This window comes from Hyperoodon ampullatus (genome assembly GCF_949752795.1).
Source record: "Hyperoodon ampullatus genome assembly, chromosome: 4".
NCBI classification, from domain to species: Eukaryota; Metazoa; Chordata; class Mammalia; order Artiodactyla; family Ziphiidae; genus Hyperoodon; species Hyperoodon ampullatus.
In genome coordinates, this window is record NC_136917.1 from 152,237,475 (window position 1) to 152,381,653 (window position 144,179).

Below are 144,179 nucleotides of genomic sequence, written 5' to 3' on the forward strand. Positions count from 1 at the left end.
CTAGCTATCTGTTTTACATTTGGTAGTGTATGTATGTCCATGCCACTCTCTCACTTCGTCCCAGCTTATCCTTCCACCCTCCCTGTGTCCTAAAGTCCATTCTCTACGTCTGCGTCTTTATTCCTGTCCTGGCCATAGCTTTTTCAGAATCTTTTTTTTTTTTTTTTTTTTTTTTAGATTCCATATATATGTGTTAGCATACTGTATTTGTTTTTCTCTTTCTGACTTACTTCACTCTGTATGACAGTCTCTAGGCCCATCCACCTCACTACAAATAACTCAATTTCATTTCTTTTTATGGCTGAGTAATATTCCATAGTATATATGTGCCACATCTTCTTTATCCATTCATCTGTCGATGGACACTTAGGTTGCTTCCATGTCCTGGCTACTGTAAATAGAGCTGCAATGAATACTGTGGTACATGACTCTTTTTTAATTATGGTTTTCTCAGGGTATATGTCCAGTAGTGGTATTGATGGGTCGTATGGTAGTTCTAATTTTAGTTTTTGAAGTTACCTCTATACTGTTCTCCTTAGTGGCTGTATCAGTGTACATTCCCATCAACAGTGCAAGAGGGTTCTCTTTTCTCCACACTCTCTCCGACATTTATTGTTTGTAGATTTTTTGATAATGGCCATTTTGACTGGTGTGAGATGATACCTCATGGAAGTTTTGATTTGCATTCCTCTAATGATTAGTGATGTTGAGCATCCTTTCATGTGTTTGTTGGCAATCTGTATATCTTCTTTGGAGAAATGTCTATTTAGGTCTTCTGCCCATTTTTGGATTGGGTTTTTGTTTTTTTGATATTGAGCTGCGTGAGCTGCTTATAAATTTTGGATATTAATTGTTTGTCAGTTGCTTCATTTGCAAATATTTTCTCCCATTCTGAGGGCTGACTTTTTGTCTTGTTTATGGTTTCCTTTGCACTGCAAAAACTTTTAAGTTTCATTAGGTCCCATTTGTTGATTTTTGTTTTTATTTCCATTTCTCTAGGAGGTGGGTCAAAAAGGATCTTGCTGTGATTTATGTCACAGAGTGTTCTGCCTATGTTTTCCTCTAAGAGTTTTATAGTGTCTGGTCTTACATTTAGGTCTTTAATCCATTTTGAGTTTATTTTTGTGTATAATGTTAGGGAGTATTCTAATATCATTCTTTTACATGTCCCTGTCCAGTTGTCCCAGCCGCACTTATTGAAGAGACTGTCTTTTCTCCATTGTATATTCTTGCATCCATTATCAAAAATAAGATGACCATATGTGCGTGGGTTTCTCTCTGGGCTTTCTATCTTGTTCCATTGATCTGTATTTCTGTTTTTGTGCCAGTACCATACTGGCTTGATTACTGTAGCTTTGTAGTATAGTCTGAAGTCAGGGAGCCTGATTCCTCCAGTCCATTTTTCTTTCTCAAGATTGCTTTGGCTATTCAGTGTCTTTTGTGTTTCCATACAAATTGTGAAATATTTTGTTCTAGTTCTGTAATTTTATTATTATTATTTTAAAATAACTTCTGTCAATTATTTCAAGATTTCAAAAGGAAGAAATAAGGGGAGCACCCAACAACCTGAGGCTAGAGTATTCTTTACTTCTGTTATTAAACAGTTTTCAAGAGTCCCTTTTTTAAAATTGAAGTATAATTGACATATAACATTTTAGTTTCAGTCATAAAACTGATTCAATATTTGTACATATTGTGAAGTGATTACCACAGTAAGTCTAATTAACATCATCAGCATACATAATTACAGATTCTTTTCTTGTGGTGAAAACTTTTAAGATCTACTCTTAGCAACTTTCAAATATGCAATACACTATTATTAACTATAGTCACCATGCAGTACATTACAATCCCATGACATATTTATTTTATAACTGGAAGATTGTGCCTTTTGAGCCCCTTCACCCAGTTACCCACCCCTTACCCCTGAATCTGGAGACCATCCATCTGTTCTCTATACCTATGAGCTCGTGGGGTTTTTTCTTTTGTTTTTGTTTTGTTTTAATTCCATGCATAAATGAGATTATATTTGTCCTTCTCTGTCTGACTTATTTCACTTAGCATAATGCCCTCAAAGTCCATCCATGTCATTGCAGATGTCAAGATTCCCTTCCTTTCTATGGGTGAATACTGTATATATATATATATATATATATATATATATATATATATATATATCACAATTTCCTTACCGATTTATCCATCAATGGATACTTAGGTTATTTCCATATCCAATAATACTGCAATGAACATTGGGGTGCATATATCTTTTTGAGTTAGCGTTTTCATTTTATTTGGATAAATGAGCAAAAATGAGATTGCTGGCTTATATAGTAGTTCTATTTTTTATTTTTTGAGGAACCTTCACACTAATTAATTGGATTGTTTGTATTTTTGCTATTGAATTGTGTGAGTTCTTTACTTGTTTTAAATATTAACTCTTTATCAGACACATGATTTACAAATATTTTCTCCCATTCAGGAGATTGCCTTTTCATTTTGTTGATGGTTTCCTTTGCTGTACAGAAGCTTTTTAGTTTGACGTAGTCCCATTTGTTTATTTTTGCTTTTTTTGCCTTTGCTTTTGGTGTTAAATCCAAGAAATCATCATCAATATAGATATCAAGAAGGTTACCACTTATGTTTACTTCTCGGAGTTTTATGGTTCCAGGTATTATGAAGATCACAATTTTAAATGAAGCAAATTAAATTAATGTTAAATTAAAGATAAACTGCTACAAAAACACTTAGGCTTCAACACTTGTAAATATTAGAACCTAATATACACATTTTTGTCTATGATGTTAATATAATTGTAGTATTTAAACACTACACACAAACTCGTATTATACCATATTTGAATATCCTTAAATATCTCACAATATTTTATTGGTATAGTTTTAAATTGAAAGTAAAATCATATATTTAAACACTTTGCTCTGATTACTCCAACTAATCAGAGTTAGGCCAGAATTTCTAGGTTAAGGGTATGGTCCTCCAGAAGACTGCCCTCACTGCAGACACTGGGCACAAGTTTTGGGATCCCCAGGCCACCCTCACTTCTGACCAGCTGGTTATAAATTTGAGGGTTCTCAACACCACTTCAGAAGTGATAATTTACCAGCACAACCCAAAGAACTCAGAAAGAGCTATGCTTATGATTACAGTTTGATTATAGCAAATAGGTACAAATAAGAACCAGCCAAAGAGAGACACACATAGAGCAAACTCTAGGAAGATTCCAAGCACAAATCCTCTGTTGTCCTCTCCCTGTGGAATCAGGAAGCATCAACCTCCTAGTATATGTATGATAGTACACAGAGAGAGTTGCTAACCAAGGAAGGTCACCCAACTTTTAGTATCTAAAAGTTTTGGTTGGGGTTTCATTCCGTCTTTTTTCTGGTCATGCCACGCAGCTTGGGATCTTAGTTCCCAGACCAGGGACTGAATATGGGCCCTCAGCAATGATTGCATGGAGGACCACTGGACCACCAGGGAATTCCTGGGGTTTCATTCTATAAGGATTCTTGGTTGGATCACTGGTCATGTTATTGAACTCAATTTCCAGCTTCACTCATATCTCCAGAGGGCTGGTTTATATCATGTTGCTTTTATTTTTTTAATGTATTATAATTTTGAAATAGCTTTTAAAATATATTTAACTATTTTATTTTAGTTATTTTATTTTAGTTATTTTATTTTATGGTTGTAGCACATGGCATGTGGGATCTTACTTCCTTGACCAGGGATCAAACCTGCACACCCTATATTGGAAGCATGGAGTCTTAACCACTGGACCTCCAGGGAAGTCTGGATATCATGTTGCTTTAAGTGCTAATCCTCGCATGGTTGGTCCATGGCCAACCTCTATCCTGAGTCATCTCTTTTGCACAAATTATCTAGGGGACCACACTAAGCCACCTCAGTATAAACCATCAAGTGTAGTCAGAACCCACCATGAATAACAATGACACTTCTGTCGCTAAGGAAGATCCAGGAGTTTAGAGGTGACTTCCCAGGAACTGGGGACAAAGGCCAACAAAATTCATTATTAGACAAATGCTTAATCATAATCAAAAATGAGTTAAAGAGTATTTCTGTAGTGCAGGCAAGTTTCTTCTATAAAACCTGAGAAACAAAATCAGTGTTCTCAGATAGTAAGCTATCTAAACATTACAGAAGAGTTGGCCCTAATTTCCTCTGTTGGCAAAGCAAGAATTGACCTCTGGAAATATTTCCAGATATATTTTAGCATATGGGAAAAGAAAAAAAAAATGGGATAGTTTCCCCCAGAGTTCCATATCATAGCAGGTATCAGAAACAGTGATGCTTTGAAATGCATTCCTAACCATTAATTAAGACTAAGTTGTTCGTTGGTAGAAGAGATGTACTCAGGAATGATGGCATAGGCCAGCAAATTCCAGAGAATGATTTCTACCTTTGTCTACAGAACAAAATAGGAATAAAATCACTCTTTAGATACTTGAGGAGCTTACATGAATGTATAAGTTTGTATTATCTGTAACCCAGATGCAAACAAATTATGTTCAGATACTGTGCAAGCCAATGTAATGAAGTGTTTTAAAATGCATTCCCTGAGTTCCTCCCATCTGGAAACTTGCACAAGACTCTTAGATAGAATTATCCACCAGAGGGCAGACAGCAGAGGCAAGAAGAACTACAATTCTTCAGCCCGTGGAACAAAAACCACATTCACAGAAAGAGACAAGATGAAAAGGCACAGGGCTATGAACCAGATGAAGGAACAAGGTAAAACCAAAGAAAAACAACTAAATGAAGTGGAGATAGGCAACCTTCCAGAAAAAGAATTCAGAATAATGACAGTGAAGATCATCCAGGACCTCAGAAAAAGAATAGAGGCAAAGATCAAGAAGATGCAAGAAATGTTTAACAAAGACCTAGAAGAAATAAAGAAAAAACAAAAGAGATGAACAATACAATAACTGAAATGAAAAGATACACTAGAAGGAATCAATAGCAGAATAGCTGATGCAGAAGAATGGATAAGTGACTTTGAAGACAGAATGGTGGAATTCACTGCCACAGAACAGAATAAAGAAAAAGAATGAAAAGAAATGAAGACAACCTAAGAGACCTCTGGGACAACATTAAATCCAACAACATTTGCATTACAGGGGTCCCAGAAGGAGAAGAGAGAGAGAAAGGACCTGAGAAAATATTTGAAGAGATTATAGTAGAAAACTTCCCTAACATGGGAAAGGAAATAGCCAACCAAGTCCTGGAAGCAGAGAGAGTCTCATACAGGAAAAACTCAAGGAGAAACATGCCGTGACACATAGTAATCAAAATAGAAAAAATTAAAGACAAAGAAAAATTATTGAAAGCAGCAAAGGAAAAACAATAAATAACATACAAAGGAACTCCCATAAGGTTAATGGCTGATTTCTCAGCAGAAACTCTACAAGCCAGAAGGGAGTGGTATGATATATTTAAAGTGATGAAAGGGAAGAACCTACAGACAAGATTACTCTACCTGGCAAGGATCTCATTCAGATTCGATGGAGAAATCAAAAGCTTCACAGACAAGAAAAAGCTAAGAGAATTCAGTACCACCAAACCAGGTCTACAACAACAAATTCTAAAGGAACTTCTCTACGTGGGAAACACAAGAGAAGAAAAGGACATACAAAAACAAACCCAAAACAATTAAGAAAATGTAATACGAACATACATATAGAAAATCACCTTAAACCTGAATGGATTAAATGCTCCAACCAAAAGACACAGGTTCACTGAATGGATACAAAAACAAGAACTATATATATGCTGTCTACAAGAGACCCAGTTCAGACCTAGGGACACATACAGACTGAAAGTGAGGGGATGGAAAAAGATATTCGATGCAAATGGAAATCAAAAGAAAGGTGGAGTAGCGATATTCATATCAGATAAAATAGACTTTAAAATAAAGAATATTAAAAGACACAAAGAAGAACACTACATAATGATCAAGGGATCAATCCAGGAAGAAGATATAACAATTATAAATATATATGCACCCAACATAGGAGCACCTTAAGGCAACTGTTAACAGCTATAAAAGAGGAAATCAACAGTAACACAATAATAGTGGGAGACTTCAACACCACACTTACACCAATGGACAGATCATCCAAATAAAAAATTAATAAGGAAACACAAGTGTTAAATGACACAATAGACCAGATAGATTTAACTGATATTTATAGGACATTCTATCCAAAAACAGCAGATTAAACTTTCTTCTCAAGTGCACATGGAACATTCTCCAGGATAGATCACATCTTGGGTCACAAATCAAACCTCAGTAAATTTTAAGAAAATTGAAATCATATCAAGCATTTTTCTGATCACAATGCTATGAGATTAGAAAGCAATTACAGGGAAAAAATGTAAAAAACACAAACACATGGAAGCTAAACAATACATTACTAAATAACAAAGAGGAAATCAAAAAAAATACCTACAGACAAATGACAATGAAAACATGACAATTCAAAATCTATGGGATGCAGCAAAAGCAGTTCTAAGAGGGAATTTTATAGCAACACAACCCTACCTCAAGAAACAACAAACACCTCAAATAAACAACGTAACCTTACACCTAAAGGAACTAGGGAGAGAGCAACAAACAAAATCCAAAGTTAATAGAAGGAAAGAACTCACGAAGATCAGAGCGGAAATAAATGAAATAGAAACAAAGAAAACAATAGCAAAGATCAATAAAACTAAAAGCTGGTTCTTTGAGAAGATAAACAAAATTGGTAAACCATTAGCCAGACTCATCAAGAAAAAGACGGAGAGGACTCAAATCAATAAAATCAGAAACGAAAAAGGAGAAGTTACAACAGACACCACAGAAATACAAAGCAACCTAAGAGACTACTACAAGCAACTCCATGCCAATAAAATGGACAAGCTGGAAGAAAATGACAAATTATTAGAAAGGCATAACTTTCCAAGACTGAACCAGGAAGAAATGGAAAATATGAACAGACCAATCACAAGTAATGAAATTGAAACTGTGATTAAAAATCTTCTAACAAAAAAATATCCAGGACCAGATGGCTTCACAGGTGAATTCTATCAAACATTTAGAGAAGAGCTAACACCCATCCTTCTCAAACTCTTCCAAAAAACTGCAGATGAAGGAACATTCCCAAACTCATTCTATGAGTCCACCATCACTCTGATACCAAAATCAGACAAAGATACTACAAAAAAAAAAAAAAAAAAAGAAGAAAATTACAGACTGATGTCACTGATGAATATACATGCAAAAATCGTCAACAACATACTACCAAACAGAATCAAACAACACATTAAAAGGATCATACACCATGATCAAGTGGGATTTATCCCAGGGATGAAAGGATTCTTCAATATACGCAAATCAATCAATGTGATACACCATATTAACAAATTAAAGAAGAAAAATCATATGATTATCTCAATACATGCAGAAAAAGCTTTTGACAAAATTCAACACCCATTTATGATAAAAACTCTCCAGAAAGTGGGCAGAGAGGGAACGTACCTCAACATAATAAAGGCCATATACGACAAACCCACAGCAAATATCATTCTCAATGCTGAAAAACTGAAACCATTTCCTCTAAGATCAGGAACAAGACAAGGATGTGCACTCTCGCCACTATTATTCAACATAGTTTTGGAAGTCATAGCAACAGCAATCAGAGAATGAAAATAAATAAAAGGAATACAAATTGGAAAAGAGGAAGTAAAACTGTCACTGTTTGCAGATGATGTGATACTATACATAGAGACTCTTAAAGATGCCACCAGAGGTAATCAATGAATTTGGTAAAGTGGCAGGATACAAAATTAATGCATAGAAATCTCTTGCATTCCTATGCATTAATGATGAAAAATCTGGAAGAGAAATTAAAGAAACACTCCCATTTACCATCGCAACAAAAAGAATAAAATACCTAGGAATAAACATACCTAAGGAGGCAAAAGACCTGTGTACAGAAAACTATAAGACACTGATGAAAGAAATTAAAGATGATATAAACAGATGGAGAGATACACCATGTTCTTGGATTAGAAGAATCAACATTGTGAAAATGACTATACTACCTAAAGCAATGTACAGATTCAATGCAATCCCTAACAAATTACCAATGGCAGTTTTTACAGAACTAGAACAAAAAATCTTAAAATTTGTATGGAGACACAAAAGACCCCAAATAGCCAAAGCAGTCGTGAGGGTAAAAAATGGAGCTGGAGGAATCAGACTCCTTGTCTTCAGAGTATACTACAAAGCTACAGTAATCAAGACAATATGGTACTGGCACAAAAACAGAAATATAGATCAATGGAACAGAATAGAAAGCCAAGAGATAAACCCATGCACCTATAGTCAACTAATCTATGACAAAGGAGGCAGGGATATACAATGGGGAAAAGACAGTCTCTTCAATAAGTGGTGCTGGGAAAACTGGACAGCTACATGTAAAAGAATGAAATCAGAACACTCCCTAACACCATACACAAAAATAATCTCAAAATGGATTAGAGACCTAAATGTAAGACCGGACACTATAAAACTCTTCGAGGCAAACTTAGGAAGAACACTCTTTGACATAAATCATAGCAAGATCTTTTTTGATCCACCTCCTAGAGTAATGGAATTAAAAACAAAAATAAACAAATGGGACCTAATGAAACTTAAAAGCTCTTGCACAGAAAAGGAAACTATAAACAAGATGAAAAGACAACCCTCAGAAAGGGAGAAAATATTTTCAAATGAATCAATGGACAAAGGATTAATCTCCAAAATATATAAATAGATCATGCAGCTCAATATTAAAAAACAAACAACTCTATCCAAAAATGGGCAGAACACCTAAATAGACATTTCTCCAAATAAGACATACAGATGGCCAAGAAGCATATGAAAATCTGCTCAACATCACTAATTATTAGAGAAATGCAAATCAAAACTACAATGAGGTATCACCTCACACCAGTTAGAATGGGCATCATCAGAAAATCTACAAACAACAAATGCTGGAGAGGGTGTGGAGAAAAGGGGTCCCTTGTGCACCTCTGGTGGGAAGGTAAATTGATTCAGCCACTATGGAGAACATTATGGAGGTTCCTTAGAAAACTAAAAATAGAATTACCATATGACCCAGCAATCCAACTACTGGGCACATACCCAGAGAAAACCATAATTCAAAAAGACACATGCACCCCAATGTTCTTTGCAGCAGTATTTACAATAGCCAGGACAAACAAGGAAGCAACCTAAATGCCTATTGACAGCCAAAAGGATAAAGAAGATGTGGCACATATATACAATGGAATATTACTCAGCTATAAAACGGAATGAAATTAGGTCATTTGTAGAGACGTGGATGGATCTAGAGACTGTCATAGAGTGAAGTAAGTCAGAAAGAGAAAAAACAAATATTGTATATTAACACATATATGTTGACCTAGAAAAATGGTACAGATGAACTGGTTTGCAGGGCAGAAATTGAGACATAGATGTAGAGAACAAACGTATAGACACCAAGGGGGGAAAGTGGCGGGGGTGGTGGTGGTGGTGTGAGGAATTGGGAGATTGGGATTGACATGTATACCCTAATATGCATAAAGTGGATAATTAATAAGAACCTGCTGTATAAAAAATAAATAAAAATAAACAATAAAAAAATAAAATGCATTCCCTGAAGGTGACCTGCCTGGGTGCAAATACTTATTCAGCTGTGTGCCTCGGGGAAAGTCAATTAACTTACCGTGTTGATATTAATAATACTCTCTCAGAAAACTCTAAAATTTAACTGAAGAGAATTCAGCTGAAGTTAAGCAATATCTGACTCACTTCAAATATTTAATAAATGGGAACTAAATAGTAATAGTAGTGATAGTACTGATGTCACCGGCAAAGCTCATTAACAATTACTGGGAAATAAAAATAAAAGTGGGTAATAAAATAATGTCTAACCTTTTCCTTTTCCTTTGTGCTTAGTCTAGTCTCATGTGCTCATAGGCTGTCATGTGCAGAGGCCTTGGCCCCAGCACCTCAGACCAGAGTTCCCAGGGAGAAAAGGCTGCGGCAACATCTCAGCTCCGGACAGTGGGCAGAAGCGCTGTCCACGACCCTCAACTCAAGATGGTGGAGGCGGGCTGTGTGCAGAGTCGCTGCACCAGGCACTGCTCTCTGGAGCCTGATCAGCACAGCTGCACCCACCAGGCAGGAACTCTGTCCACTTCCCTTCCCTATGACAGAGCCCTAGAACGCAGCGCTGCCCGTCACCTGAGGGGACAGCGTCAACTCTAGAGTGACAGCTCACACATCTCCATGCTCTGATGGAAGAATAAAACTTTCCTAAAACTTTCCTTTGCTCCTGAATCCAACTCAGTCTCATTCTATTGGCACAAGCAACGCTGGGCAGAAGGACCCTTGTCAGGGACCAACTCGGGAGGGTTGATAACAGTAGTAGTAGTAACACTGGTCTCAGAACATTTAGCATATTTCCTTCCATCTGAAATGTAAATTATTTTTACTCAAAATTAGAAAATCCAAAAATATGACTTTTAAAACAAACCCTAGTTTTAATTAGAAGACTTTAAAAATTATGTTTGTGAAGAATATAGCTTCAGCTTATGCCTTTGGTGAGTAATTTTTGATAGTTCAGAAATTGTCCTATAGAGAGCAATGAGAAAGGAGACAGAGCTCATGCCTGATGGTGAGGTGGAGAAAGGGATATTCCTTTTTCCTCTCTTTGCATTGCTTGAATGCCTCTATGACTGCTCACCTAATGTAGTTAAGAGTCCACTTCTAGGTACTGAATAAAGGCAATCACTTGTTTGTTCCTGGCTGCTACTGAATTTGTAAGGGTTTTCTTTTGATAAATATCCATTTGTCCCACTTTGAAGTGCCATCTCCGTATCAGTGCCCAGAATAGAGTTCCTTCCATTCCCCAGTTGTCTAAGGCCAGTCTTTCTGACTATATATCCAGTCTGTTAACTACTGTCTAAGAAGCTGTATAAATCTATACCTTACCATTGTTGTTGTTATATAGTTCTTCTGATGAAATAAAAGTATGACTTTTAATTCTGCTCATTTAGAGGATATATATTTTCCTTCTTCAGTGAAATGTAGCTATCTGGTCACAATGCAGCTGTTTTCCAGATTAAATGTTGGTTCTCCACCCTGAGCCATGATGCTTGTTGGGAGTCTCTAGTAACTGATTGTAGGGGAGAGCTATTTAACCCCTTTTATGTATGAGGGTAGGTAACTTCTAAGAGGGATTTAATGTATGGCCCAAAGATATTTCATCTCCCTGTTCACATACATGATCAGTACCACCAGTGGTCACCCCTGATGTCTATTATTAAAGCATTACAGGGGAATAAATGATTCGAAAGTTTCCTTATAGCATACCTAACTAAAACAGCATAAAGGAGCCAATTTGGATAACATCCTTTCCCTCAATATTTGAGGAGGGAAAGTGTACTACATTTAGATATCACATATTTCAAACAACATATTCTGGTAGAGCTTTGGCAGCATCACTGCTCATCTTAGTAGCCTCCTATCTTTGGAAAACTAATCTATTAGGTTGGTACAATATGTGGAATTAAAAAGGTTGCCATATTCAAATAAACATATATTTAAAAGGTAAAAAAAGACTTTATAGCTTATCTGGTCTAATCTCTGATTTTCAAGAAAAAACATTATAAATTTCATAACAAGTCTTAACACATTACATTTAATAAATATAGACATTATAAAGACTAACAAATTCCTCTGAATTAACATATTTACAACTGTATTAAATAAATGATAAGATTTATAAATCTGACCTTCTCAACACTCAAGCTCAAGAACATCCTTATCCTCATACTGGTAGTAGTCAATGATTTTTTTCTCTATTTACAGAATGCCCTCCACTCATAAATTTTATGTGCTAATGAAAAACAAAATAATAGATCACTTAACATGAGTAATACTTTAAACATTCTGTTGTATTTGGTTTGGGAAAGCAATATTATATTTTTCATATCATTTTAGTTTATGCCTCATTATCCTGTTTACTCTCAATCAGATACAGTTTCTAAGCCTTTCTGACCAGATTTTCTAACCAAACTATATCCTCTGTTTTAATAAACTAGTTTTGCACCATTTTAAGTGAACAGGTAAAACACTTTTTCATTTGTATTAACAAACATTATTGACAAAGCTTAACAAATTTCTATATAGGCTACCATTAATACAACTTTTCTACTAAATTAATGTAAATATCTTTTATTTTCTTTATGTTTCCAAAGCTAAAGCTAATAACTGTACATGCCAATGTTTATGAAAAAATATTACAATGTTACTGGAGATCATTTCATGTCTCAGGAAGATATTTCTGCCTACTGATTACTGAGACATGTAGGTACTGTATTTGTGAAGACAACTTGTATAACATTAAAATTAGAATAAATTTGAGTTTCTGGATGTATCAGTATTATCAATGGCCAATTTTCTACTTTTGTGTAATGAAAAACTTATCTGGTATCTCCAACATTTGAGATATTAACATAAACACATTTTAAAATACATTGAAATTACCCAAATGAATAAAATTCTTTGTGTATGCTCATCCATATCAATCCTTAACTATTTTCAAATGGTGACTCTGTCATGAACATGAATAAAAATTAGCCCATGAAACCATTCATGCATTCTAGAATTATTGTAGTTGTACAATATCACATTATATTAAAATTGTTTTTTATAAATAAGTGACATACATTAAGCCTGGCTTGCATCAAAAGTCAACATTTTTCAGTATTTCATTATATGATAAATGTGGTAACTAATATGGGAAACATGCCCAAATATGGGCACTTGAGTAGTTCATTGTGGCAGCTGCTGGCTTGACAAAATCATTATGTCTTATACTAATATTTTTTTTCCTGTATCTAACTTTCTATAACTAAACCTCATTAACACTTTAGGAAATATGAGCCTTTCTCCATCTGGCACATGGTTTTTTACAACACGTTTGCTGTAATTTAGAAAATCTGTAAACAGCTGGCAAAAAATATATTTTTATTAAGATCTTCAGCACCATATTTGAAAGATCTGTAGCTTTGCATACATTTCTGAAACTCAGAATATTTTCTTTCTTTTTCAACTCTGTAATCTCCACAATCTCTCTAAATTTTAAGAGACTAAGTGGCTTGGTCTCTAATTATGAACCTGTATGTAAATCTGTCATATTTAAAGTTTATATGTGGATAATTCAACTGATATTTGGCCTTAAAATTATTAAAAGCATGAGAGACTCACTTTTGACTGTTTGTTTATTTTAACAACAAAGATTTCAGACAGTGCTTCTCAATTCATACAAGATCATTGAATGAATATTTTGTATGTTTCTGTTTTTAGGCTTCCTTTTTATGTATATTACATACCATATGTGCTTTTTCTATTGCTAAAAATTAGCTCATATCCATAGTCATCTTATATCTTTCTGATTTCCTCACACCTTTCATGTTAAACAGTAATATCAGTAATTTATAAAGATTTAAGGATGTCTAGAAAGTACAAGTAGTAGAATATGTATGTTTTATATAAACATAAATGATCTCTTAAGCACATGACTGAAAAAAGTGAGGAAAAATTGTAATAAGATATTCAAGAAGAGCTGGTAGTAATAACTTTAAACTAAATAAATAAAATTGAGTCTTGTTTATATTCAAATAGGTGGCTAAGTATCCAGAAAACAACTAAAAAGGCAGCAGTTAGGAGTATTTAAACAATTTATCAAAATATTCCTAAAATCATTAAAGAGATAAAATATCTAAATGAGGGTGGGAACCCAGTATCACAGACAATTTTGTTCTGGCTACATTTCTACAAAAATGATGAACTTGACAAGCTTTGGTTCTCCAAGACTCAATGTACACAAAGGGATGAGGACACAGTCTCAACACCTGCTAAAGTTGAATTCAAGACCATTTTTTTTATAAAACTACAATTCCACAGGGTTACAATTTCTGTGAAAGTAAGAATCAAGTCTAATTTTCATCTTAAGAAGATTGAAATAAAAGTTGCTCATTGTAAAGCAGGAGGTCTATGGAGTGAGGATTTCCCTGAAAAGTTGTAATCAGAAGCAAATCCTAACATGGATCTGAAAACCAAGATCACATCACATTTTTAGTCCAAAAGACAGTTCTCCTAAATGTCTACTATAAGTAAAGTCACATCACCTTTGGAGTAGTTTTCCTTAATAATTTCATAAATTATTTTAAGAGACAGTGAGCAAATCATGATCTAACAAGACCAAATGGATGAACAGATATCCTATGTTTGTAGATTAGAAGACCTAAAAGTGTAAAGATGTCAATTATCTCCAAATTGGGCTACAGATTTAAGAATATATAAATTAAAATGCCATTAATTTTTTTTCCTTTGTTGATGTTACCTAACAAAGTTTTCTAAAATTTATTTGGAAAAACAAACAGTCAAGAATAGTCAAGGTACTATTAGAGAAAATTCAGAGTTGGTGGATTTTTCTTCACCACAGGGTTTATTGTAAAGCTACAGTAATTAAGACAGAATTACATCAGTGAAACAATAGGAACATATATAAATGGAACAGAAAAGAGAGCTCAGAAATAGATCCATATTATATAAACACAATATTTAATTGAGATTGAATTGCAGATCAGTGAACAAAGGATAGATGTTTAAAATAAATGGTGCTAGGTGATTGGTTATCTAACTGAAAGAGGTTGGATTATAGTCATTAAGGACGCAAATCTGGAGCCAGATGTATACATCCAAATCTCAGAAATGCACCTACCAGGTTTGTAATCTTGAGTAGTTAATGTCTAGGTGTCTCAATTTCCTCCTCTGTAAAGCAGGGATACTAATTATATGCTTCCTTCGGAGGGTTCTTGTGGAGATTAATTAAATTAATATATGTAATGTATTAAGATAAATAACTGACAACTAGCAAACATAACATGTATGGGTTATTATCCATGATTATCATAATTACCTTCAGCATTACTAAATAATCACCATCATGATGTGGGAAAACAAATTTGTAATCCTACCTTGTGACATATGTAAAATAATTTCCAGGTAGACTAAAGACTAGAATGAGAAAGGCAAATTAAAGATATTTTATTTCTATGTTTAAGGGAGTTAGGTGGTTTTGTTGGACATAGAGATGGAAGCCATTTTTATTGTGTTGTCTGAGAGTTGAAAAAAGGTTTAATATTTCCCAACCAGTTTTCATGTTCAACAATGTTAGCACTGAATTGGCAGATAATTATTTTAATGTATATTTATGTTTCAGTAAATTTTACAAATTCTTAAAAATCTACCCTATTCCTTCTTCAAGGCTTAACTAAATAACTATCATCTTTCATAGAGAAAATGCTGCTTTCTCTTCTACATGAAAATTTTCTAGCTCATCCAAAATCAGAGTTATGTCTTTTATATATTCAGTACTGTTTACAACACTCATTTAGCACTCATCACTTTCTCCACTTGAATCTGTCCAATGGCTAAATATTCTGAGTTTAGAGTAGACATATCTAAGTTTGAGAACAAATTCTAGCAGTTATTAATTGAAGGTCTGGATAAGCGACAACATTTCTAAACCTCAGTTTTCATATTTGTAATATAGGAACAATAATATTTGACCTATGAGATTTGATAGGCTTTAATATAAACAATATGCCTATCATAGCAGGTTTGATTACTTTGTCGTTTTCAATTTTACTGGAAACATATCAGCAGGAAGTGTTGTGCTATATTATTTATATTCCCCTGAGTGCTAGTCAAAATATCTTGTACAAAGAATTATTTAATAAGTGTTTACTGTTTGTTATGGGAGCTGGCTGCATAAGTTAAAGTTCAATCTCCCCATACTACTGTACGTTGTCTTTTGAAAGCCCTGAGCACCAAATGTATTCTTCTTCTGCTATTTTCATGCATTTTGTGCTACACAAAGACGTCCACTTCTACAGTTATTGGAAGGAGTCTTTTTCATTCTATTTTTCCCATATAATTATAAAACAAATTTGAAGGAGAAAGAATCAAGGGAGTAATAGAAGTTTGCTCTTGTGCATGAAAATATTACTACCAATGGTCCTGGGTACTCTAGAGTGTTTTCATGAAATGTCATTACCTTACCTTATCTAAATAACACCTATTTTTCTAATTGTTATTATATTATTTGACTTTCTAAACTCCTAATGTGCTTGAAACACTTCAGTCTTTCAAAAAACAAAACAAAACAAAAAACACTCCAGAAGAGCTGCTTTTCAAAGTTAGTTTCCAGCTGATCACTGAGACTCCAGAGCATGTTTAATTATACAAGAGACACTATAAAACAGTCACCAATCACCACCTTGTTAATGCAGAATGCTTTCTCTCTCCCTCTCTCTGTCACTCTATCTCTTTCTCTGTTTGTCTTTCTCTCTGGGGAGGTGAAGCATAATTTTATTTGTATTGTGCCATAAGTAGGGGGGGGGAGATACAATCTTTATTTGCCATTATGTGATAAGCAATATATTAAGGTTATCTGGACAGGCTGTTATGCACAGATCTTTCTGGCGATTTATATTATTGCTTTTTTTTTCTCCTGAACTTACCCAGTATCTTTTAAGAGGCAACGTGGCTTTGATTTGAGTGAATATTTATTTTCATGGGATCCATTTTAAATGTTAAGGTAGAGCCAGTCAATTCCACATAGACTTACTGAACAGCAGAATTAGAAGAGCTCTTTGTATGTACTCCATGAGACTTTAAACTTCACCACTGAGGAGTTGCTATCCGGTCTCTGTTTCAAAACATCTAAACATAGAAATAGCTACTTCTCAATGAGGTTCATGCATCTTTTGTCTGTATATAACTTCAGGAAATGTTCTTTTATACTAAACCCGAAGTTTTCTTCTTAAAATTTCCACCCAAAGAAGTTTATCTTTAATTTGGAAATCACATAAAATAAGCCTTATACTTTTTCTTCATTAGAGACCATTAAAGAATATAAGTTGGGAGGGCAACAATTTTCTCACAACAAAAATCATTTGTACTCTCCTAGGTACTTTGTACAAATCTGAGCATTCACTTTTCACAAAAGTTATTTTGTGTTGGTATTTTAACCCATTTTTTTGTAGGAAAAATATCAAGGCACAGCTTCTAAAAAAAAGACAACCACTGTGGCTTTCTCATGACTTTTTTAGCTGAGAAAAATAGCAGTTTATTTTCTCATACAATTAGTTTCACCTCTTTCTTGGTATCCCAGTTTGTATCCATTAGGCATCCTCTGCTTTCCTTTATTTTTCATAAATTCTTTTTGTTTGTTTGTTTTTCTTTTTAAATACCTTTGCTGAGAAGAAAAAAATGAAGGAAGGGAGAGAGGAAGGAAGAAAAGAAAAAGAGAAAAGAAGGAAAAAGTAGATAGAAAATGCATTCAGATGCAACCTCTCTAAGACTTGTGTTCTACACTGAAGAAAAAGGTCTCCTTTGTCACTCTCTGTAATTTTTTTTGTAATTAGAATTTGGAACTTTAAGTCTCCAAGTTTGTAATAAAATATTTTTGATGCACTCATAGCTCCTGGCTTCTAAGTGTGTAATTATCTATAATATGCTTTGAAGTATGGTGTGAGAAAAGAAAATAGCTATATTCCTAAAATTGTCATCCATGAAGCTAAGTATCAGAACATGGCAGAAAATACATTTTTAACTTCCGTAGTCTTTAAAAACTAACATGAGATAGTTTTAAGTCACTTTTATTCTATAAGTTGAAATAAAATTATAATCCTATTTAATACTATTATACTTTATACTTTCTTTCTAACTCTATTTGATATTATATTAACACATTTGGATTACAGATACAGACATATTGCTTGTACTGCTAAACACTGATTCTCACATTTCAGCAGCTCTTACTCTTATCACTTTGTTCAGATAATTTTACATACTTAGGTAACATATCAATATTTATTGCCCAATAATAACTGAGAAATATTGACTGGAATAAATCTTAACATTTTACCTGTATTAACTCATTTAATCCTCATAAAAAACCTTATGTGACTGTATACTACTATTCTTCCCCTTTTAGAGGAAGATGCTGAAGCCACAGAGAAGTTTCATGAAATGACCAAAGTTACAAAGTTTGGTAATGGCAGAATCTGGGTTGGAATCCAAGCAATTTGGCTCTAAAGTCCATGTTCTTAATCACCATCTCTAATGTAAGTCTTCATTATTTTAAATATCCCTAATTCTTATAAATCCAGGTTATATTAATTCGTCTTAGAACTCATGGCTTATAACACAGTGTATCATGATTGTTGAATTATATAAAATAACACTCAATTAGTGAATGGCTACACCATTGTCACACACATGTACAAACACAAGCAAACTCACACACACACACAGAATTTTTCCTAGAAAATATCTTTGAGGTCCAGTCCACTCTCAGATTTCTTAACTTTAGGAAGCAAATGCTGGGATGACAGATGGCTCAGCAGTGAGTGTTACACACAGACTTGAGTGTAAGTGTATGATTATATCACTTACCATCATTTTCTGATTCCTGCACAGGAATCGCTGGTAACAGTATTTTCAAAATCACTTATTCTAAAATTTGTTACTTACTAGACTCAAGGTATTCTGCTTTCCCCAACAGATTATGATCTGAACACCAGCATCAGCAACATACCCTGGAAAATTCTTTGTAATGCAGAATCTTAGGACTCAACTGAGATCTGCAAAATCAAAATCTTTTACCAAGATTCCAGGTGATTCATATGCACATTGAAGTTTAATAAGCATTGCATTAAAGTATCCAATAGGTTTTGCCTTCTAGTAGCTTACGATCTTTGCTGCACAATATGGTACTGACATGTGGCATTTATGTTTAAGTGTAAATTATTTAAAACAAAATAACATTACAAATTCAGTTCTTCAGTAACACTAACCACATTTCAAGTGTTCAGTAATTACTCATGTGGCTAATGAATACCATATTGGATTTATTGGCTATATATTGGGTAATACTATATTGAAAAGTGTCCATATAGAGAATTTCCATCATTGCTGAAAGTTCTATTGAAGGCATTTCTCTGTATCCAGAATAGACTATATTTGTTGTTGTTATTGGTCAAGAAGTAAATATTTTAGGCTTTGAGGTCTATGTATAGTCTCTGTTGCATGATCTTTTCTTTTTAAAAACAACTCTTAAAAAATAAAAGTGAAAGCAATTCTTAGCTCATGGTAGTGTGAAAATAGACCACGTGCTAGATTTGACCTGTAGACCACAGTTTGTAGATCCATGCTCAATATGACAACTTAGGAGAGAAATGTGTAGATAAGAATACTTAGAGGAAGATGTGCAAAGTACTGTGTGTTGACTCAAAAAGACCAGAAGTCAGAAGTAAAACACACAAAGCTTCTAGATTTCATTCTCATTTAAGGCATCCCTTGATTTTAATCTGATTTCTTTTCCTATTAAAAGATTTTAAGGAAGGACAAAGGTGGTCCAACAAATATCCTGAATTCTACCCAGTGCTAGAGCAGCCCTGCAATCAAGCATAGCTACACTAAGAAGGGACGGACTGAACAGCACTCTAAATTGACAAAAAGTTGATACCTGTAACTATAACAGAATAGCATTGCAAGAAACAATAATGACAAAATCAAATTAGTCAAAACATTAGTCCCCTTTATCTATGACACCTCTTTCTCACAAAAACCTCAGGATCCTATAAAGCTTTACAATTGTTTCTGTGAGAGTCTTGAAATATTTCAGTTGCACTTTGAACAAAAAGCAAGCTAATCAACACCCGTTATTTACTACCTTTGTGAATGGAAATTCTGTTTTCTTCTGTAATCATAGCTGTGAGCCCTCAAAAACCACTTCACAGTGAACCCTTCTTGAGAGTCCACTATTATAATGTTTCCCAGGGAATGAGATAGGATGTCTCAACATAACTTATGTTTTCTTACACTTTATATAAGCCCTAATCTGACCTCAAACTATCAGAAAATTAAAGGAAAAAATTATCCAGTGGCAGACACTGGACTGTAATCAGAATTCCTCTTTTTGAAACAGAAGAGTTACTGAATCTAGTTCTTCAGGTCTAATATAGTTTTCCCTTAGAATGAGTTTCCTTCTAGGAGGGGCTGCTCTTCCTCTACAAAAAGACTTCTATTGAGCCTATATGTTCTATTTTCAAAGTTCCCAGACATGTCTGGATTCTAGCACGGATAACAGTCCAGATTCAGATGATATCTCTACAACACATAAGTAGAGAAGGAATCAAAATAATTTAAATTTTTTTTGATTTTTTGGGTAACTCCACAAAGGAAAAGTATAGTAACTTTTTAAAGATATTTCTAATTACTAAGTTAAATACAGTTGACCCTTGAACAACATGGGTTTGAACTACTTGAGTCCACTTATAAGCACATTTGTTTCTCACTAAATACTTACTACAGTACGACACTCCCCAGTTGGTTGAATTTGAAGATAAGGGTATGGAAGGCCCACTGTAATGTTATAAGCAGATTTTCAAATTCAAGGAGGGTTGGCACCCCTAACCCCAGCGTTGTTCAAGGGTCAACTGTATTATATTATTTTATGATAAGTATCAAATACATTAAAGGTCAAATTGTAAAGCCATAAAAACATTTCATTTTACCTTTGTTGACAATCATTTATAATAGTAAAAAAAAAAAAAAAAAGAGTATACCTTAATAATAAAATTTAGTTTTCTACTTTATTTGGGTTAAACATCTCTTCTGGTTTGTGACACTTAAACTATTCCCTGTATTTAAACTTAGACATTACTTCTACTTGTGAATAGTCCTTTATTTATATAGGAAAAAACTCTTCTATCTGAACCTCATTAAATTATTTGTCTGATTATGTAATTTATAAACTTTTTTTTTTTTTTTTTTTTTTTTTTTTTTTTGCGGTACATGGGCCTCTCACTGTTGTGGCCTCTGCCGTTGCAGAGCACAGGCTCCAGACCCGCAGGCTCAGCGGCCATGGCTCATGGGCCCAGTCACTTGGCGGCATGTGGGATCCTCCTGGACCAGGGCACGAACCCGTGTCCCCTGCATCAGCAGGCGGACTCTCGACCACTGCGCCACCAGGGAAGCCCATAAACTTTTTAATGATGGAGTTATTTAAAATACATAATGCTACTGATAGCTAATTATATTGTAAATTGCATTATAGCATGTTTGCTATTTCAATTTTATTCATCAGCCAGGAGGTAAAAATTTGTAGTTAAGTATTCAAAGTATAATTACTTTAATAAATGTGCCATATCTTGCATATATTTTCAATCTCCTATTTATTAAAATAATTGTAACTATGCTCCAACAACAATGAAAAACTTGATTCTCCCATATCAAAAGATAATGGAATTTTAATACAATAGCATTTAAATAGTAGAGTGTTAAGAGCCTTGAAAGCATACTGATATACTGACAACACAGGTGTAAGTTAACTAAACTCTATTTTCACATTGTATGTAGTTTACTCTAAAACTTCATTAAGTAATTTCTTATCAAAAAGATAAGCTAGGGCTTCCCTGGTGGCGCAGTGTTTGAGAGTCCGCCTGCCAATGAAGGGGACGCGGGTTCGTGCCCCGGTCCGGGGGGATCCCATGTGCCGTGGAGCGGCTGGGCCCGTGAGCCATGGCCGCTGAGCCTGCGCATCTGGAGCCTGTGCTCCGCAACGGGAGAGGCCACAGCAGTGAGAGGCCCGCATACCAAAAAAAAAAAAAAAAAAAAAAGATAAGCTAAAGAATATGGGAAACAATATTATATAAATATATATAGTAGCTCTTCAGGCAGAGAACATGAAAGAGAATTAGATTATTCATGAAGATGACTACAGATACCAACCACTCAGGGCAAAGACGGAAGAAGGGTGAAAATCTCTATTTTACACATTCATTGTTATTATCAATGACATCATGCCTTGGCAATAAAGGAGATCTGTTGTTCCTAGGAGACCCTCATCAACTGATGCAGCATTCACACTGTACAACTCAGGTCAGTAGAAAATGTTCAACAAGTTGATAATGCAGCTAAAAATGCTCAGAACTTAGACAAAATCCTGTATATTACACTCTATTTGAGGATTGTTTTTTGTTTTTTCTGTGTTGCAACAACTCTTCTAGAGGACGACTATTAGCTGCATGTTATACAAGTACAAAATTGGGAAACAAATTTTGCTAAAGTCTTACTACAAAATCTTGTGATCTCAAAGTGGTGAAGTAGTCTATGTTAACTTCAGTGTATAGTGTGCAGAAAAGATACATGCACCCCAGTGTTCATAGCAGCAGTATTTACAGTAGTCAAAACATGAAAGCAACCTATGTGTCCATCAAGAGATGAATGGATAAAGAAGATGTGGTACATGTATACAATGAAATATCACCCTGTCATAAAAAAGAGTAAAATAATGCCATTTACAGCAATATGGATGGACCTAGAGATTAGCATACTGAGTAAAGTAAATCAGACAGTAGAAGACAAATACCATATGATATAACTCATATTTGGAATCAAAAAACACAATGCAAATAAACTTATTTACAAAACAGAAACAGACTCACAGACTTAGAAAACTAACTTATGGTTACCAAAGGGGAAAGGTGGAGGGGAGGGATAAATTAGGAGGCTGGGATTAACGTATACACACTACTATATATAAAATAGATAATAAACAAGGACCTACTGTATAGTGCAGGGAACTCTACTCAATACTTTGTAATAACCTATATGGGGAAAGGATATGTGAAAGAAGAGATATATGTATATGCATAACTAAATCACTTTGCTGTACACCTGAAACTAACACAATATTGTAAATCAACTATGCTCCATATAAAAAAGTTTAAAATAAAAATAAAAATTAATTAATTAACTTTAAAAAAGAAGAGTTAACATTGCAGTCCCAAGACTCGATCCTAAGAAAGGGCTTACTTGTCAAGCTGGCTCTTGGCTAGTGGTTGGGAACCTGGTGGAATTACTTACATTAGTATAAAACTTTCCTCAATGATAAAACTAGCTTAGTGTGCTAAAACTGTAGTTAATCCTTCACATCTGCTTTCATTCTAGGAGTCTGGAATTTTCGTATGTGCCTAGTAGGGTGTCATAAATTGTCTAACTCCAAATTTTGATGATTGACTGCAGATATTAAATTTTAAGCCTTATCCTTCCTTCTTATGCTCCTAGCTCACATCTGGGTAAGCTAATAAGAAAGCAGGGGACTTGCTCCCTTCTTTGGTGCTGAAAAGAGATTCAAACTGTGTGACCTTCATTGCAGCCCCATCATCTAAACACCATAAAAATCCCCAGCCAGTCTTCTTTCCAAGACCTACTTCAGTGCCACATGCTCCCACTCTTTTACCAGCAAGTCTCAATATGTGAGTATAAACCTCTTCATACATAGATCTCCTCATTTATGTCACAGCCTTATTCTGGCAGTACTTGGCTAGATTCACTTATGCAATTGATCTAGATACCATGTCTGCTCTATCTGTATAGAATCTCACAATCAGTTGTTTCAGTAATGTACACAGGAACAAAGAGTAGTTTTTCTACAGTCTTTTCCAACACTAACCAAATGATTTATGATAATAAATTATCATTGTGAGAAATAACAATATGATTTGTCATATCACTATAAATAAATGGCATTAAATATATATTCTAATAAATGTATATATTAGAGAAAAACTAAATATAGATTTAGAGAAATAATGTTGTAGTCTTCCAAAAGCAAATCTTGAAGTAAAAGTATATATGGTATATTAAGTAGGCTTTTGAATACATAAAATAATTGCATTTATACAGACAATTATAAATATGCTTTAGAAAATTGAATTAGTTTTGAGATTGATCCTAACAAAATTATGGGTTCCTGTTTCAATTTGAAAGATTGTTCACATTATGAAAGCAACTCATGATCATCTTAAACATGTACATTGCAGGAAAAATCTTTAAGGACAAAATGATAGGCACCTGTATTCTCATTATCCTGTGTAACTTTGTTATGATTTAAGTGTGTGTACTTTGCATGTGTATGCCTCAATCTATTTTCCTCTTTCTATGTACAAATTATCTAATTAGTAAACATTTTGAAACATTTTAAAATTGTTTTCACTTTAAAATATGTTATGAACATTTTAGTTTTTGCTTATTTCTTTTTCCAAAATATGATTTTTATGATCTCACATCATAGTTTTAATATTAATATTTTTATTAGTCTGGAAAAAGTCTGTAGAGATAGTCAAGAGAGAAAGGATATTAAGAATAACCTTATGCCAATAAAATTTGACAATTTGCATGAAAGTAGTAACATTTTAAAAACACCATGTGGGGCTTCCCTGGTGGCGGAGTGGTTGAGAATCTGCCTGCCAATGCAGGGGACACGGGTTCGAGCCCTGGTCTGGGAAGATCCCACATGCCACGGAGCAACCGGGCCCGTGAGCCACAACTATTGAGCCTGCGCGTCTGGAGCTTGTGCTCTGCAACAAGAGGTCTCGACAGTGAGAGGCCCACGCACCGCGATGAAGGGTGGCCCCCGCTCGCCGCAACTAGAGAAAGCCCACGCACAGAAACAAAGACCCAACACAGCCAAAAATAAATAAATAAATAAATAAATAAATATTTTAATTAATTAATTAATTAATTAAAACACCATGTTTCAAAAAATAAAGGAAGCAATAGGTAATCTGAAAGTCTGGTGCCTATTAAAGAAAAAAATATAAAAATTCCTACAAGTTACAATCCACAAGCTCAGAGCCATATGTCTTCCTTAGAAATCTTCCAAAGAAAGAAAGAAATGATAGCAACCTTACACAAAATATTCCATGTAATGGAAAAAGAGGAACACAAAGCAATTAATTTTATGAGGCCTCAGTAACTTTGATACTGTTACTGACCAGGGTTCTTGGCCTCCTTAATCAATGGAATTTGATCAGAAGCCAGACAAGAAATTCAGGCAAGGCTTTTTTGGGGCCTCTGATGCAGCAAGGGGGAGAGAGAACAAACAACCGTTTCCCTTGTTTGCTTGCTCTCTGAGGGAGGGTGAGCTTGTTCCTTATATAGGGTGAGGGTAAGGGTGTGTCCAGGTGTCAGGTTGGAGGCGTGGCTTAGGTGGTGGTGTGTGCAGGGGGCATGCGCAGTACACTGCTTTTGCTCGCGACCCCCTGGTTTTGCTCCAGGCTCTTCAAAAGTGGCTGTTGGGTTTTTTGGTCTCTTTGTATCTTTTGCCCAGAATTTGCCCCAACTGTGCATGCATGCAGTTATTTTTAGTCCTATAAAATTTCTTTGTATTTTGTTGCTTGAGGAGAGGTATGTCCAGGTGCAAGCATTGCAGCACTGCAGCAAAGGGTCCCAGGTCCCAGCCTGTATGAATACCAACTTCAGAAAAGTGTATTAGAAGGAAAAAACATGCAGACACCTCACTTTCATGAGCACAGATTTAATAATTATAAACAAAATATTAGCGAAAGAAATCAGGCAAGCAAAGGGATAAATACATCCAATAAAGTATGTTAATTCTTTGAATACATAAGTGATTTAGCATCCACAATACATTCAATGTAATTCATAGCAGTAACAGAAATAAAAGACACTAGTACTTCTGTAGATACAGAAAATTAGGTTGATGAAATAATCAATCCATTCATGATGTAAACTTTTAGTAAGCTAGAAATAGAGGGTAAACTGTTCATTTAAATAAAGATTACTATCCCCCCAAATCTACAACTATGATTAATAATTCTGAAATATAAAGCCTAAGTTCTGTATGAGGCAAGGATGCCTGACATTGCTAGTACTAATAAAACATGGTATAAGAGTGGGTCACACAGGAACAATAAGGCCAAAAACCAAAAAAGAAAAACAAAACAAAAAAATGCAGTGTAAGATAATATATAATATCCTAAAAAATATTTTAAAAATAAAAAACATATGGTTTGGAAATTATGAGATAATTGCCATTATTTGCAGATGACACAATGCCCCCACCAGAATGACTAACATGTCAAAAAGAGACAAAGCAAAATGTTAGGAAGGCCTTGAACTACTTGAAATATCATCTGATGCTGGGAGTGAAAATAAATAGACAAACTTTAGAGAAGTGAACACATGCATGCCCTATGACTAGGCAATTTCACTCCCAGATAAATAATCTAACAGCAATATTTAAATACTTTTATAAAAGACATGTACAAGAATGTTCATGAAGACACTACTTGTTACAACCTAAAACTAGAAACTAGCCAAATGCCTATCAACATCAGAAGTTTAGTTATATTATATGATAAAATATTATTCAATAATTAGAATGAACAAACCTCAACTACATACAAAAATATGGAAGAGTCTCATAGTATAATGTTGACACAAGAGCCAAATCTAAGGGTATTTTCTATATTGATAAAGTTCAAGACAAGAAATACTCATCTTTGGTGTTGGAAATCAAGATGGGGCTTTTCTTGGGGTAGGTGGGGTTAATGATAGGAAAGAGGCACAAAGAAGTCTTTTAATAATTTTATGATTATTGAGTGACTTGCACATTTTCTGTTTCTATGTAATATTCAATGAAGAGTTTAAATACTTTCTTTGTACTCTATTTTACTGTAATTTTCCCTAAAAGTATATCTTAATTTATTCTTGAAAATTTTTATACTTATTACCTTAGAGTATCATACAACAAAATATACACCTTCTTGTACACCTCCTTACATGACAAAAATTTCATAGTGATTTACATTAAAAATTATTTTTAATGATCTTCAATAATATGAGATCTGATTTTTTTTATCCAATATGTTTAGAACAAAAACAAAAATAAACAGAATGGTTTAAAAGGATTTGTTACTCAAGAATTGGCATTTCCGATTTTTTCAATAACTTAACCAGTTAAGCACTATATTTTTAAACATCCCTTTGTTTGTTATATTGAAATTTTTTTCACTCCCAGGATATTCTTCTCTGGTAAGATTCCAAATATATGAGAAATACGTGAGAAGGGACAATTTTGAAAGTGTAAATAAGAAAGATTGACAGATGAATTCTTATAAAGATCAGTTTTAAGGAAGAGTGTAAAAGAGTATGAGGATCTGATAATTATCTTAAGATTCTTTGAAGTATCATGAACTTTGGAAAGTGTCATGTTTCCTGAGATAGCCATACATCATTATAAAGACAGCTACACTGTTTTGACTTTCATCTTGATCACTGTCCACATATCCAACTGTAAGAACATTCTACAGCAGGCCCACATGGTGGAATAAAGAGGCTGACTTGAATTGCAGAGGGTTGAGGGAATGGTGAGGTAGAAAGCACAAGTAGTGTGACTTTTTAGAGGAATAGCAATTCAAATGCAAGAGTAAGTGGCTTCTCTAGGACCACCCATAAACTGCTTAACTCTTCTGTGGTCCTAAATAAGAGAGAAGACAGAGACAGACAGAGACAGAGAGAGACAGAGAGAGAGAGAGAGAGAGAAAGAGATTTAACAAATTACTTATAAAATATATTAAATGACTGTTCATATATTTTATTTGAAAGAAAATCATGATTTAATTTGAACAGAGCAGGGCACTTGATACAGAAGTGGGAGAAAATAATTAAATGGCAAACGTTTCAAGATTTTTTTTTTTTTTTTTTTTTTTTTTTTTTGTGGTATGTGGGTCTCTCACTGCTGTGGCCTCTTCCGTTGCAGAGCACAGGCTCCGGACGTGCAGGCTCAGCGGCCATGGCTCAGCGGCCATGGCTCATGGGCCTAGCCGCTCCGCAGCATGTGGGATCTTCCCGGACTGGGGCACAAACCCACGTCCCCTGCATCGGCAGGTGGACTCTCAACCACTGCGCCACCAGGGAAGCCCTCAAGGTTGTTTTTCATTAACACAAACTACATTCTTAATGTAGAGACAGTCTTTAACTCCAGATAAGCACTTCAATTATTGTTTTCTTCATATTACATTATAAAATGTTACTGATGTTGAGAGAAGAATCATGAAATATACATACATAACAAAGCTGTTATTTCTATATATGGTTTGATGAGAACAAATTAATTAACCTTTTATTACATAGTGAAAGAAAATTCAATTAATATAAAGTGATATATTAAGATTCTTTAGAAATACTTTATAAAAATGTAAGAAAATGCTTTTTTTTGCCATAATGAATTATCTTTTCATGTTTCTATTGAACTTGACACTTTGGTTCCTTTGAACAACATTTTAATTGAAGGCCATGAACCTGAAAGTTTATACTTATTTACTGACAACAGGGAAATTCTCTGAACTTTTTTTTTCATGTCATCATTCTGTAATAGCAAAGAACAAATCTGACTCCATATTGGATCTGTTTCTTTTACTTTAAACTTTGTATTCTATTGCTTTTGCTACAAGTTAAGAATGTTGCCTGTACCCTGAAATATACAGGATAGTTTATTCTCAAGGCTCTGACCTTCAAAGATATAACACTTTTCTCTTCATATAGAGATAAAAAGTTGCAGAACAGAGACTAATATTTGCCTTGTTGAAGGCTTACAGGAACAACATGATCTGACCTATGGGGACAACCGCAAGAACAAAGGATTCTGACACCTGAGAATTTGTAACAACCAACCACACCCCTTCCCCTTTTAGTATGAAAGAAGCCTGAATTCTAAATCAGGTATGATTGTTCTTTGGGAAACTAGTCCACCATCTTCTCAGTCTGCTGGCTTTCTGAATAAAGTTGCTATTCTTTGCCTCAATAACTCGTCTCTCAATTTATTGGCCTGTCATGTGGCAAGTAGTATGAGCTTGGAGTCAGTCTATTGTTTCAGCAGGAGTAGTTTTCCTTGACTGGGAAACATCTGTCTTCTCTCAGAAAGTAAAATTTACTTGTATGTTTCATTCTCCTGAACAGCTCTTCCAATTTATTTTCCTTTTCTTTCTTGTTTTTAGTCATGTCCTAGACTTGAGCAAGAAAAGATTGATCACTAAAGTTGTCTAGTGATTTACTAGACCCTCCACTCCATTCATTGTGGAAAATCTCATTCCTTTATTAATGTTATTATTTACTAAGCAGCAGATGCCAAATGCTGTAGCTGAAACTACTTAGCTTCCCAAATTAATTCTTTAAAATCCAACTTTATTTTTAGTGTTCAATAACTTATAAAATTGGTTTCAAGTGAAGCTATGCTAAATGTCTAAAATTGGCTTGTAAAATAACTGACCACTGTAGCTGCAAGTTCAAACCTAGATTAATATTTATTTGGCATCTTCCCAAACCAATTATTTCAGATTTAAAATTTTATCTTGTGGCTACTCTTTGTTGTAGTGCGTGGACTTCTCATTGTGGTGGTTTCTCTTGTTGCGGGGCACGGGCTCTAGGCACGTGAGCTTCAGTAGTTGTGGTGTGTGGACTCAGTAGATGTGGCACTCGGGCTCTAGATGGCAGGCTCAGTAGTTGTGGCACACAGGATTTGTTGCTCCACAGCATGTGGGATCTTCCCAGACCAGGGCTCGAACCCGTGTCCCCTGCATTGGCAGGCAGATTCTTAACCACCAGCACCACCAGGGAAGCCTCTCTCTGTCCCTTTTTAACTTACTTTTAGTCATCACTATCCTTCTCCTTGAAAATGTGAATGTTGGGTTAATTAAAAAAAAAAAAACTAAACTGACAAAAACAAACTGAATACTTAATTGTGAGAATTAAGATAATAAAAAGCAATGATTAATGTTGTGAACATTTACAAAGATTATATGCATTTACTTTTTAATACTAACACTGATGTTGCTGTAAATAAAGAATATAAGCGATGGAATGGTCATCCCTATAAGTCAAGATCAGAGATGCATAATCTTTTTTGTTTCCGTAAGGAGAAAAATTTAGTTATTTAATATTTTATCATCTGATTTTGTGTAAATATTATTATTATTGGTTTTAAATAACTTTGGCTTTAATCATAAACAAAAATAATTTTATTATATTTATTACAAGGATTAAAATGGCCTGCCCCGTGTCTCCTGTTTTTGTCAATGAACTGTACAGAAGAACTATCCAAAATTTGAAAATAAGTCAAAAGAATATACAGTAGGATTTCAATGTCATACTGGGTATTGTTTAACAAGATTCCTGTGAACTTAGGATTATTTAATTATCTAGGGGAATGTTCCTGTGTGCTGACTTTGCTACTTACTATTTGATTAAAGCCTAGATGATCTAAAATGCATGCTAACATGCAGGTTTCTGTCCAATAGAGAATATAACCCCCAAATTTATGGTTTTATTACCCTATAGGACATTTCCTAGTTTTATACTAATTTAACTATCTTATTCTAATATCTTTTTTAATTACTATCAATGCCCAATTTTCAAAAAAAATTTTGAATCAACTTTATCATTTTACTGATTTCCTCATTAATGAGTGAATAAATCTTTGACACATGTTCATATCATACTTGTAGAAGAGGTATGCTTTTAACTTTTTAAAAATTATATTTTGTCAGCATAAAATATAGTTTATTCCCCTATGTGTTTCCTATGTTTAATTATTGAGTTAAATGTTGTATATTCAGCTACCATAACTGAAGTTAAGTCAAAGAGCCAGTTCAATTTTAAAATCTTTACTTGATTAAAAATGTTTACCTTTCTGTGACTGACCAAAGAAAAAATAAGTTTTTTAGATAAGTGTTGATTCCCATATGATTTTACAGCCGACAAAAATCGTGCAAATTAATGTCAAATTTTCTGTAACTGTTCACTTTGATCTCAATGCCATTTAGCTCCAGACTGTTCACAGCTCAACAACCATTTTAAGAGGCAGATTTGTTCACTGGTTCATGTGTCTTTCTTTCCTTTTTAAAGTGCATAAACCCTGAACTCATTTTATCCCCTCCCTCTGGCTTAGTTCTTTATACTATCTAAGTGGAATTAATTTCTTCTGCTCTCCTCTCTTCTGTCTTATGCTAGTTTGCCCACAGAAATCTATAGGAAAGTACATTTTCCTTCTATTTTTACAATTCAACTTAGTTTATAAGAAGGATTTAGATATGAGCTTCTCTTCTCTGTCAGGAACCAAAATATTTCTCATCACATTTCTTATTGAAACTATGCATACATGTTTAACTCAAAGGCAACAATAAATGAAAATTTAAAAATTTTATATCATTTACAAAGTATAGTAAGCAGAGTATGTTTCTTATAAAGCATCTTCTATTGAAACATGTGCAAAAGTTTCAGGGAATAGATGGGTAAATTTAACTTGGATTGAGGAATCAGTGTCAGGAAATGATGTCATCTGCATGATGTAAGTATTCATAGCTTTTAAAGTCAAAGCTGATAAAATAGCAAAATACCTCCTTTTACTCTACTGAGCATATTGCATTTCTACTGGGGGGAAGGTAGTTTACAAAACTGCAGAGAAAATTATGTTGGAATTTTCAAAGTATCCAACTTGATGTGTTGATGTGTTTCTTCACACATGTCTTGGCAGCTATGAGGTTTGCCAATCAGAAGTGCATGATTTGTTACTAGTGAAAGGCATTGCCATATCACAACAAATTTGTTTTACTAAAGCACCATCAATGTAAACCAGAGGATCTTGTTTTCCACTATTAAAGAATATAAAATAGCATGTAAACCAAGATAAATCATATTTTTCTTCATGCAAATCATCTTATTGGAATATTTTCTCTGTTCACTTAAGCTCTAGTGCAAACACTAGAAAGACATCTCCATATTCTCCTTGCAAAGTAAATTGTACTTCCTCACAAACTACATGTAATTGTTAGTTTACAACATTATTTTTAACATTCTCATTTACATATTATCCTTTTCCCCTATGTAAATTGAGGAAATCAACCTACTTTAGATCTTTCTACTGAACTCTTTCTCATGTATGCTTCTCTTTGTTTCTTCTGGGAATTATGATAGAGGTTATTATTTTCAAATAAACTATTATATTCTTTATATTTAGGACCAATAACATTGCCATTCTGTTTTAGGAAAGTATATTTTTCAGGGTTTGGTCAAAGAAGCAGAACCACTATGAGTAATAAAAGGAATTTATTATGCTAAATGATCTTATATAATTGTGAAACTGAGTTAGGCCCACTACATAAGTCTGTTACCCTGGCATCTGGTATTGGTTCTGAAGTCAGCACGTCTGGCTATCAGGGAGGAAAGATGAACGTGAAAAAGGGGTATCCAGGCAAACTGGTCCCATCAGGGATGAACTGAAATCCATTGAAATTAATCCATGTTTTTCTCTGATCACTTCTATCCTCCAACCTCAACGTAACTTGCAGAAAAACTGGTACACTACATCATAGAACTCCATATGAACCACGCCTAGGAATTGAGGAAACTAAACAAAGGGATCAGGCGGAAGCTGAAGGAATTAAATCCCAGCTGCTGCACTAAAGCGATGGAGACTTTGGAGGAGCTGAGGGCCCTGAAACCACCAGTCACCAACAGAGTGACCCAGCTGAGACTGACAATGTGCTTGAGTTGAAGCAGCTCCTAAACTTCTATGATATTTCTGTGCTTCACTTCTCCCTGCTAAATCCTGTGCAAATTTATCTTGTAGCCTAAGAAGCATGCCATCTCACTGTCTTTTTAAGTTTAAATTTCCAAATTTGTCATTATATTTATTCATCTCTAACTCGTCCATATAGGGATTAATAACATTTTCCAGGAAATTAATAGGCATAGAGAATTTTCTATTTGTTGACCATCTAGGGAGATTTGATTTCTTTTCAAAATTCTGAGCTATTGAACAACTTTTTGTTATTGCTTGTAGTGGTAGTGCTATTTTTGCTGCTGTCGTTGTGTTATGTTGCTACTCTTATTATATTGGTTTGAGACTCCCAAGAGCACAGCTTCATTTATGCTTTCCTTTGTATCTTCTGTTTTTTTCCTCATAAAGATAATCATAGAGGATTATATTGATCTTTGAAATACAGCATTTTCAGTGGTATAGATCTCTCTTCCCATTAATTTTCACTGTAGTAAATGAGCTATTTTCATTTGCAGATTCATGTCTATTTCACCTCAGGATTTTTTTTTCCACAGTAAATAATTAAAGTGTCTTTTTGTTAGTGTCTACATGTTGTTCTTGTTGTCGTTTTGATTTTTAGGAGTCAATTTTTTGTATGTTGAGGTACTAGCCATTTTCAGTCCGACTGAATTAAAAAAAATATTTTTTTGCAATTTTCATCACTTATTATCTATTAAGTTAAGGAGAATATCTTAGGTTTCAAAGGCTTTTTCACCATATTAATAGCTAGATATTTTTCCTGGTTGAGTTTGTACTTTTCTGTTTTGATGATAGCTTAAATTTATCTCTGCAATTATTTGCATTATTATTTTTTTCATAAATATGATGACACCTTTACAGTCATATACATATTTTCCACACTTTTTACACCTTTCCTGATCATATAATCCCTTGCCACACTGGGCTCCAACTTCTATGCATTTTTATTTTTATGATTTCCAAGTTGTCCAATTTTTCTTCATAGCCAGGAATTCTGTTCTTTATTCATCAATAGAAACTAAAATTTAAAACCTATAAACAAAAAATAAATAAATAAAACCTATAAACAGTATTTATTCTGCCTTGACTTTCTATATATTTATCTATGCTGAGAAATATAATATGATAGAATTGCATTTCTTTTTATATGAATCCTGTGTGAGGACCCCTGGTCGAATAGAAGTTGAATGTTGTTTTTAAGCATTAGCCATATTCTCTGATAACTGCTTAAAAACATACTAGTTAGGAAATTTATTTTGACCCTTTTATTACAGATATCATTTTTTCTTTTCTTTAATTCTCTTTTGAGTTTCAAAATGTCTTTCTTGTTTTTACTATATTTGTGTTAGAGATATATACTCAATATAATTCAAATATTGAGTATGTTCACTTTCTGGTTTTCAGAAATGCTTCTCCAAGATTTCTCCAAATTTCTTCTTTGAGAATGGGAAAAGGAACCCCTAACACTCAGGGAATGTACAGAAATCACCAATTTTGTTTGTTGTTGGTTTGTTGGTTTGTTTTTCATTTTCTCCATTATCTGGGACTTCAGCAGCATCCGAGCACACTTGTAGCTGTGGCAGTGTTTGCAATTAGAGGTGCAGGGACCAAAATTAAGAGGGTCTGGAAACTTTTCCAAAATTTGAAATTGTGGTTGCAAGAGGATGGGACCATCCCCTGCTGCTTTTCTTTTCTCACTGATTTCCTATCACTTAATCCTGGATGTAGTTTTAGTTGCTGAGGTTCAGGGCAGAGTGAACTTACTAAAGCAACTCCATCTTTATGGTTGGGAGAATAAAAAATGGAACCATAGGGAACCAAAAATTACTGGAGAGATCAAAGAAAGGGGAGAGCTCAAGAAAGCAACCTCACAACATTTTTATGAATTCCTGAACTCACCACCGATTTGAAGAAGAGTTTCAAATCAAAAGTGAAACCTTCCTTTCACTTTCAAAAAAGCCTCCCCAAAATGAGCAAAAGAAAGGACATAATAATTATGTGCTAAATCAATATAATTGAAAGCAGAATTATAATAAAGGAAACAAAATAACCAATAATGTTTATTTGAAGTGATCAATAAAGCTGATAACTGTTTAGCAAGACTGACCACAAAAACAACAACAAAAAATAGAATACACATATTACTAATACCAGGAATGAAAGACGGAATATAACTAAAGACACCATAGAAATCAAGAGAATGAGGGAATATTATGAAGAAACCTACACACATAAGTTTGATAGCATAGATGAAATAGACCAATACCTTGAAATCTACAAATTACTAAAACCTACTTAAGATGAAATGGCTAATCCCTATAACTAGTCCTATAAGTATTAAGAAAGTGAAATTAAAAACATTTCACATTAGAAAACTTTAGGCCCTAATGGTTTTACTGGCAAATCCTACCAAACATTTAAAGAAGAAATAACACTGATTGTACAAAATCCCTCCTGGAAGATAGAACACAAGAGAACATTTTGCAACTCATTTAATGAAGCAGGCATTATCCTCATTCAAAAGTCAGAGAAAGACAGTACAAGAAGAAAATAAAAGTTTAATATTCTTCATGTACTACATGCAAAATTCCTCAACAAAATATAAGTAAGTTTAATTTAACAATATAAAAATGAATACATCAAAACCAAGTGTGGTTAATTCCAGGAATGTAAGTCTGGTTCACTAATAGAAAATTAATCAGCTTAGTTCACTATATTGTGAATCTCAAGAAGAAAAAAAATATATATATATATATGTATACCAATTGACACAGAAAAGACATTTTGCAAAAATACAACATCCATTCACAATGAAAACTGTCACTAAACAAGGAACAGAAGGGAATATATTTGACTATAAAAAGAATCTATAAAAAGCTTACATCTAACATCATGCCAAACGATGAATGACTGAAGATTTTCACTGTAAGACTGAAAAGAAAGGCAAACATAGCTACTTTTACACTCCTACACTTGTACACGCCTACACTCCTATTCAGTATTGTACTCAAAGGAAGAAAGGAAGGTGCAGGAAGGGTTATATGCATACAATAAGTTTTTTAAGTTGGTTAGCCATCTATAAATAAATAAAACAACTAACATCACTTTCAATTTGAGTTTTTCTGAGAATGCAAGTTTGGCTTGGAATTTAAAAGTGAATTACTAAAATTTATTATATTATTGATTTCAAGGGATATGTCACATACTTAATACAATAGATGTAGAACAAAATTATTTTTTATAAATCCTAGTACCCATTACAGGAAAAAAAATAACAAATTAAGAATAAAAGCTAACTTTTGTAAACTAATGAAGATATGTACAATAAAGCTTTGTAATACATTGAAAGCATTCCCTCAAATATTGAGAACAAAAAAAGAATATTCCATATCACCAATTTTATTCAACATTGCATTGGATGTCCTAGTCAGTGCATTAATATGTAGACAAAAAAGTATGTCAATTGGAAAATAAGATAAAAAAAACATTATTTTACTTTCAGATTATATGATTATATAACAAGAAAATCCAAAAGAATCTTTACATGAAATTATTGTAATTGAAAAGAGTTGACCATATTGCTGGATACTAAATCAATATTAAAAAATAAAGTGCAAATTACAACATGATCCAGCAATTTCACTTATGGTTATATATCCAAAATAATTGAAACAATGGTCTCAAAGAGCTATTTGTACATTCATATTCATAGCAGCATTAATCACAATAGCCAGTGGAATAGTATTCAGCCTTAAAAACAGGGCATTCTGACATATGCTCGCAATATGGATAAAACTAGAAGACATTATGCTAAGTGAAAAAAAATGGTCACAGAAAGACAAATACTGTATGATTCCACTTACATGATATACCTAGAATAGTCAAATTCATAGAGACAGAAAGAAAAATAGTGGTTGTTAAACACTGGGGGCATAGGAGATGAAGAGTTGTTGCTTAATGAATACAGCGGTTCAGCTTTGTAAGGCAAAAAGAGTTCTGGAGATTAGTTTTACCTCACTATGAACATACTTAACACTACTGAAGTTAAAAATAATTAAGATGGTAAATTTTGTTATGTCTATTTAACCACAACTTTAAAAATTAAGGGCATTTATACATATCTTTGTTAGTATACTTTCTCCTTCTCTTTGCCTTGTAAAATCCACTGTCAACTATACTAACGTTTCCCTACTCATTTTCTGTAGGTAATACATCTTCTTTTATATATATATATATATATATATGTGTGTGTGTGTGTGTGTGTGTGTATACTTTTTAATTCAAATTGTGTAGATACTATTTAAATAAATGAATAGAAGGTAATAAAGGTGAGGTGCTCAGAGAAAGCTTTGCCTAGGAGAACATTTAGGCATAGATATGGATTGTAACTAGAAGCCTGCTTTGTAAATAACTGCGAACAGCTTTCATGGGACATGGAAGAAAAAATATAAAAACCCAGGAAACTGGTACATGTATAGGGTTTTCAATGGCCATAATAAGACTAATATGAGTGGAATAATTAATAAGGAATATGAGGATTAGGAGATTTAATGGTAGGGATAGGAGAGGTCAATACTGCAGGGAGTTTGTAAACCATAATAAAGCCTTCAGATTTTTTTTTAGCTAACAATGGAAGACATTAGAAAGTATAACCAGAAAATGATACGATACATGAAATTATATATACTTATATATATTTTTAATATAGACAATAGGTTGAATGGTTATACAGTAGTATTGGAGATAATTGAAGAAGCCAAAGTCCTAGAGTACATGAGAGAGGAGAGAATATATCTTCCATAAGAGGAGTTTAGATGAGAGCAGAGCTGTTTCTTCCAATGTGCCAGGAGGAAATAGAAGCAGAAAAAAGTTTTACTAGGAAGCTAATGAAGATTAATCTTCAAGACCGCTGTCTTGTCTTAGTCCATGAGGAACATCAATAATGTATTCATGTGGGCAAGTGTTTTTTGCAAATTTTGTAAAATAACATATTTTATCTGCAGTTAGGTAGCATTGCTATTTCTTACTGTCAATGTTTCCCCTATAGTCACAATTCCCTGGTGTCAAATGGTGTTGCAATGGCCACTGTTAATCTATATAAAGGGAAAATGGCTAAAAGACACACTGAGTTTGACTTTAGTGTTTTATGTCTATGTAGTTCACATTCATTTCTGGCTTCCAGGAATACTTGCACCTACTATACTGATCTTCTTGTTACAAAAATTATTTTACTCAACTAATGTATTGTAGAGTAATGGAAATTATTTGTAACTTTGACATTTATTCTAAACACCATGTGTGCTAGGATGACATACTTAGTTGATATGAAAAAAAGTAGAGGAATTTTGAATGTTGTGCCATTGGAAGGATAAAAGCTGAAACGTGTATAAGAAAGACTGAAGTGACATAGTATGCAAGAGTGAAGTGGAAATGAATTATTATTATTAGATTTTTAGAAATTTAATTTGGATAAGAAATTAGGACTTACCCCTATTAGAACAAAGAAAGAAGGGTACAGAGGGTAGAGAGTTACTAAATTATATAAACACTTCAACATGTTATTTAACAAATTGTGTCATTAAATAACTATAGGACAGTCCCTGTTGTATCACCCTTTCTTTAAAGATAAATCTATATGAAAAATATAGCTATAGCCAAATTCTTACCTTTGGATTCCCTTAAAATGTAGTGTTATACAGGCACTTAACTGATCCTACTAAAATTTCCCCCAACCTCACCAATCATATTTATATTGGTATAGCATCATAAACTACGAAGAGGTGCAGAATGGTGTGTCCCTTCTCTGTTTCCAATAAATTATAATCTTTTGACTTTTCCAGTAATTCTTAGGGCTATAGAAGTGAAACAAAAAAAGTAGTCAGTAGCTATTGATCACTATATGTGAAATCTCAGAAAGCTATGGGATTCTTTTCTTTTAATGATGGATTACAGTCTGTAGCTGACAAATTAGACCAAGTGCCATTTATATATTTCCTAAAAGGCAGTGATGACAGAATTATTTTTGTTGTTTGGAAAGAGAAGTTGTTCTACATTTTGTAAAGCAGAGTGATGAAGTGGAAAGAGAACATACATTGATTCATGAGCTCATATTTTCAGTTAGTAACTAGTTATGCCACTTTGGACAAAATAATTCATCTTTGTGAACCTCAGTTTACCAATCTGTGTAGTAATATAGTTAGATTCATATCCTCTAAGTTTGTAGATAGTACAAAATTATATCTTATCATTCTGAGCAGCTGGAGATACAAAGAGTCATTACAGTTTATAAATAGGATTTCAATAAACTAAATAGACATTATTTTTTGTAAATTTACTTTGGAAATAATAGAAAGGTTAGATATAGTACTATAAAATCAATTCTTAAACCCTTAAAAAAATAACTCAATAACAAATAATATTGTGCTTATTTCTCAGAAACTAAGGTATCTTTACATCAATGTTTTGTACATTCATTGGGGATCATTTGTATCCTTCATCCTAGGATACACTGCTGTAGAATTACACTTATTTCTTCACAAAGTACTAAAGAGGAAAGTTGAAAGAGTCAACACAAGAAGATAAGAACCATTTTCTAGGTGAGTCATTTTCTAACATGCCATCTGGTGCACAATTGACAGATTACTAGCAATTTTGGATGCAGCAATAAAAAAAAGTGATATCTAGTTTTACTGGAAGTTTGAAAATCAACAAATGCCCCTCACTTAAGTAAAATGTTTCAACACATTTTTAAATCTTATGAAAGCTTCACAGCTACTTCTAGAATGATGGTATTAAGATCTTTATAGACACACTTTCAAGTTAAACAACTATAATTGGTGAAAATTATGAATTACCACAATTTTTAAGTTTCTCAATATTGTCCTAAGGAAATACAATAAATGAGGAAATATTTGTTCAAATAAATCTACCAAATCTTGGTAAGAACAGTAAAAATCTGTGGCATTTGAGCCGTGACTCTCTCCCTTTACCTACAAGCTCAGCATGACAGAAACTTCTACTCCTGTATGTGCAGGTAAGATAACAGGGCTTCCTATTCATCAAGCAACCAATCAAAAAATAGAGTATTGCCCTAGGAGGGACAGGCCACCAGCATGTTTCATGCATCCCTGCTTCAAACTACAGAAGCTCTGTGCCAGGCAAGAACAGCTAAGAACTTTGGGGTTCTATTCTACCTAGTCCCACTCCTTGGATTGAGGTTCCACCTCAGCTACAGCTAGCTGAGAGTATGGCAGCTGCAACTGCACTCACTGCAGCTCAATAATAGGGTTGAGGTTTCATGGGTGGAGAGGCAAACCCAAAAGACCATAAGCTATTGTCCTTGCTGAGTACTCCCACTCTTACAGAAGAATTGTGATTCCCAGAGAAGTGGGCACTGTATCCATGCCCAGGTATGGAGCAGTGGCACAGGGGTTTTGCCTAGGGGGAATCTCTGAAGCAATCCCAAAAGAACTGACTTTATTTGCAACAGAGTTTGGGGGAATATCAAGCTTAAGAGCACTTTAGAACACAACAGAGATTTTGGTGTTAAGGAATTAGGAGTAGGCTGGTATTTCCATGAGTCAATTAGCTAAACTCTACATAAACTACAAGTTTACCAGAGAGAATCAGGGAAAGACACTGCCAATAATAGCTCTCCTTGGGTTAGAACAAACCTCAAAGACTGGACTGAAAGAATACCCTTGAAGAAGGAGATTAAATTTAATTTGATCAGACTATGGAACAATATACATCTGAGGTCATTGTCAAAAACAATAGAGAGATCAGCTGTCAATTAGTGAAAACTAAAAGCTGGATGTGATCTCAAAGAAGTACACAGATTAACAAACATATCAGAGATGAAGACATTTAAACAGTACATTGTGAAAACAAATATTGTCCCACGGTGACTGTGTGCAAGCCCAAGGCTGTTCCCTCTGGAGAATGAAACCAGAGTAAGCATCCTGCTGGGAAAATAACAGGAAGTATAATAGTACTCCCAAGGTACTAAACAGATCAACAGACTATGTCAGCAAGCTCTCGGAGGGGCATGAGGGATCATGGTGGGTCATGGTGGTGTGGTGGTATCAGAATCCAAAATTATTACAATATAATATCTAAAATATTCCATCTCTAATGAGAAGTTATGAGATAATAAACAAGCAAATAAACAAAAAGAAGTGTTGCATAGAAAGGAAATAAAGCAGAAATTCCTCATGACAGGGCCCACAGCTTGGACATAGCAGACAAAGACTTCAAAATAGCTATTGCAAATTTTCAAAGAACTAAGCAAAAACCATGCTTAAAGAAGTTAAAGGAGAGGGCTTTGCTGGTGGCACAGTGGTTGAGAGTACACCTGCCGATGCAGGGGATACGGGTTCGTGCCCTGGTCCAGGAAGATCCCACATGCCGCGGAGCAGCTGGGCCTGTGAGCCATGGCCACTGAGCCTGTGTGTCCGGAGCCTGTGCTCCACAATGGGAGAGGCCACAACAGTGAGAGGCCCGCATACCACACACACACAAAAAAAGAAGTTACGGGAGGCATGATGGCAATACCTAATCAAAACTGTATCAATAAAAATTATTGATATAGAATTATAAAAATTATAGAAATTACAATTGAATGAACGTTCTGGAGTTGAAAAGCATACTAATTGACATGAAAAATCAGCTACAGGGACTCAACTGGCAGATGTGAACTGGCAGAAAAAGAAAAAGAAAAAGAATAAGAAAACATGTAGATAGATCAATAGAAGTTATGCAATCTGAAGAAAAAAGAATAAAGATAAATGAACAAAGCATTGGAAAAATATGGGACATTTAACTTGTACCAAAATACAAATACTAAAAGCACAAAAGAGAGGAGAGAGATAGAGTAGAAGTAGTTGAGAAAATGATAGGTGAAAAATTTCCAAATTATGATAAAAATATTAATTTGTACACTCAAGAAACTCAATAAGTGCTAATTAGGATTAATTTAGAATTTTCTTAGTCACATCACAGTAAACATACAGAAAGATTAAGACAATGAGAATGTTGTGAAAGCAGCAAGGAAAAGTAACTTCATGTATATGGAAAACCCCAATAATATTAACAGCTAACTTCTCATCAGAAAAAATGAGGTCCAGAACAGAAGTCAGTAGGATTATATATGGATAGTGCTGAAAGAAAGAAAAAAATATATCCAATCAAGAATGTTATCTCTTGGGACTTCCCTGGTGGCACAGTGGTTAAGAATATGCCTGCCAATGCAGGGGACACGGGTTCGAGCCCTGATCCAGGAAGATCCCACATGCCATGGATGCAACTAAGTCAATTTGCCACAACTACTGAGCCTACGCTCTAGAGCGCAAGAGCCACAACTACTAAGTCTGCATGGCTAGAGCTGGTGCTCTGCAACAAGAGAAGCCACTGCAATGAGAAGCCTGCGCACAGCAAAAAAGAGTAGTTCCCTCTCAACACAACTAGAGAAAGTCCGTGCGCAGCAATGAAAACCCAACGCAGACAAAAATAAATAAATAAAAGTAAATAAATCTATTAAAAATTATAAAAAAATAATGTTATCTCCAGAATGTAACTCTCTTTCAAAAATAAAAGTTAAAAAAATACTGCCCCAGAGAAACAAAAGAGAGTTTTTTTTTGTTTTTTGTTTTTTTTTTTTGTGGTATGCGGGCCTCTCACTGCTGTGGCCTCTCCCGTCGCGGAGCACAGGCTCCGGACGCGCAGGCTCAGCAGCCATGGCCCACGGGCCCAGCCGCTCCGCGGCATATGGGATCCTCCCAGACCGGGGCACGAACCCGTATCCCCTGCATCGGCAGGCGGACTCCCAACCACTGCGCCACCAGGGAGGCCCCAAAAGAGAGTTTTATTGCTATAAGATTGGCTTTACAAGAATTAGTAAAATAATCATTTAATATGAAGTTAAGTGGCTCAAGACAATAATTCATATACACACACAAAACAAAGAGCATGTTAATTACATAATTATGAAAGACAATGTAAATGCATATGCATTCTCTTTCCTTACTTTAGCTGATCCAAAAATCAATTCCATAAAATAATAGGCATATAAGCGTGCTGTTTGGCATGTCACATACAGAAATGTAATATATTTGACATAGGACAATGCAGAGGACCCCAAACTGTACTGGAAAAAGGAAATGACACAAGATAGTAACTCAAACTTACGGGAAGAAATGAGGTGAACCAGAAATGATTAATAAGTTAATGTAACAAACTCTATAAATATATACTTGCTCCCCTTTATTGTTTCAGTTTCTTTAGAAGACATAAAAATGCATAAAATAATAAAGCAATTTATTTTGGAATTTATAACATAAATTTGATGCAACATGTATACCAATAATAGTGCAAAAAAGAGGAATAAGAAGTTGAGCTATATAGGAGGAAGATTTCTATATCTTACAGGAATTTAGTATAAATTTGAAGGTGGTTATGATGTTAAGATATTTATGGTAAGCTCCAGATCAGCTTCTAAGAAAATAACTCAGAAAAACGTAGTGAAAAAAGTAATTAAATGAATTAAAAATGTTTCACTATAAAAATATTCATTTAATGAAAAAGAAAGGAATGGAGGAAAAAAGGAGCAAATAAGACATGAAACATTTTGAAAATGAAAATAAAATTGCATATAATATAAAGCAAAATACATCAATAACGGTACATATGAATGAATTAAACAAACCAATCAAAGAGAGGCTGACACACTGAAAAATAAAAACAGTATTGAAGTCTGTTTTCTACTGGAAACACACAAATCTATGATATAAATAAGTTAAAAGTATTGATAGAAGGATGAAAACTCTCCATCATGAAAACAGCAAAAATAAGGAAGCTGGAGTGACTATAACAACATCTTACAAAAGAAACTTTAAAATAAAATAAATAATGTTACTAGAGTTAAGATATTACTGAACCATAAAAATGAATGAAGTAATTCAGAATGGGAGAAAATCTTTGCAAATGAAGCAACTGACAAAGGATTAATCTCCAAAATTTATAAGCAGCTCATGCAGCTCAATAACAAAAAAACAAACAACCCAATCCAAAAATGGGCAGAAGACCTAAATAGACATTTCTCCAAAGAAGATATACAGATTGCTAACAAACACATGAAAGAATGCTCAACATCATTAATCATTAGAGAAATGAGAATCAAAACTACAATGAGATATCATCTCACACCAATCAGCATGGCCATCATCAAAAAATCTAGAAATAATAAATGCTGGAGAGGGTGTGGAGAAAAGGGAACACTCTTGCACTGCTGGTGGTACATGGAATGTGAATTGGTACAGCCACTATGGAGAACAGTATGGAGGTTCCTTAAAAAACTGCAAATAGAACTACCATATGACCCAGCAATCCCACTACTGGGCATATACTCTGAGAAAACCATAATTCAAAAAGAGTCATATACCAAAATGTTCATTGCAGCTCTATTTACAATAGCCCAGAGATGGAAACAACCTAAGTGTCCATCATCCGATGAATGGAGAAAGAAGATGTGGCACATATATACAATGGAATATTACTCAGCCATAAAAAGAAATGAAATTGAGCTATTTGTAATGAGGTGGATAGACCTAGAGTCTGTCATACAGAGTGAAGTAAGTCAGAAAGAGAAAGATAAATACCATATGCTAACACATATATATGGAATTTAAGAAAAAAAATGTCATGAAGAACCTAGGGGTAAGACAGGAATAAAGACACAGACCTACTAGAGAATGGACTTGAGGATATGGGGAGGGGGAAGGGTAAGCTGTGACAAAGCGAGAGAGAGGCATGGACATATATACACTATCAAATGTAAAATAGATAGCTAGTGGGAAGCAGCTTCATAGCACAGAGAGATCAGCTCAGTGCTTTGTGACCACCTAGAGGGGTGGGATAGGGAGGGTGGGAAGGAGGGAGACTCAAGAGGGAAGAGGTATGGAACATATGTATATCTATAACTGATTCACTTTGTTATAAAGCAGAAACTAACACACCATTGTAAAGCAATTATACTCCAATAAAGATGTAAAAAAAAATGAATGAAGTACTGATATGCTACAGCACGAATGAAAATGATATGTTAAGTGAAAGAAGTCAGTCCCTCCCCACAAAAAATTGTACATATTGCACAATTCCACTTATGGGACTTAACTGATTGTGAAAGAATTGTCTTTAGGCCATTACGTATGCATTTCAGAACAGGAGCTACAAATATAGCTTCGTCATAGAACATCTACTCATCAATTTAATCAGTACCATGTTAGCTGTATAAAAATGCTACTCATGCAGAAGAATAGCCATGCACCAAACTATAAATACTTATCTAAAGTATTGTAAGAAATCATAATATCAAATTAAAACAAAAAAATCAAAAAGGTATTCTTTTGTATCTTTGCCTAGTACTTTGAAATCTTTTCTACTAAGTTAAAGTTTAAAAATACTTACATAGATTCTGCTCTACATTAGTTGAACACCAGAGCTTGCTCTAAAAGCACCACATGTTGATGAGTTGCCAAAGGCTTTCAATTAATTAAGTCCCTATATTTGGCTCTGTCTCTGGTGGGTTTACTGCTTATCCCAAGCAGGTGTTGATGGATTAGGACATTTCTTTCTGGCTAATTCCTGATTAAATTTGGACAAGAATCCGACAGCTGTCATGTCCCTGTTTCCCAGAACTCTTTCCTCAAATCAGAAAGCACCCAGCTTACCACATGAGAATAGTGTGTAGAGCTATCTTGTGCAGATAACTCTAAAGTTAGCAAAAGGCATGAAAAAACACATTATTTTAATCTTAATCATCTCTTACTCAGCCATAAGGTCCATTTAAATTGAACAAGCAGGAACTTTGAAAAGTCTAATTTATTGTGTGCAGTTAAAAATAAGAAAGTGGTGTTCATTTTCCATTATCTCTATTTTATCTATTAACAGTGCAAAATATTCTCACAGTCTCAGATTCTCACTCTCAAGATAAATATGACTAAGGGTCACAAATTGTGACTTGGCTGCACTGGATTCCTTCTAAGGCCCTTTTGTCCAGGGAACCATGAAGAAGATAAGTTGGATTTTAGATCATCACCAAAACAGAAAGTTGATTGGCCTTCTATCTCTTTATAGTATTCAAATTATTTAAACTCATTTTGCTTTTGTAAAGGAAATTTATTTCAGAATAAAATTTTTATATAATCTTTACGTTCCTTACAGATCTGTTTCTTCTTTTTTAATGGACATATATGAAACAAATTATTGCTAAATTTATGAATAATACCTTATATAGTAATTGCATCTGCTTGTTGCTTTTGTTTTCTGGAAATTGATAGTATACCTTCTTTGCAGCAAGAATAATAGAAGTCTATTCATCCATCCTTCTCTCCCTTATATTTCCTCTGGGCAGAAAAATACAGAGTAGAACTGTTTTTGAAACACATGAGACAAATTGTACTGTACATATAATCTTCCTTTCCTTAGTTTCACTCAACTCAGGTGTCTTCTACTTCATTGTGGCTTTCTCTTTATCTCTTCCAAATCACTAGATTATTTTCCCTTAGCGTAAGATGTACTAAATTACCACCCATAAACAAAACAAAAATACTCCATGTCTCTCTTCACTAACAATTTAATATAGTTTATTTTAAAGTCAAGCTTCTAGTCTGAAAATATTATTGTCATTTATCTGACCTCATATTAACTCCTCAATGTACCATAAAAGAGCTTCTACACTCTATATTTCTAATAAAATTGGTTCCCCCAGTTCACAAATTACCTCTTAGTTTCAAACTATGATGAATCCTTTTCAGTTCTTGTCTCACTTGACCTTGCTGCACCACTTAATTTGTGCTCCATTAATTTATTCTTGAAAGTGACCCTCTTAGTTTCCATGACACTATTCTATACTAGTTTTCTCTCAGATCCTCTGGGAATTCAAGCCTAATAGCAAATTCCAATTTTTTTGACTTTGCCTATTTTGTTAAAGAGTGTTCCTTTCCCAGGCCTTCTTCTTTTTTAATATACTAGTCCTATTCCTGGAATTCTTTCCTGACCCTGCATATGGGCATCCCTCCACCGTGCCCATACTAATCCATGTATTTCCTCATTGCTTCAGATCCTCAGTTTTGTACATTTTTCTCTACATATTTAGTGCCTCTGTAGTGTGAGGTCCTGTTGGCAAGAGGAGAGTTTTCATCCAGTTGGTATTAATAATTTCTAACTTAGTTTTGAACATATTCTAAGCACTTAAGAAATGAATTTAAATGTAATCTGAATTAAATTATGTAATTAATGGGTGATATTACCCACTCCCATTGGAATACATCCCCTAACACGTCTGATGACTTCCATATGTGTATTTCAGGCTCTTTCCTAAAGAAGTCTCATGTCGTTACTCACAATGGAGCCAGAGCTATCACTGTAAAATGAGCTCAAATCTTGACAATTTTCTTGCTTAAAATTTTTCTGTATCTCCTCATTTTGTACAGGATACAACCTACACTCCTTAGCAGGGAATATAAATTTCTTCACTTTCTGGCCTCTGCCGACAAACTAACTGTAATTTTTCTTTGTCATCATGACAGTTATTTTGGTGCATCAGCTTGTCTAGACTACAATTCCCAGTTGTTCAGATACTAACTTGGTGTTTCTGTGAAGGTATTTTGTAGATGTGTTTAAACTCCATAATCAGTGAATTATAATCAGTTTAAGTAAGGACTATTATCCCAGAAAATATGGGTGAAACTGGTTCAATCAGTTAAAAGGTCTTAAAAGTAGAGTCGAAGCTTTCCTAAAAAAGAAAACCCTGCCTATGGGTAATAGTTTTAGCCTGTGTCCCTGAGTACAGGTATGCTCTACCTGATGGCCCACCTTATGGATGTTGAATTGCCTGCCTGGCTTCCACAACTGCATAAGCCAATTTCTTGCAATAAATATTTTAGTATATATCTCTTATTCATTCTGCTTCTCTGGAGAACCTTTACTAAAACAGATTTTGGTACTGAGAGTGTTTCTAGAGGAACAGAATCTTAAGAATGTGTTTTCTGAATTGGTTTTGTGTGACATACAATTGATTTTCTAATTTGATCAGATTTAGAGAAACTCAATTATTCTATTTTTAGTGGTAGAGAGAGTACAGATAGCTCATGGCATAATATGGCAATAAGGATACACAAAATATCATCACTGGATACTTCTAACCAAGTACTTATATGAGACCAGATTCTGGGTGACCATGTATTTAATACCTTTGAACATTTTTGTCAAACTAATGGGTATAATGAGCTGGTTGCTCCTAACTGAGCTGGACAAAGTAGAGAAAGAAAAAGATGAGCTCAGGGGTTCAAATTCCCAGCTCAAGCTCTGCATACATGATATAAAACTTCTTTATTGCCCTAAAAGAAACCTTTATATCCTATAGTCATAGGGCTGAGATTTCTGAAAACTAAACTTCGAGTCTAATCCTTTAAGTGACTGAATTAAAATACAAATTGTATTCCCGACTTTACAAGTATTTTCTGTTAAAGCAAGAGCATTGATTGGGAAGGAATATGATCCTAAAAATTGTACTTGGGACACATGGGAAGATCCTGATGAAGCTAAGAACATTGAACCCCCATATTCTGACAGGTCTTTGCCAGTTGAAGCAGACTCCACCTCTGCCAGGGGATGTTAGCCATTATTTTCCTGTTGAATATGTTATTGTTTCCCCTGAAGTAGTTGTCTTTCAAGGCCCTGCTGATTTTCCTCAGGGTCTACACCTGCCACACCTCTTTTCTTCTAGACCTATAAGTATACCCAAGTACAGACAAATCCCCGAAGAGTGAGGTACAAATTGACCCACATAGAGGTGTAATACATACCAACAGGTTTACATGGTTTTCCAATGATGCCTGGAGTGGCAGTGGCAGATAGAGTTGCTGTTTGGAGTACATGGCAGGTACAGATAATTGGATCACAGTGAAAGCCCTTGGAATCTGGGGGCAAAGCCCTAGCAGCCTCTGTAGGTAACTGCTTTACTTTTGAGAACAGGTTTTAGCTTGCTATTTGGCCTCAATTTCAGAGTCTGAAAGCTGAGTTGTTCATCATGAAAAACATATTTTCTGATAAACCAAGCCATAAATATGAGCATGCACAGCAACACTCCATTATCAACAGGCAATGATATATATGATATAAGGCTCCATCTGGTCCTGAAGGCACAAGTAACTTGTGTTTAGAAGTGGGAAAAATACCAATGCCCCTTACTTCTAGTGAATTATCATTTCTCTCCCTGCCTGTACCTATGACTTCATTAGGAATTTTCTATGACCAGCAGACTGAGGACAGAAAACTTGAGCCTGGTTTACAGTTAGTTTGTACAGCACGCAGGCACTCTCTGGAAGGGGGCAGCCTCTTTATGGAGAATCCCTGAAGGACACTGGTGAAGAGATATTCTCTCAGGGAGCAATACCACTTGTGTGACTCTGAGGAAACCGGTAATGCCACCTCATGCAAGTTTCCTCATCTGTGAGATGCATAAAAATAATACCATTGCATGAACATTTTGGAAGATTATTTGAGATAATACATATAAAGCATTTAGGACAGGTATTCCATTACAAGCATATAATGTGTTTGCTATTATTATCTATTATTATTCCACAGTGTTCCTTGATTCTTCTCAAACAATGTGTGCTACATTTTCAAAAATCTCTGTTTAAGAACTACTTAGATATTGATAAAAGGAACTTGAGAATTGGTAGACAGAAATGACCATTCAAATTTCACACTAAAGACTGCTAAATTGGAAGTTACCTAAAAGTTAGCCAGACATATATGATTCATAAAATTGAATAATATAATTAAATGAGAAATCCAGTGTTATAAGTTCACTTAAAAATTAAATATACAGTCTTATTTTGAAAGATTGGGTATTTATAATAATAAATACTTCAACTTTTTTTGTTTTGTTTTGGATGCACAAAACATATCATCTATATTAGCACAAAGTGTCATACAAAAGAAGAGAAAAACAAATATAAAAAAGAAGTTCTTGAGGATTTGAATTAAATCAACAAAGGATAACTTAAAACTGACATCTTTTTAAAATACCATTATGAAGCAAGAATTCACAACAGGAGTTAGAAATGTCAACTGCAAAGAATGAATTTCTTCGCTCTTGTCAATGTAACAAAAGGCCTAAAATATTGTTTTGAGTACATTCAATCTTTTCATATTTAAAAATATCTCAATGGTTGAAAAATTACTGTTATCCTAATTTAAAAGCATATTACACATATACCTTTTATGTGCTCATATTATGGATAACCCACAGGCATTTTGCATATCTCTGTAGATTTTTGACAGGCATTGTTAATAGTTGAAATAATCTGCTGGGGTGTGAGCAACTTCTTAAAAAGTCTTCTCTGAAAAAGGGATGTGTGGAAGAAAACATGTTCTCTTCTCCTATGAATTTAAATTTTCTTGTGTGGAGATTTAATTGTTAAAATAGCCTTGTCCATTTTATAAATATGAGAGGCTAAACAAGAGGCAGAACACTGAGGATGGCAGAGGGGACAAATTAATATAATCTGTTCCTTGATGATATTGTTGAGCTCCTTAATTAACCCTAAAGTTGCCATCTCCTTCAAATTTTCTGTTAATTTTAATAATAAATTTGCCTCATTTTAATATATTTCTACTTATTTTTGCTTTCCTATTGCTTGACCAAAAGCATCCTAAATGACACATACTTCAAGAGACATCCAAATCTGGATATTCTACCTCACCTTCAAGCTGTTATTTTTGTTATCTAGAAATCATGGTCATACATAAGCTACACCCTAAAGACAGAGTTGCACCAGTACCTGCAATCTGAGAAAATATTGTGGGACACTGCCAGCAATCTTAGGGGACTCAGGTAAGGAAAAAGAGCAATAATTTTGTGTGGTATCCATAATACCAGATTCCATGGAACATGAGGTGATTTGGTGGCTTGGTCTTCCAGAATTTTAATTCCAGAGATATAACAAGAGACCAATGAGACAAAAGCTGATGGATCTTGCTTATTCTAAAATTATGATGTCCTAGGAAGGAAGTACAGTTATGAACTAGGCAAGGCTAACTTTGTTCTATAGAAAACAATGTCATGGTTAGCCTAATCAGACATCTCTATCTTGGTATCCTATTCATAGATACCAAGTCATAGATAACAAAACTTATAATAGATATATGGCCTAAATGTCAGCCAAATGGTCCAAAAGTCAGCCATGAGACAATTTGATGTTAGCCTATATGGATCTCTTGTCTCAGGTATAGTATTTTTTAGGCAATAGTTTATTTGATCTCAAAATTACTGCCCCTGTGAATCTCCTTAGCATATATTTACATATTTTATTCTTTTGCTAGAATATAGAAATTCAATTATATTTTGTGTATTGACTTTTTGTTATATAAGTTTGCTAAATTCACTTATTCCTTCTAGAAGTTGTTTATTGAATTCAGGGGAAAATTTATGTACTATCTCCTGACACCTAACAGTGCTACAAAAAATAATTAAAGAAGGCCTTATTTTCTTTATTGAATGCTACAGATGTAGTTCATTACAGCTGATATTCATTATAGTTTTACTAGTCTAGTCTCATGGTCAATTTTCTTGCCTCATTTTTTTTCTGAAAAAATGGTAATCCAATGTTCAGATAAAGTATTCCATTATTTTCTCTCAATTCTTCTACTAACTCTTCCAATCACCTTTTCCCATCATTTGTGTATTTTATTGTACATATTTTCAGTTTCATAGTAAGGAAATCAAATATAACAAAACCAACTTGAGAACATAATATAATTCAATAAAATATATCTATTTTGCTTAACAGTACATTTTTCACTAAAAAAATCAAACAATTAACCTTGAACTAAAATGAATTCCCCTAGTCAGGTGCTATGTTTTAACTTTATTCTCTGTGCTGATAAGAAACTTATAGGATATGCTTCATGCAGCTAAGCAAGAATCCTATTTTTTAAATAATTAAGTAGAGGTAAAGGACTCAAGAAATTTAAATCTGACTATACTATTTTCTTTACCATGAGTAAAAGAGGCTTTATTGAACTTGTGGCATTCAATTATAATGAACTCTGGATCACGTCAAATAATTTTGTGACATAGTCCATCTTTACCAATATGAAATGTTAACCTGTATCTTATATAGATGATAACGTTCCTTAACATATTTGTAGGAAGTTATAAAAATGATTGATGATATTTCATAGATTTTACATATTGTTAATCATTTCAGATTTATCTGAATTTAAATTTAACATGTTGAGTTTTTCTGCTTATTTCTCCCAACTCAGTGTTTTTATTACACACAGTAAAATTCAGTACAAGTTTTGTTATTTGAGATAATTCAGTTTTTCTCCTGTAGCATTTTACAGAAGGACTGAGTCAAATTAAAAGTACTTCTGTCAGTTTCTAAATCTAGAATACAGCATGAAGCTTTGTTTCATTCAATATACTTCCAGTATTTGCTTGTTTCCTTGAAAGTATAAAGGATTTTTTCTTTCATTTTTTCCCTGAATATCGTATACAATTCTGCACTCTCTAGCATGCTGCTTTTCTGACCAACTACATAAAGTTAACATGTTTCTTTTTTGTGCTTTGATTCATCTCTTTGGCTTATTCACCTTTAGCACAGACAGTCTTATCCAGGTTTGCAATTGTGAAGTAGTAACATGGAAAAAGTTTTTTCCTAGGCTCTTTTTCTTGTTTACTTTGGCAATATTTCCTCCTAAAATTCAAAATGTATATAATGTGCTAGAATTTTTTTGGTGTGTATTCTTTTCTCTCTTCTGATTTTTTGCCTCACATGGCAAGACCAGATGATATATTCAAATCCTTCTAACATAGCTGTAAATAAAAGAGCCTTTCAAAACTCTTCCTTGAATTCTACACCATGTTAAACATTGAAAGTAATATGTTTCTATGTCATCTTTCAATTTCGTTCAAACAAGTCTGTCTAAAATATGGTGTTCATTTATATGATATGAGGTGGTTGCTAGTCCCAATCTCCATGTAGTAGGATATTTGCTTTTGTTTTGGGGGTGTGTTTCAGAAAAGGGTATTTAACAAATTTTCACTGTTATCTTAGTTTAATGAAAATATCTTTTGATGTAAACATATAAAGGTCTAACTTCTTGAAGATTCACTGTGACATTTTCTGCAAGTTAAAGATAGGACTGTATCCTTTATTGATCTGTGCATATATAAATAATATTTGTAAATGTATAGTATGTATCTGGTATAACTGTATCCTGAATATAGACACAATATAATTTTGGATATAATATCTTTGTATTGCGTACTTAACCCAACATACTGTCAGAAAGACAATCCTACTGTATATTTTCTGAAGTGATAAGTTAGATTCAGCATACCAAACATTTAAAGCACATATTCTGTGAAAGTTACTGTTTGGTGCAGAATAGCTATACATAACAAATGATTTTAATTTAAATGATTAATTGATGTGAGGTCAACATGTGATTACAGTTGACCCTTGAACAAGGCAAGGGTTAGGGGCCCCTACCCTCTGCACAGTTGAAAATCCGAGTATAATTTATAGTCAGTCCTTCACACATGAGGATCCTCTGTATGTGGCTCCTCCATATCCCTAGTTCCAGGCTTCAACCAACCGCCAATCCTGTGGTACTGTAAAATTTACTACTGAAAAAATGCCTTCTATAAGTGGACACATGCAATTTAAAACCCATGTTCTTCAAGGGTCAACTGCATAAATAGGATGCATAATTACAAGCAGAAATTATTGTTTGACAAGATTATTACAGAAGAATAATAAACCTATCTTATTTGAGAATTCATTACATTTTGCCTGCACAATTACTTGAAAAACAGAAATGTCAATGTGTCAATGTTAATAGACTATCTCTACAAGCAATTATGTATAATGCAAATATATAATCATACAAATTAATAGTCCTTTTTTGAAATTATAAATCTCAATTTGTATTTTAGTTCAATATGTTTTATATGAGAAAGAGAGATGAAGAGTAAATAACATAATTTTATCCACTGAGTTATGACTGTGTATGTAGTAGTAGTATATTATTTGATAATTGTTTGAAAATGTCTAATTCTCTAGAGTCATATGGCCTCCAGAACTAAAAGTTAGTAGTATCCACCATTGTGCATGGTAACAATTACCAATTTTTCCATAAAATCTCTAATTTTTGGCTAAATTATGAGGTAGGAAAAAATTATGACACTCCCTAGCCAAGGAGATGGCAATGGCAGGGTTACTCCATGAAGAAGAGAAGGGAGAGGAAGAGTAAATTTTCTGATATACATTGTTTCAGTAATCTTGTCCTCTATATTGCAGTGAACTCTATAAATAAATAATGTATCTTTATACATTATTTATTTATAGAGTTCACTGCAATACAGGAATAAAGACACAGACTTACTAGAGAATGGACTTGAGGATATGGGGAGGGAGAAGGGTAAGCTGTGACAAAGCGAGAGAGAGGCATGGACATATATACACTACCAAATGTAAAATAGATAGCTAGTGGGAAGCAGCCGCATAGCACAGGGAGATCAGATCGGTGCTTTGTGACCTCCTGGAGCAGTGGGATAGGGAGGGTGGGAGGGAGGGAGACGCAAGAGGGAAGAGATATGGGAACATATGTATATGTATAACTGATTCACTTTGTTATAAAGCAGAAACTAACACACCATTGTAAAGCAATTATACTCCAATAAAGATGTTAAAAAAATAATGTATCTTTAAACAATACACACACACACACACACACACATACACACACACACACACACACATTTCTACCCAGAAACTGGTTTTCAAAATCAGTTTCTTACTGAATCAAACTCACTCAAATCTGTTTATTTAAATAAAACTATTTCATCTGTTAAATATATAGAGATTTCAATATACCAAAAAATACAAATTACTAAATTCATTTCTCTGTCCTTTTGAAAGTAATTTGAAGATTTTAATTTCTTCAGTGATGAGATATATATTTCAGGATTCTAAGTGAGTTCATTGAGAACTATATAGTGATTCATCTATTATTCAATAACTGTAAGAATCATAGTTAATATGTGCAATAATGGCCACTTAAGTAAGTATTATAAGTAATAAATTGTGCTTGCTAATTTATTATTTTGCTTTCCTAATTGTAGAAATACATAGCATAGCAAAAAATTATTCCTGCAATTTGCTTTTGCTAGAAACAAATATTTATACAACACCTATTCACAATTCATCCCTTTTACCAGAGCAAAATGGTTCACTGAATAAGCCTATTATATTAAACCAATATACTAAGCATCTAAATAGTTATGTTCAACAGGTATATTAACACAATGGACTCTGAATGGATTCTCTGTGTTTTATTAAAAGGTATACACATATTCAAAACATTTTATTATATTCTTTAAAAGTAGTTATTTATCTTTCTTTAGCAAACATTTTCTTAATTTTAATGGTTCCATTTATACATGAGATTATTTGATCAAATGGACTTATGATCTGCAACAACTATTTTCCTTTTCTAATCTTGTAAATACTATTATATTGTATTCCTTCCTCCCAGCCTTTCATGCCACAAAAAATGGTGATCATTCTTGTGCCTCATTCTCCTTCACCAACCATCATTCAACTCCCAAATACTGCCAGTTCTATCTCCAAAATTATCTTTAATACTTTTACTTTTCTCCAACTCCCCTACTATTATGCTAGTTAGAGAAAACACCATCTCTTACCTGGGCAAATATAAAGCCCACTTTTCTCAATTCTTGTTATCATCCAATCTATTGGTAGACTTTATATCTTTAAGCCAAAATCCAGTATGGCTTCCCAGTCATATCTAGTCCTTCTTAGGGCTTCAATCTTCTCTGTAATAAATCCACACAATAACACAGTATTTCAGGGATCTCAGTATGTTGCCTCCCTAACTAGAGCCAGCCAGATATTTTTCTGCTCCTTTGCCTTCAAGAATTATGTTCTCCTTGCTTAGAAGATTAATTCCCTCTGCTCTCTACCTGGCTAATTCTCAACGACCTTTCCAGACTTAAGTAAAATGTTGAATGGCTACTCAGTACATCACAGATCTCAGAATTTTGTCTTTATAGGGCTTAACAAAGTTTGTTTATATGAGTACTTATTTGCATATATCTATATCACACATTGGTTTATAAGTTTCATAAGAGTAACCTGTTCAGTTTTATGCCATATTATTTTAATCTACAGAAATCAATAAACATGTTTTAGTGAAGGAATATATATTTAAAAGTTAGAACTTCTAAATTTTAAGTAAAGATAAGAAGATGAAAGATGTCTTGATGAGTCTACATGACTCTTTATCTGGAGACATATATTGTTTCACCAATCCTTTGAAAAGGACATATTTGCTCCTTGTTTAAATGTGTTACTTGCTTTTTTTGAGTGCTCAGTAGTTTAACAGTAGATCTGATTCATTTCCATGTTTATGTGCATTTTTATTTATGTAATAAGTATTATTTTTGTGCCTCCTTTTTATGCTAGGCACTTTATTAATCATTCTATATACATCATATAATTTAATCATTTTCTAATTATCTTCATTCATTTTTTCTCATCTGGATGCATATACTCCATCTTCCCTCTGATTAATTTGGAAATGCTTTTCTAAAAATCTTGAAATCATCCATGACAAATATCTTAAATTGAACAATTATCCTGTTAGGAAATCCTCAAACAGCTAACTTTCTTTCTTAAAGCCAAAATTTGTACAATGCCCCACCAGACATTATGTAATAGGTTCTTTTGCCCCGTTCTTACAACTCTGATCTTGCCTCCTATAATTTATGAAATCCTTGCTTACTGCACCCAGAGATTAATCAATTGATGGATATTATTGTCACCTTATTGGAATCTATTTTATCCTATTTAAAACTAAACCTTTTGTCTGAGGTTATCCTTTTTCCAATTTCATATATTTTTCTTTTTAGCACTCATAACTATCTCTCATATTTTTTGCTTTTTCATTTATTTGTCTCTTTCCCTTTGAAAAATTCTAACATAGATAAAAAGAAACACTTTATTTTGTTTTTTAATGCTATTTATTTAAAACGTAGAACAATGCCCAACACACAGTAGGTCCTCAGTATTTGCTGAATTGATAAAGTGTTCTTTTCCAAAACTATAAAATATAATAAAAGAGGATGCTAAGACTTGCACGCCATCTTAACCACAAAATATTTTCTTCATATTTTCTTGCATATTTTAATTCCTATCTATTAAGTTCTGTATGATAATGCAACTATGAGAAACAAGTCACTTTAATGTTGTTAATATTTACTTATATTCTGTGAGACAGTAGGCTTTACCATACTTAAAGTAGTTTGTACATATGATAGAGTAAAATAGGCTAAAATAAAACTATTGTTGCATAATGCTCAAGGATTTTAAAGACATGATATTCTAGTTATATACTGATAAGATGAACAAAAATTAAAATCCAATTACCACAAAATGTATTACAAAGAAAAATTAAGGATGAATAAGTGCATTTTCAAGGTGGTTCAAATCAGACTTTGAATAATGATGGTAAGTTGAAAAGCATCTAGTTTCCCCCCTTTCAAAAAAACACTAACAGTAGAATTCACCATGAATCTAGTTAATTTTAAACCTTAGAGCATCTATATTACACGGACTGCTTCCAAGATCTGTGTCTAATTTTGCATTTTATTCATGTTTGCATATTATCTTTCTCAAAGAAAACCCTGTTACATTATATAATCTTCATTAATCCCCCAAACTATACCTGCTTTTGAGAGTAAAGGTTATTCTTTAAGGTAAAATCCTCATAAGCAAGGAAAAAAATATAAAACAATACCAATGAAATGTTGAAGAATGGAAAGCAAATAAATGAGTGGTAACTAAATTAGTAAACCATAAAAAGGGAAATTCTAAACTGGCAGTAGGGATAGCTGATTATCAACTTTACATTTAATACATAATATTTGAATGATTTATGAATTGACAGCATCTGTTACCTCTGCAAGTAGTGATAAGACTGGGTTTATAAAATGTATTAAAGAATGAGTAGGTCCCTGAATTCCTTCTAATATTTCAGTTACATAACTGACAGTCTCTCAAACTAGCAATAAATTGTTCCCTGGAGATGGTAAAAAGCCTATTAATTAGGGGAATTCAGATACAGTTTCAAGCACAGGTACAATAACAAAAGCAGAAATCATAATTATGTATGCAAACCGAAAGCTGATAGCACATCTCCAACTTAATCCTCTGTTCTAGCTTCACACAAAGACTTTCCAGGAGTACTCCCTAGGAAAAACAACCAGCCCAAGAGGAAATATTAAAGAGAGTGACACTGAAATCTTTCCCTAATATGCACCAATCCTATCAACATTCACTGGAGCTCCTAGTACAAACTGCTCTTTGGAAATAATAAGAGAAAATAGAAAGTAAGAATAGAAAGTTTATAACTCCATGTATCCTTTTTCAGAAAGAGGGCCTATACTGAGAAGATGATAACTGCTGAACGAAACCAAAAACCCAGCAGGGAAAAGAGGCAGACCATGCTTCTAGGAGGAGACAAATATGACATCTAGATATGCACATAGACACCAAATATAAAGGGAAAGCAATCCAGGCTGAAGCAGATCAAAAGACTTTATGAAAACTTTCTTGAAGAATAAGTTATTAATAAACTGAAGTAAATGCACACCAAACAAGAAGATTTAGCTAACAGCAAAAAATTGTGGCTAAATTATTGATACATAGCAAATTAAGCAAATATAACTGTTAGATATGTAAAGAAAAGTGAGTATGCAGCTAGAAATAAGTAAGCATGTGTATGATGTGGCTCGTTTGTGTATACCATTCATTAACCAAACATTCAATACTGACCTCATCAATATAATGATATATCCATTTTTGGAGGATGGTAGATGGGAAATGTGTGTGTATGTGTTGGGGCTTGGTGAAGGAAGGAAAGTTAAGTCTTCAACTTCCCTTGTGGGAAGTCAATAGAAAAGGCCTGAAGGATCAAGCAAGTGTAATACATTCTCTCGAGATATGGAAATAAATCACAAAGGCTCAGCTAACATATTTGAAAACAGTTACCTGTGGAAGGGAAAATGAAGAAGGGTAACGAAGGGGGCTTGTAGACTACCTTTGTTCTTAACAAATCTTATAAAACTGGTTGTCTCTTTATATGGGTGTCTCTTTACATTATATTTGGTAAATTAAATAATTGTAATAATTCAAATCAAAAGGTGCAGAAAATAATATCACCATGTGTATGTAAAAACATATATATCATTTTTCAGTGCAGATGTGCCATAGTCAATCAAAGTAACAATTATCAGGACAGTAATTGTAATAAAAGGCTAATAAACTTTAAATTGCAACTAATTCATATGTATAATGAAAAAAAGATTATTCAGTGAGAAAATGCAGTTGATAAATCAGAGAGAACTGAATATGCTTGTAAATTCTTTGATGATACATGTGTATTGTACTTGGCCTGAAGTGGTGTTAATAAGACCACTAGAGAAATGTGGTGCATAGAATTTCCTTTTAAGTATCAAGTGAATTAACATTTAATCTTTTTGATTTAGTCAATTCTCTCCTTTGTTCTTTTCACAAAATAAATCAATTTGTCTCAAATAAAGCTTAAGTGTTTTTATAGAGTGCAGGTTGGTCTTTGGAATATGTGTTTTTCCAGCTCTGTCCTTTAAAATACATTAGAGGGAAATTTTCATTTTACACTGTTTCTAACATCAAAGAGTGTATACTAAAACATTTGGGGAGCTCCACGTTAATCATAAATTTAATAAAAGTATGTTAAGATTGTTTCATTGGATGCAAAACTGGTTAAAGTCTCACAGAGCAATAAATATGGAAGATTATACTTTTCACCAGAAATATTGGGCTGGCCAAAAAGTTCGTTCGGGTTTTCCATAGCATCGTACAGAGAAACCGAATGAACTTTTTGGCCAACCCAATAAATAATTTGCATTTCTACAAGACAAAAATATACAAAGCACCATATGCTTTCCCTAAATTAAGGTCCTGTAATCAATTGTTTTATCATCGAGTCAAGTTTCTACTATTAATGAAGAAGGAGTTTTGACATCTGATGCCTTGCCTCTTCTGTTCACATGTATTTCTGCTTACCATTAGAAAACTTCTTCATATCCACCTTAGACTGTGTGCATCTCCTATATGCCATATTCTGAATTATCTATGTTCTACAGTTAAAGGATATAGAAAAATCCTTTTCAGGTCAAGAAGGCCTTATTTCCCAGAATATGATGGCTCAATAATTTCATTTACATCTTTTCTTCTTTTTGCACTTTCATAGTCCTAATCTCCCTTTAGGCAAAATGAAAGTGTCACATTCAGTAGGAAAATGGATGCATATGAGAACATACAAAAACCAGTATTATAGCTAAGTATTAAATTTGTTACATAGTTTTAGTCCCATATCTTTAATCCTTGGCATCACTATTAGTTAAAAATTATTATTCCCATATCACACAGGAGAAAACATGGGATAATGAAGTTGAAATAATTGGTCCAAGTCAAAAAATAAATAAATGTATAGCAAGGATTTCAAAAATATTTCTAGCACAAAGACCCTTCTTTCAATAAGCTACACTGATTCTCAAAGGACCTGTTGATTAAGATATTAAATGTAACACGTAGTTGACAGAGGAAATGTCTAGTCTCCTTTTAATTTTCTGATCAATTCTGTCTGACATAGGAGAAATATATGCTTTAATAAAAAATAGATCAACAATTAAATCATCCAAAGCAACAACAACGAAGTAATAAAAACTTCACAGAGAGTAGGAAACCTTATAGCCATTATCATTTCTTTCTGAGTGTTTATATTCTAATAAGATATTCAATAGTCATATTCCCACCAAATAGCTTTGTTAATGTTTTTAGAAGATTACAAAAGTAAATTCATTGACTTGTTTTCATTATTTGAATTAATCATATGGATTAGTTAAATTGAAATTTTTTTCAGATCATAATGAAAATACTGGAATTTGTTATTTAAGTCCTTGATCAATAATTTTAATATGTGTATGAAACAAATCACAGTTTTAAAAAGTTTATTTAAAAAACATTGTAATGAAACAAGAAAAATCTCACATTAACAATCTAAACTTACACCTAAAGCAATATGAGGAAGATGAACAAACAAAACCCAAAGTTAGTAGAAGGAAAGAATTTATAAAAATCAGAGCAGAGGGCTTCCCTGGTGGCGAGTGGTTGAGAGTCCGCCTGCCAATGCAGGGGACACAGGTTCATGCCCTGGTCCAGGAGGATCCCACATGCCACGGAGTGGCTGGGCCTGTGAGCCATGGCTGCTGAGCCTGCACATCTGGAGCCTGTGCTCCGCAACAGGAGAGGCCACAACAGTGAGAGGCCCGTGTACCGCAAAAAAAAAAAAAAAAAAAATCAGAGCAGAAATAAATGAAATAGAGGCTAAAAAACAGTAGGAAAGATCAATGAAACTAAACCTGGTTCTTTGAAAACATAAGCAAAATTGATAAAGCTCTAGCCAGACTCATAAAGAAAAAAAAGGAAACGGCTCAAATTAATAAAATCAGAAGTGAAAAAGGAGAAGTTAAAACTGACACCACAGAAATACAAAGGATTATAAGGGACTGCTACAAACAACTATATACCAATAAAATGGACAACCTAGAAGAAATGGGCAAATTCTTAGAAAGGTATAATCTCCCATGACTGAGCCAGGAAGAAATAGAATATATGAACAGACTAATAACCAGTACTGAAATTGAATCCGTAATTTAAAAACTCTCAACAAACAAAAGTCCAGGACCAGAGGGCTTCACAGGTGAATTTTACCAAACATTTAGAAAAAAGTTAAGACCTACTGTTTTCAAACTATTCCAAAAAATTGCAGAGGAAGGAACAATTCTGAAATCATTCTATGAGGCTAGAATCACCCTGATACCAAAACGAGACAAAGATATCACAGAAAAGAAAATTACAGGCCAATGTCAATGATGAACATAGGTCAAAATTCCTTAGCAAAATATTAGCAAACCGAATCCAACAATGCACTAAAAGAATCATACACCATGATCAAGTGGAATTTATTCCAGGGATGCAAGGATTTTTCAATATCTGTAAATCAATCAATGTGATACATCATGTTAACAAACTGAAGAATAAAAAAAAACATATGATCATCTCAATAGATGCAGGAAAAACTTTTGATAAAATTCAATATCCATTTATGATAAAAACTCTCCAGAAAGTGAACATAGAGGGAACATACCTCAACTCAACATAATAAAGACCATATATAATGAACCCACAGCAAACTCACACTCAATGGTAAAAAGCTGAACACATTTCCTCTAAGATCAGGAACAAGACAAGGATGCCCACTCCCACCACTTTATTCAACATAGTTTTGGAACTCCTAGCCACAGCAATCAGAGAAGAAAAAGGAATAAAAGCAATCCAAATTGGAAAGAAATAAGTAGAACTGTCACTGTTTGCAGATAACATGGTACAATACATAGAAAATCCTAAAATGCCACCAGAAAACTACTAGAGATCATCAATGAATTTGGTAAAGTTTCAGGATACAAAATTTATATACAGAAATCTGTTGCATTTTCATGCACTAACAATGAAATATCAGAAAGAGAAGTTAAGGAAACAATCCCACTTACCATCACATCAAAAATAATAAATACCTAGGGATAAACCTACCTAAAGAGGTAAAGTTCCCATACCTGGAAAACTATAAGACACTGAGGAAAGAAATAGAAAATAACGCAAACAGATGGAAAGATATACCATGTTCTTGGATTGGAAGAATTAATATTGTTAAAATGACTATATTACCCAAGGCAATCTACGGATTCAATGCAATCTCTATCAAAATACCAATGGCATATTTCAGAGAACTGGAACAAATAATTTTAAAACTTGTATAAACATAAAAGAACCACAATAGCCAAATCAATCTTGGGAAAGAAGTACAGAGCTGGAGGAGTCATGCTGATTTCAGACTATACAACAAAGTTACAATCAATGACAGTAGGGTACTAAAAACCAACCAAACAAAAAACAACATTATGGTACTGGCACAAACTGACACATATATCAATGGAACAGAATAAAGAGTCCAGAAATAATCTCACACACTTAGTCAATTAATCTATGACAAAGCAGGCAAGAATATACAATGCAGAAAAGACAGTCTCTTCAATAAGTAGTGCTGGGAAAACTGGACAGTTACACATAAAATAATGAAATCAGAACATTCTCTAACACCATATACAAAAATAAATTCAAAATGGATTAAAGATCGAAATGAAAGACTGGTTACTATAAAACTCCCAGAGGAAAACAGGAAGAACACTTTCTGACATAAATCACAGCAATATTTTGTTTGGATCTGTCTCCTAAAGCAAAGGAAATAAAAGCAAAAATAAACAAATGGGACCTAATTATACTTAAAAGTTTTGGCACATCAACAAAATGAAAAGGCAACCTACTGGTCTGCAAATGATATGACTGATAAGGGGTTAATGTCCAATATATATAAACAGCTCATACAACTCAACATCACAAAAACAAACAACCTAATTAAAAAATAGGCAGAAGAACTGAAAAGACATTTTTTCTGAAGAGGAAATGCAGATGACCAACAGACACAACAAAAGATGCTCAACATCACTAATTATCAGGGAAATGCAAATCAAAACTACAGTGAGATATCACCTCACACCTGTCAGAATAGCTATTATCAAAAAGAATCCAAATAACGAATGTTGGTGAGGATGTGGAGAAAAGGTAACCCTCATACGCGGTGGGTGGGAATGTAAATTGGTGTAGCCACTGTGGAAAACAGTATGGAGGTTCCTCAGAAAACTAAAAATAGAACTACCATATGACCCAACAATTCTACTCCTGGGTATATATCCAAAAAAAACCCCAAAAACACTGATTTGAAAAGACTCATGCACCCCAATGTTCATAGCAGTATTATTTACAATTGTCAAGGTATAGAAGCAACCTACATGTCCATGAACAGATGAATGGATAAAGAAGATGTGGTATATGTATTTATAATGGAATACTACTCAGTCACAAAAATAATGAAATTTTGTCATTTGCAGCAACATGGATGGACTTAGAGGGGATTATGCCAAGTGAAATGTCAGACAGAGAAAGACAAATACTGTGATCTCACTTATATGCAGAATCTAAAAAGTACAAGAAACTAGTGAATAAAACAAAAAGAAGCAGACCCACAGACATAGAGAACATGCTAGTGGTTACCAGTGGGGAGAGGCAATGGAGAGTGGTAATATAGAAGTGGGGGGCGTGAAAAAGAGGTTATTATTGGGTTATATGAAGTCATATGTGTGAAACTTCTGAAAATTGTAAAACACTATAAAATTTAAATAATCTGCCATTCAACTTAAAAAATAAGTTAAAAATGTAATGTGTATATTGACAATTTGATGGTTAATTTATGTTACAAAACTCTGGTATAATAAATTCATTTTAATAGTGTTTTAATATTATTTTAATGTTATTAATGTTATTGAAGTCTCTGAAGGGTGGGGTCCTCTAATTAACAGAATCCCTCTTTTGCGTCTGGTTTCTAAATAATTGAGAAAGCAAATAAATAGCAGACAGAAGCCTGCACTTCAGTTTTGGAAAGCATACTGTAGTAGAGAAACAAAAGGAGCCAGCTAAATGAACTCCAGATTTGGCAGATATGCCCCATTCCTAGACAGTATTTAGACTATCTCTTGTATAGACAATTTCAAAGAATGGAAAGGTGAAGGAGGACACATACTAATTGCAGGTAAACCAATTCCCACACTTCCAAATTTACCAATAAATTCTGTCTACATATTCCCAAAGGCATCTCCTAGAAGGCTCACAGTAGGCTTAGGAAAGATTTATTTTAATGGAAGGAAATCAGGACCTATGAATGTGCATTTCCCTTTAACACATTAATTACTGATTTAGATTATATTAAACACCATTATCAGCATGCTGTACTCCTTAATAAGACTGGCGGTTGAAAATTCTCTGGTAAGAAATGTAAGCAAACCCAAGGTTTAGTTAAAAATTAATTGAAGGTAAACCAATGAATGAAGCCGTTTCTCCCCAAATTAAGTTAAATTGCAAAGAACATTGAATTAGGATACTATCCTAGTGTCCCTTGCTATGGATTTGACTTATAAAAGAAACCTTTGCTTGAGATATTTTGTTCAAATGGATTGAAGATTAGGTGTAGAAAAATCATATTTTAAATGAATGGATTAATATGTTTAACAGAACTGTCAGGAAGTTCTAAAATAATCTCTACAAAAATTACTCAAATATTTTTTAATAAAGAGAAGTATACTGAAGAACCATTGTTACTTATTTTTCCATTTCTGACATATTTCTCTAATTTGATGTTAGTTATTCCATTTCCATAGAGATTCCTTTTATTTCACTGAACACAAGTGATCCAGAGTTAGTATAATATTCTAGTCATGACTTCCAAAGCTTAAATATTAATATGTTTTCTGATTTTACAGAGTGAATTTAAATTTACATGTAAACTAATCTTATAAGTACTACATTTAAATCACCTGGTTGTGAATTTCAAGGGGGTATTATTTTATCACCACTTACTACCAAGGTTATTGACCGGGGACTTTCTTTGTCATTTTCTGGGGTTGGGATAGATCCATCTATACTGAGTGGTTAGAAATTTTGGCTTCCAGCTTTTTATGGGCTACCTCCAACTGAATTTTCCATCTTGGTGGATATGGGGTTTTTATCAACTGCACCTGTGTTCCTCAAGGTCAAGAAAACTGAAGCTCAAGCACATCCCATTTGCAAATGCCCTTAACAAAAATGTCAGATTTGGGATTCTTAATTTTGCTGGTTTTAACATGTAAATGTTTCTTACTATTTTACCATTTCATTAATTACATTTAAAGCAATTTTAAAGATATTCTCATCATTCATTTTTTGATATTTTTGTCTTGTTTTTCCAGTGAGATCACCAATGAAGGTACTCAGCCTGTTTGCTGGATAGAAAAGCCTGAGTTTAAAAAATTATAATCACACATTTTCTAAATATAATTTTAGACATCACAGCCTGTAGTAAAATCTTTCCTCCATATCAATGATGTTTAAGCATAATTATTAAATGCCTATTTTGTATTACAGTGAAAGGAAAAATTTTGCTCTATGCTACTTTAAATTTCTCTCCACAAATAAAGGAAATACACATTTGTCTCACACATTCAGCCCAGAGTTGTAGATATCATATTCTGATTCACTATTATTTAGGTACTTCCAAATGATTTATACCTCCCAGTTTTCATGCTTTTGGGAAGTCACCTTACACTTTGACAATGGGCTTGTTCATGTGACTGGCAAGCATAAGGGAAGGAGAAACTCACCAGCATCTCCCATTAGGGCTTCTCCTCTGAAAGTGTTCTTTCTTGGAACCCAACTGCTTGATGTAATAAGGAAGATTAAGCTATCCCATGGAGATATATCACGTGCAGATATCTAAGGCTTGTGGTCAATGGCTCCAGCTAAGCTCTCAGCTAACAGCCAGCATCAACTTGCCAACAAAGTGAGTGAGCTATCGTGAAATTGTATCTTCCAGCCTAAATCATGTTTGCCAGCTGAAGCTTAAGTAGAGCAGAGATAACTATTCCCACCAAACTCAGTCTGACTTACAAAACCCTAAATCATTAAGATTTAGAATGAGTTTATATGGCAATAGATAACTGATAGTACCAGTGCTAGCTAAACCAACAATATGACCTTTGCAGATGAATCATTGTATATTAACAAAGAGAATTACTATCTCAAGGAACTTCATAGTTGAGACAAAGGGGCATGAAGATTTGTATCAGAAGATGTACTCTTTTGATAGCATATTCCTTCCTTTGTTACATGTGGCAATTCACTTAATTTGTCTTAATTTCACTTCTAGCATATGTAAAATGGAAAAATAATAATGGTAACAATTAACCTACATGAAAATTGTGAGGAATAAATGATACAGCCTTTGAGAAAATGAACCTATCCCAATCTTGGCACATATATACTAGTTAATAAATAACAGCGATGATGATGATGACATTGGTGGTGATATTACATCCATAAATACAATTTTGGTGTAATGAGTATATCTATTGCCCTCCATACATTTTCTTAGTCCATATCTTAGAACTTCTGTAATACTACATAGTATTCAGAAGTAGTACTTATTACTACTGAGCAGAGCAGAGATACACTACTTCATCAGGAATAAATATTGTAAATTAAAATGTCTCCTTTTTTATTATTGATCCATTCTTATATTTTCTTTAACCTTCCTTCCAACATTCTACAGCACATCTGTATAGAAAATAATAAATAGATTGGTGCTTCATTGGGAGACAAATTTTATATTTCCTTTGTCTTATCACTTATCATTGAGCACTATAGTTTATTTTTTCCCTTTTTATCTACTCATATAAATGATATCAGAATTCCCTATCAAATATAATATTTAATGCTTACAATGCTATATACTCTGACGTCATAGCATTCAGTTAAACCATAAATTTGGCACATTAACAAAGATAAGTATTTTGTCATATATTTCCATTGCTGAAAATAGTTTATTTTGTTTGGTTTTAAATGATATACAGCTGTGGCTAACTTCAATAACTCTCTCTCATGGAAGATTTTACTGGGAGCCATTTGAGTTTTTTCTATCAGGTGGCAAAAGATGTATGAACAGCGTCAAAACGCCCAATTTGTGGTAGTACATTGTTGAGGAACAAACACATCTCTTAATTGGACATTGACAGCTTTGGCACTCAGTTGAACTAATCATTACTCACATTCACACAAGCTCCCATTTCCTCAAGCCCTATTAAGTCATTAAAATGCCATGACAATCTTCTCCACAAGTGTGGAAAACCAACTCTTTGCCTGTGGCAGACTTAATTAAGATAACAGCTGGATAGTTACACTTAAAAAGGAGAAATCCAAGACATGATAATGTTTCTCAAAGTGTCCCAAATGAGAAGTCGAGGAGCGGCCTAGTTTGTTGTTATCTTATTCCAGTTTTGCTGCATGGGAATTATCTATTTAATAGATGCTTGCTAAATCTGTAACCAAATTATGATTAAAAGTAGTCAGTCATAACTTCTAAATGGCATATGCATTTAGGTTATATTTAAATAATTTTAAACTTGAAGTTTCTAATTTTACTGATAGCTCTTCCTAGACTGCAAAAATGTACACTTGCTATTGCTTTGTTTTCTTCCAGTAAATGGTGTACTTTTCTCTCTTACTCCCATGGTTTGACACAACCATTCCCTGAACAAAGTGTTTTGGACTTTCTGGCACTGGGAGAGGAAGAACAACTATGTTATATAAATTGTGTTGTGATAGTGTAGGGGAGCAAAATTTCCCACACCAAAATGTTTGTTTGACATGTGGATTATTTCAAGATGAAAACAATCAAAACTCAAAAGACTCAGAAAGAAACTCTGATTTTCCCCTAACTGCCTAAAATAACTTAGAGAGTGCCTATTCCTGGAATAGATCAATCACCAGATATACCTGCAAAGAATGTGGACCAAGTGTGGTGAGGGAAACCCAGCAGGGCCTAGAGATGAGTGCACTCTGTGTCCCATTGTCTCTGCAAGGGCCAGCAAATATTTGTTTACCAGACATTTGCTTTCCATCTCCCTGTGAGTTGCCTTTCTCCCCTTTGAAGTAACAAACGCACCTACTTGCAACATTTTCTTTGTCTTTAGCTGAAGGTGGTATTTAAGGTAGGAGCTCCAGCCATTTTGGTGAGTTACTCAGTTTTCCTGGGTCTCTTCCATATATACATGTTATTAAACTTTTGTTTAATTTTCTCCTGTTAATCTGTGTCATGTCAACTTAATTTTTAGACCAGCCAGAAGAACCTAGAAAGGCAGAGAAAAATTTATTCCTCCCAAACAACGGTGAAGTTTTCACTGGTTTATAATAGCTTTTGTGATTCACAATACCATCTCTCTCTTCAGGAAGGTATTGCCCTGACATTTTCTTGAATAGCAAGATATGATAGAGATTTTTTTTAGCCTATGAAATACAAGAAATGTGATCTCTTAAAATTTGACTTTCTTGGTTAGTAGTCTTGGGGGTTAACTATTCTTGATTTATAATCTCAAATTAAATATGACCTTATTAAAACTCCTCCTTTCTATTATATATGGAATGCTTTTGACATTTTCCAAAATTCTTCTTAGACAAAACTCAAGACAATTAGAAAATAATATTTTTTTCAAATATTTTCAACACTTGCAACTTTTTCTAACCAGTTCCTCCCTGTGAATCAGAATTAGGTTCTGAGTTACCTAGTCAATAAGTCTGCCTTCTGGGAAATTGTTAACAAATCTATATGGGAATATTAGATATTCCCTGTTTCAGAATGAAACTTTCATCAGGTATTCCAATATCTTGTTTTTTCTCCTAATAAATAATTGATATAGTGCTCATCTTATTATGTTTTTACATTTACCATTTTTACAACTAAATTATTTTTGAGTTTTCATGTCTTTCTTATAACTAGGTCCCCAGGAACTAACATGTTGAATGAATGTATTAAAAGTACATCATCAATTCCCTATAGTTGCTCAGTAGAAAAGTTTCATAAATATAGGGCTACATAACAAATTGCCCCAAGAAATTGCTTTTGATTAGATCACCCTAGGTCTTTCTCAAGCATAGCTTAAGATAATTGTTGTTAGAGACTGCCACCCCCTCTTCAGGCACAGGCACTCTTTTTCTGACATAGTTCTAGAACAAATGAGAAATCCAAGCAGCCTCAGGACATTGTCTAAGAGTCTTTAATAGATTTTACTAAGATAGCATAAGAGTACCATCCAAATTCCAAATATATTAAGCATGAATTGAATGCTTTATCATAGCAAAAAATCTGCTTGCCACTCAACCCAAACCCAAATATTTACAAGCAATATTAGTGGAAATAACTCAGGCTTCAGAATTAAGGATATCCTTCACTTATATGTGGAATCTAAAATATGACACAAATGAACCTAAGTATGAAACAGAAACGACTCACAGACACAGAGAACAAACCTGTGGTTGCCAAGGGATGGAGTGGGAGGTTGGGATTAGCAGATGCAATATCCTGTGATAAACCATAATGGAAAATAACATAAAAAAGAATATATATATATATATATATATATATATATATATATATATATATATATATGTGTGTGTGTGTGTGTGTGTGTGTGTGTGTGTATAACTGAATCACTTTGCTGTAAGCAAACATTAACACAACATTGTAAATCAGCTATACTTCAATTTAAAAAATTAAGGATATCTTGATCAAATTTCTATATTGTCACTCAGTAATTTTATAATCTCGAGCAAATTATGTAACTGCTAACTAACTTTCTTATCTCTAATATGCAAGATTATTGTGAGGATTAATGAAGATAACACATATAAACCATGCACTTGCTTGGTATATTATTGAGTATATACACATGATACAATCTAACTCATTTATCTGGTGTTGATGCTAATATTTGTAGAAGAATATCCATATATGCATTCTTTTATTAATTATTTTATTATACATAAAAGCATTCTTCATATTGTTTATATAAAAATACGCTGTAAGTGTATAAGGGCATGGGTAGGTTGTTTTTGTTTTTGTTTTTGTTTTGCGGTACGCGGGCCTCTCACTGTTGTGGCCTTTCCCATTGTGGCTCCAGACGCACAGGCTCAGCGGCCATGGCTCACGGGCCCAGCCACTCCGCGGCATGTGTGCTCTTCCCGGACCAGGGCACGAACCCGTGTCCCCTGCATCGGCAGGTGGACTCTCAACCACTGTGCCACCAGGGAAGCCCAGGCATGGGTAGTTTTAAGTAAATTAATACCAGGTACATAACTTTATATGTAGTTTTTGTCCAGAATTGAATTGTCTGAGAAATGCCCAGGGCAATGAAAATTCTTCTTTCCTCACTCTTCATTTCCTAGAAAGCATATCTCTATTCATCCAGAATCTTATCTGCTATTCAAGTGAAGTAAACTTCTGCAGATAATCAAGTAAATGCAATTCTAAATACCATGTTTGTATAGAGAAAGTCGATTATATCAGTGACTAGATAATAATCATTTTGTAAATCAAATTATTTCAAAAAGTTTATCTCCCCAAAAGTTGAAATACGATTTAATGTTCTTATCTGTTATTATCTATTTTTAAACAACACATTTGGTTATATGCAAAAATGGATTCTCATTTGGAATACAACTCAGAACTATAGCCATCTACTTATTTAAGAATTCCTAGTTCTTAATTCTATATACAAAATCTAAAGGCATAGCCTTGCTGAATGCTGTCAGATTATAGAAATAAACAAAATTTTTGCACAGAAATATAAATATTTTATATTTTAAACAATTTTTAAAAATTGTTTCCATCTCATTGAGATGAATTTTCAATATACCTCAATATATTTATATACTTATGAATACAAAATTAAATTTTAATTTATATCTATTCATCTCTCCATATCTACATCTCTATGTATCCATCCATTAACCAGCTAAGTTTCCTCAAAAATTCATATGTTGAAGTTTTAACCTCTAGTACCTCAGAATATGATTGTATTTAGAGACTGTATTAAATAGGTAATTAAGTTAAAATGAGGTCATTTATATGACTTATGTCTTTATAAGAAGAGAAAATATGGACACAAATGTACACAGGGAATTCTACCTCCAGAATGTTTTCAGACTCAACCTGCATGATTAATTTCTTTGGGTCTTCTCTGGGTCTCCAACCTGCTGATCTACCCTGCAGATTCTGGACTTGCTGGACTCTATAATTTCAGGGCCAATTTCTTAAAATACAACCTCTCTCTCTCTACACACACATACACATACACACACACACACACACACACACACACACACACACACACACACATCCTATTACTTCTGTTTCTCTGGAGAAACCCAACTAATACACTATTTATATAGGAAGAGAGGGAAGAAAAATGAATTTTTGTTAAAAAAATGATAAATTGAACTTTCAAATATATAAGCATTAGAATGGGTTTTATTAGGAAAAATTCTGTAAAGGAAGTTAAGTGGAAATATTACTTCTATGAATAAAAATAAAATATATTAACTGCCCATAGCTCAAAGAATAGGCTCAAAATATATAGATGTGGGGACAGAAAATGACAGTGAGTATCCAATTGTTATAGTAATATGTACTGGTAATTAAGAGAGTTATATATCTATTTTTTAAATAACCTCAAAAATCACAAAACTCAGACAATTGTGTCATTTGGATTGTTTAACCTCACGTAGAAAGCAAATTAAAACATGTGAAAGGGTACATAGATGTCTCTGCCCCTCCCCAAAAAATTAGGGAATAGTAAAACTAAAATGTTTGTGGGCTTTTTTTTACATAATTAATACACAGTGGTTTAAAATGTCAATTTTTTTTACATAGTTAATACATAGTGGTTTAAAATGTCAATTTAATATAAAATAGATAAGCAACAAGGACCTAGTGTATAGTAGAGGGAACTATAGTCAATATTTTATAATGACCTATAAGGGAAAAGAATCTGGAAAAGAATATATATATATGTATACATATATATGTATACAATACATATACATATATATATATATATTTATGTATAATCACTTTGCTGTACACCTGAAACTAACACAACATTGTAAATCAACTATACTTCAATAAAAAATAAATTTAAAAAAACATGTCAATTTAAAATGAAAGTATATCCTTAAAATTTTAACAGCTAGGTTTCTTCTGTGACAAAAACTCTGTTAATTTACATTTATGAATAAATGTATTAATATTTCATATACTTATATTATGGTAAACTTTTCCAATGTATTCCTTTTGATAAATCCAGTGCCATTGGAAAATTATTACTTTAGAACAAATGGTAACATTTGGCAATGCGGGGAAAATGCTAGATTAAAGAAGGACTTTTGATTTGTCTTCAATAATACAGTTTAATTATCTTAAGTATGTTTTAAAGCATAAAAAGGGATTCTGAAATACCCTTAAAAATACTCACAGATAAGCCCTGGGAGGAAAAATTAGTGAACTATTCTTTCCCTCAAAGAACTCACCTATGTAAATCATACATTAAAATATAGTGTACTGTGATGTTTGCTAGATAATATAGGTAACACACAGGATGCTAAAGCAGAGAGAGAATATCCAGAAACAGTTTCCAGGGAAGATGTCTTAAGCATAAAGAAAAAGTAAGCAAATAAATGATTTAAACAGATAGAAGAGATTGGTTTAAACAGGTCTTGGAGACAAATAGAGATTTTTGAACTGATATACCTTCGGTGGAGGGTATATATGATAAATAGCTGAAGCCTAGAATTAAATAGATAACAGGGTAGTATTATATGGACTAATGCCAAATAGTCTAAGACTTGTTTCCTTGATAGCTGTGAGTGTTTTTCAATAATTTTATGGCATTATCAGATGTAAGTTTTAGAAAATTCTCTCTAGACCTGATTTGGAGGATGTATTAATAGTATTAAAACTTCAATAATGGAGCTTCCCTGGTGGCTCAGTGGTTGAGAGTCCACCTGCTGATGCAGGGGACACGGGTTCGTGCCCTGGTCCGGGAAGATCCCACATGTTGCGGAGCGGCTGGGGCCGTGAGCCATGGCCGCTGAGCCTGCGCGTCTGGAGCCTGTGCTCTGCAACAAGAGAGGCCACAACAGTGAGAGGCCTGCGTACCACAAAAAAAACCCCAAAAACTTCAATAACGACAGCACTTTCAAGCAATTACTATTTAGGAGGTCAAAAAAATTAGCCTGAAAGGCATTTTGATCACATTCTCTTAAAGAAACATTTAAAACAGAGTAGTTGTGTAGAATACACAATCTATTGATATTTGAAAAACACGTGAGGGGCATGTTTTTATTTTAGAAGCCCTAAATCATCCTATCTCACTTTGAGGACTTTAATATGATTGGGGTTATATTGTAAACATTATTGGGAATTATAACTTCAAAACTTTAATATGATTTTCATGAAAATTTCTATTTATTCTATGATGTTACACTCAGTTCTGCAGTTGAAAACACATTAGTTAGTACTGGAAGTCTAAGTATAACCTTTCTGCAGGTGTAATCCAACCACAGTAGGTGATTGAAAGCATCAGTTAGAGATATGTAATTATAAAATATGTGGCAATATAATTATACCGATGAATTTCTCTTTGTGTTTTTGTAATATTGATAGCTATTTAATACACAATTAACTTAAAAATAATATAAAATCATTCTTTAAGAATGTCTCCTTTTATTTCTGAAATCCAATATTATCATAAGCTAAAATTTTCAATAGAAGCATTTCATTTCATTTTTTTTTTTTAGTTCTTTTATTCTGATTCTTTCCATTCGTTTATAGGGAATATTGAATCTTTTAAAAATCTTATGCAAAACATAAAAGCCTATATTGATTTCATGTCATTTTTTTGAGAACTGTCTCTAAATATTTGTTTTGAAAAATAATTTAATGTTTGACACTCATTATAGTGAGATTGAGAGTTAAGTGAAAACTATTTTTAGTAATAAAGGTTTTTAGTAATATAGATTTGTAGTGTTTTTCAGTATTTAGCTTTATAGTTATATGTTTCAGGTGACATACACTGGCATTTTTTATGTCCTGAAAAAAATGTTTTGGTGTTCTAGTAATACTAAAATACTTAGATTTTATGTTATCAAACATTTGAAAAATGTTACTTTTCATGTCTAGATTAGCTATATTCAAAAATAGTCAAAATGCTTATAAATTTTTTTATTTAGCAAAACTAAAATGCAAGAAATTGCTAAATGCATGAATAAAAAGACATTTCAGAATAAAGAGATTCACACTATTCCAATTTTGTTTTCATAAGATTGTCTAATTCAGAGAAATGTAATGGCAATTTCACGTTGCCTTTTTATGTGTGTATGTGTATGTATACACATACACACAAATGGAGAGAAAACAATAAAATTAAAGCCCCAAATTAGTCTGATCTACATGCATTCATATATTAATAAAATAATCAAGAATCCTATAAAATTTTACTATTTGCTTCACCACTATTTGAATCCTCATATGTAATAACTTAGTGTGCTTATCTTATAAAGTATAAATGTCTGTACTTAAATTCACATGTTTTAAATTTGCTACATAATGGTAAGTGTATTAGAAATATTAATACTTGTTTTTCTTGTACAGAGAAAACATGTTATTAATAGACCTGTTTAATTTGTAAATAAATTAGGAGTATGGGATTAACAGATATCAACTACTATGTACAAAATAAATAAGCAAAAAGGATTTACTGTATAGCACAGGGAATTACAATTCAATATCTTGTAATAACATATAATGGAATATAATCTGAAAAAAAAATAACTGAATCACTTTGCTGTACATCTGAAACTAACACAATATTATAAATCAACTCTACTTCAAAAAGAAAAATAAGAAAAATGTTTAAAGTAAAGATATATTCATGAGTCTTAATTTCTTTTTTCTTATGTAGAATAACATTATTCACTTTCATGTGACTAGACATAGAATGCTGCAATTCTATGTTGACATAGAATAACACTTAGAGGACATGACTTAGAGCAAGCATTGGCTCCAACACCAAATATGGAATATATGTTCCCAGAGTTTTTTTGTGATATATAGAAATGTGGGTCTTTTCCATTCTTGCTTTATGTACTAGTTCAGAAATAAAAACAATTCTACATGCCTTGGGAGGAGCTCCTGAAAAATATGATATTCCAAAACATAAATGAAAGTAAGGTTCTGTTAATATATGAGAAAGTAGTGTGATTATCAGTTAAGTATTAACACTGCCTGCAATATATCTGAAGACACCTTTGCCACTCTTTTGTATTGCTTTTTGCTTGATGCTTCCTTGGAAATTTATCCGGGACCCTTAGGTTAATATCCAGTTACACAATGCACAATATATTTTCCTCCTCGAGGTCATTGAACTTGGCATATAGTATTGAAATAGGAAATATGCAGAGTTAGCACATCATTCTTAAGCTTTGGATACTCATTAAAAAATTGAATACGTTCCCAAATTTTGAGGTCATTTAAATAATGTTAGGATCAGCTTCTTCAGTCTTGGTCCCTATCCACCATGTTTTCAAAATTTGTATAATTTTTTCCCCATAAGAAATTGCATTAACAATAATTAGTGCTTTCTTTGGCAACATGTTACTGAGTAGTTAAGTTAGCTCTTTTAATTAGACTATCGATGAGATTTAAGTCAAGAGTTCAATTGCATAGCAAATCATTTAACTTAATCATGTTCCTCCTTATTCTAGAAAACTCTCCTGAAAATCTATGTATTCATTATAAAAAAGTTGATAAGAATAAAAGAATGGGCTTAATATATCAGTTCAAACTAGTTAATAAATTCAAAGCACATGTTATAATAACTCCAGGTGAATAGAATTATTTTCGGATACACATTTGCACAAAGATATTGTATAACAAGGAAAATCAGCACAGAGAAAGGATCCATTCCCTCAGAGACCAGCTATGGAAAGTTAAACACGATGTTATATACAGTCTGAGATAGAAAGCAATGAATATAAAATCTGTCCCTAAATGTAAGATAGAGAGAAATTACCTATTTCTTTGTCTATCTAACTACCTATCTAACTATCTATCTATCTTTCTATCTACCTACCTATCTGTCAACAATCTATCTATCTACTCATTTAGTAGAAGAATAGAACTATAAAAGATCTTCTCTTTCTACCATACTACCCCTTCCCCTTCTTTATCTGGTCCTAATTAAAGGTATTTTTTTTGCTCCTAAGCTTACAAAGTCTTGGAGTACTTCACATGTTTGTAGTGAGGGAAGACATTTATTTTTAATTATATGTGTGAAATTACAAATTGTCTGTGTGAAAGATGTTTTCATTTAAAGAAGGTAATAGTAATGAATGTCCATTAGCATACCTGTGCTAATTACTTATAACTAATAGTTATTAGTTTATAATTACTCTACATAAGGGTGCCTAATTCATCATAATATAATCATATAATGTCTCACTACATTCAAACTGATGCTATTTCTATTGTTTCTGATATTTTTCTACTCCAATTTTACTGCTATATATTTGCTCCCTTAAGACTTATGATTTATTTACTTTTAGTGATTAATATACAGCATCCCTTTTACAATAAGACTTCAATATTTCTGTCTACATGGAAATATCATTAATACCTAGCTAAGGATTCTGATTATCTTGAAACTCTATTGGTTTTCTCATAAAAATGTAAACCTGTACTCCACAAGGTTGTGCTGTGGGATGTTTTCAAAAGCATCTCTAATCTCCACTCATCTTGCATTCTCTCCGACAGAAATTCAAGCAGCCTATCCCTTTATAAAATTCTGATTGAAGTCATATCTATCTTAGAAGGCTTAATATGTTAAAATATGCTAAGAGTTTGGAAACTTCTGATCAAAGTAGCTATCAAAATGCAAAATATTACTGTCATTGTTCTCAAAAGGTAAATAGCAATCATTCATGGGCTTTGTACATTGCCCTCCAGTCACTGTGATCTGATCTGCTCCATGAAAATAGTTTTCCATTGATTAAATGTTCTTATCTCTGTTGCCACGTTAATCTTGTGTGGCATCCAAGCTTTTATTTTATCTTCTTTACACAGTCTCCTTCAGGCTCTACAAATGTGAGTAAACTTTAAAGGAATTACAAAGCAACAGTCATCCTTTCTCGTTCTCAATAAGTTGTTTTTCATAAAACATTCTGTAAGTCGCTAAGTTTCCTTTAGTTTTCTTTAGACTACCTTTTCTTTAAGAACTGAAAATAGCTTTAATAGAGTATTTTGCTGTCCTCCAAAGAATTACTGTTACAAGTAAATAATCAGTCAAGTCATTTATGTGATAGGCTACGGTCCTCATATAGAAGGAGGGAGTGGGAAGAAGAGGAAGAGTAGAGGAATTCAACTGCTGGCCATGAATTTGGATAAACTGTGTTACTTAATAACACATTTGGTGAGGAGTATTGTTTTCATTGTAACATTAGTTCATATTCATATCAATACCTATATATTATTCAGCTAATGCTCATTTATCACAAATATATAATACATTTAAAGTAAAACATTTTCTCACAGGATGACTTTTGACTTTGACAAAATCTAATATTCTACAATGTAAGTCGTGCAGAAGTTATAGTTTGCTGTAATAAATTCAAGATAATATAGCCTCAGCTCTGGACACCAGTGTCAGGCTGAAGAAGTTCAATGAACTTGATTTCTTGAGTCTACCAACTTATTATGTATAAGATATATGTTTTGGTTGTATTCTATTATATATAGGATATGTGTTTTGGCAATCTCTCTATCCTGGCTGAGGTCCTGCCAGTTTGTTTGAAACACCAGATAGGTTTGACTATGTCTCACAAACGAAAACATATATTCTAAATATCCAGCATAATCTCCTAATAATGCCTAAAACAGTATTTATTAAGATACATCACCTGATTCTAATTTCAAGACCCTGGGGAGAAAATGTCCTTTAAGTGACCAGTTGCCTCTATAGTAGGCAGCAGAGAGAGAACAAGGAACAACTGCCACAAGCTAAAGAATGAAAATTTTATGTTAGATATTAAGAATTAGCTTTCCACACAAAAGACAATTGGGTTTGAATTACACTTCCTAAAAGCTATGCCAAGGGCTATACGACTTTATATATTCAAAACCTAGAAATATTACAAAGAACCACATAATAGATTGCAAGTGGCGAATGTCATAGTGAATGGTTTTTGTGTCTCTAGACTATAGGAATGAGAGAACTACCATATCTACCTAAGACTGCAAAATCCACGCTGTGGTATATGAGGTGCTAAGATGCTGTCTGAAATTATATAATACTATACTATATTATAGTATATTGTATATTTAGATTTACATTTTCCCAAAAGTCTTCCTGTAATAAAAAATATTTACAAGACATTTTGCTCTACAGAATACCATGAGGTTGGTACATTTTAAAATTGTCCTTAAAAACAAATATTTTACTAATCATATTTTGATCACATAAAGATGGTAAATAAATTATTCTATCTATCATTTGTGTATTTATTCATTAGAATTGAAGCACTACATGATTTGGAAATAATTCAAAAACGTGGAATAACTTTTTAAATCTACTATCTATCCATCCACCTCAGTCATGGATATTCATATTTGCCCAACAGTAAAGGAAACCACCTGCATGTTTCATGGCTTATCTGTAGCTTAGTGTTTAATCCATTTTTATGTTTCGCTGGCAGAACAAAATTTGGTGTTTGTTTTGTTTTGTTTTCCATGTACCCTGACTTAGAATGCCATTTTCTGTTCTTAAAATTATTACAACTGAAAATAAGTTTGGTTACATGTGATTTTCTCAGCTAATCCCCTTTATTCTCTATATTTCAATGTGTCCAGACAAACAAGTACAAAGAGAATTCCTCTCAGTCCTTAAATGTGACATTAGGGGCATCTTTGTTCACTTACAGTGGAGGATCAGAAGGAATCACAAATCACCTGGTTATTGCTTTTGCGATTCAGTCTGCAAAATCAGTTCTGGAAACTCTAGTCTACCATTCCTAACAACTCTAGCCCACTTTTCTGAACTTCAGAAACAGTTATTCTTCATATAACCATATTAGAGAGTATAATATACCATCTTATATAACTTGGTATTATATATATGAGTCAAATAAAAGAGGCATATATGTGATTACACTTTCCTTGAAAAACTGGAATTGAAAATAATTTGTTAAGCATTTCAGGCAAATAAGTGGATCTTTGTTGCTGTTGTTTAGCTTAATTTTTTTTAATTGTGTTTTTTAGCACAAGTATTTGCCAGCAATTTCTAACCAAAAATCTACTGGATTTTGAGTTGCTTTTTTGGTAAAAAGGCAACCCAAAATAAATCTCTGGTTTTGATGACAACATTATGTAAATATATCATTATGGACTGAATTGTTTTCCACCAAAGTTCATTTGTGGAAGCCGTAAACTCCAATGTGGCTGTATTAGAGGTAGGGATTTTAAAGAGGTAATTAAGGTCAAAGGAGGTCAAAAGGGTGGGGTCCTAATCCAATAGAACTGGTGTTCTTATAAGAGGAGGAGACACCAGGGGTGAGTTTGCACACAGCAAAAGCCATATAAGGACACAGAGAGAAGGTGGCCATCTGCAAGTCAAGGAGTGAGGACTTAGGAGAAATCAAACCAGCTGACATTTTGATCTTGTATTTCCAGGCCCCTGAAATATGAGAAAATAAATTTCTTTTTTTTAAGCCAACCACTCTGTGGCATTTTGTTATGAGAGCCCTAACCGACTAATACAAATCCCATAAGCAAATCAGACTCTGAGTTCAAAGGAGAGTTGTGTTCTTACTATCAGAACATATCTTCAACACACACAATGGTGTGCAGCACAATTCAGTTGACTGAATTCAAGATCCATGTAAATTGCCAGCTATCCTATCCACCACCTGACTAGGATAAAAACAAATGAGTAAGTAATACAATTTTCAGGTTCCTTGATTGGATGCAACAAACAGGCTACTGTTTAAAAGCTGACAGGTAATTAATTATTTAGAACTCCGTGCTGAGAGTTTGAGTATGAACACAATCCACTCTAATATCATAAAATTTCTCTACTAGAATTGGGGTTGTATTTGCCATTGTCACAGGAGAGTAGAATACTTTTGGCTGACCAAGGACAAAGGACAGAAGGGATCCTGGAACTTCCAGACATACTTGCATTAATCCATTATCCTCTTTACAAAGACTAGGACAATATTTGAATTTGGTGAAAGAATAATTGTGGTTTTCTTCTGGACTATATCTACTGTACTGCCTGTGTCTGGAATGTTTATGAGTTCCTCAGAGTCAAGAATGACTATTTTACTGAAAACTTTCTGGGCACATCCATGACAACAATCATTTTTGTTATTTTAGGTATAAATATATTGTTTTTCCTGTTACGTTTTCATCATCTGGAAATCAAAGACCATGTCTGATATGTTACTTTAACACTTACAAATGTAAAGTATACTTTTATTGAGAAGTCTTTAATTGATACATTTATTTTTTTTTTCACCAGGAAATATTCCTGCTTCTGATTATCTGACTAAAAAGGAAGTTAGGAGAAAGGGCACTTGTAGAATGAAAGGGTTTGTTCTTAGTGAAAGATTTGAAATATGGCCTTACTCTTGAATGTACTCAGGACGTATATGAGTTATCATTCTCTTTTTAGGATAAGTGATCAGATGAGGACCTAGTTAAATAATATACACTTGCTACTTCATGAAAATATTCAATATCAGATACCCCACACCTTCTTAACCTACACTGAGAAAATAGTAATGATAAGTAGGGGATAAAATGATATGTTTCAATATCTGTGACAGAGGGAAAAATACTTTCAAATTACTTTTAGTCAGGTTAGGCAACAACAGAAAATCTGTAACAGAGATATATTCAGCTCATGCTTTTCCTGCCACACAACTTAAGAATGTGCCCTAGGAAGATTTAAAAAAAAAAAAAAAGAACTGTTCATATTAAATTAAAATTATGTTTAGTATTCAAAGATTAAGACCATAAAAATAAAAAAAGAAAACTAAGATACTGAACATTCTTAATATCCTGCTTTCAAAATCAAAAGAAAACAAAATTCGTAATATGAGCAGTTAAAAACAAAAAAAAACATTATTTCACCTACCTATTTAGTAAATACAGTGCCTGAAATATTTGCAAGGAAGAATAGTGGATAAAAGCCTTGTTTCTATATAACTGATACTATTGATACTTACTAATCTGTCTTGTGAAATAAAAGTGAATTTTTAAGACTGAGAAATAGACTATTTGTATTTATTTGGTAATTAAACTAATTTATAATTACAGAAAAATGTTGGCAAAGTGATCACTGACATTAAAACTTTCCATATATTTTATTCCCTTTGCAATATCAACATTTTTCATGATGCAGACTTAATTAGATGCTTTTACTGGAGTCCGATTATAGCATTTTAAAAATAATATAATAAAAAGTATAACATAACTTCAGATACTAGAGATGCTACCAATTTTTATGCTTTCATCTAAATATATACACATATAAAACACGATAACAGGGCTTCCCTGGTGGCGCAGTGGTTGAGGGTCTGCCTGCCGATGCAGGGGACGTTGGTTCGTGCCCCGGTCCGGGAAGATCCCACATGCCGCGGAGCGGCTGGGCTCGTGGGCCATGGCAACTGACCCTGCACGTCCGGAGCCTGTGCTCCGCAACGGGAGAGGCCACAGAAGGGAGAGGCCCGAGTACCGCAAAAAAAAAAAAAAGAAAAAATGATAACAAATGGTTCTGCTCCATTACTTGTTGTCTAGGTAAAATATGGATAATTGGGGTAACTATACTAGATTTTGAAAATTCAGATAGATTCACATTTACCACTGTTTTATACTGTAAGAGATTTAAAATTACTTTTTGTTTATTTTATAAAAACTATTTTCTTAAATATATTGTAATATCAATGTATTGCACTATTTTCCGAGAAATTTGAGGCTGTCTTGAATGAGACCCCTGGACGCACTGACCTAATAGTTCTAATATAACTTTCTTGGAAGACAATTTCAGAGCTTCCAGCTGTGTCTCTGAAGAACAGTATCTCTGCCTTTCTTGGAGGTTAATCCTACCATCTTTGCTCAAACCTCTATTCCACGTCCTCTCTCAGGCCTTCTTTTCCCTGCATCTTTCACTTCTACTTATTTCTATTAGCAAATTTCCCTCAAAGTAAATGTATGTTCAAATCTCTTCTACTTTACAATAAATAAGATATGATATAATTCTCTTTCACCACCAAATACCTTGAATGACAGTTCCTTATTCACTGTTTTTACTTCCTTACATGCAATCACCCTTCAATCTGCCTCAAATACACATATACACATTATTAGCTATTCCAACAAATCTGTGTCATCCTGCAGTACCTCTCATACCATCAACTACCCATTTACAGAAAACAGAAACATGAGTTAAATTAGTTTCCTTCATTTTCCCCAGGGTTTACATCCAATTATTTTTCTATCAAGATTAGTTGCTCATACATTATTATCACCATTCAAGTCTCTGTTTCGTTTTTGATACAGTGTCGGGGAGGAAGAAACTTTCCTTTGCCCTTCTAGGTTCTTCTGTCTGGTCTAAGAATTAAATTGCCATAAGGCAGATAAACAGGTGAACATCAAATTTAATTCTGTACATATGGGAACCCCACATACATGACAGGTTCAGACAGAAAGGTAAAGTGAGGTATATAGGCCATATACCTAAGGAATGGGACATAGGCCTGGGGCATCCAAGGATAGGAGGATTATTCACAGGGCAACAAGAAGAAGAGCATATGTTTAATAATTAGATGTTTGCCCTGGCATATAGATGGGGTCACTTAGATAAAATTTGTCTCTGGTAGTAACTCTTTTTCAGAAAAAAATCTCCAATTTAAATTCTTCAAGGTAGTTAAGGCAGGGACAATTGTTTCCCTTGAACCCAAAGGGTCTCCTTTAGCTCAAAAAAATCCACATGACAAAGTGGCACATTTTGGGGAGGGCTGTTCTGAACCCCTAACAACATTCCCTACATTATTTTAAATATTTATCATTTTTCATCTGACTATGGAAAGCATTCTTTCTGTTGTTTTCCTCCCCCAAACTTGTTTCATTTCAGACTTTCAATAACAGACCTTGTTAAAATGTGTGTTTTATCATGTTTTCCCTGCAAACACTTTAGTGTCACTTTTGGCATTAATTAAATTGTTACAACAATTTTAAAAGAATTAAAATTAGGATGCTATAAATTGATATTAATTTGGTTTGTAATATTATTTGAATTTTTATAAATTGTTTACAGCTGTTCTTATCAGCTACATCTAACATATCTCTTCATTTACAGAAGCTTAAATAAATTTTATTATTTATTTACCTATTTAAATGATTTGAAAATTGATTTTATAATTAAATGCATTAAATCATCATTATTTTTGCAGTATTTTTCCTTCTGATAATATTTATAAGCAATTTGTGTATGGCATTTAAAAATATAAATTTGATATTCTTTTAGAAAGCTTACCTGAATTTAACTAAAATATTCAGATATTATTAGTGAATCAGAATGTCATGCCATGTTATTATGTTGACCAGACCTGACGATACTCTACAAAGTTAGTGGATCATTGATCATGCCACAAATACAAGGATGCTGGAAATGACACTGATGTAGCAGGTAGGTATTTGATTTTCGAAATTCAAACCTGAAGAAAAGCTAAATAGTTGATTTTTTTAGTGAACAGCTGGGCAAAATCTAAATTTAACCCTATTTGTGTTTGTGTGTGTATGTAATATTAAAATTAAAAAAATAGTATTTTATTATATGTAATATATTCTGACATATTCTTTTTTTTGGGCCCAAATTATTTCACTTAAAAATTATGTTGTCTACTTATTCAATTGATTTTATTTTTCATTTAATAGCTCCCAGTCTGCCACTCAAAGATGTTAAAATGTAGTATAAATTATTGGTAAAATATATTACTGAGACATCAGGTTTTAATACCAAAATAGAGTTCCTTGGTACCAGGATACTTTTAAGAAGAGATTGGAACTTTGTATCATGGGAGAGGGTCATTTGGACAGCTGTGAATGAGACGGAGATTTTGAATACTGATGTTCCTCTGAACAACTTTAGCTGAGGAGACAGCTTTAGTTTACCACATCTGAGGGAACAAGGCTTCTATTTGCTATATAACATATTTTCAATAACTGCTTTATCAAAATCTGATATTGATTCTCCTCCAGGTTCTTCTCCCATTCACCACCACATCTTATTGCTCTCAAGTACAAAATGAGTTAGATTACAACATAGTCTTGAATATAAATATTGAAGATTTATTCTAGAAAGAGATAGCCTATACACTGAAAGGGCAAGCCTACAGTAATTTATATTATTAGGATCCTGAAGAGATTATGTGGGAGGTGATTTCAAGAGTGTTAAACCAAGTAAGAATAAATAATAAGCTTAGTAAAGCCAATCTCTTTACTATGGATATAGTCACCTAGAATTTCAGATTTAATGTGTTGATTCATGAACATGGGCATGGAGTTACGGTTGAGGTATTTCAACAATGGTCACTTGGACTAGTGAATGACCTACAGTTAATATCCTTCAGTTTTATCTTTCAGAGTCCTGAGCAGGAGTTAGAAATAATGTTTATTTCTTCTTTACTATCCTTTCTTTTTTCCCTCACTGTGAAAAATAACAGTGTACCCCAAGTCATACACTGGACCCATTGCCTGCTTGAACAAGGCTGTGGGTTTCTTGGCTACAAGAAAGTGTTGGTACTCAATGCAGTTTAGATGTATTTTAAAATTTTTTAAATGAGTATGAAAGTTTTAAAAAGGTCAAAAAGTGGGATCTTTAGCATGCTGCAGAGAAAGGAATATGAAAGCTCAGGGGGAAGGCAACCTTGGAACGGATCTATCATTTACAAGCTGCTCTGTATCTCCTAAGCATACCTCCTGGGAGGATCAGAAACCTCTTTCATTACCAAAAATTTAGAAAATGCACTAGTGAAGGAAGCACCACTATTCTTGAAGTAATCTCTCTTGAGTGTCTTGTTTTGGTTGGAGGTAACCAAATCTCATTGCCATCAAACTGTGCCATTTCATTATTTTTTTAAGATTTGTATCATTTTCCAAAGTTGTGTTTTTTATTTGTTTTGATTTTCATTGTATTTTTCCCCACTAAGACACCATTTTCATGGTGAATGAGAGCAAGAACCATGGTGTTTGCTCATGCTATATATCATCCCTAGCTTTATTTATAACAGTTCATGACACAAACCTGGTGGTCTATAAATACAAATGGATAGGTAAATGAAAGGATGGATGAATGATACATTAACAGAATGAGACAAGATAATTCAATATATGCTGATCCCCAAGGACCTACTGTTGATAAATGGCTTTGAATTTGAAGGATATTAGGATTTATTGAAGAATTTGAGAAGTAACATGATCTATTTGTGTTTTTAGAAAGAGTACTTTGACAACTGAGGAAAATCTGTCCCAAAGGAGGAGGGCAAGGTAGGAGCAATACAGAATAGAAAGAATCCTAAACTAAATTGTATGTGAGATGTAGAAAAGAAAATGATGATTATTGAGAGGGTAAAATCTATCAAACCTAATAAAAATGAATATTGAAGATAACGGGCAAGGTAGAGAAAATGATATTAAGTATATTACAGATTTCTTTGCTTATTATCTTACTTATAAGGCACCTGAGATTTTGTTTTGCTGTTATTTGTTTCCATAGAAATGGTTACGTACTTATTCAGTATAATGGCATCTCTCCCATTTAACAGTTCTGAGAGAATGAATACACATAAAGAGGTTAAAGTACTTTTTAAGAGTTATATAATCTTGCACATTATAACAGTTTATATTTCCATTTTCAAATTTCTTTGAAAATATTTTTGATGGGTTGGAAAAATGCTCTTCTAAATATACAATTTTTATCTCAACTGCCTAACCTTCAAGTAGTACCTATTGGAGACTAATAATTACTTTAAAAAGTAATATTTTAAATGAACTGTTTTTCTCTAGCTTAATTATAAAATTTTGTTTTATAAACTACTATGTAATTGGCACGGTCATCCGGGATTTAAATATATTTAGGTTATACTTCAATAATTCAATTATCTGAAAAGTCTTTCAGGTTAAGAGATTTTGAATGTTTTATTATGCAGTGTTTTCACTTACAAAGAAGAAATTTTAAAAATTATTCTATGTGGATGTAACTCAGGGTTCATGAAAGGTCTAGGTCTCTTTCTATTTTTGAACCTCCTAGTCTTGGGCAAACAGAAACCCTAGCACATGGGACCCTGGCTTTTAAGTGTCTTTCTCAAAATGTTCTAAGTCCACTTAGACGGTGGAACCAGGCAAAGCTAGCAGAGCTTTTTTCCTTTTTTTTTTTTTTTTAGCATTTAATTTTAATTAAAATTGGTAGTTTAGATTAAGAACACGACTAAAATAGTGTTTACAATCAACTTCTGAAAAATCACATTTATATAAAGGAAATAAAACAGGCCAGCAGAGGTCCAAAAAAGGTGCAGCTTCTAGTATTGCACTTGGATGAAATATGCTGTTCAGGGTAGCATAATACTTAGTCCACACAAGGCCAGGAGGAGGAGACAAACACAGAGGACAAACCCCTAGGTAGTATTAATTCTGAATTCTCCAGTGAGCTCAAAAATATGTAGGTGGGGCAACTCAGGCTCAGACCTGGATCCATTTGGCTCTAAATTCATCTTTCTCCATCTTGGAGCTCTTACTAACACCACTGTCAGTAGCAGGTTTGATTTCTCTGCCATCCCATGGAATTATTCAAACAAGTAATCACATATTCCTGCAGGACCAGGGGTCACCCCTCACCCCAATGGCTCCTGCTTCTTCACTATGATCCTAAATGCAACTCCTTGTGGCTTTGTGTGGCTTGCTTTGCCATCCTCCCCCGGGTTATGAGTATATGTGATTAATAAATTGCTGTTATTTCATCTGTCTGGTGTTAGGTATCATGTATTTGGCCATTCCCTACAACTCTAGGTGGAAATCCCTTCCTCACTGTGAAACAGCCAGTAAGGAAATTTTATTGTGGCTACTTAGAAGTCAGTAACAATTCTTAAAATTTATTATTATTTTAATATGAAAGAGCTATTTCTGCTCACAATTGTCTTCATGTACATTAATTTGACTATATTTGTCAAAATTTGTATTGCAAATTGCAAAAGAGAAGAAGAGCTTTAAAAAACTATTTCAAAGGTTTTTTACTATTTGTAGATGCATTTTCATACAAAGAAAAACATACACAGAAACAACAACAAATGTGGTAGATTAAAGGAATAGCTGAGATACTTAAAAGATTATAAGGATGGAGGGTCTGTCAGGTGGGTGATTCTTACTCTCTAGAATAAATTCTTAATCTCTTTAAAATCATAAAAAAACACTTGAGGATTTTAATAGAAATGCTTTACTCTCCAGAGGAAACTATAAATTACATCAAGCAAAAAATAGTTTAGTCTCCGACAAGGTTTGGGATGAGAAATTTCTCTCATCCACTCTAGATTGCATTCAATATAGGCACACATTTTAAAATTGGATATTATTTGTTCTGAATTTTCCACTCATGTGCTATTTACTTATCTTCTATCTATATGCAAAGACCTCATATTCACAAATGGACCAGGTACAAACCATAGAAAATTTTGATTATGGTATTGCCAGGTAGCAGCATCGATTCAGCACCATTTTTTTTCCCTACCACAGAAAATCTACATTTTTGTCTTTCAGGTTTTCTTTTTACCAAGAGGCTTATATTCTGACTACTAGATCTAAATATGTACGAAGGAAAGAATGGTGAGCAGGGAATTTGTGAAAAAATGAACTTAAATTTTTACACTATTCCGAAAGGAAAATATTTACAAAACTGCTTGATTCCACTGAGAAAATCTGCATATATTTATTAGTTTCTGATATAAACAATTTTGACATCTTGAGAACATCTGTGCTTTCCAAATTGAATATGATTAATAGAAAGTACTTATGAAATTTTGAAAATTATGTATTACAAAATTCAAGAGTCTTATGTTTAAGATTTATTCAGTTAACATTCTTATATTCATTAGTTAAATGTTTCAGTTACTACAGTATTACCTGAGCCATATGGTATGTGAGAAAAATGCAAGAAAGTGTTTTAAGAAAAAATATCAGTGGGAAAAATACTAAAAATAATATCTGAGATGGTATTTCTCATCAGAGTGCTACAGGCATTTGGTTAGGGACAGCTTTTCTTTGTGCTGGATAGTCCCATGCATTGCAGCATGTGTAGCAACCCTGGTCCTTTGTCACTAAATTACAGTAGTAACTCCCAATCATTCTGGCTTCAAATAATTCTGTCACCCAATTATAATTGCACCTGGTTGGTACCACTCCTGGTGAATATAGTTTGTTTGAAATTCTATATGATCTATTCTGTACCACAACATCTAGCAGAGCTCTTTTTAATATTGCTGAGTGTCCAACTATTTCTATATTTTTCCTTCAGTCCCACCAAAAAGTAATGATCCTTTCCAAAAGACTTGAATTTCTTTTCCCCACCCCCTGCTCCTGCTGTTCCTATCCTCCGAGAACAACATTCAGCAAGCTGCCACATTTCATGGACTTCAGGAAAATTCTTAGCTACTTGTATTTCAATTTAACACACTGCCCCAATATACTTACAATACTCTGACATCATTTCCTTTTTCACAAGCTTCCCCTCCCCCTCCTCTGTTTCTAGGCAGGGAAACAGAAACCACATTGGTTATTTTAACAAAGTTCAAATAAAGAATTATTTGAACAGGTAGTAGAGGACTAAAAGGGCAAAAAAAAAAAAAAAAAAAAAAGGGAGGTGGGCACCAAGGATTCAGAGAGACAGTAACTTCAGGAAACGGCTTCCACCCGTAGAGTTGGAAGGAACAAATGGATGAAGTTAAGAGTATAGATTTTGAAAATTATATTAAAGACACTGAAGAGCAGAGACTGAGAACTAGGAGACAAGTTACTGCCAAACTGGCACGAGAGCCAGGGTCTAGTAGAGCACTGAGATGTTCTCTTAAAAGTTCAGCCACATCACTAGGTAGGGTATAAGATATGTGTTGTTGGAGTAGTATGTTAGACATGACATGGTATAGATGTTGAACCAATTGTCATTTTATCTTGCTGAGATGTCAAGAGATAGAAGACTTGCATCCAGAAATCAAGGTGTGATAATAGGACTGACTTGTATTATCATCACTGTCAGTGACCAATTGAAGAATTTGTATTCCCCATCCTTTATAGTATATGAGGGATTAAGGATCCTGACCTCTATGAGGTGGGGGAAGTGAATCACTCCATGAACTAAAGTTATGAATGCTATCAGTTTATTTGGGGCTCTCAGTGCAGATGGATCAGTAAGGTAAGGCCTTGCTCTACTGGTGGGTGAATTACCTGGTAGATAATGGGTACTCAACTTATTGCTACATAATGGGGACAAGGAAGAGGAAGTCTGGAACTCAGAAAATTCACTGGTGACAAAATCACTGGCAATGCATTTACTGTGGCCTGAAAAGGGCTAGGTAAGCAGGTGGTTATAAACATCAGACTTCCATGTCTGCACCACTCTCCTGAACAAGGAACACAAACAACTGACGTTCTAATCCAGGTCAAGGGTTGCTAGAGAAAGGGGATGAGCATTATATACCATCTTGGGAGCAGTTGCTGCAGCAGGGACTACAGCTTGTTCCACTTAACACCTAGTGTCACATCATTTTTAGATATTTTTAGCCCTTAATTTAAAGCATCGATAACAGAAGGGACTCAGCATAGGGCACAGGCAGATCTGAATGATGCAATAGATGGACTTGGGAAGTGAATGTGGATGCACTGCCTTGTATCTTCTTGGTCACTTCTGAATCCAGTTGAAGCCCCCAAAGACATTTTCCATGCACACTGACAGCAACCCACCTCAAGCTCTCCTGTCACTCTGCTGGTCTGATGGAGGGCTTTCTAAAGTGCCACAGGAACTAGCTAGATCTATTTGGTCTAAGATCCAAACCTTGGGACCGAGACACCCACCAGCTGGTGTTGGAGACTCTGGGGAGGTGTAGAATCAGTTCTAACTGGAGTCCACTAATGGAGTCATTGCTGAATTGGTACTGACACAATCAAGCAGGAGAACAGTAAACAGCGGCTGGTTTATGCATCCTCCAGCTTGTCAATCTTCCCCTGGTGTTCCTATTGGAAGAGCTAAACTGGCAGCCAGCTAACAAAGGAAAGACGTGCTGGCAGAGTCCCCATCTTAGCAGCACAAAATGAATAAAGAAGGATGACAATATCTTAAAATTAGCATATTCTTTTAATGTTCTCCTGATGTGTTTCTTAGGACTCTGATTTTATTTTTTTACACTAAAACAGTCTGTTAACCTATGGTAAATTATTAGATGGTGAGAATGCCTTTGAGAAACATGTGTTTTCCTGGGAGATAAAATACTGTTTTCGTCTTCTAAGGGTTTTAACAACCAAGTAATATAGACTAGGAGCTTAAGCCATCTTCTGACTCTATCTTTACATGACAAAGAGAGGAAGCTCTGGTGTCTCTTCCTCTTCCTATAAGGCCACTAATTCCATCATGGGAACTCCACACTGGTGATCTCACCTAAGCCTAATTATTCCCCAAATCCCTTCTCTAAATACCATTATATTGGGTGTTAGGATTTCAACATATGAATTTGGGGGGAACATAAACATTTAGTTCATAACAAATACCACAGAGATAATTGTTGGGATTTTTTTACATTGTAGAATGGGGTCATGACAGATACCATGCCATATGGACTTATCTGCTCTCCCTGAAAATGGACTTTCCTTGTTCTCTCTGCCAGGCATAACATTGACACCCAGTAAGAATTTTCAATTCAAATTCGTGGAGAGTTAGCTATAAATCTGTTTTTCTCACCTATTTATATAGTTGTAAGCATTTTCTAATCAATTCATTTCAGAAGAAAGTCTCTCTAGGCTCTGTCTTAAATTGATTTATAGAATCCTTCAAATACTGTGTTAACAAATACAGAGTTATTAACAGTTTACGTTGCAATGCACTGAAGTAGGTGGTGGCAGGGGACACCTTGTGGTCAAAGCAGCAAGTGAATTTCTTTGAACAAAATTCAGAAATATCAGAACATGATCATTTTATATGTAGAAGAAAATGGAGGAAAGATAAATGTAAGATACAAAAGACATAGAACTAAAAAGAAGCAATATAATTATTACCTATAAGAATCTCTATCAGAATTGACCTACACAATCCAGAAGTGAAAAAAACAATTACAAAAAATGATAGCAACAAAGCCTTTTCATTTAAATATCACAGTTTTTGGTCAATGTAAAATTATTCAAGGGTACCAGTATCTATCATCTAAGTTCTCATTTCCAATCATCATTAAACCTGGTTGTGTCTTCTCATATTCCCTTCCAACACTGTACTTTAAGAATAAAAATAAGAAAAGTTTTTTTTTAAAAAGAGAATTATTATGACTCTTGATTCACAGCATAGGTTAAACATTTTTTGTTATATAATATTTGCTTCTATCCATTTATATCTACCTGTATCTTTTATTTATTTTGTAATTATATTGCTGAACCATTTCACATTTTCTGCATGTTGTATATATCATAAAACTTCACTCTAGTTATGTATCTTCTAAGTATATTTTCTACGAAAAAGTGATGTCATTATTACATGTAAAACATTTAAAAACTGTATAATTTAAATCTCGCTTCACATTTACATGTTCCCAACATTACCAAAATTATAGTTGTTTTGTTTATAAATCTGGGTTCTGTCAAAAATGAAAGTATTATAAGTGTTTGTTTTGTTCTTTAGCTTACATTTTTTATGGCCTTTAAAAATCTTTCTTCACATTTGTTATGAAAATTTTCAAATGTATAGAAGTATTAAAAGCATCTTAAAATAAATATTCTTATACTTACCACTGATATTTTATCATATTTTACTTTTTTATCACAAATCTATTCATCACTTCATCCATATTTCTTTCATTCTACCACAATTGGCATTGGCCAACTATTTTACCTTTGACAATTGCTCAAAAGTCTGCAAAACGTGCAGATGAGGTTGATGGTTGGCCAGAGCATCCAGTGCTAAAATGACTGCCTGAAGTGTAATTAATTGTGATGACCCCTGGGTCCCATTTTATATTAGGATTTCCTGGTTAATGTATTGAAAACAGCCACTTCCTGCTGTGCTCCATCGTGTTCATTGATGATGATACCATCTGTAAATTATATGAACCTTGTTCTCTGTTTACTCAGTTAATCATAGGAAGTTCCTTAGGTGGCCAAGAGGTCTGGGAAAGGAGTGACCTCCTACAGCAACATGACATCTGTCAAAGAAACTGCAGGTAGAATATACAAGAAGGTCCATATTTACCTCCATCCTGTAGCAAGGAGGCTTCAATAGCTGTGCTGAATTTGTGGTTGCTGCTTCAATGATCTGAAGCACACTAGGTAGTTTAGCATGAAGGATAAGTAATTGTCACTATAATGGCATGTATTGTAGGGCCAAGAGGGGCAGTTTCTTGCATCAGAAACCCATGGGCAATTTCTGGCATCAAAATTGCAGGCTAAACTCTAAGAATTAAGAGATGAAGTTTCTAAAGCCTCTAAAATAAAGGATGTTTTATTGGCACTAATGGAAGTACCTGCATGAATTGCTGTATGTACAGATACTAGCACCTTTTGTTGAAGGGAGTCTCATTCAAGATGGGCTGATTTGCTACTAATAGAATAAATTGTCAAGTAAAATTTGTAAATAATAAATATTTTTCCTCCAGGACCACCCAAAAGATCCTAACAGATACTTGTCTTGTTTTAACATCATGGGTACTGAGAGGGTCAATAGTTGTTAGGGATAGAGTATCCCTCAGTTGACAACATAGTTTACAGAAATTTAAGTGCTGTGATGGGATTTGCTATGTGTAGGGCAATGCCCATCCCTTTTTGTGAGTATCTTTATATCCTGAAGGAGTCAAATGAAACTCCTCAGAGGAGGATGTCATCAGTGCAAGTTTATTCCTGTACTCTTGAATAGAACTGGATGTGGTTAAGATCATGCCTACAAAGATTGTGTGAACTATCAGAGCTACTGGGGTAGCTCATGGATACCCAGGTAAAAGTACATAATGTATCTTCATCTGAGATGTTGAAATAGACACTGAAGAGAATACATTAGCCTGAACTAATAAGAGCAAAATATTTACCAGTTGCTGATTGGATAGTCAGTAGTCTCAATAATATTGATTATGGGACTCTCAATGAATGGGACCATGGCACCATGGCATTAAGTGGCATTAGCTGTGATAATCCATGTGAGCTGCCATTCATCTTTTCCAAGTTTAAGACCAGCTTGGACTGTAAATAGAGAATTAGTAGAAATAATCACTCCTTCTTTGAATAAATATTGTACAATGAGTTTCAATCCTTGAGAGAATTTACACTGGGCCATATTAAGTATTTTATCTGTGGGGGAAGGGCCAAGGGGTCTTACTTGTCAAGGCAATTTGCAAGTGCCAAATTAAATTTAATTTTAATTTATCATTCATTGGATCCATGAGTGTCCATGTGCACCATGGGTTATGTTAGAACAATGGGTGCTATGACCTTGGAAAATTTAGGCAAGGTAATAGTTACAATAGTTAAGGTGAGGCATAGCTATTTGTCCTCTATTTTTTGTTCATTAACTTCTCTAAGATTATAGTGGCACCTCATTTAAATTTAGTGGGATCTCCAGGTATAAATGAAATTTGAGTCCCTGTATTGCTTAACGCCATGAATGACTGCCAATTGTGCATTTTGGTAGATGTTTAAGCTAAATCAGAGACTATGTTTTAGAGGTGCAAAACCAAATCTGTGCCTTGTTATTTGCTGTATAAATTATTTTAGTAAACCCTGTATTTTTAGTTGGTTACATTTCTTTCTTTCTTGTTTTTGCTATTGTCACCCAGCTCATATTTATGTTTCTTCCTCCAGAGAGCCTCAAATCAGTACCATCAGGGTTAAACACCTCTCCCTTAGAAATGGTTGAATTAATTCCTTGGCTCTGGTGCCATGTATTCTTTTCCTTATAACCTTAGGATCAGTTTCTTGTTTGGTGACAGAGATGTAGGTAGCAGTGGCAATACAAGTTATTTTGTAGGATCCTAGTAAGCCATCTGCTTTTCCAAATGTGGACCTCAGTAAACCAAATAGGGATACTTTCCTCCACAAAAGCAATTATCTGATGGGCCTATATATCAGACATGGTATACGTTTTTCACGTGTGTGTTCTGTAGAATGGCAGCCAACACCAGGTTGAGACACACACACAAAGGTCATAGGGTAGAAATTGTTCCTCTGAGCCTGATGTCAATCATGTGTATGCTGGAATTGAGATGCGTAGTTTCATCCAAGACATACTGATAGCTCTGGGCTAAGTCACATGACCCAGGGCCACTTTAAGGAGGGCCTCAGTCCTCATGTCCCAAATGCCAATTATCAAAACTTCTGGCTTAGGTTGAGTAATATCCATAACAGAGGCTGAATAGAACTCAGGAAATACAGCACAACACAGCACAGCTTCAAGTGTAAGCTAGCCAACAAGAAGCAGCTCAAAGTACATGCTTTGATTAGGCAACAGAGTCAGTTAGCAAGCTAAACAAGAGAAGAAAGATTCCAGTCAGTGGTGATCATCATCTAAACACCCTGATTACCGTGCCAATTGTTGCAGCCACTATGCATAGGTAGGATGGGCCCCACGCTCCATTCAGAATGGCTTTATACATTAAGACAGATGACACCAAATGCACACAGCAAAAGGGTATAAAAAGACTCATTACTCATATAATGAGGTTTTCTGGGGAATTCCCTGACATTCCAGTGGTTAGGACTCTGTGCTTCCACTGTAGGGGGCCCAGGTTCAATCCCTCATTGGGGAACTAAGATACCACAAGCCGCACTGGCCAAGAAAAAAAAAATGAGGCTTTCTGGAGATAGCATGGTGACTCATAAGTTGGTCCAAAAATGAATTGAGAAAGCAGATACAGAAGACTGGCTTGGGGTTTTTATTGCTGTTAGAGCATAGGTCTAGAGTGAGGATTCCCATGTGGGCAGGGAATTTCTCACCAGCACCAAAGGAGGGAGGGTCCAGGCTTCCTTAGATTTGCCAGATGTGGGGCACAAGGGAAGGAGAGAGAGGAGACCTTAAAATATGGCAGCAGTAAAACACCAAAAAATATAATCAGGCTATTTATGACAACTGTGCCTGGAAAGTAGACAATACTAAAATGTTTAGGAAGTACCCAGAGTTACCAGTGATTTTTAATTTTATTATCATTTCTAAACAGTGCAATATATTCTGCACAGATAATATTAATTTAAAGCAGGAAACCAAACTGGTACCTTCTTGTGATATAAGAAAATAAGTAAATATACTTCTATGATATTCTCAGCATATATGCATAGCTCATATTTTTCTCAAAATTAAATCTGCCTCTCTGAATATATATACAGATAAATACTACATAGGATTATTATCAATATTATTAAATTTTATTCAATCTTTATGCTTTTTGAAACCATAGATTAAAGTGATTTAGTTATTATCTCATTAATTAACATTTTGCAAGCACTTTTCAGGAGTGTTTAAGTGATTTACTTAATGCTACCAAATAGGAGTTAGAATATAAAATTCTCAGTATATTGCTCTTCTAATATTATGTTCTGGAGAGTGACAATGACTTTACCCCACTAGGATAGACAATTCGTTCATATTTGTGATGAATATAATAAGGTGCATCTATGTATTTCACATTTATAATAGAAAAAATCATTCTATAGTAATATCTTACTGAAGGGATTAATTATATTAAAGTAAATGCAAAATTATATATCTATATATGACATATATGGAAAGAAAAATACTTTTATACTAAACATATTTAGGAGATTTTAACATTCACATTTAAATATAAAACTCACTATCTCATTTTAATCAGCAATGATCACCATTTTACCTTGTAATACATGTATTCTAACTCTAAAGTACTCAATATTAAATTAAATTATTCATTCACTTCCCCTAAGCATACAATGACATATTGCCTAACTTAATATTAGCCTTTTTATTAGTTTAATAAAATAGTTCAATATCTTAGCGTGTTCAATTAAGGAACAGTTGCATTCATTCACAAAAGTACATTAAGTTTTATTGTGAATTCAAACCCCAATGATCCTCCAACCACAAAACATAAAAGTAAAATCTACAGGCATATAGTACATATTTAATATCAATTAATTGGTTCTTTAGTATTCAAATCTGCTGATGAAATACATCAGAAAATAATGAAACCTAAACTGAATCAGTCAAATAATCTTTGTATTTCCAGGGCTCAGGTCATTTTTATATTTAAGAAGAGATCAGCTTTCACTTTTTAAATTTTAATCCCCATTGTAATTCAAAGTTGTTACCTTAAATCACATGAAACCATGATGTCCATTATGGCAATCATTAGCCACATGTGGTCGTTTAAATCTCTTTCAATTAATTTTAAACTGTCAATGCTTCAGTCACACTAGCCACATGTCAAAGGCTCACAAATGGCTAGTAACTACAACATTGGACAGAGTAGAAAAAGAACAGAAATTGGAACATATCAGAAAGGTTATAAGAGATGCAAGATGTAAAATGGGGACAAAGTACAAGGAATACAGAGTGTTTTACTGTAAAATAGGAGAACAGTTGCTGGATATCCATATACTATGCATGTAGATTAGAGATTTTCAATTATGTGTATCCAGAAATTGTTAAAAGTATATCACAGGCTGTTTGCAGTTTATACACACATCTGACATATTTTTAAATAGTATTTTGAATATTTCATTGATTAATTTTCATTCATTAAAAAAATTCAGAAAACGTAGAAATCTACAAAGAAATAATTCCCAAAGTCTCAGTAATGGAAATAGTCCATATTAATTTGTTGTAGTATTTTTTTCTAGAACTTTGTTTTTTCTAGACATAATTTTAAAATAATTACTAATTTATCTCTTACTGAATGCAAAGTTTCAAATATTATGTTTATACAACTATATATAAATCTCAAGTTACCACACATTTTCTTAAAAAAAGATTATTACCTGTTTTACATAGTTGCAGTCACAATATATAAATAAAAGCTCTATACATAATTTTTACTTATAATTCTAATATAATAATTTTCTATCAAAATTAGATTTTTGTAATTCCTCATTTAAGCTCTTGTCATTTCTCTGATTATAAATAGTAGAACATTAGAAAACACTAACATTTACACTGAGAAAAATCATTCATAGTCTTATTATATCTGTTCATGTATCCTTGGAGGGATGCTTATTCAAAGCAATCAATTTCCCTCTTTAAATCTGTTCTGCTTATGAGAGATTAGTTCCTGGTCTTAGTATGTGATTTTCTATTCCTCTTTAAGAATGTGCTAAAAGTTAAAAGCAGCAACTTTAACATTATGTCTGAAAAGCAAGGGGGATTATTATTTTATATGAAAGGATGAAATGTTACAGCAGGATTACTCTGCCCATTAGTGAGAGATAAATTCCAGAAGTGGTTGAATAGGACTTTGAATATTCTTTCATCTTTCACTGATTAACTATCTTGGAGAGAACTGACATGTGAATTATGGAGAAAAATACAAAATTATGTACCAACATCATGTTTATGAGGTAATATACAGATATATATTTCTAGAACTGAAACCAATATCATAATGCAGGCTTGTTATATTTTCTACAAAACTAGAGACATGTCAGTTTGATTTTCCCCAGAAACAGTCCTGAAACAAAGACAATATTACAGATAGATTTTGGGGAAGTGATCCATATAGTACAGGTGAAGGCATAGAAAAGAGTGACAGAGGAAAGAGAACAGCCAATAAAGTGTGATTTTATGAGTAAGTTATGAGATGGGCAATTTAAGCTCAATCTTCTTGGAAATAACAGAGAAACTATGTAGAACGTCCTCAGAATTGTTCTAAGGAAGTATGAGAAGATAAGGATATTTAACCTCTGGCTTTTGTCCTTCATGAATTGAGTGTTGACTATGACAACCTTAAATCTTAGGCATTCCAGCACTATCCAACTGGTGAACCTAGCTAGCTCCCATGGTGCTATAAGAAGCCCTCAGTCAAAGAAGCAAAGAGGCACATGTGTCTGAGTTAGGAAGCTGTCAGTGTTGAGGGAAAATGTCTTCTGCAGATTTACCTGGACTCAGAGGTGGCTAAGACAGTACAAAGCACTGCATCTACACTGACATTTATAGTTCACCCATTGCAGCATTCAAATCTGCCCATGACTTACACTGATTTCTTTCTGTTATGGAAACTTTACAGTAATGGCTAGCCATAGTCTTGAAAAATGGTAACACTGGAAGGTAAGTCCACAGGCTAGAATCCCTGTGCTGCAAAGACTGTAGTTAATATTTAGTTTCTTTCTTGTAACCCTCATCTTTGGCTAGAACTTCAGCTGGTTGATTTTTGTTAATATGTTCAGAAGCTTGTAAAGGTACTCCAGTGAATCCTCTGTGTTCTAGATTTTTTCTTCCTTTTCGCTTTTATATAGGAACATCCATAGAACTTTGTTACACAGGCAATTCACCTACCAATAGAGTAATGCACTCTTTTGTTTTATTTTATCTTATTGATTGATTGATTGATTGATTGATTGCTGGGCCAGCATTTGGAGACCAAAATGACCTGAAAGTATCCTTAAATTTAGTTCACTGGAAGGGATTTTCTCCCCTTACCCAAGCTCCACATTGGTACACATATATAACATCACATCTACTACACTGCTTCATCCACACAATTCCCATTTTGATGGTTTAGATGAAATTTTAAGCGAATAAACCAATGCTCTATTGGCTAGTAGTTGATGTAGTTTGTAGTAGGACCAAAGGGTCCCTTTTAGACCAATTTAATCTTCACCCTAAAATAGATCCTTTGTCCTAAGGGGATGTTATATGTGATTTTACACTGTTATATCAGGCAGTTTATCATCTCTCAGATAGTAGTTTCGCAGAAGCACCAAGAACAAAATTATCAAGAGCAGAAAAAACAATGCCATATCCAAAATAAATGTCAATCCAAGGGAGGAAAATTTGTTACCTCCTCTAAGATGGAAGTTATCTCATGTAAACAACTTGACAAGTGATTGGTCTTCTAAAAGAATTATATCACATTTATAATTCAGTGCTGGTCTTTGAAGCTGACAGACTAAACATTAACAGCTGCCATCTGTAAGATAAGCCATAGTGAGAGAGAACCCATGTGGTCGGACCTGTCTAGTTTACATTCATATCACCATGGCTACACTATGCATGGGACTATTTTTTAAAACCTAGAGTAGCTTAAGATAAAAACTGATTAACATCCACCAGATGAATTATGCTGTTTTTTCAGCAGCACTACTGCAGTGGGTACATTTTGTTGGGTATGGCCATTATAATAAAGATTCTCACAGTTTGTACCTACACCTATCCTTTCATACATATGCTTTTATCCCAGGCTCACTGATCAGATCATTCCATTTTGCATTTTGAAGTCACTACCACCAAACTATTGGCCATCCATTCAGTTTTGCTCTCTAAAGCCACCACTACTTGTCAAACAATTGGCCATTGCCTAAGTATCTATGTAAGCCTTACAGAACACTTCTCCTACTCTGCAAAGTTGATGACTAAGTGGGCTGTTCATAGCATTAAGATTTTCCCTCAACCTGCCATTCAGAACCATCCCTGAAATGTGCTTAGGGTGACAGCAGTTCATTTCCAGCTTTTAATAACATATCAAGCCAACTAATTTGCAAATTAAATCTGAGTTTCTTCCCCACTGTATCTGCTTGAGCCACATACTAAATTGTATCATTTCCATTTCATGAAGGATCACTGCCTGTCTAATAATATGTCTTGTAAAAACTTACAATAGCCAATTCATGAAGGGCATATCTGATTTTAAATAGATCTTTTTTTTTTTTTCTTTTGCGGTATGAGGGCCTCTCACTGTTGTGGCCTCTCCCATTGCGGAGCACAGGCTCCGGATGCGCAGGCTCAGCAGCCATGGCTCACGGGCCCAGCCGCTCTGCGGCACGTGGGATCTTCCCGGACCGGGGCACGAACCCGTGTCTCCTGCATCGGCAGGCGGACTCTCAACCACTGCGCCACCAGGGAAGCCAAGGCATATCTGATTTTGTAGTTACTTGGTGCTCCATAATCAAGACCTCAGATTCTAGATGCACCAAGAGCTTCTTTTCCAGCATTGGGTAGTTCTTTTTTGCAGAAGGCATGATCTTATTCTGGAAACATAAGGGGCTGCACCATGACTCTCCTATAGGTTATTGCCTCACAGATAGCCTTATCTAAGTTGAGTACCTATAGCATAATTTTGCCCTCTGGGTCATGTGGCCTGAGTGGAATGACAGGTTATACCAGACCCTGGCTTTGCTGCAAAGTCTTCTTCTTTTTTTTTTGCGGTACGCAGACCCCTCACTGTTGTGGCCTCTCCCGTTGTGAAGCACAGGCTCCAGACCCACAGGCTCAGCGGCCATGGCTCACGGGCCCAGGCGCTCTGCGGCATGTGGGATCCTCCCAGACTGGGGCACGAACCCGCGTCCCCTGCATCGGCAGGCGGACTCTCAACCACTGCGCCACCAGGGAAGCCCCTGCAAAGTCTTCTTTTATTGAGACCTATTTAAATATGAAATCCTTCCAAGTGACTTGTTAAATTGGATAGGGCCATATTTCCAAGTATGCTATATACTGCTTTTATAATTTGCAGATGCCACCAATTATGAGTCTCTTTCTTAGTGGTAAGATGTACAAGGTGGAATCTTTTCAGGGTACATATCACTGGACTCTGAAAATCTTTACCAATATAGCAGACTGCCAAAACTTTGTGGATTTTATCTCACATGATCTTGCATGCTTGTGTCTAAACAGGACAACCAGATTCTTCCCACTTTCTGTGTATCATGCTTAATTAGCAACACAAATTTAATAATATGGACTTCCATAATGTTTTACAGAATATCAAGATGGCCATGGTCCCTCCAGATTATATACTGAAATGGAGATTATGGGAAGTAACTTCAGCCAGAGCCAAGAAAGTGGATGTATACTATTATTTTTCCTTTGTGAATGTGAGTGACCTTTTTTTTTTGATTGATTTTTCTGATGGCAACGGAAAAGAAGAAAATTGCCACATAAATATCCAATTACCAAATGCTAGAGCCTGTGTTAATCTGTCTATTAAAAATACAATATTTGATATAACAGCTACAATTGGGGCTAGTAATTGGATAAATCTAGAATAGTCCACTGTCATTCAACATGATCTGTGTAGTTTTTTTAGGCACCATACTGATGAACTGAATATTAATAGCATGTAGACTATCACAGTGTCTTTGAAATATTCGAGAGTAGCAATTCCTACTATCTCACTTAGTATATGCCTGAGTGAGGTGATTTCAGGAACTTTTAATTAACCTTCTTACCATACTGACACTTATTCCACAATTAGAGAACTAATGTGATAGTGCTATGATTTACTGCTAATTATGGCTCCACTCAGAAGACACACAAATGACCATAGAATTAATCCATGAATCCACTGTAATCTTTGTGAGATGGCTGTGAGATAGGACTTTTTTTACTCAAAATTATTTAGTAAGCCCCTACTATAAATGAAAATATTAACATTTCAGGTTCTTTTGATACTAAGCCAGGTCATAACTTATATTTAACAGACATGGACATATATGAGTATTTATTTTCTTACTGTACAGTTGCTCTGGTAAATATTCTTGTATCTCTTTAAGGAAAAGATTAGGGTAATATTTATTATATGAACATGTGATAGTATCACAGGGTCCTTCCTAAAAAGAAACAGGTCTCTTCAATTGTTTTTCAGATCATGATTTTCCATTATGTCAGCTGACATCTGCCTTGTGGTCTCCAGCTTTGCTAATTTTTGGTTCTGTAATAAGCAGAACCCATGTTGCCAACTCATTAACATTGACTTTTTAAAATAACATGGTCTATTTACCCTTACAATAGATTCTTTTTTTTTTTTACTTTTCCCCCTCTTTTATTTTTTTTTTAATTTTTATGGAGTGTAGTTGATTTACAATGTTGTGTTGTTTCATGTGTACAGCAAAGTGAGTCAGTTATACATATACATATATCCACTCTTTTTTAGATTCTTTTCCCATATAGGTCATTACAGAGTACTGAGAAGAGTTCCTTGTGCTATACAGTAGGTCCTTATTAGTCATCTATTTTATATATAGTGGTGTGTCTATGTAGATTCTTATGTATCAAAGCTCCTATACCTTTCAAATGCTGGATATAGTGAATAAGCCAATGCATCCTATTTTTCTTGTACTTTATCCCAATCTACTATAGGTAGGAGATTCAGTAATTGTTATTCCAGAAACCCATAGATTATCACCAAGCCACTTAACAATAGTGGGGTTCTTATTGCTATCTGTATGTGGACTGATTCAATTTCTGAATGCCATTCTGAAAATCTAAAGTTACTTCTGATACCCAGTCCCTTGCCTTTGGTTCCTTTAAGAGCAGAACCTGAGACAAAGAAGTAAGTTTAGGCAGTTTATTTGAGAGAGAAATTTATGAAGCTCAAGTATGGGAGAGGAAGAAGTTTGACAGGCAAACAGGAATTCCATTTATTAATACCTTAAATGAAAAGTTTGCTGACATCGGCAATTGTGGCTTAATTCATTGGGAGCCCTATGAGGAGCCATGAAGAATGAACCTCAGGATTGTTTCAATAATAGGTTAAGTGGAATTTTTATCCTTACTTCTCATCCTCCAGTTGTTGATGATTCTGGTTTTGTTTAGTCACAGGATTCAGAAGCAGAGCAGAGGGCATAGAGGAAAAAGTTGAGATGCTTATTTGCCTCACTACCTCACAGCTCTTTTATGGGTTTGTCATGCCTGTGTTCCCCTTCCTTAGGCCACAACATAGGTCGGCTAGCACCTTCCCAAAATCTATAGCTGTAGCAATTAGGAAAACGCTTCCTCTTCCTCACTCCCAATTAGTCAGGATTCTCCAGGGAAACAGAAACAATAGTGTCACCGGCAAAGCCTGTTAACAATTCCTGGGAAATAAAAATAGAATGTGGGTAATAAAGTAAAGTCTAACCTTTTTCTTTTCCTTTGTGCTTAGTAGTCTCACTTGCTCATAGGGTGCTGCAGGCAGAGGCCTTGGCCCAGGCACCTCAGACCAGAGTTCCTAGTGCGAAGTGGTTGCGGTGACACCTCAGCTCCCGGATAGTACGCAGACGTGCTACACGTGACACTCAACTCAAGATGGCGGCACTGGGCCGTGTGCAGAAATGCTGCGCCCGGCACTGCGCTCTGGAGCCTGAGAGGCACAGCTGCGCCCACCTTTGAGAACTCCGCCCTCTCCCCTCCCCGCGGACAGAGCCCTAGAAAGCAGCCCCGCCCACTGCCTGTCTGGGAGAGGGTGCACTTAGATCTCCATTCTTTGATAAAAAATAAAGCTTTCTTTTGCTTCTGAATGGATCCCGGTCTCTTTCTAGTGACACCAAGCAGGAGGACTCTTGTTGGGTCCCAGGTAGTCAGTAACACTTGTTTTTGGTTTGTTTGTTTGTTTTTTGCGGTACGGGGGCCTCTCACCTGCTGTGGCCTCTCCCGTTGCGGAGCACAGGCTCCAGACGCGCAGGCTCAGCAGCCATGGCTCACGGGCCCAGCCGCGCTCCGTGGCATGTGGGATCCTCCTGGACCGGGGTACGAACCCGTGTTCCCTGCAACGGCAGGCGGACCCTCAACCACTGCGCCACCAGGGAAGCCCAATACTTGTTTGTATTAAAAGCTTGCTGCCTCCTGAGAAGCTTACTCTCTATACAGAACACTTCAGTGATTAAAGAAATCCAGCAAATTATCAAAGAAAGATCATGATCTTTCAGAAATATCTATCGCAATCATTCAGTTTGTAGCTCATTGTGTGACTGATCCAACTTCAAGCATGTAAACTAAAATACAAGGATCACATCTTTTCGGGTGTTGTTTGCTTTTTTTTTTTTTTTTTTTTAATGCCACACTGGGGATGGACATTTGCTTTACTCAGCCCAGCCATTCAAATGCTAATCTCTACCAGAAACACCCTCACAGACACACCCTGAAATAATGTTTAACCAGCTATCCGGGCATCCAATAGCCCAGTCAAGTTAAAACATAAAATTAAGCCTCACACTCCTCTTGCCACTTAAGTTCTTGGAGTAGCAGTGACTTCATACTCTGGCTAGTTAGTGCTTAGTAACTTCCCTGTCTGTTACACTTTCTCAAAATTTGTAAACAATCCTTTTTTTTAAAACTATTTTTATTAATTTCTTAGAGTATTTCAACTACTTACATTCAGACAGTAATAAAAGCAAATGGAGAAGAGTCAAGAATCGACCAAATGAATGATCTGCTTAAGATGTTATAGATGACATTGCAACTAGACATTGCTAGGACACCTTTGGAAGAAATTCTGAATGATGAGGTTTTTCATCATTACCTTAAAATTCACAGATTCAAATGGAGACAACTGGATGGATATAACTAAGTCAATAGTCAAGATCTATCCATCAGAGTATGTGTGGAGGCATTAACTAACCTCTCCCACTACTTACACATTTCAAGAAACATTACCTTTCCTCAAATGAAACAGAAGTGGTATTCAGTTGCTGGTAAAACTCTTGGCAAAATGGGCTTTGGAGAGCATAAGACATTATAACTGGCATGAAATCTATCAATCCATTGTAATTTGATAGACATTTGAGTTGTTTCCTCTTTATTTTTGACTGATGTGAACTTTTAAAATGTTTTCCATTTTTTCCCATTTTTAAAATTTATAAATAGCAAGCTGTTGTGAACATTCTTTTTCAAGTCTTCTGATGTAAATAAACACTCAGATAAATGCAGAAAAAGTGACTAATCAATGAATGGTGCTGCAAAATTACTTATTGTTATCATTCTGTGCCCAATAAAAAGATAGAAACAATACAGTAAATTTGAACAGAAAAAGTTTAATATAAATAATTATTAATATAGCAGAAGATTAAAATACTGAGGGAATTGGCTGGTAAGAAGTAAAGTGAACTCTGAAGAATGTAGGAACAGCAGATAGACAGAGCAGTGACTGCTCCAATGAAAAGCCTCATTTGTTGAGATAAGATTCAGGCTTTTTGGAGACGGCACACCTGTGGCTCTGAGAAGACAATAAGTTTCTGTGGTGCTATAACAATAGAATTCGCTGGAATTTTTCTCTCTGACAGCTGGCAAAGAAAAAAATATTTAAAGAGATAACTTCATTTTAACAGAGGCAAAAAGAGTACTTTTGGAGCTTAAAGGCAATAAATTGATAACCAACACACTTATCCATATAAAAAATGAAATTAGATATTTTTGAAATGTTTTATGTTAACATAGATCATCCTTCCTAAAAGATGGGCCTTCCTTTAGTATGGTCCTTCCTAAAACCTAAAACTTTTTAATGTATTGTAAAAGTTGTGACTAATTTTATGCATCTAAAATAAGAACAAAAAAATGCCAGAAATGAAATGAAATATCTTTTTCAGATAGGAAAATGGTAGTATTTAATTTTAAGATGTATTAATGAATTCCATCTAAAGATTTACTCCTACTTCTTTTAAAATTGAACAAGTGAAGGTAATTTGTTATATAACTTCAAGAACTCATCTCTTTAACCATTACATTCTTAGTTCTTGACAGAAGTTTTATATTTGAAAAGATTGATATATTTTGACAACCTTCAAATATTTTAAGACGTTTACTAAATATAATGTGGCAAAGGGTACTGTCACAATTACAATTATTCCTGAGTTAAATCAGGAGTACTGACTCTCCTTCAATCATATGATTAGATTACCAAGGGCTACTAGGTGTAATTGTTAGCAAATCCAAATAATCTCTACGGCTATGATCACTGGCAGACAATTTCCACAAGGACAGAGCAGAAAGTACTGACAAACATTTCTATGGGAGGGATGTTAGGGTTAGCTTTATTTTGTTTTGCATTGTTTTATTTTTTTATCTATAAAAGATAAATTGAAAGTTCATATAGAATGGTGTTGAAATTTATGATCATTTTGTAAATGTGCCTGGGTCTTAAATCACTACATGTTTTAATAACACACACCAAGCACAATATTATTTTATATTCACTAAAATGCATGCCAATTCTACAGTATTCTCAGAAATTTTATAGTAGACATTTAAAATTTCTATTAAAACCTACCTCTTTATGAAATAAACAGTGACTCATAAATTTGGCATTCACCACAAATTAATGCATGCCTCAGAGGTGAGAAAGTTATTTTTTACAAAATAGAAATTAACAAAATTATTTTTTTAACAAATAGAAATTAACAAAATAAAGATGTTAAAATACATCTTTGTAGATGTTTTCTCCTGAGTTACAGACTCATATATTTTGAAAGGGAGCTTACATGTAATTGCAAACAACTTTGCTGGCACCTTCCTTACCTGAACAAATTCAACATTTGACTTCAGCAACTACTTTAGCCTGAAAATGCTTTAAATTGTACAAAATATTTCTCATATTATCTAACAAATTAAAATAATATTATGATATGAATGAGTGATCATAAAACAGATTGCCTAAATGGCCTTTTTTTTTTTAAGTGAATGGGAACATTTTTATTAATTTAATTTTGACACTAAGTATAAGTTGAGACTTCCTTGGACATACTAGACAATCACCCTGGCTCTCAACTCTCTTGATATGAACTTGTTTTGGTTTTTATTTGTCTATTTGTTTTGCTATTTGTAGTTTTTTAAAATTAGCTTTGTTGCATTTTAGATTCAAGGTAATTTGAGGGTGAAAATAAAACTTCTAGATGTTTTTATGACTAGATTGCAGAAAATGTGTTCATTATTAAAGCTTAAAATTTTCTAGTTGACTGCTAAAAAAAGACAATTACTTTAATAGAAGGTGCAGATATTATGTTTCTTTGTTAGTTTGTTTTTGTTTTTTGTCAATTTATAACTGAGTCTGCTGCTGAATTGAGCAAAATCCTGGAAGGAAATAGATGGCACACGCAAATTGGTGACTGAATAATGTTTATTGAGGACATGATCAAAAAAGTATTGGTAGAGCTAAGGGAACCACAAAAAGATGGTGAAACTCCCAAGATCTAGCAATATTGAGAAATTGTTACTATCTTTAGGCCTGAGGTGGAAGAGGGAAGGCGCAGCAAGGATAAATACCACAAGTTACCTTTCCTCATTTCTTCTCATCTCTTCTTGATGCCATCCATTGACCAACATGAGCTAGAAGCCAAATAGCAAGGGAGCCCAGATGATACATTATGGCTATATCAGTCTCTCAGGGCACAGAGAAATATAGAAAATGGTGGAATTTATATTTGGAAGACAAAACAGAAAATATTCAACACCCATGCTAAACCTGGCACCATGATCTCAAAAAACAGACAAATGAACAAAATACCCTGGATCTACATTTCTTGATTCAGATTTACAAGCTATAATAATCCCTCAACCTAAAATATCAAAATTATGTATATATTTTCTAGTGTTTTTAGGCTGACATGTAAAATGAACTCCTGTGCATATTTTTACTAATTTTACTTTATTCTATAACACATCACAGTTTTTCTTCAGTAGTTGCAACAGTAAGGCTTCATCAGAAAATGATTGCCCATGAAATAGGATAATTGATTAAAGTTAAATAACTGGACTACTTCCAAAGTTGTAGATGAGGATAGCAACAAAAGATAGCAAAGGACCTGGTGCTAGCAACAGCAGGGAGCAGAAGGAGGTGAAGGGAGTGGTCACATGAGGTGGAGAGGGTAGTGCTGTCTGACAAGAGATGTTACTTCAGATAGAGTGACATAGAAACCCATGGCAGCAAGTAGGGCGGTGTTCTGGACGTCCTGGCTTTACTCTTTCATTCTCTAATCTACTGGTTGTTCGAACTAACTAAATCTAATGAGAGTCAAAGAGCAGAAAGCTCAATGATGCCTTGCAGAAAGTTCAGTGGTCCAGGTCACTGGGAAGATGAAGAAGGGTAAAGAGGGGATCAGGAACGACAAACAGAAAATATCCAGCACATCAGGGTAATATGTATTATAACTCCTAAGTTCTATTTCACAATTTCTATTAATAAAGAGATGTTGAAATCTGGAGATTTTCTTTAAAAATGGCTTAACTTTCCAGAGAAAGAAATCAGCTGGGGAGGCTAATAATACTCTCATATTTGACCATGACAAAACCATGTGCTCTCAAAAATAGAAGGGAGTGATGTGGAAACATTGGAAGTTGGAGCCAAAGGATAAATCTAAAATTAAAGAAGCTATCCAAATTCATTTTAATAAATACCCATTATTATGACAGGTAATTTCAAGTCATGTCTCTTGTGAAAATTTGATGGACACTCAAAGTTATCAGAGTTAGTTTCAACTATGTTCAAGAATGAAATTCTAGACCTTGACAAAGTTAAATGACCTCTAACATTTTGCCTAAGAAAATTTCTTTTTAAAACCATAGGAAAATCTTATGCCATTTTTGTACTTTATATTTGGGATTCTTCTTTATTTATCTAATTAAATGTTTTAAAAGGATTTACTAATTTAATTAATTATTTTCTTTCAAGTATTTTTTCTTTATTAATAAGGAACTTAATACCTATCTTATTTTACAAGCAACATCAGTATACACTTCCAAAATTTTATTATTGAAATATAAAGAGACTAAAAGAGAAATTTATGTTATGTTTAATATGAAGTGAAGATAAATATCCAAATATCAGGAAAATATTACTTTAATCATACTGGGTTTAGCCAAAGCATTAGCCTCATAAAAATACTACCAGTACTTGGAAACTATATTTAAAAGTCTGAAATTAGAATGACACAGAAGATACTTTATTTTATTACATTATATTCTCTCTACTATTCCATTGAATTAACATCTGGATTTACACATTTTGTTTTTGTTATATGTTTTATATCAAATTTGTGACATTTATATATTTGTATATCCTATTAAAAACAACTACTTGATATAGATATTATAGCCCTGAAAGGAGTGACTTATTTCATTAGTACATTTTAAAGTTCAAAATTATTCACCATCCTATGGGGGGAAAAAAAAACATTCAACAAATATAATGATAAGAAGACAATATTTTAGTTTTTAAATATTTTCAAAAATACACATCTTTTAAATTAAGTTTGTATAAATAAAAATAGACTGTAAAATTTTTAAACAATAGTTTCTCCACAGGTAACTATAATCACAGTTGATCTGGGGAAACTTCCATAATTGAAGCTTTCTGATATGACATTTCAATATCCCATTAGTATCAAGATTAAATATTTCTATTTTTAAATGTCAGAATTTTTTTTTATATTAGAATTCAGGTGATTGAATATATTTACCTGGCCTCAGCTTGATTAATCTGATCTGGAAAGAAACTAATGCTTAGCAACGAGACAGATTAGAAATATAATTAAAATACAAACAAAATAAGGTATTATATTTGTATTTTTTTTTCAAATTGCAAAAAGTAAAAGTTAGTATATCTTTTTCAAATGCTTTAATTTCTAATATTCTACTAAATGCAGTGGAATGATTCATTAAGCTGAGTATTCTTGTTCCATCAAGAATACATGTAATATTTTCATTCCATTAAATGTTAATTGTAATTATAAAATACGACAAAGATAGAGAGTTTAGAAAACTTAAAGGGATAAAATCACCCATAATTTATCTAAAAGCTACTAAATTTGGGTGTGTTTGTTTTGTCTTTATTTCCAACAACATATTTTAAAGTGTAATCACAAATATATGCATAGATTTGGCTCATGGTGAAATTTTTGATTTATAGTAATTTTTTTCTCTAGCCCATGCCTCCTATTGATTTGAATTTTTAATAAATTTATTTCAACTCTAAACTCTAAAGCTGTTTAATTAATAAGGCTCCTGTACCCTTTTGACATGCTTTCAACATTCTTTGCCTGTTTATATATGTTCTGGCACAATATGTGGCAGGATCACCTTATAGGTCCCCTTTTCTAGACGTGGAATTAACCATTTACCAAAATTTCCTGTTCCTTTTTGAGGGAATACTCTTTAAAAATAAACATCTGAGTTCTTGGAGTGATAAACTACTGGAGTTTCATTGCATTGAGTTGCACAGTTATACAGCATGTTTCACTGAGTAGGGCAGGGAATAAATTTTTAAAAATAGATGAATTTATACTCCCATTTCAAATAATTAATCTTCAGAGGGTATCCATAATTTCTTTGACTTTTATATTTGTATACTTTTTCTCTGTTCTGAAAAGTGTGATTTCTAATGTTAGTATTACTGCTTGTTAGGTTCTTTAATAAATACAAAATATTTTCTCTGGGTAGTTATACATTACTAATTTGACGTAAAGTTAAGTTAATCTGTTGTAATTTTTTTTTCAATTTTTAGACTTCCTTTTCTCTCTAGTTAAATTTTATTTTGAGTATATAATCATTTGCATGTACAAAAATTAAGACTATATAAAAATAAAGTATAACTTTTTTCCCAATTCCCTCCACAATTTTCTCTCCTTCTCCCGTGATTTGTAATACATTTTTATAGTTTGCATTTATCTTTTTAATATTCTTTTGGCAATAATAAGCAAATATGTGTCTTTAGGTGTATATATTTAATTATATAATCTGGTGTGGCTTGCTGCCTCTCACCCTAGGCAATATTTCTAATAATTCATGTGATAATTGCCTTATTTTAACTTACCATTTTATTTATTTCTTCTGACATTGGAATATGATTAAGTTCATTAAAAGGGGAGCTGAGTTTATTAATGTTGTCCTATATTGTTTGGAGCTCTAATAATCATTGTCTTTTTTATTCTTTTTTGAGTCAACATCTTGTCAAAGCAAAAACACTTTTTGTAAACTGTGTTCCAAGCCTCCTCTCAACCAATTTAATACCCTATGTAATCAATTACTCAAGAAAAGCATTACTCAGATCAGAATAGTAGACCAGAATTATGGGGAGAAAAAGAAAAGATAACCTATCTCAAAAGGGTAATGAACTGTACTTAACTGTGTTTCTCATTTGCTTTTCCATTCTCTCAAGTTAAGTATATGTACATAGAAAAACTGATAGCATATATAGTAATCCAAATAATAATATAAAATAATAGCTAATATCTGTATAGCAATCACAGTTCTAGTCACAGTTCTAAACCCTTTAAATATATATATATATGTAATTTATATATATACAGTAAATACTAAATATATATTTTAATGCTTAGAACTACGAGTGGATCTATGAGTGCTGTATAAATATTAACTTATTATTATTTTGATTAAAAATCCATTGACTTTTCATAACGAAACTATGATATTGACATAATACCATTATGTACCATTTAACAACTGCAAAACTAAAGCCCAAGGTCAAAGTAGTGAGTGTTGTACCTGAAATCTAACCAAAGTAGCCTATATCCAAAATCCTTGGTCATATAAGCTGTACTGAACTTTCAAAACCCCTTCCCAATAAAATCATGGGCAATTCACAAATATATTAAGAATAGTTTGTCTCTCAGTATGAAATTCCTCTTTGGAAAAGATAGTACTGCCATTTGTCTGAATGCTATTATATTATTTTATTATTTTATTTTATAGTAAGAGTGTAGACAAATGCCCAACTTAAAACCTAGGCTACTTAATTGAACAATCTGCTTTCATGACACATATGTTCCTGATGGTCTGTCAATTTCATAGTCTTTGTTTAATAAATAGAGCACAATAGGACTATGTCTTAATTCACTGATGCAGTTTTCCCAACCAGTCTCTATGGAAGTTAGTGCATTATTAGTTGCCACCTGTTAACACTCCCTAAATCAGTCATCAAAATTATGTTTTCCTATATCTCAAAACATAAGTCATCGGGAATGATTTTGGAAGAACTACAAGCTAATGGTATTAAAGGTTCCTATCAATATGCATTAACGTGCTTAACTGGAACGCTTATGCCCCAATAATACATATGGAGTTTAAAAGATTATCTTTGCAGTAGTAATTTCAGGTTCAGTGGCACTCTGATGAGAAAAACATTTTGCACCAGAAATTATTTTTTAGTTTCTCTGCTTCTCCATCTAGTCAAAAATAAAATATTAAAATTTTGAGTCCAACAGTTATTTATAGAAATCACTCTAAGAGGCTGTAACCTCCTCTTCAAACTCAGAAGAGTTGAAAATAGAATTATTTCTCCTTTGTTGAGTTTTCTTTGGTGACAAGGTTGCATTTGAGTAATGAGAGGGCAGCACTGGTGCCATGTGGCTATGGGGAGAAATATGTACTTCCACTAGAATGGCTCACTGTATTAATGAAGACATTATTACAATGTTATCACTAATAAAATCTGTTAAAATTGGGTTCAAGACATTATATAAAGAGCATTCTCTAATACATCAAAAACTAATTGGAAATCATTTAATCTAAGATATAATTAAGTGTTCATTACAAGGAAGTGAAAATTAGAGTAGCTATATGCCCTGCAATTATTAGATTTTTAGATAAATAATAATTGTGCTTTTTTTTTCACTTTACAATGGATATTGGAAGAAGGCAGTGCTATAACATGTACAGAAAAGTAAGCTTAAGTTACTTAAATGTATATATATATATATATATATATATATATATACACACACACATATACATTTAAAAGGAGCTTAAATTGAGCTGTTTTACATGGAGCTTACATTGAGGATTCTCATTTGCATCTTCTTACCTCACAGTCCTAAGCATGCATTTACTCTGTTAGATGCTAATTAATAGATGAGAAAAATTAGGCTTAACACATATTTAGTAAACTTAAGTTTCCCCAGTAGCGAAGTATGCAACTGGTGCTTTTGAAAGAACTTTTCCTCAGTAACTTTGATTCCAAGTTTGTGTGCTTGATATCAAGTTTTATTCTTACTTAAAGTTCAGGATTTCTAACCTGTTTCTCTCCCAAATACATAATTATTTGTTAGTCTGTAACCCCTTTATAAGTTGTGACTTTCTCTGAATCTTTTTTCTTTTCTTTTCTTTTTAAGAATGCTTGCAACTTTGCCTAATTTTCTGCACTTACTTGATTCTGCACATATCAGAATTTCCCTGTATCATGTCATGTTTCATCCCAGCTGACAATTAGAAATTTATGAATGCAGTTTCAAAAACTGTCATTTTAAATTTGACTCTTCAGATCAATTTTCAACCTTTCTCCACTCTGCTATCCACCCTGGTAAGTTGACCTATATGGACTATATCAGTGGTCTCCCTTGATTTCTGCTTCTGGTAAAGTGTTGCCAAAAAGGGAACCAAGGTTAGAAGGAAATAAGAGAATGAGATAAGGGTATTGACCCCTTGGCTTCCTCTCTGCAGTTATTGGGGCTCTATTGTTCCAGGTCCATTATCACTACAACTGCTCTCTGCCCTATTCTACAGTCTCTTTGGGCTTAGATACCCAGATCCTGCTACCTCACTATTATCTCTTCTTGTTTTCCTCACCAACTGCGAATTGTATGAATGGTCATTTAAAAAAATTTTTTTTAATTGTCCTAAAACATGTTTTCCACTTATTTCCTACTGGCACCATGACTCATACATAGTCTGTTATTTGACCAAAATAATACAAAATAATTATAAACAGTGGCATGATTCTCAGTTTAAACCATCAAAAAGTCATTAAAGCATATACTATTCCAAATGAACCAATAATTGTTTCTTATATGGGAGATAGTTTATTAATGGTAGAAGAATATCAAGCAGGAAAAATGGAGCATTGGCACACAGAATTCATTTGAAAAAATGAATAGAAACCATTTAGATACCCATGTAAAATGTATTATTAATAATTAGACATTCACTTCCCTACAGATTTTCTTTGCCACTGGATTTTCTCAGAATTAGTTCCTAAGCTGTAATCCCAAGAATGTGGAGCACATGAAAGTAAAAGAAGATTAATCAGAAACGAATTTATGTGCATAATTACCCGGAAATTCAAATGATGACTGAAGGATCTCTGCTGCACAATGAAATGTTTAGTCTTTTGAAAGCATTGTTTAAGTATTTGTTAAAATTAACATCTGATATTTTACAACTATAAACATAAAGTAATATCAAACTAGCATTTGTCAAAAATTAAACAAATAAGTGTAAGTGTGATCGTTTTTTCCTTTGTGTTAACTGTATTTACAAGAGCTAAATGTAGATGGGCTACTTTGGGACACTAAATATAACTGATTCATTCCTTATGTTCTACCTGAAGCACAGTTGTGAGGCTCTCTGACTGACATGTTGATTTCCTCTCAGTAAGGGTGATATAATTAATGTGACCTTTTGATAAGGTGGGAGATATAGGGTGAGACAAGTGCTCTCCAGAGAGCTATTAGCAGCTTCTGAGCAATTTGCTAATAGTAGAGCTACCTGTATTAAAATCATACTGTTAAGAAGATAATTGACAACAATAATAATGAGCATGTACAGGGAAGAGAGAAAGTATAAAGTGAAATAAACCTGCTAATTACTTTAAAAATGAACTTTCAGTGTTAAGTAAACTTTGATCTGGGAACTCTGGCTTTGTAAAACAATGAATAATTTTAATAAGCCTGCAATACATTGTTGACCTGTCCTGTTGGAGAATTATGTGGCTTTATTTCTACTACAGATGGCATTTTTACTAAAGTTTTGTTTTTTTAATTTCTGTAAACAGCCAACCCCAGATATAGTAATGTGTATATGTAATGGAGGCAAGAAAAGTTCATACTAAGGCATGAGCTCTCTTTACATTCTAAGTTTAAAAAGACCTCCTAATACTCTAGATTATAAAACCAGCCACATGATATACCTGTAAGTTAATCTATCATGATTAACAAAGACTCATGAAACCACAGGTGTGCTTGAAGAATATTTTTCCCAAATTAAAATGATGTGACATAGATTACTGATGCTTTTTCAAGCTATCAGAATTCACCAGTATGCTTACTGGATCATCAGAAACTCTCTGTTCATACAGACTCCTGTGTTTAGCTGTTATTTTCAATTAATTGTGGTTAACTAACAAGGTCAATTTATACTTGTAAACTGCAAGATTGTAATGAGAAAAGGATGTTTTAGAAAAATGCAAAGCTGGAGAAGAGAGGAAGATAGAGTGAAGCATTATTACTATTATGTTTATTTTTCTTCAAATGTACTTCTAATCAAATTTTATATTTTGGCTGTTCTGGAGAACAAAATAGCCACATTTGTATTTGTTAAGAATAACAACAGTACTAAAGCAACCTGTGTTATCTGATTGTGTGGCTGAATATTATTATTATTATATTTTTATAACACATGCAGAGCTGGTCATCTATGTATGAATAGAAATACCATGTTGTTAGGGAAAGATCACTGGCTCTGGAGTCAGAAGCCTATCTGATGCTGACGCTGGGTAAGTTTATTTTTTCCATTATAGTTTATTACAAGATATTGAATGTAGTTCCCTGTGCTATACAGTAGGGCCTTGCTGTTTATCTATTTTAAATATAGTAGTTTGTATCTGCTAATCCCAAACTCTTAATTTATCCCTTCACCCCTTTTCCTCTTTGGTAACCATAAGTTTATTTTCTATGTTTCTGAGTCCATTTCTGTCTTGTAAATAAGTTCCTTTGTATCATTTTTTTTAGATTCTACATGTAAGTGATATCATATGATATTTATCTTTGTCTCTCTTACTTCACTTAGTATGATAATCTCTAGGTTCATCCATGTTGATGAAAATGGCATTATTTCATTCTTTTTATGGCTGAGTAATATTCCATTGTGTATATATACAACATCTTTATGCATTCATCTGTTGACGGTCACTTAGGTTGCTTCCATGTCTTAGTTGCTGTAAGTAGTGCTGCTGTGAACATTGGGGTGCATGTATCTTTTCCAATTAGGGTTTTCTCTGGATATATGACCAGGAGTGGAATTACTGGATCATACAGTAACTCTATTTTCAGGTTTTTAAGGAACCTCCATACTGTTCTCCATAGTGGCTGTACCAATTTACATTCCCACTAACAGTGTAGGGGGGTTCCTTTTTCTCCACAGCCTCTCCAGCATTTTATTTGTAGACTTTTTGATGATGGCCATTCTGACTGGTGTGAGGTGGTACCTCACTGAAGTTTGGATTTGCATTTCTCTAATAATTAGTGATGTTGAGCATCTTTCCATGTGCCTATTGGCCATCTGTCTGTCTTCTCTGGAGAAATATCTATTTCTTCTGCCCATTTTTTGATTGGGTTGTTTTTTTTTTATTGAGTTGTATGAGCTGTTTGTATATTTTGGAAAACAAGCTCTTGTTGGTCCCATCATTTGCAAATATTTTCTCCCAGCCCATAGGTTTTTTTTTTTTTTTCATTTTGTTTATGATTCCCTTTGCTGTGCAAAGGCTTATAAGTTTGATTAGGTCCCATTTATTTATTTTTGCTTTCATTTCTATTGTCTTCGGAGACTGACCTAAGAAAACATTGCTCTGATTTATGTCAGAGAATGTTTTGCTTATGTTCTCTTCTAGGAGTTTTATAGTATCATATCTTGTGTTTAAGTCTTTGAGCCATTTTGAGTTTATTTTTGTGTATGGAGTGAGGGTTTATTCTAACTTCATTGATTTACATGTGGTTGTCCAGCTTTCCATATACTGCTTACTGAAGAGACTAACTTTTCTCCATTGTATAGTCTTGCCTCCTTTGTCAAAGAGTAATTGATTGTAGGTGTGTGGATTTATTTCTGGGCTCTCTATTCTGTTCCATTGATCCATATGTCTGTTTCTGTGCTAATACCATGTTGTTTTGATTACTGTAGCTTTGTAGTATTGTCTGAAGTCTGGGAGGGTTATGCCTCCAGCTTTGTTCATTTTTCTCAGGATAGCTTTGACAATTCTGGGTCTTTTATATTATTTTATATAAATTTTAGGGTTATTTGTTCTAGATCTGTGAAAAATGTCATGGGTAATTTGATTGGGGTTGCATTATCCTGTAGAATGCTTTGGGTAATAAGGCCATTTAAAAAAACCTATTTATTTATTTATTTATTTATTTATTTATTTATTTATTTTGTGGTATGCAGGCCTCTCACTGCTGTGGCCTCTCCCTTTGCAGAGCACAGGCTCCAGACACGCAGGCTCAGTGATCATGGCTCACGGGCCCAGCCGCTTCACGGCATGTGGGATCCTCCCAGACTGGGGCATGAACCCGTGTTCCCTGCATTGGCAGGCAGACTCTCAACAACTGTGCCACCAGGGAAGCCTGGCTATTTTAATTATATTAATTTTTCCAATCCAAGAGCATGGGTTATCTTTCCATTTCTTTCAATCATTTTCAATTTCCTTTATCAATGCTTTATAGTTCTCAGTATATAAGACTTCCACCTCCTTGGTCAGGTTTATTCCTCAGTATTTTAAATTTTTTGATGTGATTTTAAAAAAGATTGTTTTTTTACTTTCCCTTTCTCATGTTTCATTGTTAGTGTAAAGAAATGCAACAGATTTCTGTATGTTAATATTTATCCTGCTACCTTGATGAATTCATTTATCAGTTCTAGTAGTTTTTGGGTGGAGTCTTTAGGGTTTTATATATAGAATATCATGTCATCTGCATATAATGACAATTTTACCTCTTCCCTTCCATTTTGGGTAACTTTTATTTCTTTTTCTTATCTGATTGCTGTGGCTAGGACTTCCAATACTATGTTGAATAGAAATGGTGAGAAGGGCATCCTTGTCCTATTCCAGACTTTAGTGGGAAGGTTTTCAGTTTTTGACCATTGAGTATTATGTTAACTGTGGGTTTGTCATAAAAAGCTGTATTATGCTGAGATATGTTCCCTCTATACCCAATTTGGTAAGAAGTTTTATATTGAAAGGATGTCAAATTTTATCAAATGCTTTTTCTGCATCTTTTCTGTGCTTTTTCTGTTGAGATGATCATGTGGTTTTTGTCTTTTGTTGATATGGTGTATCGATAGATTGATTTGACTATTCATTTTGAATGATTATCCTTAGCAGCCCAACGTATTTCTGATTATTAAGCATATGCACTGTGAATGTTTGTCTGAGACTTTGATTCATTTTTATATGTATATATGTTATTATGGTGTTTCCAGGTAATTGAGCGACTAACTTTACCTGAACTATTAATCCCTTTTATGTTGTACAGTAAAAAGTCACCTGATAATGTTCACCAATGTTACTTTGGACAGAAACTAATGATTACTACTTCTGAATTATTATTTTATATGCCCTAAAAGGTAACAAATATATGATTATATTTCACAAGTGAAGAAAAAATATATGCTTTTTGTAGGGTTCCAGACTATAGAATTTAGCAAATTGAATGAATGGATTTAAATTTGAGAATAAACCTAGGGATGGTGCCATAAAAAAACAGAATTAAGACTGTTTGAGGAATTCATGATTTCATAGTCATGGGTTGTTCCAAGGCCACAGGAGCACCAGATTATTAGAAAGTGATATGTAATTGACATAACTGGAACATAGAAATAATATTGCTTAATTTGCATCTTCCAGAATGTTAAATTACAAAGTTGAGGAAGTTCCAGAACCACTTTAACTTCAAATATCCTATAACTTAGCATGGCTTAGGTATACTATAGAATTAAGGATATATATTACAAAGTTACTTTGGTGTCACATTCTACATTACTTATGTTTCTTTTAAGCAATGTTTTCTTATTCAGTAAGTTTAAAATGACATCTAGGGCAGAACATATGTGATATACTATTTTATATAATGTCAAAAATATTTTTCCATATATGTTCTTATCTTTTTATGGAGTAAGGAAAAGGGAGTATGTTATAAATACACTAATATAAAAATAAATGCAATTAAATAGTGCTATTTTATAAAGTAGTTTAGGATATATAAAAACTACTCATTTAAACAAATAGCTTTCTTATACCATTTACAAGTTATTTCAGAAATACTGTTACTGCAAACTTATTTTAGAGTTTTCTATAATTATTCTTACTGTTTATCATATAATTTCAAGAGTTTTCTATAATTATTCTTACTGTTTATCATATAATTTCAAAGTGCCTCAGTTGTTCTAATTTGTTCTGTTCTTTTGATTCAGTCTGAACTCACCAATGTTAGATCTTATTACTACCGCAATGTACAAAAACTAGGCCACCTAATAATTTGTTCTAAAGAAGCCCTGGTCAGAAATGGATGATTGCTATACCTGAAATATTTGATTCCCCTTATGTATCCACATATTTTTATTATCAAGAAGAGCAAAAAAGAGAGAAGTAAAAATTAGTTTGCCTTCCTGTGAAATTCACAGTTTGTCCCCTAGTACATGCTTAAAACAAATTATGATTTCTCAAGTACATCATATTCTATGTGGAATTAATACCCTGGTGAATTGTAACATTTTAATATTTTCATCAAGTTGTTGATTCATCCAAAACAGAATTTATTTTTATCTGATAAATAATTAAAGATTTCCATAAAAAACAATAAGAAACATATACTAAAGGGTCAACATGATCTGCTTCCTACAGATGTTGGTGCAAAAAAAAAAAAAAAACCAATCAAACAAAGAAAATTCCGTAATTTCTAAAGCTAAACTCAGCACAAAATGATATTTTATTTAAACATGGAAACTTCTGTAACCACTACACTCAAATAACTTGAAATAGAGCTAAAACGTTATTTAAAGCAGCACCTACTGAATAGCCAAGATAAACTTTCATATGCACCAAGAATGAAGAAAGCCAACAGTATAAAAATACTTATTCATGTAGCATCTGTTACCAGTGTTTCAAGTACAAAAGATGCATGATAATTAAGACTGATTTTCTAATCAAGAGGAGGTGAACAGTTTATTGGGATAGGTATATTTAAACAAATACAGGGATACGATGTGTTAAAGATAATAATAGATGAGTAAAGTACAATTTCATTGATAATGGAGATTAGGAAACTGAAGAAATTTAATGATTATTATCATTTTTTAGGAGAGAGCATTAGAATCTTAGTCTAGTATTATTACCCCATCATACTAAAATTCTTGTTTTGTGGAAAGGGAAAATGCCTTGATTTAATATGTTCCAATATGAAACAGTAAGATTGAGAAGCCAATAGAGAATGGAGATTGAGAGCAATGAAACTAAATGTTGTTAGTTTTAAAAGGATTACAATGGATATTGAAGTCATTGAGGAATTGTTTTAAGAAATTACATAAAGTAAGCATATTTGATCTGTGGTTGATTAATATTTTTTAACAGTCATGGTACAACAAAGGCAGGGAGTTATAGTGTCTTTAAATGAGTAGATTAAGATAGATGACTTATACAGTGTTTATAGGAAAATAAAGTTCTGCAAGTTCAGACAAAGATAGATGACTTATTTTGTCCTACCTGCTACTGAGTACTTTTCTCCTGATTCTGCAACTTTCCCTACAGATGTATACCAATATTTGAAGAGAAAAAACCTTCCACTGGAGAGAAATAAGGTTCCTTCGTATACTATGGGGTATCTGTGTTCTAAATAATGAGAACAGATAATAAAATTATAAACAAGAAATGAATCCTGAATAAACAAGTATTTTTAGAGTTTGGAATGGATCTTCTCTATGTCATAGCAGGATTTATAATTGAGGAGTAGAGAAAGGTCAGCAAAGAAGCAATGGAATAAGTGCTCCCAATTTCCAATAATGGTCTATGAGATCATAAAACCAACTTTTCCACAGTAAACAAATAAAACTAAAATAGTTTGGTAAAAGGTTTAAAATATTTTAAAGACATTGATAAACTAAAGAGATAGAGAGTAATTGTCAAACTGTACTATAGTAACTTATGTAGAATATGGAAGTCATTTTGATTGCAGGAGTTTATTAAACTTGCCATTAAAAAATTATTTTATATTAGAGTATAGTTTATTTACAATGTTGTGTTACTTTCAGGTGTACAGCAAAGTGATTCAGTTATACATACACATATATCTATTCTTTTTCAGATTCTTTTCCATATAGGTTATTACAGAGTACTGAGTAGAGTTCCCTGTGCTATATAGTAGGTCCTTGTTGATTATCTATTTTATATATAGTAGTGTGTATATGTTAATCCCAAACTCCTAATTTATCCTTCCACCCACATTTCTCCCTTGGTAACCATAAGTTTGTTTTCTAAGTCTGTGAATCTGTTCTTTTTGAATTATTAAAAAAATGAAACTTGAAGCCAAACACTACCACAAGATAGTCTAATGGAAGACATCATCTATAATGGGCTCAAAAGAGGTAAATTCTAGATTATCTAGCCTTTACACATATTTGCTCATTTGTATTATTATTGATTGGGTGGTGCAGGGATAAAAGTATTGAAGTTGATTTAAGTTGGTCTTCTCATAGTTTTTCCAGTCATTTGACAGGAAAGTCAATTCCTCTATGCAGTTCAGTCCCTTTATCCTAAGTTTAAAATTATCCTGTTTTTCTCAAGTGCTTTAAGCGTCAGTATATCAGAGACAACCAGACACATAAGGAAAAAATGACATCATGAACAAAGCCAGCAGATGCAAAAGACAACATATTCAAACTCACAAAACTAAAATCTTTATAATTACCCAAGAAACAACATAAAACAAATATCCTTACTGTACTAGTTTGCTACGACTGCCATAACATAATATCATAAGCTGGGTGTCTTAAACAACAGAAACTTCTTTTCTTACAGCTCTGGAGGCTGGAAGTCCAAGTAAAGGTGCCAGTAGGGTTGGTGATGTCTCAGGTCTCTCTCCTTGGCTTGCAGGTGTCCACCTTCTTGCTTGTCCTCACATGTTTTTTTTCCTCAGTGTGTGCACACCTCTCGTATCAATCTGCGTGTCTTAATGCCCTCTTCTTAATAGGACACCAGCCAGATCAGATTAGAGTCTACCTTACATCAAGACAATAATCTTGAAGACAAGGCATAGGGACTGACAAAAACTGGGAATTTGACAAACCCAGAGAAGAATAGGTATAAGTTTGGAAGAAAGCCAGTCTTCCCATAAACGTTTAGTTTGGTTTCACACTTTATTGAATTTTCAAGAAAATTAAAACTTGTACACTTTTTAAGAAGCCTACTCACACACCAGTAGACCTGCAAGGAACTTGGGAAAAACAAACACAATACCCCTGCAAAAAAATCTTTATATCAGGAAGATATGTTCATCTTAGTTCAAAAATAATTCTCTCAAAAACATTTTAAAGTATCATGTCCTGAACACTGACTAACAATAAACACACACACACAAAACAAGACTAAACAGAAATAAAAGACAACAGAACTAGATAGAAAGACCCATGGTTAAAAAATATATATATTCTCTGTAAGATAATTCCAATTAGTTACTATATTCAAAATGTAAAATAATTGTTAAAGTATTTTTCAGAGAACTAAAATTTCCAGACTCAGTTACATCAGATTAAACACACACAGGAGTAATTAAGAACTGAAATTTATAGCACAACACCTTGGAATTCAAAGGCAAATACTAAAAGCAAGTTAGATATAAATGAAAAGAGAACTAATGAACTAAAATATACTTCAGATGCAATTCTACAGAATGAAGTATGGGACACAAGAGAGAAAATATAGAAGAGTATATAAGAGAAATAGAGATTATAGTACTACATCTAACATAAATTTAATTGGAGACATAGGGAATGGAGAAGAGATAATAATTTTAAATATAACAGGGGATATTTTGTGAGAAATAATCCAAGACATCAATATATACACTTAAAAAAAAGTGAAGATGAAACTTTGGGGTTGGAAGAGTGAAATGTCTGAATATCTGTTGTTTCACAAAAGCAATGAGAGCACTGGCAATCAACTTTTTAGGAATTACCCAAAGGCTTGTAAAAACTCTGGGTAGCCTTTTTATAAAAGCAGCAGCCCAACTACCACCAACAAAACAGCTGAATCTCTGTAGGAACAACAGGCTATGTTGTAAGTTGACCTACTCTCAATTGCCTCTCCCCATATAATAGCCTTAGAAAGTCAGCAGCCTCTTGACCATAGAAATGGTGAAAACCATCAACCTTGCAGACTCCAGAGGAGGAAGAACAAGTTTTGAGCTACTCAAAATCCCATTATTAGAGCATTGATAGTAATTGGCTCGTATCGCAGCTCCCTGGGAAAATGAAAACAAAGCAATTCACCAGGTGTTGTCATTATTTGACTTGACTTGGTGCTCACTCAGCAGGAAAAAAAACTTCTCTCTCTAGGATGTTTCACAAAATATAATCAGTCATTTTTATCATCTCAGTTGTATGAAGCTACAGTATCAGTGGAGACAATCAACTGACTTGCCAAAACATAAAGAAGGCATTTGTAGAGGTCATTGTGAGCTTTAAAAAGTTCTGACATATTCTAAGAGATCTAAGAAGGTCATAATCACATATGGTAATGTGTATATGCCTCAGTCAATACCCATAAGGTCTTAATCTCTCATGTCTGGCTGATCTTGAGGCATTGAACAAGCAAGAAGTGAAGGCAAAAGCAGAGCTGCAAACTGCTGGAGTTTGAAAATATTCCATCAATATAAACATAAAGCTTTTGACCAATGTTGAAAAAATTATGGGGTCAAGGCATTTGGGAAAATCTCTGTCCAATCATTATCACATCATAAACCTAACGGAGCAGAGGCTTCAGAGGCTACACACAACAATGTATACAGACCTTAAAGTATTAGCCAAAGAGGGTCACTAAACAAACAAATACTAACAGAAGCAACTGAAACAACAGCAACACAAAACCAGAAACAACAATAAATCCAAGTTGAGGGGAGCTGATTTCCAGAGTTGTCACATTGTGTTATTTAACATAAATACTTTCCAACAAAATACTGTGATACATGCAATGAAGCAGGAATGTATAGACCATTGATAGGAAAAAAAAAATCAACAGAAACTGTCCCTGAAGAGACCCAAATGTCAGAATTAACAAATTCTGGTCTATACATTCCTGCTTCATTGCATGTATCACAGTATTTTGTTGGAAAGTATTTATGTTAAATAATACAATGTGACAACTCTGGAAATCAGCTCCCCTCAACTTGGATTTATTGTTGTTTCTGGTTTTGTGTTGCTGTTGTTTCAGTTGCTTCTGTTAGTATTTGTTTGTTTAGTGACCCTCTTTGGCTAATAATTTTAAATCAGCCATTATAAATATGTTCTAAAACTGACAGACAATGATGTCTAAAGAATTAAAGGTAAGTCAGGCAATGATGTCTCATCAAATAAAGAATATAAATAAGGAGAATTTATAATAAAAAAAGAGCCAAATAAAATGTTGGAGGTTGTAAAGTAAAATACCTGAAACGAAAATATTTGTCACACTTAACTAGTCTTACAATAAATATTAAGTGAGGGTTTCAGGATGAAATGAAAGACACTAGACAGTAACTTGTAACCACATAAATAAAGAACACCATCATGTATAATTACATCCGAAATTAAAATATAGAATAAATATATTTTTGTAACTTTTTCTTATCTAGTTTAAAAATATCAGCATAAAGGAATAATTATATCATTGTCTTGATGGGCTTCTATTGTATAAGTATGTAATTTTTATGGCAATAATAACACAAACGTGGAGATGGAGTAATAATAGAGCAGTTTGTATATACAATTGAAATTAACTTAAAATTAATCCAAACCAGGTAGTTTAAAATTAAGATGCTATTTGCAATCCCCAGGCAACCACTAAGATATTTCTCACAAAGATTGCATTCGTTTTCCTCTTTTCATAGAAGATATAAGCTAAATAATAGGTGTAATTATATCTACTAATTCAGTTAGTATTTTAACATTTTGCCAAGAAGTAGTTCAAACCATTCTCCTTCATGCTTTTGCTATGAACAAAGTACAGAATGATTTTTGTTGTTTTCAGCAATTCTTCACCCACCTAAACCATTTACAAGTTTTAACTTTTGTGATGCTAGATATATAGTCTATTAATACTAATGGATAATTCAAAATTTTCTTGGAAATATTTAATTAATTTGAAGTCTATGTAATCTCATTGCTGGTTTGTTTGTTTGCTTTATATGTTTTTACTTTTTTTTCTTTTTTCCACTGTATTTCATTGACTTAGCAAGTTGGTTTATAAGAAAATGTCTCCTTTTCCCATAAGTAATTCCTCACATGAAGGTTTTCAATTAATGTTTGTGAGTCAGTTTTGAAATATATTTTTTGAAATTCCAGGATACATATTTGATTATTTTAAACATTGCTTTTCATTGCTACTCAAAATTCTGTTTATTCTAGATCACCTTTCAGATATATTTTGTTAATTGAATTAAAAATACATTAAAATCATACTTCATATGCTTTTGCTATGTAATGTCACTGATTTTAGCAGAATTAAACCTCAAGAATATAAGTGAAATTACTTCAGCCGGCATGTGTGGAATAAATCTGAAATTTTTCTTACTTATTTTTTATTATAAAAGGGAGTCAGTTTATTTTGTACAAGAATATCCTATGGTTTTAGAAAATGTAGTATTTCTCTTAACATCAATGATTTGAATATTTATGTTATCTTGGAAAATATACAGACAGTTACAAATAATATATTTGGTTTAGTTTTTGAAAAATATCTAAGAAAATATTTTATCTTTTCTGTAAGCTTTATTTTATAGCCACTTTTTATCATTTAAAAGTTTGTTTTGGAAAATAAGTCACATCAACTTCTAGAGGATTTTACTTTAAGAAACAGTTTTCTTTCAATGAGATACAAATCTTAATGAAGATAGTCAATGTCTCAGTCTTTATAAGAGGTCTATTGTTGATTTATCAGTTCATTAACTTCCTAAATTCCCTATTTTTAAATCTGAGACATCTGATTAACTCTCTGGTTTTATTTCAAGTATCACCCATGTATGATATATCAAATGTATTGAGGGCATATTAAGATTATTTGGCTGCTTTAATAAATGGTATCAGTGTGTTCCACCTTGCTGAAGAAAATGAAGAAAAACAGTAGAACCCAGGAAGTGAAAGCAGGCATCAGCTTTATAGTAAGAAACAAGTTATACTTTGTCTCTTCTTTGCCTCTTCCTGTTTTGCTGTAATCATAATTTCTCCCACTCAGGGAAATAAGAAATATTTTATATTTCAGAATTATAACACAATTACTTATGTGACTCCATAGAACTCAATTAAAATTAATAGATAAGAAGTATTTGGTTTTAAGTTATTCAGTAAGTGTGTATGTACACAATATTATCCTAAGAATTGCAGAAAGAATTATGTAAGTCACTATGTCTGTCTTTATTGAGAACATAATCTTGTTAGACAGATAAATTTACTCAAGAACAATACTTAAATAAGCAGACAAGGCATTACCCAGTTTTCAATGAAAGACTCTAAGTAATGTGAAATATCGGATGAAAATGAAGTCAAAGTAAATTATTTCATTTATTTCATACCCTTCACTCAATCATTTATGCATTAATCAATTCATTTAGTGAATATCAGAATCTTAATTATTCAGAATAAAACTTGTTGAGCCAATACCAGAAATATCTGTATTCACCCATTCTTCAACCAATGATTCAACATTATATGTCAGTAACTCTGCTAGGCACTGATAGGACAAGAATAATTTTAATCCAGCTCCATCACTTCAGATCATTAGAGCCTAAACAAATACATAATTTATAGCAATGCAAAAGTAAGTATCAGGATAGCTTAGAGGAAAATTGAATTTGTGTGTGTGTGTGTGTGTGTTGGTCAGATATCCGAGTTTGAAAACTGTCCCATAAAGTGTTAAGATTGAAAATGAAATCCCTGTAAGTGGCCATTAGAATCTGAAGTCTAGTATAGTCCACCTACTTAGGACACTTAGAGTAAATAATTGGGATGTTGGTGTGATTCTACGTAAGACCATGGAGTCTGCCTAACAGAAGGAGGAAGAGAACCCTTAAGAAGAGAATTCAAAGTTATAAAAAAGGAGCCAGGAGAGAAGGGTATCATTAATATCATGAAAAGAAAGGGTTTCAACAATGGAATTTGCTACCATGTCAAATTCCAGTAAAAGGAATATTTAAAAGGTGTCATTTGTTGTTTTTTAACTTGACAATTAGCTTAGATTTAGTTTTGAACTGTCTAACCAGACTGTAATTGATTAAATATAAATGATAGGTAAAGAAGTAGAGGCAGGTAGCATATTTTATTTTATTTATTTTTAGAGGATGCAGCTGCATCTGCATAGAGAAATATAGGCAGTATAGGGAGATACAGAGACTATTATGTGCAATAAAAATACTTTTTATTTTTATATTTTGTTCATTTAATGTTCTCCTTGTTACTGTTGTTATTTAGAGTATATGGCTTAACCATATTTATGGTTTAAGGGATATAGTCCAAAAGAAGAGAAGCATTGAGCATACGAGAGTTAAGGACAGAAAATTAATGGATGAAGATGTTAATAAAGATAGGAAGAGATAATATCTGAAGAATGGATAGAGGAAATATATTGTTTCTATTGTATAAGACACATTCCCAACTTAATTAGCTGCAGAAAAGGGCTTTAGTTAGGACTCTGATTCTTTGGGATACAGTTATTTGTTATAATGAAAGTGTAAGTAGAAGATTTAGATGGATGAATACTATTGAGATATATAGGGATAAAGATGTTTGGGTTTATGCAAAGGAGAAATCATAAACAAGGTGTGAAAGTGAGACTGAGCATAATATAATGAAATACTCAAAATGAGCATTTATGTGGGAGAATAACAAGATAAGCTTTAATGCTATATTTGAGATGCTTGGATTGTCATGTTAAGGACTTTGAACATTTCTTATAAACAATGTGTACGTACACCTATTTAATATGCAGATGTAGAAAGCAAGTGACTAGTTACATATTTATTGCAACAGTACAGTTAAATTCTGATTAAATTTTTCAGCCATCATTTTAGTGATATCAGTAAATAATTGTCATATGTAAAAATATTGCCAAGAAAGATTTAACAAGAATTATTGAATAATAGATTTGATGAAAAGTGTAAAGAATGATTTTAAGTAATATTGCAAGCATTTAATATTTTCACCATCTGAAGAGGTCACATGCTGAAACAAGAGAGCAAAGGATAGACAAAAATTATAATAGATAAAATGTTAATGAGAAAAAGTAAAAAAAAAAGAACAAAGTGAAATCCACAGAAATGTATTTAAATATGTATATGCCATGTGAGGCTACTACTGGGCAACAGAGTCTAGTTTTACTAATTTACCACTTCATTAGGAGAGTGGTGTAGTACGTTGCCAGTGTTACCATTTAATCATATGAATAATTTATTATTTTAAATATGTTTATTTATGAAGTATAATATTTAAAACTTTATAAATAATTGGCATACATGAATTGAGATCCAATTACTTTAAAAATGACTTTCCTAAATGCTGTCTAAGGCATTCTTAATGTATTACTAGTCAATAATTTTAAGCAAATAGCTTTATAATTTTATTTTGTAATGAAAGTTCATATTTCAATTTAATATCTAATCTGTTTACTAATATAAAGAAATAAGTTATTCAGGAATATTGATATGCTGTCTCAAATATTTATATAAATGAACCACAACAAAAATTTTTCCCAAGTACTGTACACTTTCAATTAGATTTTGATTAAAGACAGTCTAAAACAGATAGTAAATACAGGTACAGTTGTTATATTAAGATTTGATTAGTAATACTTAAATTGAAATTCTGTGGCTTTCTGAATGAAATGAACTGTACTATTATTTTCCATAATTTCTGTAGACTTTACATATCAGATATATGATTGTACAAAGTAAAGTCAAAAGAGTGCACACATTTTTAATATTCTGAAGAATTAAAATACAAATACAAGTTATTATTATTAAAAAGCTGTAAAAGGAAAAAAAATCAGCCTCATTTCAACTGTGTACCTGAAAATGTCTTTTTCAATATTTGTCACTCAATCATATTTCTACAGATACCAATGAATTGAAATGTCAAACAGGTAAAATAATAAGAGAAATATAAAGATAAATGAACAAATTCAATAGAAAGAGTCAATGAAATGGAAATAAAGTATGTTTTATAAATCATGATTTAATCTCCTCTCTGGAATAAAGTTGTCAATTGTTACTTCTTCATGGAATTTTTTTCCCACAACTTCATCCTAGATGGTGCCTAAGTTATTTTTTCACATTTAAACATATCGAACTTCTTATTTGACATGGTTGTCCAATACATTTTTATCAGTCATCTAATAACATGAAAACATTCATGAAAGAGTAAACAGGAAAGACAAAAATTTCATTATGTTACAATATCTAGCATAAATATTTCATTATGTTACAATAAATATTTTCTATCATGAAATGTCTAATGTAGAGGTATATAGTATATACCATGTATGCATACATGCAAGTATATTCACATACCCAAATTATACTTGTTTATATTCATATATTTATATTTTTATAGGGAACAAGCAAATGTTCACAATATAGGTTTTTCTTTAATCATATTGGCATTTATCTTCTTTAAAGCCAAAATGCAGAGCAAACAAAGATATCTGTCTAGTGTATCAAGAATTGAAAACATAACAGATTTATATATCATTTTATAAAATGCAAGCTTCATGTTGATTTGCTTTTAGGTTGCAATATATGCAGCAAAGAACTGAGCTTTGGTATGTTACCAAATTTGCTTTTCTAATTGAAAATAGAGGAGAAAATTAATAGTTTCTTAGTTTTAATGAATTTGATTCTTTTAGGAAAATGGATTGAGGGAAAATGGATTCAATGCTCCTTCACTTTTCTCAATCTCATAGCCTATTCTGAGGACTGAGAACTATGAAGAAACACACTTCTCATTCATTCTATTTAAATCATAATTATTAAACAAACCAAATTGGTATGCAACTAATTGTTTGGTAATAGTGAGTACTGTTATCTTTCAGAAAAGAACTCAGATTAAAGTAATTGTTTATCAGAATGACTGGATTACTGGGATCTAGACTGGGAAGAATAAGAAAATGTCCACATATTCCATAAGTTATGCTCTTTACATAATTAGTGCTTTTTGTTAGGATCATAAAGCCAACATTAAAAAATAAGTTAATCAAAAAGGACAAATTTGGGCAACATTTCTTCTCCGTAGTTTTGAAACCAAGCAGGACCTTATGGGGCTCCTGGGCACAAAAGTCTTTCTGTATCCCCTACTCTGAGTTCCAAAGGCCAGATTCAAATGGTTGCTAATCAGAAGCGGGGGGGTGGGTAGATGCAGAGACAAGGGAGGAGCAGCCGAGAAACAATAGTACAGCCTTGAGGGGCAGGGTCCTTGTTCCCCCTCAAGGGATATTCATAACACTATCTTTGAGCTCTTCTGCAGAACTAAAACCCTCACCAAATGGAAGATGTTCATTATTTGATGAAGCACTCTTCATTCCAGAGAAGGTCACAGTTCTTCCATCACTACCTGATGTCAGATGATATCTGGATTGAAGGACTGCATGCCATGCAGGCACCCTGATCCTTATCAGCAACCCCACCCCTGGGCTATAAGACTCCTCATAGCCTCCGCTGCTCCACCCCGGGTTGGGACACACAGTTTTGAGGGCATTAACCCCATGTGGCCCCCTTTGCCTGGCAAAGCAATAAAGCTATTCCGTTCTACTTCACCCAAAACTCTGTCCTCCGAGATATAATTTGGTGTTGGGGGATACACAGGCCGGATTTGGCTTCAGTTTCACACAGAGAATGTTTTGAAAGATTAAATCAAAAAAATTTACCATAACAATTTGTTGTGAAGTAAACAGTCATGTTGGTGTTTTGTAAGACTCCAAATTACTGTTCAATTTTCTTTGTGAGTTCTTAAACATTATTTTTTAATCTATCAGACCTCATCAAAGTGGAAAGACTACAGTTAAAATCTAATGTATGAGATAACCTGTTTTTAAAACAGTTGTCAATAAAATCAGGTGGATTAATTTTGGTTAATAATAATTTGTATGTAAACAAATGTTTATTTCCTTTAAATAGGACTTTTCTAGGAAATCATGCCTGTTATTAAATATTCAGAATTTAAAAAATTTTTGTATAAGGATAATGATAATTTGATATTATAATGTGACATTACAATTATATATTTATCATATATAAAGATGCATGAATGACAGTACTACAAGGTAGTATAATTACAATCTACAGTTTAAAAATTCTAATAATAATGAACAGGCTATATGAAGAAAATATTTCTCTTAAAGTGAATACTCGATTCATGTTAAATGTATCTGTCAGAAATAGATTGACTCATAGGTATAAAAATAGCTTTTTACTTTATGAGCTACCTAATGGATCACTTATTAAGATATGAAATAAAATTTTCTGAATCTCTTGTAAGAGCTTACCTTAAGGAACATTTATGATTCACACATTTATATGGAGTTAAAGCTGAATTTTTAACTCCCATATCAACGCTCTTACATATAGACTGCTGTTTTGTCCTTATGGGTCAAAAAACCCATTCCTCTGAACAGTGAAAACACACACACACACACACAAATGCACGCATTTTAAACTCAGCTTTTTCCATGTTCTTCTTTCCAATCGATGCACCTTCTCATTGACTCCCTTTCAACAGGATATAGAAGAGGGCTTTCTGTATTTTGCAAGTTTTATAAATCTTGGAGAAAATGTGTGAAAAGAGGCTCTATCTTTTAAAAAGTTTAGGTAATCTGTGCAAGACTTACCCAAACAGCAAAATCAGCCTACACCTGTACCGCAGAATTGCCTATGTAAGGGAAGACTCTTTGAGAATAAACTGAGGAGATTCTTTGAAGGGATTCATTTGGCAAAGAGAGGATGCTGCCATTCTCCTACCTCCATGGGACAGCGAAATTTAGGCTAAAGGAAGGTCAAAAAAATTCTACAGAGAAAAAAGGGATAACTCTCAGAAGGGGAAGCTCACACCCCTCTCTGTGTTTCTATGAGAGGGAAACAAGTGAGAATATTCATTGTACCTGTTTTTGCTTTTTGAATAGAAAAAGCTTAAGGTGAGAGGCTAATTAGAATCACTCAATATTGAGCAGAGAAAGGGCAGGAATCAGTTAACTTTCACTTGCATTAGCAAGGATTTATGATGCTACTTTTGGACTCCACTGAGATTTATAAATGAAAAGTCATCTTTAAAAGATTTTGCCCACACAATATCTGCTTTGGTGAAGAAAATTTAGAAGAAAAAAGAGCTGCGGTTGCACTATTTTGGGGGGGCAGAACAGAAGTAGTAGTAGTTGAGTTCAATCATACCAGTGAATTGGACAGAGAAAGAGGCAGCATCTTTAGGCTTACCATCACAAAGTGGTACTGATGGCCGGATCACAACAGCACCAGTATTTAAGAATTAGGATCGTTTTCTCTAATTCCACTTCCTCCAATCAATTGCCTTGGAAGATCTAGCTACAGGACAGGGATGAAGAATAAAAGAAGCAGGTAGAAAAGTGCAAGATAAAACCAAGTACAGGTTTTCAATCCAAAAGGTAAACAGAGGAACTTGAATGGAACTTGGAATTGCATATGAGGATTTTGAATTAGACAGGAGTTTGGCCAAGTTTTTGTTTGCTTGTTTGCTTGTTTATAGAATCTTGAAGTAACAAAATAGCTACTGGATATTCCTGACAATTCCAATATACTATATTTGAAAGTGTTGAAAAGAGAAAAAATAATTTCCTGATCACACTGCAATATATTCTGCTAATTTGGTGAAATGGCTTTACTTTGTTAGAATTACATTAATTAATAAGTGTTTCAATGCATATCTTCTGGTATTTCTGTATCTCCCATTTTTCTATGTGGTTATTCCTTTATGATATACAATAACCTGATAACTTACAATTAATACAATTCATTTGTAAATAGCTAATTTCCCTCCATGGAATAAAATAAGCCACAGGGAATATGGAAACAATGTGAAAACGACTTCTACTTTCTTGGTAGGATGTCAGGTATTTTGACATGTAGTATCCTTCCAAGATTATAAAATAGTAAGATGACTCTAGTACATTGTAAAATGTCCAAAGTGTAAGGTACATTCAGATAGACATCTCAGCACTGTCACTGTCTTTTCAAAATTAAATCACTATGATAATTTAAAAAATGATTTTAATCCTTATCAACGACCACATTGTATACTCACAGAATTACACAAATCTTGGAAATTATATGGTTTTGGTCATTTACTCACATCTATGGCCTCTTTCTGATAAGTTTCTTGCCCACACATTACCATACTTTTATCAGGTGATCTTTGATAAAGTCAACAAGAACCAGGATGATTTAAGATAAAGAAGAATTATTCACATTTGTTAGGAAACACAAGGGGAGAAGCACATTTCCCAGTTGGGTACCTATGATCAATGCTGACTAGCTCACCTGATCAAAGAGCAGAGGCCAAAACACACAAAACTACGAGGAAATGAGTAGTAGAAACCTATATAAACAAGAGCCCTGAGTGGTTCAAAAAGACTGTAGAATGAGACAAAGAAATAAAATCTTTCACGTGGTTACAGATGAGGGGAAAGAAAGATGCATTCCACAGCATTACTGGTCATGAGAGCTGCTCTCAAACAACTATTGCTACATTTATAACCAGCATATTGATGCATAATATCTCATTTTGTTTCCATGGGGAAAAGAGAAACACGTAGCGAGACATTAGAAAAAATATTATTTTGACACAGTTAAGCCAATTATTTCAAAGGAGTAAACTATTAGAAAGAAAGTGCAGTCATATAGAAAATTGTCCCCAGACAATAAATAAAGTATAAGCTGTTTGTTGGAATTTACTCTACAATTTGTTTTCTTATGTTTCATGCTAGAAAGGAAATGCTATCAAAGACTAACCTCAATTTTACACTTTCTCCATCTTCCTTCCATTTTCTTCACAAGCACATTTCTCCTAAAATTGTACTACCAGAGATGACAATTTATTTTGTGGGTTACTCCAGCACAAATGACGTCTTTAGTAAATTTCATTTGCCCACAGCAAATGGAGGAGACAATGATCAGATGAATGATAGAAATGTTTCTTTCTTTGTAAGAGTGAATAAGTGGATAATATAGTAAACAGGTAGAAGGTCTTTTAAAATCAGAAATTCTTGATGTAAAATGTCTTGTTCTATAAAACACACATTTTATTTTTACTTGCTACTTGTTGTAGTTATAGTAGCCAAAGTTGGAGCAGGAAAAGACAGAGCCTCTGATCTGGTGTGATGACTATCATATAACTATACGATAATCATAGTTTTAGATTTATTAAATTGAACCATAGAAAATCAACAGTATGTTAAAAAACGTCCCAAACCAGCCATTTCTTATGGTTCAATATAAAAGGATGCCTTGACTCAATGGCCCAGGTGCAGAGGTATGAGACAGGGATTGGTAAGTCACAGAGGGTGACTTTCTTTCCTGTCTAGGTTCACGATTAGGACTCCCTTTGTCAAATTTGATATCTATCTTGATATATATATGCTGTAGTGTAAACCGTTACATTTGACCCTTCTTTTTGTAATGCAAGTGCCTGACTTAAGCTTGATCGCCTAAGCATCCACTTCAAAGATGGCTATAGATAAAGAATAAACCCATTGCCTGCTGGGCAGCCCATCCTTCCTTTTTTTTAGAGATCTTGATTGATTTTCATAACTGACCATTTGGGCCATTTGATTTTTCTCTTCCTGTGCTTTAATATTCCTGCTCTGGTGTCTTAAATTCACTAATAAAAAATGAGACCAAGAATCTCTGGGTCCCCACCTCAACCCCAATAAGAGAAGAACCCCAGACCTGCTCCCTCTCTCTCTCACTTTCTCTCTCTGTCTCTCTGCTTGAGACCTCACAGTTTGCCCCAGACAGTGACTTATATGCTCCAGAACTTGTAAGTAATAAACCTCCTTATTTTTTCAGTTTCCTGATGGTTATTACTGAGGTGTCTTGTAATCATAATAACCACAAGAGCCAGTCCAGACGCAGCACTGGTTATCAGTAGGATGAGACTGGAACACTATATATTTTCCTCTATAAATAAAATGGTTTGATAAAATGTGTTGTAGTAATGAAAAGATTTAACACTTGATTTCAAGTTTCACCAGTTACACTTGTCCTATAGTTAGTACTGTCCACATTATTTGGGTAATTGTAGTTTCTTTGTTAGGCCAAAAAAAAAAAAAATAAAGGCATGAGATAAATATGTTCTACAGAGAAATAGTTAATGAAAAGAAAAAGCCATATATCCCTGTCCTATCCCATTCATAGATCAGAGCTGAAATTCTAAGCTGAGGTACTTAGCCAGTACTAAATGAAATATAGACATTTAAAATTGCAACTAAATCTTTAGTTTTGCATTCTAAAATGAATCACTTTACTTTGCTAGCCAAATATCACTACATGCTGACAAGTTAATTATCTACTCCTAGAATCCATGAGATACTGAAGTGCACATTAAATTAATAAGAAGGGAAATAGATAGGAATCCAAGAATTAGGCAACGGTGTCTTAATTTTTAGGTTCCATTTTCCAAGAAGACTATTATAAAAAGAATATTTCTTAAGAAAAAAATAATTCATTCCTCCTGAATTGACCTGTCTCCTCACCTCTAATTATTTTGTACAATAATTGTGTTCTCCATTACAATTGATTGAAGCTGAAATCAAATGTTAAAAATTTTTTATCAATAGCACACATTTTAGCATTTTATCTATAGCACACATACACATATATTTCTGTCTATCTGTCTATCTATCTATAGAGAGATTAGAGAATATTTGCTATCAATAGCACACATACATATATATCTCTATCTATATATATAGAGAGAGAGATTAGAGAATATTTGAGAATTAATTGTGAGTTAAACAGTTTTGCTTTAGATTTGCACACAAACTTTTTAATTAGTACTTAAGCCATATGGATGTAAATACTACCTGTTACTGAAATTAGAAGTATAGCACTTATTTGCAATCAATGTGAAATTAAATTGACACCATAAGACAGACATAGACATTCAGTACCTTTTGCATTACAATATGTTCACTGATGTTTTGAAGAACATGAACAATCAGTATGCAAAAATTACTGGGCCAGATCATGTCAACTTCTTTAAGGAACAGATGTGCAGTTTTTATGGTTCACTCAAATAGCAAGCACATTATTGTTTCTAGAGTGCATACATTGAAACAATTATAAAGATGTCAAAATTGTGTTCCATATTTTTCCAATAGGTGTGGTGGAAATTTGTCATGATTTTAGTCACGCAGCAAGTTTTGAAGGCCTCCTATTTACATTTAAGTGAATTCTCATACCATTGTTATTTCTCACCAAGGTGCATGTCAGAAATTTGCTTTCCTAGCTTCTCTTACAGCTAGGATATTTCACAATGGGTCCATCTTGTCAATTCTAAATATGAGACTTTCATTCAGAAAAGAGGAATGAAGGCAGCAAACACCATACATGATCCAAGTATGGTAAGAATGATGGCCAAATCACCTGGACTTCAGGGACAAAAGTGCAAAAAGTTTCTGGCATCCAGTACCCACATCAACAGTGTAAAATGGCAGTTGTGGGGTCTTCGATGGAATGTCCCCATGTTATGACTTGTGGTTATGTAGTGAGTAATCTCTATGCCTGACTTTTTAACCCAACTAAAGATCCAAATATCTTTCAGTAAATTCCATTTATATTTTAATTGGCTAGTTTCTTGTTTTCTTTTCCTTTTTTTTTTTCTATCTAAAAATACTCACTATATCAGAAATTGATTGAAAACATAATTACATGCAATGGAACCTCAAGGAAATGAAAATCCATCTCTGGTTATCTGCCCTGATTGTATTACCAATCAGGGAGGATCCAGCTGATACTGAAAGGTAACACTTTGCCAGACAGTAGCAAAAGAGTTACTTAAATTTTCAACCATGGTTACTGATATAAACTACCTACATTTAATGTTTCTAGTGACATGATGTGGGCATGAAAAATACAAGGTCTATAGGATATGCTGATTACTTCTAATTTTACTGTAGCCTTAGAGAAAGATAATAACTCTTTCTCCCAATTTCTCAACTTGGGGAATGATCAGATAAATAGGAGTTGTCTATGGTCATGCTGAAAGAATTTATCTCAATGTCACTGCAGAACCAAAGTAACCAAAAGTCAGATTCAAAAATGGCAGAAATTTATTTTCATTTGAATCATCAACTTTGCTACTGTTTTTATTAAAATTTCAGTGAATCATTGTAAAAGTGTGAGACTCTGAGAACTGTAACGGAGCAATATGGGAGATATAGATCATTCAGCAAATTCCCAAACCCTATAGAATTTCCATTGCCAACAATAGCTTCTCCTCTTTCACTCTCTCATGTGTCTGTTTCTGTTTTGCTTAAATGTTCTACGATAATCTGTTTCAGTCAGGTGCCTTGTTGGGGATGTAGATGTTCCTCCACCCTCACTCTGGCCTCACTTCATTGCCTTCATTTTTATACTCAAGTCAATTCCTGTTTGCTTAAGAGTGGATGACTAATAAGAACCTGCTGTATAAAAAAATAAATAAAATTAAATTTAAAAATTCAAAAAATAAAAAAATAAAATAAAAGCAAAAAAAAAAAAGAGTGAATGAGGTTGGGCAAAACTGGAATAAATTTTTACAGCAAAATAATTTCAAGATTTTGCTAGAAGATATTACCAGAAATGTAGATAATGTATGTGGGAATGGATTCTGATGATTTTAGGTCTTTAAGAGCTTAACATAAGAACTAATATACATATACATATCAGAGAGTCCAAATTCAATGCACTAGTTAAGTGGTGGAAAACCTTCTCTGTAAAAAGCCAGATAGTAATTATTTTAAGCCTTTACAGACTACATCATTAAGATTTATCTGGTCTTTGTGTAGAAATTAGACTTGTAGGAGTGTACTAGGAGCAGTGGAAGACCAATTAGGATAAGGTTCGGGAGCACAATGCAGAGTCGATGATGGCTTAGGTTAGATTGGTAACGGTGGTGGTAGTGGGCTAGGGTGGTAGTGGTGATCATAGTAATAGTAATATTGAATAAGGTTGTTGTGAATACCTTCATGGTAGTAGTGAGAGTGGTGGTGGTGATGATTGTGGTGGTAGTGGTGGTGGTGGTCTAGAGTGGTAGCAGTGGGAATAATGATGGTTGCCTCTATTTCCTCCTCTATAAGATGAAGTTACGTGACTCCTAGAGTGGCTATAAGAATTAAATTAACTGAAACATTAGAAGAATGAGAAATGCGCTGAACAAAGTAAGCACACAATAAATGCTGACTGAATATATTATCTTGTTTCCATAACCTCTAACCTGACTAACTGTTCCACTTTCTAACTCTGTGTGGCATACCCACTCATACTCAGTGAGGTGCTCTTCTCTAGTAACATTGAACATGCTGTATATTGTTTTTTTGAACGTCATACTTTAAATGAGTAAGTCACCTTGCCAGGACATTCTACTTCCTCATCTTCAACTATTTGATGTATATGTGTCTTTCAAAGTACAATAAAAAATGATCACTTTTAAAGCTTTCTACATACTTTAGAAAGAAAAAGAATACTTTCTATAAATAAGTGCCTGCCCAATAGACTTCTACAATCACTTAGCATTTGATCATTTTCTAAATTATGAAAATAAATAACCAAAATATATTGAAAAATACATCAATAAATGCATGCACAATATAATATAGGGCACTTATAATGTCCATATTCACCAGTGATAAATTAAAAAGTCAAAAAATTTTACTATGCCATAGTCAATAATATTACAAAAAAAATTCATACAGGTATTTTTTTTCTTTAGGGATTTTCAAAATGCTTACAATATTTAAGGCACAGTTATTTATATTTCTTATAGATTTTTAGACCAAAGCTATAAAATGGAAAATAGAATAAGAGCACCAATTACTCGTGTAAAATTTAAAATATTTCCATAATTTTAGTCATGGGGAAACAATTACAGGAATAATCATTACATGTGTAATGTGTCTTTGTTAGGATAGATACAACTTTACTATTTGTGTGTTATTAATATCAAGGACAAATGCACTAATATAAATTTTCTCCTTATTGAAAGAACATCATTAGATTCATTCATTTTGACAGGTAAAACATTCTGGAATAAATAGACAAAGTAGACATATAAGTCAAGTTCATCACAAGTAAATTTAAAGTCGAAAAAATTAATCAATAATGAGGTGATGGAATCTTAGATGAGCTGCAGGATAATTTGGATTTGGTCATGTTAATATCATCATGTATAACTGAGAACGTCTGACATCTGCTTTATTCTGTACGGTAATGCAAAATTTCACATATCTCTATAATAACATAGTAAGTCTTATTACTCAAAAGATCTTAACAACAGTCAGGTGAATACTCTGAGACAGTGAGTGATTGGTGAGTCTTATTCTCTGTGATATGATTTATAAACCACCTAGCATTGTTAGACACAGTATTCCTAGGACTGTAACATGGAAAGAATATAGTAATATAACATCAACTTTTTGGTACATTTCCTGACTTGATGTAGATATTTTTAAAGTATGATTCCTCCTTTTTTTTAAAGAAAAATGTGATTTCAAGTATATTGTAACCCTTCAGTAATTAAATAGTTTCTCATAGAAAATGCCAATATATGTGGAAGAATTATAGCATTATTTTAAGGACAAGACTTGTGTTTATACAAACCTGAATTCAAATCCTGCTTTAGCAAATTACCAAACTTTTGACCTTGTGTAAATGTATGATTTCAGATTCAGTTTGCTCAGTCAAAAGAGGTGTTGTAAGAAGAGGTGTTATTAAGAAGACTTATGTAATCTGCTTTGTTTAGAAAACGTAGTAATCAATCAATAAATTGAAACCACTGTCGTTACTTAAATACTAAAAAAATAAAGTTTTACTTCAAACTGAGTCAATTTTATGTGCTTTATCTAGGAACAAATAAAAAGATTTTTGTGTAAAAAGCATATTCATTTTCTTGTGAAATATTATAATCTAAATATCATCTACTCTTCAGGAATATCTAATCAGTGCTAATTTCCAATGGAAATACAAAAGGTGGGAAAACTGTAATGTTTAGTTACATATATTTAATAAATATTTACTTGTTATATTATTATTTAGGAAGATCACATATATATTAATGCTTTCAAATTATTTATTGTTAGGATTAATCCAATTACTCAGATCTCTCCAATACTTAACCTTTTTGCCTATGCTTACCCGTACAGTACATTGATAACTGTTATTTTCTTGAAGAAATTAACTTTAAGGCTTCCTTTTTTTAAAAAAAGATTTTAACTTACTTGAAGTCAAAGAACATACTTCATTCTTTGTATCTCTACAACATGTACTCAAAACAGAGCTTTCACTAATGGCCAATGAAGAATACTAACATATTTTCTTTTTATCAGTTTACTGTCATGGAAAAATTAAATTAGGAAGATTGTTTCAGATGTTTTGTAGTTTAAAATCTCTAAGTAATTTTCTCAAATTATCTTTATTTTGTCTAATTCTGAGCCCAAAATAACTGTGAAGGTGTCAAGTTCATTATTGTTAGTCAAATAATTTGGAAAAGAAGCCAGGTCTTAATTATTCAGTCATACTAACAGTTTAGCATGAAAAAAAGTGTAGAAAATTTTTAGAACCCTCAATCTGGAAAAATGCAGGCACAGTTCACCTGTGTTCATGAATCACCTGTGCTGGTGAGAAGGCGCTCACTTGAGCACCACAAAATTCAGTCATTCAAGCTATTGAGAGGTTTAATCCAGGTCAGAAACAATACACTAAAACATCAGCTCTTTAGAGCTGGAAATGCTTTTCTTTTTTTTTTTTTTAACATCTTTATTGAGGTATAATTGCTTTACATCATTGTGTTAGTTGCTACTGTATAACAAAGTGAATCAGCTATATGTATACATATATCCCCAAATCTCCACCCTCTTGCGTCTCCCTCCTGCCCTCCCTATCCCACCCCTCTAGGTGGTCACAAAGCACCGAGCTGATCTCCTTGTGCTATGCGGCTGCTTCCTACTAGCTGTCTATTTTATGAAATTGAGTTATTTGTAGTGAGGTGGATGGACCTAGAGTCTGTCATACAGAGTGAAGTAAGTCAGAAAGAGAAAAACAAATACTGTATGCTAACACATATATATGGAATCTTAAAAAAAAAAAAACTGGTTCTGAAGAACCTAGGGACAGGACAGGAATGAAGGCACAGACATAGAGAATGGACTTGAGGGAGGGGGTAGGGTACGCTGGGACGAAGTGAGAGAGTGGAAATGCTTTTTAACAGACTCAGCTTAGCAAAGGAACCAAGAAACCCAGAATTTCAGAATTAACTATTTTTTACATTTGCTTGAACAAGTGTTCTAATCACTTTGCACTTTTGTTTTCTTAGATATAAAAGTGAAATTATTAAGTTCTTGTTCTCAAATGCAAATATAAAATTATATATGTTTAATATTACTTATTATTTTATTAATATTTCAAAAATTATATAGATACAGTTTATGATTTATTCATAAACACATTAAAGGCTAATAGAAGAACTAGTAACCACATATTCTTAATTCAGCACCCAGCATTTCTTTAAATGAATATGAATATTTGCATATTATAGTTAGAACCTTAATCCTAGTAGGGAATTCATTGAGAAATTGTTCTATTACTGTGAAAATAATGTTAATGATGGTGAACTAAAGATGATGATATTAAGGAGAAAGAAGAGGAGGATAAAATAAACTTCAGGTTTTTGTTGTATAGAGTTATCAAAAATAGTAAACAAAAATAATTACCCTCTAGTAGAAAAATAAACGTGTTTTTTATGGTTATCAATGGGGCTTATTTTGAGAATTCCTTACAATTTTTAGGTGGGTAATTACATGCTATCTTATAGCAAGCTGTTATAAAAGAGAGGTTTTACAATGTTTACTAAGGTTGAACATTCATATAGCTTATGAACACTAATTTAACTTCTGTGCATGTTTTAGAGAAAATTTGTACAAATACCTCAGAAGATGCAGACTGGATTATTTATATTAATGTTTACAATGGCAGAGATTAGGAACAATCTAGATTTCAGAATTGTACTATAGTCATACAATAAATTAGTATACACAATTGAGCAAGGAACTATACAAAACATACCAGTGAAACTCATGAACACATGTTTGCACAAACACAGCATTTTGTAGAAATTTACTTTCAGGATGAGGCCCCATAAAACATACAGAACATGTGATAGTGTACTATACATTATTTAAGGACACATTTATATATACAGTAAAATTATGATGCATGGAAATAAACACTAAATGAAGCATGATCACTAACATATACTGTAGTATACCTGAGAGTATAGTACAAAGCAAATAGTGGTTTAGAATTTGCATAATGGAATACTTTTAAGCTAGATAATAAGCAATGGTTATTCCTAACTTTTTGCATGGCATGTTATTGTTTTAAAAATATTCTACAAATAATCACAAATATCATGTCTGTAATTCTGGATTCTATAAAGCACCTATTAAAACTAAGCTAAAGCTATTTGACTTCACAGATGTCAGCCATGACTTCTTCAGATATTTTCCACTTCTGCAAATTCAGCATTGTCATTGCTTCACCAATGAATAATAGTCCATGGGAAAAGATTCTCATCAATAAAGAAACCCAAAGAACAGCCATTTCTCTAACACAGAAACCCCAAATGCCACTATTTAGCTTTTCTAGATTGACCATATTTCAGGACAGACAGCAGCAGTACTTATCATTTTTGGCTAAAAGTTTGGTTGAAGTGGTTCTCCTGCACAGGAAAGAAGAAATGATTTAAGAATTGATCGATGCATCACATAAAACACCATCAGTGACCGACTATATAACTGCCAAATGTCAGTGATTAACAAATTTATTGAGAAAAGATTCCCTGGATAAGAGAAAGAAACAATAACTTCTGAACCTACAAATATAGAGTCACGGACACTTACAGGGAAACAAAGATGTTGTCAATGATCTTTTATAGGGGCACTGGACCATAGAAAATCTTCTTTTTCAAAATTAGTACTGTTTGTTATCAGTGACCAGTACATATACACCTGAAACCTATTGTATTACTCAAAGTTGAGTGAATCAATGTTTTGTAATATTTTATTCATAGAATCTAAAAAACAGAATATAGATTTTTAAGAAAGATGACAACATATCCATGAGAAAATTTGCTAAAAAGCATATTCATTATGGCATGGGAACTCAGAGAATTTAGGAAGACTTTATAGTGGTAGTAATACTTAAAGATATTTAAAGGTAAAAGATGGGGAAATGAGCTAGACAGAAGACATGAGATATGTGGGGAAAACAACATGGAGAAATGTAAGTTGATGTGGCATAGAATGTATAGAAGTGGTAAGTGCTTCTTTTGGAAGATTAGTTTAGTTCTTATCAGAAGGACTTTGATGCTGTGCAAAGTAATCCCACCTGTCCTGTAGACAATGGAAACAA